This window comes from Candoia aspera, chromosome 1 (genome assembly GCF_035149785.1).
Source record: "Candoia aspera isolate rCanAsp1 chromosome 1, rCanAsp1.hap2, whole genome shotgun sequence".
Lineage (NCBI taxonomy): Eukaryota > Metazoa > Chordata > Lepidosauria > Squamata > Boidae > Candoia > Candoia aspera.
Window position 1 is genome coordinate 81,814,418 of NC_086153.1, and position 108,298 is coordinate 81,922,715.

The 108,298-nt window shown below is 39.8% G+C and overlaps 3 protein-coding genes across 5 annotated transcripts; 1 reads left to right on the forward strand and 2 right to left on the reverse strand.

The window, feature by feature from the left end:
• Positions 1–1,375: 1,375 nt before the first annotated feature.
• GTF2H5 (general transcription factor IIH subunit 5) lies at positions 1,376–12,210 on the reverse strand. Its single transcript, XM_063308047.1, has 3 exons — positions 12,070–12,210; positions 11,179–11,234; positions 1,376–3,190 (listed from the first exon to the last, which is right to left on the reverse strand). The coding sequence occupies exons 2-3, from the start codon at positions 11,211–11,213 to the stop codon at positions 3,010–3,012; spliced, it is 216 nt and encodes a 71-aa protein (XP_063164117.1). The 5' UTR covers positions 11,214–11,234; positions 12,070–12,210; the 3' UTR covers positions 1,376–3,009.
• A 92-nt stretch (positions 12,211–12,302) lies between these two features.
• SERAC1 (serine active site containing 1) lies at positions 12,303–40,482 on the forward strand. 2 transcript variants are annotated; one of them, XM_063308059.1, is made up of 17 exons: positions 12,303–12,378; positions 17,268–17,359; positions 19,917–19,953; positions 20,946–21,082; positions 21,565–21,654; positions 22,750–22,881; positions 25,057–25,178; positions 26,859–26,987; positions 27,894–28,007; positions 29,134–29,296; positions 30,021–30,171; positions 31,646–31,787; positions 33,188–33,288; positions 34,652–34,749; positions 36,405–36,587; positions 38,261–38,404; positions 39,185–40,482. In XM_063308059.1, exons 1-17 carry the CDS (start codon positions 12,371–12,373, stop codon positions 39,322–39,324), a joined length of 1,983 nt encoding a protein of 660 aa, XP_063164129.1. In that variant the 5' UTR covers positions 12,303–12,370; the 3' UTR covers positions 39,325–40,482. The 2 variants fall into 2 exon arrangements, with proteins under 2 accessions (XP_063164129.1, XP_063164140.1); XM_063308070.1 differs by having other exon boundaries at positions 38,261–38,436; positions 39,185–39,272.
• Positions 40,483–42,272: 1,790 nt separating this feature from the next.
• SYNJ2 (synaptojanin 2) lies at positions 42,273–105,460 on the reverse strand. Of its 2 annotated transcripts, XM_063308082.1 has the most exons (27): positions 104,621–105,431; positions 96,670–96,756; positions 92,455–92,725; positions 86,431–86,656; positions 83,006–83,089; positions 82,358–82,419; positions 80,405–80,501; positions 74,612–74,775; positions 73,896–73,977; positions 73,597–73,746; positions 73,347–73,512; positions 72,449–72,640; positions 72,098–72,179; positions 70,735–70,875; positions 66,712–66,904; positions 62,541–62,699; positions 60,863–61,019; positions 59,813–59,930; positions 57,438–57,656; positions 55,605–55,683; positions 54,384–54,552; positions 54,002–54,181; positions 53,133–53,267; positions 52,121–52,224; positions 51,100–51,208; positions 46,120–46,295; positions 42,273–44,266 (listed from the first exon to the last, which is right to left on the reverse strand). In XM_063308082.1, the coding sequence occupies exons 1-27, from the start codon at positions 104,739–104,741 to the stop codon at positions 43,511–43,513; spliced, it is 4,479 nt and encodes a 1,492-aa protein (XP_063164152.1). In that variant the 5' UTR covers positions 104,742–105,431; the 3' UTR covers positions 42,273–43,510. The 2 variants fall into 2 exon arrangements, with proteins under 2 accessions (XP_063164152.1, XP_063164159.1); XM_063308089.1 differs by lacking the exon at positions 46,120–46,295 and having other exon boundaries at positions 44,133–44,266; positions 104,621–105,460.
• Positions 105,461–108,298: the final 2,838 nt, after the last annotated feature.

The window sequence follows — 108,298 nt, forward strand, 5'->3', positions numbered from 1 at the left end:
CCATGAATGTTGATGGTTGGGTTTATGTATCACACTAAAGCAAGATCAAACAAACTACATTATGGCTTAATTGCTATGTCTGAACCCAGTCACCTTTGTTTCTAAAGCATAGTTTCTCAATAAATAAATTAGTATATGTGAACCAGGCTGCTACTAGTTTAATACATTCAACAAAATTTTAATATTGTGATTTTTCAGTGTTTCTGACCAAGCTAACATAAAGTAATTTAAAGATAACAAATCAAGCAACTGGTGGGAAAAGACAAAGAAGTACGATTATCTATCATAAACTGTATTTCAGAATATTTATTTAGGATTAAATGAATAGGTTAGCAATGGCTGTTACTTTTTTTAGTCTTAATATACATTAGAGAGAACTATATATAAACTGGTGTTATACTCGTGATAAGTTCAGATAGAAAACAAATTATTAGAATGAAAACAAATAAATATGAAGACTGAGGATTTGTTTCCAGCTATAGGACCATATGCCAAACTACTATGTGTTCCAGATATGTAGACAGTTCGTATTTGGGAACATTCCTTTTTTTCAAAGTGCTACTCCAAATTATGGCCTTAAAAAATGAAGTAACATCCCAAATCAAAATTGTGGTTTCAAGCAGAAGAAAGGCATGGTTGATCTATTTCTTATCAAAGCATGTCTGTAAATTTAGGTTTGGTTACTATTATCAAACCTTTAGTGCAAGTGTCATTAACTATATATGATTTGACATTATAGATTAACTATTCCAGATAAAAATACCAAACATATTCCTAATCTCAAGAACTCACATGAATAAAATATCTTATATGACCTTTAGATGATGCTGCCCTGTCTCCTAACTTGACAACAAGAGATTTCAGCCTTGACAACAAGAGATTTCAGAGCTAAAGGCCAGATCCTGATCTGAATGCCATACTTGGCCATGAGTAGCAAGCCTGGAACACAGTCCAAAAATTGAAGAGGACCAGGATGAAACAACATTGAATTTAATGAACATTAACTAATAGTTAAGTTTAGTATTTCCCTCTTTATGTAATAATGTTCTTTTATTACCTTAATAATCACAATTTGGTTGCAAAGAGGCTTTGCTGGGCAGGAGTTGCAAGTGACTCTTACACCAGTTTGTGAACGTTTCCTTTATTGGAGGTCCTGCCTAAACCTGCTGGCTGAGAAAAAGTGCCTCAGTCAAAGCTACCCAACCAGCTTGCATGGCTGAGGGGGGATTTTAACCTGGGTATCCCATATCTAGTACAGCATTTTAACCACTATTCCACACTCCATTCAGATGTGCCAAAAACGAACACAGAAGAAGGTGAGATAACGAAACAAAGGCTTAAAGATAAGAGTTTTGTAATATGAGTATAGACAACCTTTTGAACATCCTGACATTTATTAACAACAAACTATGCAAAGTGACAGTACAGATCTTTGACAAGTATTTTTTTTATCTTTGCTGCAAATGTTATTCAATTATTATGGGCCATGAACACTTTCAAATATTAGAAGTCTATTTTTACAACTGTCTAGCATTAATGTATCTTCAAGTACAACTTTTAATTATTTAAATTTAGCACTTTTCTGCATGTCATAAATAGATATTTTCTATTTCACCTTTGGGATTGAAAGAGAAAACAAGCTTAATAAATTAGTAAATTAACATCTTCATGAGCAGAGTAATACAAAACTTAAACATTTCATCCAGTATCTATATTGACATAAATACTTTTGGAGAACTAAATTTTTAAAAGGCTACCTAAAATACCCTTGTGGTTGTATATTTCTCAACCATTTACAAATACAGAGTTGAAGCTAGTTTTTCTATGAATGTAAGCTCTTGCTAGAGAAAATGGGAGGAGAGCCATTTCTGTAGATTCTTATGGCAACTCTCAGCTTGGTTCCAAACCAATAGCCATTTATTTATCTCCAATCCAAACATATGGAAATTTACTTAGAAGTATCATTTCATGAATAGTGAAATGAGACTGACACATGGAATACAGGAGGACCTTAGAATAAACATACATAGGATGGTACTGCATGTCTGAACAGTCATGCATTGATGAATGTTTTAAAATCAGTTGTTTTTTTTCAGGATGATTTATAGTAATGGTATAAAATGTTGAACAGGAAATAGCTGGAAATTTAAAAATAAAGTTCACGTGAAAATGATACACTAGCTGCCATCCTGGAATCAGCTTCTCCTGGAGGTCTGTGTGGTTCCCTCCCCTGTTGGCATTCCAACAAGCCTTCAAAATCTTTCTGTTCTCCAGCCTTGGTCTGAGGCGGTTGTGGTGGGGCTGTTGGCTATGTTTGTACAGTATGTGTATGGGTGGTTGTTCAGATTTGCCATCTTGTTCTCTTTCTCTTTATTGATTTATTTTGTCTTGTTTTATTGCGAGCTGCCAAGAGTCAATCTGGAATAGGGCGGTGTCTAAATTGAAGAAATTGAATTAATCCTACACACATTAATTCAGGAGTAAATCTCACTGAACCTAGTGAAATATACTAACCCGAATAAAAAAAGACTAGGTTATAAAACAAATTTAAGTTATTCAGCACCATGTAGCGTGCACATTATTAATGTATGCTTTTCAAGAGTACTCAAATTACAAAATTTAATAGTCTTCTTTGGAAATGTAAAAAACAAGTCCCTCACATTCTATTATCCTGTATGTTTTAAGGTGGCTTTCTCTATAAAGAATTACAGAGAATAACTGAATATCAATATCACCATTCCACCCACCTCTGCACAGGAGATCCTAAGAATCTCAAACTATCAAATCCTAAAATCATTTGCACTGGCAAACACTTAATTAGTTATTATCACAATTATATTTTTAACTCAGGACAAAACTGAAAACAATAAAAGAATTCTTGATGTGTGTGTGGGGAGGGGGTAGGTAGCTCACTTATTATAGTGACTATTACTTAATCTCCCTTAAATTAATTCTCAGAAAAATGTACAGGCTTTCAGTTCCATATGTATCCATATCCAGCCCCACTTTTTACTTCTGTGTTATAGGAAAAGAGTTCTGGTCCATTAATTCTCCAACTCTCTCTTGCAAGAAGTTAACCATTTCAGCCAACACAAAAACATGTGTTTCATCTAAGTCTTGTATGATGAACTTCTTTCCCAGGGCATTTGATTCATCCAAGTACAGCAAAAATTGCTTCATGGCTGGGTCACTGTGGGGACAACAACAAAATTATGATAATCTCACATAACACTTCAACGAATTAAGTTTATATACTTTTGTAATATCTGACCTGCAATAGTTACAATGCTAATATCAATATATACAATAAAACCACACTTATGAAATACATTAAATGTCATAAACTTTATAAAGCAACCAAACAGAAATTCATAAAACACAGAAACTATATGATGAGATAGAAAAATGGTAACTACCCTAGTATGTTAAGGAGATCAAGAATTTTCAAGGTTCTCACAAATAGCCAACCCTGATCAAACATCCAAAGCTATACTGTACTGGACAATTTTCATCAGTCTCCCACCTCCCCATCTTGAGGAAAGTGGTTGAGAAAGTGGTGGCATTGCAGCTCCAGAGGGTTCTGGATGAAATGGATTATCTAAACCCCTTTCAGACAGGTTTCAGGCCCGGACAAGGGATGGAAACAGCATTGGTCGCACTTATGGATGATCTCTGGTGGGAGCGAGATGGTGGCGGTGCATCCATCCTTGCTCATCTTGACCTCTCAGCGGCTTTCAATACCATCGACCATGGTATGCTTTTGGGGTGGCTCAGGGAGTTGGAGGTGGGCAGCGTGGATTTGCACTGGTTCACCTCCTTCCTCCAGGGCCACTCCCAATCAGTGGTGATAGGGAGCAAGAAATCTGACCCTCGGCCCCTCCTTTGTGGGGTGCCGCAGGGTTCAGTTCTCTCTCCACTCCTCTTCAACATCTACATGAAACCACTGGGTGAGATCATCACCATGGGATGAGGTATCATCAATATGCTGATGATACGCAATTATTCATCTCCATCTCGGGTGAGGTAAGTGAAGCTGTTACTGCCCTCTCTCGGTGCCTGGGGGCTGTAGGGGTCTGGATAGGGAACAAAAGGCTTCAGCTGAACTCTGGTAAGATGGAATGGCTGTAGGTCAATGGCTCCTCCGTATCCAGGAAATTGTCATCTTTAGTTTTGGATGGGGTTGCACTACCCCAGACAGACCCGGTGTGTAATCTGGGGGTCCTCCTGGACTCACGGCTCCTGCTCAAAGACGTTGTACACCAATTATGCCCTTTCCTGGATTGGGAAGCCCTTCGAACACTCATGCCCTTGTTATCTCCCATGTAGACTATTGCAATGTGCTGTACATGGGGCTACCCTTGAAGAGTATCCAGAAGCTACAGCTGGTCCAGAATGCAGCTGCGTGGGTTATCGGTGCCCCTAGATCGGCACATACAACATCCCTATTGCATGAGCTGCATTGGGTACCAGTCTGCTTCCGGGTCCAATTCAAGGTGTTGGCCATCACCTTTAAAGCCCTACATGGCATGGGGCCAGGTTACCTGAGGGACCACCTCATCCCCATTACATCAACCCATCCCACCTGATCATGCAGAGAGGGCATGTTGCGGACCCCGTCTGTAAGGGAGTTCTGTTTGGCGGGGTCCAGGAAGCAGGCCTTCTCTACAGTAGCTCCCACTCTCTGGAACATTCTGCCCCCAGAGGTGAGGCTAGCCTCATCGTTCCTGACCTTCTGGAAGAACCTGAAGACTTGGCTCTGCCACTTTGCTTGGGGCGGGGAGGGGAATAGTTACTCTTGGGGATGGCTGGCGCCTTAAGAGTGCTCCTTACACACACATGGACTGAGTTAGATCTTCTGCCGCTTGGATTTTATTCTTATTTTTAGACTCTTATATTTGATAACTGTATTTATATTTTATGTATTTGTATTTATATTTTATGGTTACTGTTTTAATTGATTGCTTTTATTGTAAACCGCCCAGAGTCCCTCTTGTGGGGAGAGATGGGCAGTGGCAAAATTTGAAAAATTTAAATAAATAAATAAATAAATATAAATAAATAAATAACGTGGATGTCCTGTTCAGACTACGCAACCAGGCAGAGTAATATCAAAAATACTCTTTATTAATAACTATTTACAATAATTAAGTCCTTGATATACTAAGACTTGGGTTCAAAGAGCCCGACTGGAACACAACAAGGCAGCGGACAGGACTTCTAACTGGAACTGGAGGCTGGATGAGGCTGGAACGCAAGGTGCTGATGCATTCAAAGGCAACAGGTCTTGAACTGGAACAATACTGGAACTGCTCCGGCGCTGGATCACTGAGTAGCTGGAGACTTGCGTTGGACTGGAAGCAGCAACTGGAACTTCGAAGCAGGACTAGGAACTGGGAACAAGGCTGGACTTGACTAGAAACTCTGGACTGGGAAGAAGACTTGAAGCAAGACTGGAACTTGAAGCAAGGCTAGACTTAGTTGGGAGCCCTAGACTAGGCTGGATTCTCTGGACTGGAGACTTGGAGCAAGGCTGCAAACTTGGAACAAAACCGGACTCGGCTGGAAGCCCTGGATTGGGCTGGATACCAGATCCTGAACAAGATAGGTGTGGAATGCCTGAACACAACTGAGCACATGAAGCACGGCTGGCCGAAACCGAAGGCACGCGGTGGCGCTGGAGTTTCCAAGTATGAAGAAGCCGCTTGGAAGATCACGGAGTTTCAAGACTAGAGGTGAAACCAAGACTGCAGGGCTAGCTGAGCAAAGGATCCCTGAAGGCAGCAGAAGCAGGATTCAAGTCCTCTTCAGAGCAGAGCGAAGGTGCTGATTCCCATTTGGCAACAGACGCTGTCTCTGACGCAGGTAAGGACTCTTCCATGGACACCGGAGGCTGGGAGGATTGGTTGTCTCCGGCAGCTCACCCTTTGCACGTCCGCCTTTTATCCCGATCCTTCACATGCCTGGACCCTTCTGCAGCCAATCGGGCCGCCTTCTCCTTCGCGTGCTTTTTTGCCTCACGTTGGCGCACGCTGATTGGACGATTTAAGTCCTCCCCCAAATCTTGACCAATCAGCGCCTTGGACTCTTCCCATGCTGCTGACTCATCCTGGAGTTTCGTTTTCCCGGTTCAGCCTGGTAAGTTTCCAATTCCTCCTCTGACTCCGAAAGAGTTTCGCTTTCCGAATCAGAAGCAGGCTTGACTGATAGTGGATCTTGGAAAGCCTCAACTGGGAAGACATTTCATAGATAGCTACCATAGTTGAAAAGACATCTGCCGTGCCTTAGGTAGATGAAAAATCCAGAGCAAATGTTCATATGACAAAATACACTGAGATAACCTATGCCTGATAGTATTGTTAAGTTTCTCAGGAACCAAAACCTATGGCTGTGAAGGTTAAATTAAATTAGTCACAGAAAGAGACTGACAACTGATGTGAATTTAGTAAAATAGGCACAACACTTACCTAACTTTAGTCCATATATTTTGCAGTTGCTGCAATTTCTGAATACTTTTTTTTTTAATTGTTCAGTGTTCATGCTTTTTTCTTGCTGGGAAATCCTTGTGAAATCTAGCAGCCAGATGTGTAGACTATTTAGCCGTGATAAGTCACGTTGCCCAACTTGGTGCCCGTAGACAAGGAGGCTAGTCTACATTGCACCAAGTTGGGCTGAGAGAGAGTGACTGGCCCAAGGTCACCCAGCCGGCTTTCATGCCTAAGGCAGGACTAGAACTCTCAGTCTCCTGGTTTCTAGCCCAGCACCTTAACCACTAGACCAAACTGGCTCTCTCTGAATACTTATAGCCTAACATTCTACCCAGAAGTATTAAGGTCACAAATAATTGTAACAAAGTCCTGTCATCAATACAATCTTAAGTACAAGGTCAGAAAAGCATAGGTCAGAAAAGAGTGCTGCTTCTCATGAATATATTCCAGCAGGAGAATTCAAGCCAAGGAGCACTGCAACCTCAAAAGTGCTGTTATAAGAGGAGTGCAACCTTATCCAAGACAGGCTGAGCCATTAAACAACAATCAAACAGTATGAATATTTCTAGCCTATCTGAATTAAGTGCAAATTGTGGAGATTATGTTCAAACCAGATGTTTCATGCAGAGAAACAGTAGCCAGTGATTTTCCCTATGTCCTTAAGATCATATATACAAGTATCATGTGCATGATGATGACTTTATAGCCCAGTCTCTGAATGACTACTTCCAATAGTTTCATGTAAAACTTAAATACAGGTAGTCCTCAATGGTAATTGGAACTGGAATTTCCGTTGCTATGCAATGCAGTTGTAAAGCGTGATGTCATGTGACTGCATCACTTTGTGATGGCAATCCCAGCAGTCTCTGTTGCCATCGTTAAGCAAGGTTTGTGGGTCATTAAGCAAGTACTTCCTCACAACTTCCTACTGGCTTCCAACAAGCAAAGTCAGTGAGAAAGTGATGGAATGTGAGGGTGACCTTGGGGAACAGAGGGAAGAGATGCTGCCGAGGGAATGATCAGATAAAAGAAAAGGGAGTCCGAGAGAGGGTAACAGTCTAAAGAAGAAACTTAGGAAAAAAACCAAAACGATAAACAGGGAGGCCAGGAGATCTATACTGTCAGACTTGCAAGATTCTGTTAATGTAGCCTTACAATAAATTAGGATTAGTTCATCTAGTCATGTTTCCTGTCTGATTTACCTGGAAGGGCTGACAGGAAGCCAAAAGGAAGTCCAAGCCGGCTGGCAGGTTAGTCTGCTGCCAGATGGGGGAGTGCGGGGGTGCATGGGTAGCCAGTGCAGTGAGTGCAGTGGAGTTTGGGGTGGCTGCTGCGGGGTGTGGGACTGTGTGCAAGGGGACGGTGCGGTGCAAGCACAGCAGGGTGGGAGTGGCTGCTGCCAGGTGCAGGAGACTTACCAGAGTGACCTGTGACCTTCCCTGCTGTCCTAACAGCCAGGAAACACGCTGAGACAAGGAACTGGTCTCTAATGTTTATTGCTAGCACTTAACAGGAATCCTAACAAACTGAAGAAGCGTGGGAAAACCCAGACATATAAACCCCAAAGGTTAAGGCGGTCCCGATCTGTGTCTCTTTGAATGGCTGACCAATTCCTCAGTGCTACGCATGCGCTTGACAGTCTGGATGGGAGCCCCCTGCTCGCCATCCTTACTCATGACACCTGCTGGCTTCCCCAGTGACTTTGCTTGTGGGAAGCAGGCGGGAGGGTCACAAATGGTAATCATGTGACTGTGGGACACTGCAACTGTCGTAAGTGCAAGCTGGTTGCCAAGCACCCAGATCACGATCACATGACCACAGGAGTGCTGGGATGACCGGAACTTTGAGGACATCATAAGTACCACTCATTTGGTGCCATTGTAACTTCCAACGGTCGCTGAGCAAGTGGTCATTAACAGAGGACTACCTGTATTGTAAAGCACAAAACTGAATCTTACAGATCCCATTGGCCATAAACCAGGGAGAAATACCAACAAGTAATATTATCTGGATTCTACCCTTCAGGAACAGCTGGAGTTTAATATTAGGATCCCAATCCTTGCAAGACAGCACATGATTATCAAATGGCACTATGTATACTACAAGTATCAAAGGGCTATGTTCCAATTGTCCCTTTCATAGCACAATTCATTCACTATGGCGACTTTGTCAGCTTCAGTTCTGAAACTAGGCCAAAACATCAGATTAGAAAAGATTAACTGATTTATTTATTTATTTATTTATTTATTCATTCATTCATTCAATTTGTCCCTGCCCATCTCCTCCCATCAAGGGACTCTGGGCGGTTTACAATAATCAATTAAAACAACCTCACAATAAAATAGAATATACAAATATAAAATTATTCTAATAAATAAATATAAGTAAGAGTAAAAAAGTAAAAAGTCAAGTGGCAGGAGAATGTAAAACAGTCCATGTGTGGGAGGAGTGGTCTATAGCAGCCATCCACGTGTAGCTCTATTCCCCTCTCTGCCCCAAGTGAGGCGGCAAAGCCAGGTCTTCAGACTCCTAAAGGCCAGGAGCAATGGGGCCAATCTCACCTCTGGGGGCAGCATGTTCCACAGGGCAGGAGCTACTGCAGAGAAGGCCTGTTTCCTGGACCCCGCCAAATGGAATTCTCTCACAGACGGGGTCCGCAGCATGCCCTCTCTGCACGATCGGGTGGGATGGGCTGATGTAATGGGGAAGAGGCGGTCCCTCAGGTAACCTGGCCCCATGCCATGTAGGGCTTTAAAGGTGATAACCAACACCTTGAATTGGACCCGGAAGCAAACTGGTACCCAATGCAGCTCGCGCAGCAGCAGTGTTACATGTGCCCTTACAGGGGCACCAAAAACAGCCCGAGCGGCTGGCATTGGGTCTTATTTATTTTGTGCTGTGCTGTGCTGTGCTGTGCTGTGCTGTGCTGTGCTGTGCTGTGCTGTGCTGTGACAGTCACCAACATAATCACAGATTTTATATCATCAAAAAAGAAATTAAATTTAGAAACAGATGAAATAGATAAATTTTTCATCATAGGATCCATTCAGAATAGATACCTTTTTCCAATAACATTTCCCAATCTGGAAGAGATTCTGAGGAAGGATACAATTCCCCCATATTAAACACTTGGACAATTGATAACTAAACATTAGGACTCTGCAAAGAATTTGAAACAGGTGCTTTGAAAAGTATATTACTGTGAACAAATCTTTCAAAGTGTTTTTTCTTTCTTTCTCTTTCTTTTCTTTCTTTCTAGTGTTAAGGCATCTTTCTTCAAAGTGTTAAGGCAGCTGCACCCTTATCAAGGCTCACATGGTTGTTTTGAAAGCTGTCCCTTTTTGTCTCTGCATGTATGTGCATGCATAGCCAGTTCACTTATGGTTCCAGAAGAAATGCTGTTTGTACATGCACACACAAACAGCTGCTATAATACTTCAAAGAAAAATGCATTGTTTGTGCTAATGCATTTTGTGAAATACCTCTTTCAAATTCTTTTCACAGCCACTAGTCTAAGAAATACCTTCATTTTGTGTCATAGCCACAGAGAATCTGCTAGAGATTCTCACAATACATCCACAATTGTCCTGTACACAAGTCTTTCTATCTGTAGTAAAGGGCTGGTTTGCCAAATCTTTGAGCCAAAACAACTTCCCTTCCTTTGAAGTTAAATACTAAGGAGCAGTTTGCTGGAGTTCTACAGCAGCTGGCTGTAAGAAAGAATGTAAGCCCCCCATCCAAAATGTGCAGTGAAAATGCCTGCTTCTGATTTCCTTGAAAGCAAATTTTTCTCTGAATTTAACTTCCATCTTAGTTGGGGCCTCCCCATTATTTCTATGTACACACTGCTCTTTCTGAAGACTAATCCCTTTTTAAAAACCTAGCACCCACCCATTTTTTCTGTGCTGTGTGTTCTTAATAAACTAGGGTTTACAAAAATCCAGACCACTAGATGCAGCAAAGAGATGCATAAAACTCTTAATTTTATGCTACCATTCAGTGATCGTCTGGATTTCTGTAGCCTGGATTTGGTATTTTAGAACCATGTCTTGGTGGTTGGAATCTAGTAATAATGCTCAGGAGGCCTAGGATCCTCCAAATTGATATTCGTCTTAAACTGCCCTTGCATTATTCAGATTACAGAAAGGGGAAAGTACCTCCCTTTTTGGCCTTGTTTCTATAATTCTATTTGCGGAGGAGGTAGACAGATGGTAGTGGGAGCAAATACTAGTGGAAGAGAGTAATTGCTGTTTCAGCCCAGTCTGTCCTGGCTGACTGGACTCTTTACAATCCGGCATTTAAACAACTGACAACTAGTTTAATAATTAGAAATTGGAGTTAAGGGTAATATTGACAAGCTACTTAAGCCAGGAAAAATCTACTTTAAACATAACAGTCAGAACAAAGGATGAATGAGACTGTTGGCAGAATAATCCCCATCTTTATAATATGAAATAGGCATACCAAATATTCATAGTTTACAGGTTACATGAATAATACACTGTATCATATTTCAGGAACATTATGTTCCTTTAAAATAACAATATGCTATTTTTGCTATTTCAGTTGGTGATTACAACCAGAACTCACTGTTTCTTGTAACCATGTTACAACATAAACATTTCCTGCTCATGCTACTAGACTTCTAACATGCCTGGAGTAGGACTTGCATTGCCAATATACTGTTGCTTACCATTCTATAAGTATTCCTTTCAAAACATTCACCATCTTCCTCACAATGTCAGATTCCTAAAACATCAAATACAAAAAACTATTTGTAGAAAATGATACAGTCTTAAAATGAACAAAATCAATACAATTTACATGATGGTAAAGCTTCTATGCTATGCAGTTCAGTTGAGCAAAGGTTCAGCTGAATCCAGGTTTACTAATTTTCAAGTGAACCAGCATAGGCCTGCACAGTTAATTAACATACTATTTATAAGCAATCAATTACATTCAAAGCTATTACAATTCTGAATGCATTTCAATATTTTAATACATTTCACTTTTTAAAAAACTAAGGAAAAGTAAAGCCCTACCAATAACACATTTGTCTTGAATCTGGCATATTTGTATCTAGTTGTTTATTATAGTACCTGTCTAGAACTAGACCCATTTTCAAATTCAAGATCACTTTATATGTTTTTTGGAGATTTTTGTTCCAGGCTCAACAATTTTGAGGACCCTGGATGGCAACAAAGAGAGAAAACTCTTTCTTGTAGTTGGATTTTTGCAGCCCAGATCTGGTGGCCCTAATCGTAAATTGGAGAAGCCTAATTTAGGCTAATGAAGGGAGGAGGGCGCATGGTGGTGGTTTACCAAAGCATCTGGTAGTCCTACTAGCAATATCTTCCAGATAGGTTGCAAATACAGTTCCCATCATCCTCGCCCAGATTGATGGGGTTTATAGTGCAACATCTCTGGATAAAACTAATCTAAAAGAGAGTAGCTGCAACTATTTAAGCTGCACAGGGTTCGCAAAACAGAAAGGCAATCCGTAATGCCAGAGACACCAGGGATTACGCGTGGTAAACGATGGAGAAATTAGAAAGAAAGGGAAAGACCTTCCAAGAAAAAAAACCCTCACTGCAAGGTAGAAAAACAAAGCAAAACACGGGGCTGTGTTTCACCCGTCAAGCAACGTTGCCTTGGCGACGAACACACCAGGTTACTCCTGTCCCCCGACCGGAAGAAGTGGGAGCGGAAGAAGCGCCGACTCAGAAGTAAGGTCCACAACCGCGCAGGCGCTTGCCTTCTGTTGGCTTTGGATTGGCTGGCTCCTGAGGGCGGCGAGCGGGGGGGTGCTAACGTGGGTCACGTTGACGTCAGAGCGTGGGCGGTATGGAAAGGCTTCGTCGTTGACAGTGGGACGGGGAGCCGAGATGGGCAGGTAGGGGAGGGGTCAGGAGGAGAGCGGTGGTTTGGGCCAACTTGGTGCGTGGTCGTGAAGTCGGGGCTGGAGAACAGCCTTGCCTAGCTGGAGAAAGCCCTGAATATGGAGTAAGATTGCGAAGGAGCTCGTATAACTCTTTTGTCCATTGTATAATGATAGCTGTACTCAGCAATGATAGACTTGATTCTATCCATACTCTGTGTGTTTAATTGTCACTGGCTACCTAGAGCAGAAGTTCTCAACCACAGCAACTTTAAGTTGTGCGGACTTCAACTCCCAGAATTCCCCAGCCAGCATTCTGGGAGTTGAAGTCCACACAGCTTAAAGTTGCTGAGGTTGAGAAACAGTGGCCTAGAGCATACCCTATCACTGTGCCGCACCCCTAATATTAGGAGAGAGGGGGGATTTCTGTGCCGTTTGCAAATTGCAATCCTTTGCACGTTTGCTGAAAAGTAAACTGCCCTACATTTGGCAAGACTGTTGCAATCTTGAGCATGTTTTATTTCAGCGTGTGTAGGAGCTATGCAGTTGTTTTCTTTTCTGAATAAAATATTTTTTCTAGTGAATGATGTTATCCAATGTATGAAATTAGTCACCACTCCCACACTCATGGATCTGTTTTCAGAAACAGCTACAAGGCAGTTAATCAGGTTTAGAAGGTTGAGTCACCGCAAAACTGAAACGTTTGGGCAGTTGTGTTGTTTTCCATGAAGTCAGATGGCATTTTCACAAACAAAGGTTCATTTGCTAATCAATTGCCATTTATTTTTATGGTCCCATGGCTGTATGAAAAAACAGTACCTGTTAGAACATGCATTTGGTTTAAATACTTCCTCTGTCTATTTTACATGCAGTATTCATATATGGCACAGTTCAGGCATTTTGACTAAGTTACTTATAAAAACACGCAGGTCTATTCAAACACATAGATTTTTACTGAAAATCTGAGTATTCTTCTCTGTGGTTACTGAACTACAGACTTTGTTGTTGTTGTTTATTCGTTTAGTCGCTTCCGACTCTTCGTGACTTCATGGACCAGCCCACGCCAGAGCTTCCTGTCGGTCGTCAACACCCCCAGCTCCCCCAGGGACGAGTCCGTCACCTCTAGAATATCATCCATCCATCTTGCCCTTGGTCGGCCCCTCTTCCTTTTGCCCTCCACTCTCCCTAGCATCAGCATCTTCTCCAGGGTGTCCTGTCTTCTCATTATGTGGCCAAAGTATTTCAGTTTTGCCTTTAACATCATTCCCTCAAGTGAGCAGTCTGGCTTTATTTCCTGGAGGATGGACTGGTTTGATCTTCTTGCAGTCCAAGGCACTCTCAGAATTTTCCTCCAACACCACAGTTCAAAAGCATCTATCTTCCTTCGCTCAGCCTTCCTTATGGTCCAGCTCTCGCAGCCATATGTTACTACAGGGAACACCATTGCTTTAACTATGCGGGCCTTTGTTGTCAGTGTGATGTCTCTGCTCTTCACTATTTTATCGAGATTTGTCATTGCTCTTCTTCCAAGGATTAAGCGTCTTCTGATTTCCTGACTGCAGTCAGCATCTGCAGTAATCTTTGCACCTAGGAATACAAAGTCTTTCACTGCTTCTACATTTTCTCCCTCTATTTGCCAGTTATCAATCAAGCTGGTTGCCATAATCTTGGTTTTTTTGAGGTTTAGCTGCAAACCAGCTTTTGCACTTTCTTCTTTCACCTTCATCATAAGGCTCCTCAGTTCCTCTTCACTTTCAGCCATCAAAGTGGTATCATCTGCATATCTGAGATTGTTAATGTTTCTTCCAGAGATTTTAACTCCAGCCTTGGATTCCTCAAGGCCAGCTTGTCGCATGATGTGTTCTGCATACAAGTTGAATAGGTAGGGTGAGAGTATACAGCCCTGCCGTACTCCTTTCCCAATCTTAAACCAGTCCGTTGTTCCGTGGTCTGTTCTTACTGTTGCTACTTGGTCGTTATACAGATTCTTCAGGAGGCATACAAGATGACTTGGTATCCCCATACCACTAAGAACTTGCCACAATTTGTTATGGTCCACACAGTCAAAGGCTTTAGAATAGTCAATAAAACAGAAATAGATGTTTTTCTGAAACTCCCTGGCTTTTTCCATTATCCAGCGGATATTGGCAATTTGGTCTCTAGTTCCTCTGCCTTTTCTAAACCCAGCTTGTACATCTGGCAATTCTCGCTCCATGAATTGCTGAAGTCTACCTTGCAGGATCTTGAGCATTACCTTACTGGCATGTGAAATGAGTGCCACTGTTCGATAGTTTGAACATTCTTTAGTGTTCCCCTTTTTTGGTATGGGGATATAAGTTGATTTTTTCCAGTCTGATGGCCATTCTTGTGTTTTCCAAATTTGCTGGCATATAGCATGCATTACCTTGACAGCATCATCTTGCAAGATTTTGAACAGTTCAGCTGGGATGCCGTCATCTCCTGTTGCCTTGTTATTAGCAATGCTTCTTAAGGCCCACTCAACCTCACTCTTCAGGATGTCTGGCTCTAGCTCACCGACCACACAGTCAAAGCTATCCCCGATATTGTTATCCTTCCTATACAGGTCTTCTGTATATTCTTGCCACCTTTTCTTGATCTCTTCTTCTTCTGTTAGGTCCTTGCCATCTTTGTTTTTGATCATACCCATTTTTGCCTGGAATTTACCTCCAATGTTTCTAATTTTCTGGAAGAGGTCTCTTGTCCTTCCTATTCTATTGTCTTCTTCCACTTCCGCGCATTGCTTGTTTAAAAATAATTCCTTATCTCTTCTGGCTAACCTCTGGAATTTTGCATTTAATTGGCCATATCTCCCCCTATCGCTGTTGCCTTTTGCTTTCCTTCTTTCTTGGGCTACTTCTAGTGTCTCAGCAGACAGCCATTTTGCCTTCTTGGTTTTCTCTTTCTTTGGGATGTATTTTGTTGCCGCCTCCTGAACAATGCTGCCAACTTCTGTCCAGAGTTCTTCCGGGACCCTATCTACTAAGTCCAGTCCCTTAAATCTATTCTTCACCTCCACTGCATATTCCTTAGGAATATTAGTGAGCTCATATCTAGCTGATCTGTGGGTCTTCCCTAATCTCTTGAGTCTGATCCTAAATTGTGCAAGAAGAAGTTCGTGATCTGAACTACAGTCAGCTCCAGGCCTTGTTTTTACCGACTGTACAGATGTCCGCCACCTTTGGCTGCAAAGGATGTAATCAATCTGATTTCGGTGTTGTCCATCTGGTGAAGTCCATGTATAAAGCCGTCTCTTAGGTTGTTGGAAGAGAGTGTTTGTTATGCAGAGTGAATTGTCTTGGCAAAATTCTATCAGCCTGTGTCCTGCTTCGTTTTGTTCTCCCAGGCCATACTTACCTGTAATTCGAGGTGTCATTTGACTGCCCACCTTAGCATTCCAGTCTCCTGTGATGAAAATAACATCTCTTTTAGGCGTGTTGTCCAGTAGTTGCTGCAGATCCTCATAGAACTGCTCTACTTCAGCTTCTTCAGCATTTGTGGTTGGGGCGTATATTTGGATCACTGTGATGTTAGATGGCTTGCCCTGAATTCGAATTGAGATCATTCTGTCGTTTTTGGGGTTGTATCCAAGCACTGCTTTAGCCACTTTACTATTAATTATGAAGGCTACTCCATTTCTTCTGTGGTCCTCTTGTCTGCAGTAGTAGATCTGGTGGTCATTTGATGTGAAGTGGCCCATTCCAGTCCATTTCAGTTCACTGACGCCCAGAATGTCTATCTTTAATCTTGACATCTCACCAATAACCACATCCAATTTGCCCTGGCTCATAGATCTTACATTCCAGGTTCCAATGGTGTGTTGATCCTTAGAACATCGGATTCGCCGTTCACCACCAGCACCGTCGGCCGCTAGCCGTCCTTTCGGCTTTGAGCTAGCTGCGTCATCACGTCTGGGGCTAGTTGAGCTCATCCTCTGTTCCTCCCCAGTAGCATTTTGACCATCTTCCGACCTGGGGGTCTCATCTTCCGATGGTATACCGACATATCTCTGGTTGTACTGATCCATTTAGTTTTCACGGCAAGAATACTGAGGTGGGTTGCCATTACCTTCCCCAGGGATCGCATTTAGTCTGACCTCTCTGTCATGACCTTCCCGTCTTGGGTGGCCCTTCACGGTTTAGCTCATGGCATCATTGAGGTGCTCAAGCTCCAGCACCACGACAAGGTAACGATCCTTTGCTGAAGGAACTACAGACTAGCTGTCTTTATTTTACCATAGGATATTGAGCAAACTAGTTAATGTGAAGCGTATCATGCAAACTCCCAAAATCAGGCTAATTGAGTAAACTGGTATTGGCTGCATCGGTCAGTGGTACAACAGGAAGAAACACATAATTTTTTTTTTCAAACAATACCACATCTGTAGAACACCTTCCCCAAAAAATCTTGATTGGCCTCTTTGCTACTTTCCTTGTTCAGAATCTCTGTGCTGAATATCACTGAGATCCAATAATTTGCTATAGTTACAATACTCTGCTGTAGATTTGTAGCAAATTTACTAGACTTACCATTGTGTCTCTGAACCCCTCTTCCAGTGTAGATGGACGTCCAGAATAGTTACCTTATAAGAAATAAAGCAAATATATTATTTTATATTGTAAAACAAATTGCACCTCTCATTTAAATTCATAAGGGAAAGGTCTCCCCTATCAAAAGTTTGGAAAGTGATATAATTCTTCATTCTATTGAAAGAGTACTGGAGGGTTATTTTTTACCATTATGAAATCCATGAACTAAACTTGCAATATATATTTTTGAAAAGAACATCATGCTCCCTCTGTATTAAATTAGGGCATAACTGATGGATGGAACATTTTTTTTAAAATCCTATTGATGTTCTAAATCGATTTTTTGTGCCTTTACAGAATGTCTCTGGCTGCTTATTGTGTGGTTTGCTCTAGAAAGATAGGAACTTTAGGTTCATCATGGAAAGTTGGTCAATCATGGAAAGATATCAGTAAGTGCAATTCTATATTCACAAGTCTGACTGTCATTTTATTTGAATGATTTCCCAGATAAATTCATCATCTGAGGCTTGGTTGCACATCTATAAAGAAAGATATAAAGCAGTTGTTTCCGATCTTCACAGCAGTTATAAGTACCATTATGCAACCTCTCTAAAGTTACATCATGACTCTTTTTTCTATAATCTATCCTGCCTAACCCTAATCATCAAAACAATAAATCGTATGTTCATTTTCTTTTTTAAGCAAAAATCCATAAGGGGTGGAAATTATATTCTTCCCTAGAGACAATTAGGACAGCAGCCTTTGGAGAAATATTTATCACCATTCCATAGGATTGCTGAAGAACTTTCGATTTATGGGATTTGTTTCTATTTTCTTTTCTGTAAGAGGAAATATATGCACCATTGGAAATATGAATATAAAGACTATTTCATTGTCATATTCATTGTATTGTACATTGTATATTCACCCATGATAGAAATTTGAAGTTAAGGTCTTTGAGAAGGACCTTAGTGACTATGTTCTGCATCACTATAGTATTTATGCTATATTTAAGAATGGGTTAAATATTTTCTTAAATGCAGTGTTGAATGAACTTGCTTTTCCAACACATAATATTAAATGATAGCCATCTAAGAAATATTTGAACAATGTTGATTAGGTCATCTTTAAGTGTTAAGTTAATACAATTTGCTTTTCAGATCAAGTTATATTAATGAGACTATGATTTCCAATGATGAAATCTGTTTAGAATAATATTTTATGAACCCAATAAGTATTCCATAATTTAAAACTTTTTAGGATGATGGTAGGAGGATTATACATACGTAAAAGTCATCAGTTTCTGCTAATGGAAGCAAACCAGTGTTGTGAATCTAAACTTGTACAAGTTTATTCAGAAGTAAATTCTACTAAATTCACAACTTGAGCTTTGTTGCCAGGTTAGTTTGCCAAACTGAGTGTTCTGACCTGAAGCAAGTTTCTCAGAAATAATCCCATCAAGTTGAGTGGGCATACTCCCAACTAGAAAATATTATTTGTGCCTTTTTTAAGTGGCTGGACCCATGTGCAGAGAGCTGCAACTTGCTCCATAGGACAAAGTGGGAATTAGTTTTATGTAACCTTGAGTAGGAGTTAATTAAATTACTACTAAATTAACTAGTTGTGACCTTGCCTGAGGCAGAAAGGCTTCATAACAGTAACTCATGCTCTTATCACGATCTGCCTAGATTACACTACCCATCTAGCGCTCTATTTGAGGCTGTCATGAGAAAAATATTCAGAAACTGTGTATTTCTGGGCTCCCAACATTGGGAGCACATAACTCTGGTTTTGTGGACCCTGCATTGGTTGCCAGTTGATTTTGGGGTCCAGTTTAAGGTGGTTTTGACCTATGAAGGCCTTCATGGTTTGGCAGTCGGATACTTCAGGTCCACATTCTCCATCCAGTTTCGGCCCAACCAACTAGCTATAGCAATGAGAAACTGTTGTACATCCCACACTTTCAGGAAGTTTGAGGTGGGCTGAGACAAGGAGGTGCTGCTTTTCTGTTGTAGCACTGACATTATGGAGATCAGGCTGGTTCCCTTCTTGCTGATTTTTCACAAGCTATTAAGGATGGGACTCTTTTGTAGAACCCAGGATTTGCTTTGGTTTGATGTTACCATCTTTTTCTTCTCTTTCTATTATTTATTTATTTATTTGTCAAATTTGTACACCGCCCATCTCACTATGGAAGTGACTCTGGGTGGTGTACAAATAAAAGGGCATAAAAACCATTATAAAAAAACACAAAAAATGCAAGTTAAAAGAGAAAAACTAAAACCAAAAGGCGAGCATCTTCAAATCAGCAACCACGCCCAGGGCTGCCTACCACTCTTGGATCCCCAAGCTAGTTGGCAGAGCCAGGTCTTGATGCTCTTCCGGAAGGCCAGAAGAGTGGGGGCCAACCTCACCTTAGGGGACAAGATGTTCCATAGGGTGGGGGCAACAGCAGAAAAGGCTCTTCTCCTAGACCCCACCAGTCAAAATTCTTTAGCCAATGGGGTCCATAATATGCCCTTCCTGCCGGACCGGGTGGGACAGGTCGATGTAATTTGGATAAGACAGTTCCTCAGGTAACCTGGTCCCATGCCATGAAGGGCTTTAAAGGTCACAACCAACACCTTGAAGTCCAGGAGGACCCCCAGATTGTGCACTGGGTCTGTCTGGGGCAGTGCAACCCTGTAAAGGATCAAAGATAGTAAATCCCCAGATACAGAGGTATTGTAGCATTGTTGTGTTTTTATATTTGCATGGGGCTTGTTTTATATTCCATTATTTTTCTGTGTGAGCTGCCAAGAGTCTTTTTTGATTGTGTTGGCATAAAAATATGTTAGTAAATAAATAATATTTAAATTAGAAGTTAAATGGACTCCCATATTGATTTTAATATAAACTAAGTACAGTTAATTTAACCTCTGTATATAATTTGTTATTACTGATGTAATGTTTGTACTAAACCATCCACTTTGCATAGGCAGTGATACTGAGTTTTTAATTTTTAAGGAAAAATTGCGAAGTTAACTGGCTCACTTATTCTGGGGTAAGTTTTAATAAGCAAACATTAATTTCACTTTTAGAATAAAACTGAAGTATCATTGTCTGTAAGTGTGAAATATATTGTTTTTTCAGTTGTGAATATGTTTAGCATGCTGTAACTCTTACTCTGTTTATAAATATGTATATAGTATAGTTGACAATATTATCTGGTACTGAATGCTGCTTCAGAATTAACTATGACCCCATTTAATATGTTACATAGTCTTATAATAACAAATAGTCAATACCCGCATTCCTTTATTCTTTAAAATTTGGGCCCTTAAGTATGAGCCATGTGAATCAGTCATTCCTGATTAGAAATTGCGAGTGCTGAAAAACAGTTGATTAGGCTTTGTCATTTCTTTTTTTCCTTTTATGGCTTTCTACTTGGTTTCTAATCTACCAACGAGTTTTGCCTTTCCTTATTTGAAATTGACATTTAGAAGAGATTTTGTTTCATGCTCAGTTCATATATTTGTTAATTGTGTTCTCTATCCTTGCAAAGCAATAAAGACTGTGACATTATCATTTAGTGGCTTGTGCTGATCTAAAATATCTTCCTGCTGCATCTCTGCATGATTTACTGCTTTGCTACCTTCTAGCCATAGTCTGTCCCACAAACCTATCCTGATTTGGAAGAAACTTTGCCTAGTTTGGATGTCAACAAGGAAGCAAGACAGTTCTGCTTGTGAGAGAAGGAGAGAGAAGAAAGAGGGCAAGAGGAAGCAAATGGGCATTCTTTTTGTTTGTTAAACTTATATACTCTTTTTCATCAGGAGTTCAAGGCAGCTTATGCAGTACTCAGTACCAAAAGTGGGGTAAGGAATACTAGTCCTTGAGCTGATAAAACCATGGACAAGAATTGCCAGGCTTGGACCAGAAGTTAAAAATTAAGAAAACTGTACATAGAGATGGGTTCACTTTCCACCTAACTGAGATCAGCTTTGAATTTGAACTTCACTGCTTACACAGATATCTGTCTTCTTTTTTTTTAAGTGGCTGTATCTTTGCTACTTACGAAGTTCTGACTTTAAGGAAATTATTCTCTTTTGATACCCAAGTGGTGCAACAAGAAAAACTGAAATCCTACATCTACTTACGAACAGTTTCTTTAGATCAAAGTGACTACCAAGGTAAGAAACACCAGGTTGTTGCTGGAAGTAGGATTTAGAAACACAGCTTGAATATAGGATATACTAAAGAAGAACTAGAACAGTAGTATGTTCATCCTGATGCTTAACGAAGAACATTGCACTATGGAGATTATGGAAGAAATTTACTTATATTCTCTTCTATTAGAAATTTAATAGATTTTCTCTTTTTTTTTCCTCATAAGAATATTTTTTATCATTTTTTCTCATTCTCATCTTTTTCTCATTTTCTCATTTTCTCTTCTACTAGAAATTCAATAGAAGAGAAATATATTCTCTTGGCTGGATGGGGAGTTCTGGGAATTGAAGTCCACACTGCTTAAAGTTGCCAAGATTGAGAAACACTGCTATAGCCTATCTCAATAAAATATAGTTCTAGTTTTCCTGTGGAATAGATTTCCTGTTCGGGTCTACCTTGGAGGACTGATTATTTGACCAAAACAAAATCTCTGTTGCTTTTGTAGGAGTTATATATCAAGTGAGAAAGAAGCTTCACAGAGCAGCCAGGAAAATTCTAGAAATGAATGCTCGAATCTTCCGAAAGCCCTTTGATGGTAGGTTTGGTAAAAGCTTTAGGACTGTAATTCCCAACTTGCTGTAATCTAAAACTGTCATTTTTTAATAGCAGAAGCTCTATGCCTTTAACAGTTCCATACCCTGCAGAAACTAAGCAGACATAGCTTTTCCCATCCCCCCCACCCAATACTGTTTCTGCATATTGAGAAATCAATAAATTTCTGCCTGTCATGTATATAACTAAGGTGCAGAGCTGCCATGATCTGGCTAAGAAGCCAAATGTGTTATCTGGAACAGTGACTTAATTTTTGGAATTGCCTCTGAAGATGCTCGGTATGCCTAAATGTTTTATTATCCTTAAGCCAATTGCCTTTTTATCAAATATATTGTAAGTGTTCAGTTCAGAGATTTAGGCTTGAAATCAGTGCAATAGCAGGAGCAATTGAACAGTGGAGCCAATTATTCAGCAAAGTAATGTGCTTCACTGGATGCATTCAAGCGGAGACTTGACTGCCATCTGGCAAGGAAGTTTTAATTTGGATTCCTGTACTGAACAGGTGTTAATGTGAGGGCCTAAATGACTGCTTCCTACTCTGGGACCCAGAGTGTTCCCGTTGGGATGCAAAAATGACTTTCAAATACTTAAATGTAGTTCCATGTATATTCTTGTTTTACAGTCTTTGTGCAGCGTCAAGTCCTATTCATTGGGTATGGCCACTAAACTTCTGTTCCCAAATTCAGAGCACTCTGTTCAATTGAGTCATCAATCATTTATATTAAGAAAAATCTCCTTCAAGTCAAACTTGGTATCGATGTATAGTTTTCTTGACAACTTCACCAAAGTTGTTTGCCATTGCCTTATTCTAGGAGGTGTTGTTTTTTTTAAATCCAGTCTTGCCTGTAGCTCTAGTACTCTCTGGAGGTGTTTCATCCAAGAGTTTACCAGATCCAATTCTGCTTAGCTTTTTGGATTAGCCAAGGTCAATTAAGTGTTGTCACCTAATTGTGGATCCAGGAAATAGCATGCTTTAAAATGTTGCTCTAAAAAAATACTATCTTTAGTTATTGCTGATAATAGGAAGATGGGAATACAGTAACTATAACAATCTTATCCTGTTTTATGTTTGGTAAAGAACGCTTCAGTACACTTGATGCAGAAGAGCGTGATTATGCCTTGTGGCTGCTTGTGAAAAGAAGTCAATCAAAAGATAAAATGGTCCGATTACAAGCTGTGCAGGAATTGGCCTCCAATCGTTACTGGCATGGTAATAGTATCTATTAAGATAGCTGTAGAATTCTTGCAGTTGGCTATTATCTCTTACACAGTACTGTAAAAAGAATAGCCAATGGACAATCTATCAGAAACCTTTCTTATGAAAGCCCCACAGACTAAATAGGAACAGTATAAAAACCCATTCATTTTAATGGAACTTGTATTGGAGAACCTCTCAGTGGATAGGACCATCAAGCTGTTGGTTCCTTTGTTAGCTTTCTTGATCAAATTTATTTTTATGTAGCTTTTTACTCTGACATTCTTAGCAACATCCAATTTGGACTAGGGTGTGGGCTAACACTTGGTAGTAACTGGAAATTCACAGTTATTTTAAAACAATAATCCTTTCACTTCTGACACCTACTTCAGCAAGAACCAATGGCTGGAAATTTTACAGTGAGAGATCCACCCTTGAACTCAGGTAGAATTTCCTAACTGTGAGAGCAATTAAGCAGTGGGGCAGCCTGTCTCCTGGTGTTGTGGGTGCTCCATCACTGGAGGTTTTCAAGGAAAGACTGGACAGCCATTTGTCCAGAATGGTACGAGGATTCCCACACTGGGCAGCGGGTTGGACTAGGAGACCTCCAAAGTTCCTCCCAACCTGATGATTCTGTGGGATCCACTTTATTTATTTATTTGTTTGTTTGTTTTGTATCCCGCCTTTATTATTTTTATAAATAACTCAAGGCGGTGAACGTACCTAATCCTTCCTCCTCTTATTTCCCCCCCAGCAACAACCCTGTGAGGTGAGTTGGGCTGAGAGAGAGTGACTGGCCCAAGGTCACCCAGCCGGCTTTCACGCTCAAGGCGGGACTAGAACTCTCAGTCTCCTGGTTTCTAGCCCGAAGCCTTAACCACTAGACCAAACCGGCTCTCTGTTTATCTATCTATCTATCTATCTATCTATCTATCTATCTATCTATCTATCTATCTATCTATCTATCTATCAATTAATTAAACAAATTTATATGGTCACCCAACTCACACGCAGTGACTCTGGGCAGCTTACAAAATTAAAATTAAAAAACCCGTCAACCCCCCATCCCCCCGTGGTGGCTACAACACACTCCAATTAACCACTTGATTGGCTCCATCACAGTCTGGGGTCCCCAGGCCCGCTGACAGAACCATGTCTTTAGGGCCTTTCAGAAAAGCATCAAGGTGGGGGCCAATCTAATCTCCGGGGGAATGATGTTCCGTAGGGAGAGAGCCATCATGGTGAAGGCCCTTTTTTGTGGCCCTACTAGATGAAATTCCCTCAGAATTCCCTCATTCGCTACACTTTATCACTGTAGATGGCAACCCTATGCATGCTTACTGGGAAGTTAGTTCTATTCAGTTCAGCGGAACCTACTTTCATGCATGTATTTAAAGGATTGTACATGTAACAGAACAGTCAGTCTTCTTTTCTGTTTCCTGACATTTTTCTGTCTCCTGACTTTTAAAATCATAAATAAAATGAAACTGTTGATGCAATCCACCTTAAATTGGCAGTCTTTAATGTTTTTTTTTAGTATATTTTCAATGATTGCCTCAAAATTCCACTTTTAAGAAATTAAAATACTGGATTGCAAATGCCTTCAAGAGTCCTGAAAGCCTGCTTTTAAGGCCATAAGAAGTGAATAGAGTTAGCCCGCAAAGTTAATCCTCTAGAAGGAGATTGGGGTAGCCCCTGGGCCTTTTGGTCATGCATTCCCTCAGCTTATATAGCCACAAATGTAAACAAAAGTAAGAAAAGTAATGGGGGATTTCTGCCATTTGTTTAGGTGCTTGATGATAGTCCAGATTGTGGCCCAAATACCGAACTTAGCTACAGTAGAAAAAGAAAACAAAACCTGCCTATTGGAATCCAGTGCTTTAAGAATGCTACTGCTGTCCACATGAGTCTGAAATTCAACTGGCAACTTTTGTTTTATAATACAAACTGCAGGTGTTACAGTTTTATTAACTGTGTTACAGCTGGTTTCCCCCTGCCCCCGCTGTCCTTGTTCTGCGAAATTGGGAATTTGCTTATTTTTGCCATCTGTAGGTATGTAGTCCCTTCCAACTAGACAGCATATCCCCATTGCATTTTTAATTGCAAAAACATACTGCTTGTTTATATAGCTTTTATGAAAATATATTTCGGATTAGTGGAAATCCTAACTTTATATTTGTTTTAGTACAGATTATCAGTACAGGACAGTTGCCCAAACAAGCGACCAGAGAACTGCTGTTGCTTTAGCTCGAAGTAAAGATGTTGATCTGCGATTTTTCCTGCCTCCTCATCTTTTACTGAAACCAAAGGATGTATGTATAGTAAGACCTAGATAACCTTTATCTAGCAGTTTCTTTCAGTAGGTACTTGAAGTTAATGCCTGGGAGTTAACCAAGGTAGGTAGCATAATGTAATTGCCAGTGGACGTCCATATGGACAGACATTCCCCAATCAGATGCTAAGAGAAGAGGGTCTTTGCCTGACCAAAAAGGACTCGTGGGAGAAAGACAAGAAAGTTCCACAGGCACAATAACCCTGAGGGCCCTCTTCTGATTTGGGTTTCTCTGCTCTGTGTCTCAAATCAGCCTCTGAGTGCCAGTCACTCAGGCTGTTAGGTTATTTTACCTAAGTATATATATTTTCTATCTCTTTGACAGGATTACCAGTCTCCCAGTAATCTGGGTGCCCTCTAGGTGGCAGCATCTGTGAAATCATTTCATAGAATATCAATCTCCTGGGAGACCAATAGTCCTGTCAGAAGTACACAGTAAATGGTAACAGTCAAGGCAATCTCTAGCCCCCACTGCCCCATGTTCAGGAGAGCAATTGGGGGGTGGTTTTTCCACCAGTAGCTGATGCTGGATGGGAGGGGAAAGAAGAATAAGACACCCATCAATTGCTGTCCTGACACTGCCCTGCACTAGTTTGTTTCAAGGCGGCAACCCTGCCTGGCCTCCTTGGTGATGTGTGATAGAGGCATATTGTGGGAGCAGTGCAATTTACAGTATGTCGATACAGTTTCCTCCTGACCCAAGGATGGGAGGAAAGCTCATGAACATGGCTGTGAGGAAGAGCCCAGGGGTGTCATTGGCAGGGGAGGTCAATTGTTGAGGAGGAAGAGTCCTTTGTGAGGCACAGTAGTACAAGTCATGCCCTTAAATCCCCAGACTTGTCCTTGTGGAGTATAAGAATGGGAATTGCAATGAGAGGACCGAAGGAAGCAAACTGCTGTCATTCCCATCCCTGGGAATGGAAGACATTGATATTTGGAAGGATTAAAGACTCTGGGAGGCAAACATTGCCATTCTCATTCTTAAAACCCTCTAAAATAGGGCTGTGACATACTTTGGATTTGATTCCAAAGAGATACTCTGGAACAAGTGGAAATACAAACCCGGTTCCTGTTTGTGGCTGCAGCTGCTTTCCAAAGTACCTCTTTTGAACTGATTCCAAAGTGTGGCACAGCCCTAGCCTAAAACAGCCAAAAGTGGCCCGAGATTGTGCCACTGAAACTTGGCCATTTTGCCACTGAATGTTGGCGGCAGAACTTCATGGTGCTGAGGGCCTCATGCTGCCCATCCCATCTATGATATTATGTAGTTCTCAGTTAATTTCAAATACCCATTTCAGGCAAGCAGCTCAGTTTGCTATATGAATTATCCTTCATATTTCCCAAGAGCCTGCTGTTTGAGAAAAAGAGACAGAAATAGGTAAGTAGATAGACAGTTTGCTAGGTGGTTGTCAGGAAGATAATTTATGTCTATATCCTCCTCTGGTTTCAGCCCTGCCACTTTAGGCATACTTCCCTAATCAGATTTTCTCTGAAGGAATATGGTCTCAATAGAAAAAGATTGCATTCCTAATCTGGAACTTTATAGACTAAATTTCATGCTGGCTCATGCCAGAAAAACACTAACAAATCCTAGCTTTCTGTTGTGAGTCATTCAACAACAAGATACAGTGACAGGAATGTTTGTAATTTCATCTTTCAGGCTTGTTGCTTAGAAGATGAAATTCGACTGCTGCTGGCAGCTTTACCTCAAACAGATCTTGACCAGTGTGTACAGTATTTTACCTCTTTAGCTTTAAGAGAAAGCAGCCAGACCATAGCTGCCCAAAAGGTATGTCTTTAAAGCCTAGGAGTTCAACATTCCAATTAACTGGGCACCAAGGATTGGTATTCTATTTGTGTGTATTCGTGTATTTCCTCCCTAACGCATTGTATTTGTGGTTTTGATTTTATTTTGCTTGTTTACAATATCTTAACTTTGTACACTGACTTGGGTCTTTTGATTTGGTGGCCTATAAAGCCAATAAATAAATCAATTAAATGCCCAATATAAAAAGTGATATCGTCTCAGAGTAAAGATGAAGGTGGAAAATGAAATATTGGATACCATAATTTTACACTTTGGCTTTTATTGGTGCTTGCTTTTCAAGTAAAGTGAAGATCAGTTCAACCACTATTCTGTCTGCCAAAAAGTTCCTAATTTAGAGGATTGGTCTGAACTAGCAGGAGTGAGAAGATGCTAATAAATATTTGCTTGTTTCAAGCTGATTACATGGTAGAGTTATATCATTTCCTTGAGTTGACTGATAATGCAAACTAAAATTCTTACTGGAATTTACTTACTAGAATTTTTTTTGCCTCCAGAATAACAAAATTTTCCTTTAAAAAAAATTAAAATTTCATATCCTTCTTGAGTAATTTAACTGCTGCCTGGAACGTAATTATGGTAGCAAGAACTCTCCAATGGCTGTTGTGATGGTGGTGCCTCTATCTTGCTGGTCCGTATTTTTAAAATAGTTGTAGCTACAAAGAATATTAAGTTGCAGCATCTTTCCTGGAAACTGAGTCATGGTCTTCTGTTTTTTTTGATCCATTAGAGTACACTCTACTCTTTATGCTTAATTTTTTTAAAAATGTAAAACCCTACACATCGTTACAGAAACATTGCTGTAAACAAACTTTTAACAATGTTCACTCTACTGTTTTGGAATTAATTTCCAACTTGTTTTCCTTCCAGGGAGGCTTATGGTGTTTTGGAGGTAATGGGCTTCCATATTGTGAAAGTCTTAGTACCATTCCTGCAAAGACCGTGGAACTTTTCTGTCTGCAGGCTTTAGTGGAGCATTCCAAGGTAATGTAGCAGAAACCCCAAGTCTCCATCCCAGGGTTTCTGAGCCAGTGGATCTGGAGCCCTCGTCGGATCTCAACAGTGCAAACAAGCTGACAGTGTGGTCAATGAGTTAGAAAATGATTCATATTTTTTCATAATAATAGTATATGATTTTCATTTTAAAACAGATGAAAGAAACATTGTCTTGTTAAAATAAATGGTCCTTTTAATCAAACCAACTGATTTTAGTGATTCGCTCCCTCTACCCACACTTGCTGTCACTTTGTAAACAGCTGAACTCAGTGAATTGCAGCGCTCTCAGACCCAGGGTAGAAGTCATGAGAAGATCCCTGCTCAGGCCTTGTTAAAACCCAAGAAACATGGTAAATTGGTAAAGACTATTCTACCTAGTCATGTTATGAGAAATTAGGACTGCCTATGCTTATTGTAGTTAATTAAGGTAGGCAGTCATTCGCAAGTCAGTTTTAATTTTCTTTAATTTTCCCACCCCCCAAAAAGCAACAAAACTGGGAATTCCTGATCTTTCCAATTTGGATGTCATTTCATAGCACGTCAGTGTATTCTCTCTCCCCGCAATAACTTGTTCTGAGGACTCAGAGGAAGGTATTTATTTATTTATTATTTATTTGTAAATTTATTCACTGCCCATCTCTGCCTCATGGGGGACTCTGGGCAGTTTACAATAAAATGAAGTTAAGATTTAAAACCATTCCAATACAACAATACAATAAAATAAAAATATAATAAAATCTAAGTGGCAGAAGATTTTAATCAGCCCGTGAGAGTAACAGGCCCCTCAAAATCACTTAGCCATCCCCAGGTATAAGTATTCCCCCTCCCATTCCAAGCCTGCTGCCTCCCTTTAGTGAGGGAGATAGTGGGCGAGGTGTCAGCAGGAGTCAGAAGCAGCAGTCAGTCTTGCCATTTCAGGCAGTGGGTTCTGCTGAACTGCCATTGCCATCAAAAGCCAACCAGACCTGTCCCCAAATCACATGGCAGTATTATTTTCCATCAATTTCTGGGGAAGCTCTGAATCCACAAGACTCTTAGTGCATGATATAATTTTACACTTGGTTTGCATATTGTCAAAGTGCAGCTCATTACTGCAATTTCTGTATCATTTCAGATTCCTAGCCATTGTGATAAAATTGAATCAAACAAGGGACTTCAACTCTTGCAGAAATTGTATCACCTTCGTAGAGATTCTCCCAAGATACAAAGAAGCATCATTCACATAATTGGAAATATGGCTCTAGATGAGCGTCTTCATGCATCTATAACACGTGCAGGTAATAGCAAATGTATTGGTTGTTAATTGGAAATGAATGATTAAAATATGAGGTCTGGTGGTTTTTCTTCCTAAGAGTTACAGGGTTTGGGAAATCAATACTTTAGGGGTGGGATTTAATTATTTATACAGTTAGTCAAATATATTTTCTTACTGTTTATATTATCAATAAACAAGGGTGTATATTGAATTCATATTTGGGGAAAAGGAAATGATCCAGGAATTTCTTCTTCTTCTGCAGTTTGTGAAGCAGTACATTTCTCTGTTCAGGATTCCTCTCTAAAATGGAATGAACTAATGAATCAAATTGATGAATGATTAAAACAAAGATTTTCCTGACAGGATGACTGTTCATTTCTGGAGGGTTTTTGGTAGCAGAATGTTTGAGCAGACAATATGCATTCTACCCACAGGGTGGCATGGTGTGGTTAACTATCAACCATCTATCATCTGTCTGTCTGTCTTGATTTAGCTGCATGAATTATTGGTTATAATCAGTCTTACACTGTATCCTCAAACATGAACATGAGAAGTTAAAGTTTTAGACTTCCAGTTGCTAACAAGTAATAAGTTTGCAGGGAATTGCCAGAGAAAATGTGGTGAAAAGCAGTGTATGTATATATTACTTCTCTACATATTTATTACTTATTTAAGAATGCCTTAGTTAATAAAGTATGAGTAGGTAACAGTCAATGATACATATGGTTCATTTTATTCAATGCCAGGATGGGTTTCTGTACTAGCAGCTATGATGAAGTCTCCACGTGTCATGGAATCCTCCCATGCTGCAAGAGCCTTGGCTAATCTGGACAGAGAAATGGTGCAAGAGAAGTATCCAGATGGTGTATACATTTTACACCCACAACATCGAGCCAAGTAAGCAAGCTTTGTGTTGTTCACAATAAGCCTATTTTGTAACTCACTAAACAACAGTTTAGCATGATTTGATCTGCTGATATAACCAGAGCTTTCCAGTGGAGTTGATTCACACATCCAGAGACTGTAAGAGACTGACTAAGGAATAATTAAATGATGCTGTAACCCTGTATTCCAGCAGATTCACAGTTTGGCCTTAGGGTCTGTTTGTGCAGAGAGAAGGTTTTCTTCCTGTGTTTCCCCCTGCTGTATTCTGAGTGGGAGGAAAAGATGTAGGAAACTGCCATAAACTGAGTCAGATTTTCAACATTGCCTGGCTGTGAGTTTTAGGCAGCAAGTCTTTTCAATTTTACCTGGTGTTATGACCAGTTGGTATGCAAAACATGGATCAAATAATTGAAAATATCTTTAAAAGTAATTTAAAAGTAGGGTAATACCTTTTGCATTAATCCCATTAACTTTAGGTGTTTGTCAGTATATGTAAATTACTTTGGCTTTATTTTTGCTTCGGGGCAAGCATTATAAATAAACCACAGGCAGTCCTCGTTTAGCAACTGCCTCGGACAGTGGCCATTCACATTTACAACGGTGATGAAAAAATAACTTTACAACCAATCCTTGCATTTATGACCTTCACAGGTCTGTAAAGCAAGGGAAAGCTGAAGTCAGATCATAAGCACAGTCACAATTTCACTTAGTGACCACTTTGCTTAATGACTGAGTTGCCTAATGACCAAATTGCTGGTCCTAATTGTAGTCGCTAAACAAGGACTACCTGTAGTCTAATATTGTGCCCTACCGTTAGGGTGGTAATAGGTACTGTGTAATGCTTAAGCCTTAATGACAACAGTATGTTGTGACCAGACTAATCTATATAGTCTTGTAACTGTGGCAGTTCAGCCTTTGAAATTTAGTTACCGAGGGAAGGGAATGTCAATTTAGCTAAGATTAACACCTTGCTAAGGCTAGAGGGGCACAAAATAGTTCCAGACAATAGATAGTAAGAAGCCCAGTGTCTAAGAGGCGCTAAAGGGGCCTGCAGAAAAAGCTTGAAAAAAGAGCAGAGGAGAAAAGAAAGTAAATCTGAGGTTTTGGAAGGAGCTTTCGAATGGATCACTACATCTCATAAGATGAAGGGATAGAGTTTAGTTCAAGGAGGAGAGATGTTCCCCTGCTAAGTGATGTCACCTCTGCTTGGGTGTGAGGAGATTTCGTTCCTCACTTTGGCCGAGAATCTAGGCTGTAATAGAAAAAAAATCCATCAGTTTTGGTTTCTACCATTACTAGTAATTTAAGTGGGGATAGGATAGAATTTCATGTATTTATTTGACAGTTTTTTGCCTAGATCACTGTTTTTCAACTTTTGGAACTTTTAAGATGTATGGACTACAATTCCCAGAATTCCTAACCAGCATGCTGGCCTAGGTACTCCTGTTAATATGTATTCTTCTTTATGACTTCTCTCCACTACCAGTGAGCCCATTAAAGCTGATGTCCTTTTTGTTCATGGCCTTTTGGGAGCAGCATTTAAAACATGGAGGCAACAGGATCTTGAGCACTCTGCAGACGAGAAAGACATGGATGCAGAAGATGACTACAGTGAATGTTGGCCAAAAGTAAGAATCATTAACTACCGTCAGATTTTTGCTACTTAGTGAAGAAAGCAAAACAGAGAGAAAAAATAATTGTATTTCATTATCTGCACTTAAAGTTTAATTTAAATTGGGTGTTCCACATGGACCAGAGATATCTGTGTGCAAACCCCTTCTGTATCCTGAAATTCCCCTGATTTCCTTTCTAAACTACCTTCCAAGTTTGCTTGTAGGGATAAAAATGCTTTCTCCCTGCTTGGAAAAAAATAGTGGTACAGAGTGATTAAAATAAAATTTATGGCCCAAGCATGAATCCTGATGAACTATACTATACTTCACGATTATCACAGATATATGGTGAGTTAGAGTTAGATTTAGCAACAGGAAGTTTGCTCTGGACAATAAAGAAATGGGAGAGTGGGAATGTGGACATTATGTCTTTGTGGCAGGTTCTGGCTAATGAATAACTTCCCTCATGAAGATACTGGATGATGGTGAGGAGGAGGAGGAGGAAGAGCGGGTAATATGTGTGGGTCTAACTGTAGGATTCACAGTCTAAGGCTGGTGGAAACTTAATAATTCAAGTCCTAACCAAGGACCTAAGAATTATTCCATTATTTTTATTATTATTAATATATAATAAGAATTATTATTATTTGATTATGGTTGCCCACACCCAAAGACTCTTGGTTTTCATGTTAAAAACATGAAAGCCTGCACTAAAAAGAACCGTAAACTATAAAACTAGACTAAACCATAACTATAAAAACTCGATATGGGGTCGACATTATGCTCTGTTATGCATAAATAACAGTAGCATTCATGTGAACAGCTGTTTATTCAGAGGCACCCATGTAATCAGCAGTACAACAGGCTTTTGCTGTTTGCTTCTATACATCTACATCAAGATTCTCTCCTGATGAAACAGATTGCTTTTTCCTTTTCCTATATCGGTTCCCAGAAAAGTTATCACTTCCTGGATTTCTGTGTTATGCTGCGGTTAGATGAGTAACAAGTCATAACTGACTGTCTGATCTTTTCTAAAGTATGTTCTGAAGCTTGCTAACAAATTCAAATGAAGAGGCTTTGATTAATCAGTAGAGATCAACCAGTCAGAATGCTAGTAACATTGTCTCCTAGAAGAATCAAATACAAACTTTGGCCCTATATTTATTGATTTAAGGTGCAATTTTTGGTTTATAAGACTAATACTGGGTTGCGGAAATTAAGGCAATAGACACCACTAGCAAGTTACTTCGGGTGAGCTTCAATTACAAAATTATATGCCCTCTAACCAGTTTACTCCTCTGATTCACTTGTCTCGCTTGAAAATATGTTGCTGGTCTTCATTGCAATACCGGAAACCTAAATACTTACCTGAATTCAATTGTTTTCTGTCTTGCTTTTATGTGTTCTAAATCTAGACTTGGTTAGCATCTGACTGCCCATCACTTAGAATTATATCTGTGGAATATGATACCCACCTTAGTGACTGGAAAACGAAATGTCCTGTACAGAGCTACAAGTAAGGAATGGGGGGAGTAGAAACTTTAAACTGTGTTTTGTTTCTTCACAGATCATCTTGTATATATTAGACATCAGTGAATATGATACTTATGGTATTTATTACGTTGTGAGCATTTGATTAAAATAACGGATTGATCCTATTCTGTAAACTCTAAAGGAGCCTTGCCAGAATTGATCAAGATCAGTCTTAAAACATTTTAGCTGGATTCATTCATTGTATTAAGCCATGATTTGTGTAACTACAGTAAGTTGAATAAACCACATTTGGGAGAATTCCTATAATAAGCTAGTCAAACCCTTGTCAGTATTCTCCTAATGCAATCATTCATAGGATAGTAGTTGCTTCTTGAAGAAAATGCGAGGAGGCTTGATATTCCCAAATTAGTGATTTTTGTCCCAGTTAATGTGATTGCATGCTACAAAAATTGCTACCCTCTCCCCAAAAAGGAGATTTGACTTGGATAATAGCTGCTGAGTTAATTCAGTCTTTGGAATAGAGTTTCTTTGATATCCTTACTAATCTGAAGGGATATTAAATAGCTGTTTACAATAAGTACATACATTGGAATGCATTAATTTCCATGTTTGTGACATGGCTTTTAAATATTCTATTTTACATATCAACCAAAAACCCCAGTGCATACCCAAAGACACGCTCTAAGATATATACAGGTCATGTGAGATATGGCATATTGATCTGGTTACCTGGATGCTAACCATTGTTTTAAGCTGAATTTGACTTAAATAAAACATTTTGTGTAGCCAAAACCTTGCAAGATCACTGAATCTCTAACGTTTTTGATATTCTTGCATAAAATTTCATCAGATTTTGGCATTCTCACCCCAAATCTGTTTATGTTTAAACCTTGTGAGATTTAGTGATCCCATAGTAATTGTTTATGTTTTTAATTAGATTAATTAATTCCCACAATATATATTTGGGAGGTCAAGTATGTTGACACCTGGTTTTTGTGGTGATCTTCTAAAGCAGCACTTCCCAACCTTGGTAACTTTAAGGTTTTTGGATTTCAGCTGCCAGAATTCCCAGCCAGCCTGGCCATTGCTAAGTATTCTAAAAGTTGAAGACCACAAACTTAAAGTTGCCAAGGTTGGGAAACTGTTCTAAAGCTTTCAGTAATCATGTACTGATCCACCTAAGAGAAAAGTTTTGGAACTGCTGCCCTAAAACATTCCAACGTTTTCACATAGTTGGGTGCTTTGGGGAAAAATAGCCTACTGTATGGGGCACAAGCTGAGTTTAAGGAATCTTGAGTAAAGCTGCTGAGAAATACCATGATTCTTCAGGATATGCTGCCTTGCTGTATTTGCATCTCTTACTTTCTTTGCTGTCTCACCTGCAGAGAATCTCTTGCATATCGAAGTACTGAGCTTCTCGAGAAACTAAGAGCTGCTGGTATTGGAGACAGGCCTCTCATATGGCTGTCACATAGCATGGGTGGTAAATCCATTGTATTCTGTATCAACTTTAAAATGAACTATTCATTTATTTCAAGCATTTTAGCCCTGTAAATATAATATGTTGGTTCCATTTGAAGGCAACGTTCATAGGATTCACTTGAGCCACCATAGAAGACAATCCCCATGTGGATTTACAATATTAGCATGGGGGTATGTTTCTAAGTGTGGAGTATTTTCAGTCTGTCATGAATTTTTAATGTGCTGTTTGTGGATTTCCAGTAGCTCTTTACTGAAAATTCTGATTTTTATCCCTAGAGATCACCCTCTTCCTCACTGATAGGGTAGGATGCTATTGAGCGTTGCTATCTCCCTCTTTAGCATGTTTGTATTCAAACTTCAATGAGCCCAGCTTCCTTTAGGTTTTGCCACTCTTTTATTTCCTAACTGCACTGCCAACACAACCTAGTCCCTTCATGTTGCTAGATTTCCTTTGCGAGCATAACAAAATGATAAGCATCTTTTGAATACTCATCTCCTCTAAGCCCTTGCTTACAGTTTCCAAAGTGTCTGCTGAAATATTCGGGGGGTATGAAAACAATGATAAATTAGATTTATGTGTCCTTAAACACTCTATCTTTTCTGGGAAACAATATCTGGAAACTAGGGCTACCTTACCCATTTGGTTACCTCTTTATAACCTCTGCTTGTTCCCGCATCCATTTCACTGGGAATAGAGGCAACTCTTAGAAGTGGTTTCTCCCTATGGCTCTTTCAGTGTTTTTGTTTCCACTCTTCTGAGTATTGACGTTTCAAGTTCTGGGCCTTGGCTATTTCGTCTCGTGCAGGATGCATCCACTGTATATCTGTCAAAACATGAGGTCGCCATCCAGCAAACTCTTGTTCTTCCTGTAAGCTACCACATCTGAAAAATGAATGGAAAAGCTAAGGTTTCACATGCACTGACTTGGAATGGTTCTATCTGAAATGTCATATTAGCCCCACACTCTCAATGGGCTTTCTAGATGTAACCGAAAGTACCCCCACCCCCTCAGTCTGTTTCTGCACTTTCACATCTGTTTATCTGACAGGCAAGCAGGGAAATTCCTGAAGGATTCGGAAGACAGAGTTATGTTATTTTTTAATGTGACTGCTTACATTGACTACCAAGAGGCATAGTATGAACAGTTCATCCTGTTGGGACTCATCAGATGTGGGGAGCCAGATCTTACTCTATGAGTGATTTTCAGTGGTGTTCAAACCCTCTACCAGGATTCAAACCCATGGACCGTTGCACTTTAGAGGACTATATGCAGTGCATTCACTTTAGGAGTTATCCAGGCCCTGGCACTCAGCAGTTTGCAGGAAGGGCTGTAGAGAAGCTGTCACAATTGTACGTACAGTGCACCTTCCCTGAAGCTCTCAGAGCAGAGACATGCAGATATTATGTCATGTCCCCATGTACATACAACCAGACTGGGCGAATGATCAACTTGGTATCTCCTGCACTTGATAGAGGTGGTCTGGGGGTTATAGAAAGTTTTTGCTCCAGGGGAGCAAAGATTGGCTGACCCTCCTTTTCTGTAAAGAAAACAAACCAGAATGCCCTTCATGAGTTGAGTGATTTTCTGTCTTGTATCTCTGTATAAGCATCACAGTCCTACATTGGTCCTATTTCATAAATGCATTTCTTTTCAGGTCTTCTAGTCAAGAAAATGCTGTTGGATGCTTCTACAGACCCTGAAATGGCTTCCATAGTAAACAGCACACAGGGAATTGTATTTTATAGTGTTCCTCATCACGGCTCCCGGTTGGCTGAATATTCAGTAAATATTCGATTTCTGCTCTTTCCTTCTGTGGAAGTTAAAGAGCTCAGCAAAGGTATGTTTCTTTGGGGTAATTTTTATCTAGTTCTGGAATGTGTTTATTTAAAACATGGCCTTTTCTTTAGGTCTGTGTTTGAGTGTGTGTGTGCATCTATATATATTAACAATAAAACCAAATCATTTACACCTATCAAAGTAACACTGAGCCTCATTATTATTTACGCCTTTGAATGAAGCTGAATGGAAGTGGAAATGCAGTTTTCTAGGCAATATTTTTGGAAGTTGCTTGCCATTGCCTTCTTCCTAGGGCTGAGATGGAGTGATTGGCTCAAAGTCATCCAGCTGGCTTTTGTGCCTAAGGCAGGACAAAACTCAGGGTCCCTGTTTTCAGCCCAGTATCTTTACCAGTAGACTAAACTCTCTAAGCTTTGTTAAGGTGATTCAAAAGATTCAAAACAGATTTGAATCAACAAGTGAAAAGAAGCTCCAGTGAGAAGTGAAAACCCTTTGATCCTGATCCCAACTAAGTGGTCTTCTGTGATAATGAAACATAGCTTAAGGTCTCTGTCAAAAATCTCGGTAATGGAAGATTTATACAGAAGGAAGTGTTCCTTCTAATATCCTTCACCCAGAAATAAACTTGAAGCTGCTGCAGCTATCTCAATAAGGAGGTTGCATGATGACAACACCCAAACTCTTTTAACATAAATGTGATGAAACAGCCAGGTCTGTAATATGAAGTGTGTATCACAAGGTTAGACTTGTATGTATGACAGGAGTTAAGTGCATAAATACTGTACCAATTTATGTGAAACTGTAGTTAAAAACTAGACATCAGAAGAATCCAAATTATGAAACTGTATTTTCAAGATGATTTCTACCCTATCCAGCACTGCTTGAATTTCAATCCATGAGTCACTGCTTGAATTTCAATCCATGAGTATTGCTCCAGGCACCATTCAGAACCTCTGTAGTCTCCATATAGTAAGAGGGAGACAAAGTTGGATGATGTCCATGTTCTGATTATATTAAACTCCAAATCTGTGCTTCATGTAAATATAAAACAGTATTGGGGATGAAATAAGAGCAGTGAGGCCAGTATCAAAGCCTCCAAGAGAGTCCCATAGCATCACTTTTAGGACTTGCCAGTTCAGGAAGGCCTTGAGGTATCATAAGTATGTGCTCCCAGAATCTGTATGAAACAGATTATTAAATGAGAAAGCAAAAGGGAATTATAGTTAAATTCAGACATATCCTCAATTCAAACTTAGCTGAAGTATATTCATTTCATACCACCATACCTGTTATGGTCCTCCTCCACCCGCCCACCCCAATTTATTGTGGACTGGAAGTTCTGCCCTATGGCTCCTTAGGCTGCTTCCCTTCTCTTGCATACCTAGATAGAAAAATAACTCTTAGACTAATTGCCTGTGACATAGATAGATCTTTTGTAGGTGGGCCATTTTGTTTATCCTCAGTAGGAAGCTTGCAACATGTAGAAATATAAATACTTCACTAGAACGAATGGAGGTTGTGAGACCATCTAGCCTTGCTTGCGTATACCAGACTGGCACTCAGCCTTTAAAATCAGTGCTTCACAGCAGATGTACCTTTCTGAACTGAAATCCATCTTCCATGTGAAAATATTACATGTAAATGTATGTATCAGCCTGAAATGCAATGTCCAAAATCAGAAATACACATTTCATTTTTTACTTATTTCTCCAGATTCACCTGCCCTTAAAGCACTGAATGATGACTTCATCTCATTTGCCAAGAATAAGAACTTTCCAGTATTGAGCTTTGCAGAAACTTTACCAACACGAGTCGGCAGAATGCTAAATCTGCATGTTGTGCCAGTGGAATCTGCAGGTCTGACATTCCCAGCATTCCCCTTCTGAAATGTATGGCTCTAGTAATGTATAGGAGGGCCAGATAAGAAATCTTAATGGAAAAAAGTAAAAACTTCAGAGAAATTAATGACCGAGTTCCAGTTGAGGAACAATGGATCCACCATCATTATGCCTCAGGTCCCAAAGAAATTTGCTACCTCATTTTTTCTTCTTTTTTTGCTCACCTACATTTTAAGTACTGTGACTTTAATTATTTGAACATTTTCACTAGTATAGTTTCTGTATTATCAAACAGAATGTAGTTCTCTGGAAACAATCAGGAGTAGAAGGTTTGGATTTGCACTCAATTTTAAGTTAATGCTCCTGGCTTTTCTATATTGTAGGAGTTTCTATATTATACTTTGTTGTATTTTGTATGTTGGCTGAACAATAAGATGCCTCCTAGCACTTTTTCTTTTAACGTATGTATTGTGTAAAAAGGGCTTTAAAAGTCAATAATTTGAAACCAGTGCACTTTTTTCCCAGACAGCTAAAGCACAAACTTATTCATGACATCCTGTGTCACAGCTTATGGATTACTGTAGCTAAAACACATTTTCAGGTGTACTCCAACCTTTGTTTTACATATATATAGTCTAGAATCTGAGTCAAGCATCATCTTTTAATACTTGGTTACTGATTCTGATTCAGAGATAAGTCAGACAAATAGGCCATCTTCATGCCAGGAAGATGACCCCAGAATCTTGATTTGTGTCTTTTCTGTGATGTTTAATGCTCCTTGCTTTAATTTCTGTTTCAGATTTAGGCATTGGAGAACTCATTCCGGTAGAAGTTAGCCATCTCAACATTTGCAAACCGAAGAACAAAGAATCTTTCCTCTATCAACACACCTTAAAGTTTATTCAAGATTCTCTAGGAAGAGAGCTGGGAAATCACTGAATGGAAAAGCTACACATATTTGTTCTTTTACTGGAGTGTAACACCACTCCTCTGTTGAATCTGGGCCTCTACTGACCAGGCTACAGTTTTATTGCAGTCAAGTTGATTTTTAACATCTCCTAGTGGCAGACCTTGGGTGTATATCTAGTGCTGTATATTCTACAATCATTTTTGTTCTTTTTGAGTTCCATTCAACTCTTGACAAGGAAGCAGTTATCTGAGCTCCTAAAAGGTCTTTTCACTGTTCTGAAAGAATGTATGTGCATAAGTGTGTATGGGTATACATATACTTCATATAATATGTTCTGTAAACATATAGAATGTGTGTTTTACCTAAAAAGGTCTTCCTTCCCTGCTCAGTATAGAAACAAAGCTGCCATGCCGTTAATGCTTATCTTATGCTTTACGCAGCTACCGACCCCGGGTGGGTGGGGACACTTGACCCTGTTTATACTGTGCATACTGGAGGGAGCAAATGCACTAATGCTATAAATCTGTTCTCCCACGCTGATGTACTTATGCATGCACCCTGCATAGTATCAGATACTTTAAGGAAATTCTGATGGTATTTTGAATATTGTAGAAAAAATGGTGTAACGACAACTCAAGCTGCACCCTGGCTTGTATTTGCATCTGGTTGCAAACAGAAAACAAGGGTATAAACGTGCTACTGTATATTCTTTGGAAAGCTGTTACAAGCCCATAACTATTTACTCCAAAGAACTGGAGCAATTCCTTAGTTCTTTGATGACTGATTTCTCTGTGGTCATCTTATGCCAAAATGCCTCATGAAGTAACAAAACTTCAAATTGTTGCTTGATTCTGCATGAAAGGCTGAATTAATATAGGGAGCATTCACTGTGATTGAGATGGATCAGAATTATGTCTTTACCACTTAAATTTTTGTAAAATTCAGAAGATGAAACATGAGCCCAATGTAGTCTGAAAAGCCTGCCAAATGTATACCGCAATACTGAAAATGCAAAGCACTCCAGTAGAGTAGGAATTCTTTCCTTTGGCTAATGCCATGTAAGTATTTTGAATCTTAGGTAATATAATGTATAAACCAATCCTCTGACCAACCTGCAGTTGCTCAGTTCCAACATGAAGCCAAACCATGGCTTGATTTTTCATGTAAATGAAGAAATTCCTCCTGAAGATTGCTTGTCCTGTTTTATGTTCCATCTGCTTAACATTCCAGTGGTGAAGCAACTGCCATAATTATTTGTGAGTTGGAAGTCACAACCATTATTTTTTGTCAGCTGTTATAAACCATGGTTTGAAAGTTATAGGGAGCCTTGGTAAACTTTATCTATGGTTTGGAATGATAGTTTAAGCCACTGTATGTGTAGCAAAGCACATACCTTTTGTATGCAAAGGGGAAATGGTTATCAGTAGCAATTGGCTGCATTGCCTTATGTCAAAAACATTTGTTTATAACTGTCAGAGCCATCTGAAGTATACATTCCCATTGCCACCTACCACAGACATAGCATGTAGCTTATCTACTGTAATATTTTTGAGGGATTATGAGCTAAGTATTTTGTGTATACTTTTCAGCCAAATCTTGATTTTTGTTTACTGCTGCAGCTGATTAAAAAGGGGCATGTCATAAACATAAAAAATAAATACTTGATCATTACCCAATTGCTATCTACCGTTGTAGCATTACACATTTAAAGAAAATAGCATAAAGTATTATTGTGGAATAAAAACACTCCATCAAGTTACCTATCACTAGGTGATTTATACATTATGAAGTAAATTGTGTGTAAAATACCCATGATATCAGATCTATGAATACTGTTGTGTCTAAACTTACACATGACTCAGTTGTAGCATGAAGCTAGAGGTGATGAGTGGATTAATATATGACTGTGATTTGGTCCTAAACGAAGTAATTGAAATTCAGCTTTTCCTTTCACCAATTTGTGACTTTCTATATATTTAAACAGCATTTTTATTGAACATTGTCAGAGGTTATATTTTACTCAGAAGAAATGTTTTTAAAAACTGCTCAGGACAACTTGTATTTATTTATTTTTGGCAACATTTGCCCTGTTTCTATTTTTGCTCAGGGTGAGTGGCATAAACTGCAACTGATTGCACAGAATATGTTACTAGAAAGATGCAAGTTTTAATGAGGCACCTCACTAAGCAGCCAGTTATACGATATAGTGCCAACAGCCAGATACCACTTCAAGTAGAGTAATAAAAATAACTTTCATTTGCAATTTATAAAGTCACTTAAATTGGCTTGCCTTCTAATGCTTTTATTAGCATGTAAATGACCTGCCACAAAGCTATTAAATTATTTGTGTTGAAGAGAATATTGTCAGTAACAGTACACTAAGCTTCCTTTTAATAGGCATTCATTTTTTATCTTAAGATGCAGCCATAAATAACCAGTGAAACTTCTGATCTCCTTATTAAAGGGGAGGGTTAGAGCAATCTTCCCTAACCAGCTGTCCTTCACCAAGGGCAACAGCCCTCCTAGATGGGGATTCATGGGAGTTACAGGCAACTCATCTAGATCTGTGTTTCTCAATCTTGGCAACTTGAAGCTGTGTGGACTTCAACTCTCAGAATTCCCCAGCCAGCCAGTTGGCTGGAGAATTCTGGGAGTTGAAGTCCACACAGCTTCAAGTTGCCAAGGTTGGGAAACACTGATCTAGAGAGTACTGGATTATAGGTGGCCATGTTATATTAAACAAATGTCATTGCTACCTACCCTCCTTTCAATTATGTTGATACAACTTTTGAAATCTTGCTGCTTAGAGTAGTATGTTTGGCCTAGACGCAGGGGGATGGAGACCACAATGGCCTATCTGATTTAGCACCCTAACTTTTTTTTTAAGGTTCATTTTAATAAAAGCAATAGCATCATGTTAACTAGTTAACCTTTAGTTTTGCATTGTTTACATATCTATACAGGAGTAAGCCAAGACTTGTTTCTCATAAAAAACACTTTATTTAACAGAATAAAAAAGGGTAGTCCAAAATACATGTTGCAGGGGTCTTTCCCCCCAAGTTAAAAGGAAATCACTGGCTTGGTTGCGTCTTCTAAAGCAATGTAATTCTTTATTAAATTACAAATCAGACACTAGATTGTAACTTCCTTGCACCTGAATTGTGAAACTAGATCATTGTATCTTACAGTCAACCATTGTTTATAAAAAATATATATTAGCCTTTCAGTCTCACATACTAATTACTTTGTGTTTCTCCCAATAATCCCCTGGATGTTTTATTAGCCTAAGAATTCTTGACATTTAAAGAATGAGAACTCTTAGTAGAGGCCTCTCATATATGTACCGGTGATACTTCCTACTTATATCATATTTGGTAGTTTCTTCCTTAGGCAATATATGCTAATCCAGACAGAGCCAGATCTATGTCTATAACAGAAAATAACAATGATTTGATCCTATCAGGTAATCCATAAGTTCTCCTGTTTTCACCCCTTTGGGCTGTAATACAAAATAGGCTAGATCTATAACAACATTGCTCAGAGTACACATTTCAGTGTCTTCGTACAGGCATAGCTCTAATTTGCCTGAAGAAGCGTTTTCTATCACAGCTTGAACGTGAATGGCTATCCTGGATACTACCAGCCCCAAGCTTACCATGCCACTTTTAAAACCACCTTGGCGCTTCCCTTTATATTACTGACTGCTGCTATTGCTAGATAGAATCAGGTCATCATTTTGCTCTTACATATAGATGTACATCAGGTCTTGCTGAAATGCAACTTCTTTCCTACTTTGCGTACTTGATAACAAGGACAAAAAGAATTTAAGGCTGTGCACTATGGTTCTAAGCATGCAGTTGGCTCAAGAGTGACACAGAGTACCTCTTGGTATATAATGCAGAAATAACTACCATCCTTTTACAGTAGAGAACGACGGGGCAAGCATCCAACCATGGCATGGAATTCAGAAATGAGCAAAGTGCAAATAAAGAGTAATTGAAGCAGGCCTTGTTACAGCACACATACATATGACAAGTATTTGTTACTGAATTTACTATTAAACTTGAGCCAGAAATCAGCAAGGAGTGGGGAGAGATGAGTGCTGTACCATATATGATTTGCTGAACTTAGTTCCTCTATTAGTTCAGAAAATAATGTGTTTCTCTAGAAAAAAAGTACAAAAATAGGTTCATAGTTTTAAACTGAGGTCAGTGCCTAACCCTGAGATATAGTACCACTGTTGCCATCTTCTCCAAATGTAACCCAGTGGCTGAAATCTCTTGGACAGGAGAGTTTCAAATTTTGTGAAGCATGTGTTGGATTGGCTGGTAATGGCTGAATCACTGACTGGCAAGCAACGAAGTCTACTTCCAGGTCTAACAAATTGGTGTGTTCCATTAAACAATGATCGTCTGAAGCTTGCTGTTGCTGCTGAATCTGCAAGGGAGCAGCCTGTTGGCCACCAATTAGTTCTACATCAGTCTGCCTTAAGAGCTTAGAATCATTGTCTTTTGAGCTAATAACTGTCGTAGCAAGAAGAGAGGATTCACTAGGAGAAGATGGGAGTGCATCAGAATCCTGCATCGTGGAACAATATGGTGCTGGAATGTTGTTATTGTTGGAACTGAACGTCAGCCCTTTCAGAAAGAGGTTATTGCTGTTCTGGAATACTTGCAGATGAAAATCGGGAGGAGCAGACTTCTTTCTCCTTGGTGGAACTCTTGGAGCCTGGGTCAAATTCAGAGGTGGAATATGAGAACTTTCCTCTAAAAGAGACAAGGCAGTTGGCTGCCTTTCATCGCCGCTGCTGCTGCTCCTCTCAAGAATTTTGCCAGGATGCATTGTCCTTGGCTTAGGGATAGGGACAGTCTTAGGAGAACTAGTGACGGCTCTGGTTTCAAGACCAGATTCTGGTAATGCAAAGGGAAAGTGACCCATAGACTGTTCAAGCTGCTCTTCTGGAGACGGGGGCTGAGAAAAAAATGGACAATTAGTAGTTTTTCTACCAACCTCTCATTAGAAACAGCAACATTTTCTCTTGCTCTCTTGTCTTTTTTCCACAGTGTCTCCTCTTTTGAGAGGGGTGTGTGTGTGTGTTTGGCCAGTACAGTTTGCCTTCCCTATACTGTACATCTGAAGGAACTGTATTTAATAAATACAGTTCGTAATCAAAATAGTCCTCCAATGTAGCAAAAACCCTTGTGGTTTTTTACAACTTTTAAGCCAAAGGGTAGCGTGGAGAGGAAATAGCTACAAAGGTCCTACAACATAGGCCACTGTTAATATTATGGAGCAGAAAATGCCCAGTCAAAAATCTTCCAAATCTTCTTTTGTGGCACGTTAGTGTTTGAAAACGGTTCCATCCCCCCAACACACATTCTTTTTCATCATAATTCTGAACATAGTATTTGAATCTTCTTTAACAGACATTTGGTTTCCTTCAAAACCCCTGCATCTAAGCAAATAGTGCAAAGACTAATCCAAAGAACTTCTGAAAGGGGATGACAATCTTTTCAATTAATGTCTTATACATGCTACAACTGTTTCCATGTTAAAGTATTTTGTTATTTTAAACTATCCCAAAAGCATCAATGAGTTTAACCTTGCATCAGTTCACTGCAAAATGACTTAGATCCTTCGGTCCCACCCCCATTAGAAAGCCAAATCTCTGTATCTCTAACTGGAAAACACCAGGTAGCTATAACATTGTTGTTAGCATTTGGGGATAACATTTTTGGGACTTGGAGAAGGGGTATCTGTAAAGGTACAAAGGTACACTATTCCTTTTTCCTTAGCAACTTCTGCTTTGTATCTACAATTGTTGGAGCATGACATACAGAATAAAGGGAAGAAACCTGCAGAATTTCAAAAGCAGAGATGCGGTTTTGTTTTGTTTTTTAACAGAAGGGAAGTCTTGACAATTTGGATGTGGAGAGTTATTTGCTTCCCTTCTCTCCCCCTCTGCTCTCTCCCTCCAGGCAAATGTTTGTAATTAATATGGAAATGCTATATAGCTCAGCAGTGAACCTCAGAAAAACAAAAACCCACACAATTTCAGGAGCATAAACGTCATGGGTAAATTTACGTCTTTTTATGTGTCCTGTTCAACTGGGAATGGGATACAAATGGATGATAAACAAGGAGCGAACAGTGGCATCTGTTATTTTCTAGGCAAGCACCAATTGCAATTACCTCCAAATCCCAGATACTCATTTTTAGTGTTCCTGATATCAGGAGACAAAACTATCAGGAGAATTGGCCACTTGGGGGTTAGAGTCAGTATAACTTCAAAAAACAAAGCTCTGTGTTGGAGAGCTCTGGTAAAATACACGCATTTACTTGGTTCAAAGCTGCACCAATCCACCACAAATCTACAATCTCTCCTCTTTTCTCCTCCTCTCCAAACCCTGGAGGAGTTTTCTTTATGTAGAATTTCTTTATGTATTAAAGTTTGTCTCTGTACACTCCACATTTCAAATTACAAATGAAGCAGGAGAATTCAGATTTGGATTTGGAATAGTCCTCCTTGAATCAGATTTCACCCCCATCTGTTAAGGCTTCGGTTAAACAGAATGTACACCTTGCATAAATCACAGGAAATACTTGAAGAGTTCTCACAGACCATTCTTTCCTCATCTCTGAGTTGGGCACCACACATTCCTTACAATTCTTTTAGGAAATGAGCACTGCAGGGAAGACCTGAAAGCTCAATCTTTCCCAATGCATCTCAGAGACAAAAAAATGAAGTTCTTGAGACTAAATATGCAACCGATATTAGGTGACCCTTTCTGTGACGGAAGGAAGAGCCCTGTGCTGACACTTACACATTCTGGCTTTCTTCCCATCCTCTGCAAAGGTGCAGGTTTTTTTGTAGTTGGGACTTTAGGTGGTGGACGCTGTGGGATGAGGACTGGTGCTGGCCGGAGGCCCTGAAGAGGTGCTGGCTTTGGGCCACTGGGGACGGTCTGAGTTCTTACTGGAATGGATTCCTGGGGTGTTACTGAAATACAAAAGAATGCAATTGGCTTCTTCAATGCATTCAATATATCCAAAGTAGCACTTAATTTTAACAGCACCTTTTATTGCTTGTATATAACCTGCCAACGCCTGGGCTAAAAATGCACACCAAAGAAAAGAAAAGGATTTTTACCAGCCTTACTAATTGAGCCAAGAAAGGACAAAGAAAAATTTGAATTTCAAGACACTTTTTTTCCATTTATTTTGTTGGCTTACAAAGATCGTTCTCTGTATCAGCCTCCTCCTCCTCCTCACTTGAGAATGTGAGAAAACATTTTGTGAAGTTCTGTATCTTGCTGGAAATACATTGAGGTACCTGCTTGTAGGTGTACGTAACTTACAAAGTGTTCACATCTATATTGTGAAATAAAATTAACATGTAGAAATGACAATCAACCTTCACTATAGTTTTTAAAAGTTAGGTATTAGGTGCAGACAAATCTGGAATCCATCCTGAATTACTCAATTCAGGAGAAGTTGGGGAGAAAGGCCACAGCTCTATGAGAGAAGAAAGGCTGCACATGTGGAAGGTCCTAGTTGCTAGTCTGAAATCCTGCCATTAACACAATATTGATCTAATTTATAAGGCAGAGTCCTACTGTCATAGGTTTGATTGTGAGATGATACCAGACCAAAACAGGAAGAATGTCAGTTTCTGTACAAATGGAATTTATTAGCAAAGATTTCTAGCAAAAATAAAGATTTTGTTAGAAAAGAGGTTTTTGGTCTGTACTGTGTTTGAAGCCTTACGATTCTTTTATGTCCTACTTCATTACCTAATCCTAGGTTTTTGTAGTCTATAATCTACTTCCCAACTTTCTCTTATAAAGCTTGTGTTTCTGCTTTGCTTTGACTTTTGCTCAACCTGCCTCCTTTTCCTGGATTTACAGATCTATCCCTGTCCCTCCCTATCCCCCATTGTCCCACAGTCCCAGGCATGGCTTGCTATAGTTGACTGAGTTCTGGATTAAGGTTGTCTCTCCTTAGCTGTTGTCACTGCTCTGGCAGTGCTCTGGGTCTTCAGCCTTACTTTCTAAAGCTTCCAGTGACTGGGAATTTTACCAGTGCTACTGGTGAATAGTGTCCTGGGCTACTCTGAACTTGCCCACATTTGGGGCACTCTGTCTTGCCAGAACATGGGTGTGTCACTAGTCTTCCACCAGCATCTGGGCCTCCTGCGAGAGCTCAGTCAATGTTCTTCCAGATGCTCTGTTGCAGCTAACACTCCTCGCTGCAACTCTGCCCCGCTCCTGTCAATGGCAAGGCTTGCCCTACTGATCGCCCTGTGCCTTCTCGGCTTTTAAAAATCCAATTTAAAGCATCCCAGAAAGTGGCTGTCTAGCTTTGATTTAAACACATCCAACGAAGGGGAACTTTCTTTGAGGAACTGATTCTACTGATAAATTGCTCTTACTGTGAGAGTTTTCCTAGTGCAGTCTGTAACTTAATTCCATTATTCTGTGTTCTGCACTTTGGAATGAGAGAGAACAGGTTGTAGTTTTCTTCTGCGCAACGTGCTTTCAAGTATTTGAAGAGTCCTGTCATATCCCTGCTCAGCTGCCTTCCTCAGTTCAAATCATACGCAGCTGCTTCTTCAATCTCTCTCCATAGGTCCTAGGCTTTAGGTCGTTCTCACTGACTTTCTTTGATCCTGTTCCAGTTCCTCTGAATCCTTCTTACAGTGTAGTGCTCTGAACCACAGTACTTGACATGGGGTCTGATCAAAGCAAAACCAAGTGGAACCATTCCCATGATTCCCAGATCATAGTTCTGTTGGTGTAACATAGTCACATTTGCCTTTTTTTGAGCCAAATCACTATTCCCAAATATTTTTTATCACATGTACCATTACCAAGTGGGACGCGGTGGCGCTGCGGGTTAAACCGCTGAGCTGTCGATCGGAAGGTCGGCGGTTCGAAACCGCGCAGCGGGGTGAGCTCCCGTTGCTCGTCCCAGCTCCTGCACACCAAGCAGTTCGAAAACATGCAAATGTGAGTAGATTAATTGGTACCGCTTTGGCGGGAAGGTAACGGCGTTCCGTGAGTCATGCTGGCCACATGACCCAGAAGTGTCCTATGGACAACGCCGGCTCCAAGGCTTAGAAACGGAGATGAGCACCGCCCCCTAGAGTCGGACACGACTGGACTTTACGTCAAGGGAAACCTTTACCTTTACCTTTTACCATTACCAAGCCAGGTTGCCTTGGATTTGATGTTTGTTTCCTAAGTACAGAACTTTGCATTTGTCTCTGTTAAATTTTATTTCCATTTTCTCAAACCTATCAAGGTGGTTTTTAATTTTACTTTTGCCTTCTAGAGCAGGGTTTCCCAAACTGTGAGGTGTACCTTCCTTGGGGAGGTGCAGACAGAGTCCAGGGGAGGTGTAAAGAACCTTTTGGTTACCTTGTTACAATAAATCCACCTTTCCCAAAGTTCCATTGTATTGTTTTCATTGTTCATTGGTGTTCATTTTGATGTTTGGATTTTTATGGGAGGTGTGTACGTTACGTTTACACTAAAGGGAGGTGTGATAGCCAAAGGTTTAGGAACCCCTGTTCTAGAGTATAAACTATCACACCCAAATTTATATCATCTGCAGATTTGATAAGCATTCCCTCCATCTCTTTCAGCCAAATCATTAATGAAATAAATAAATTATTTATCACTTAGAAAGTATTCTAACGTACACTTTCACCTATACAGTATATTACAATTATATCACGCTCTTCCTTTCAAATGCGGATTTACAATGCAGGCTTCATTCATACTATACTGTATATTATATAGTACTCACAAACTCTTTAGTGGCATCTAATGCATCTAACCATTACCATTAGAACATAACCAAGTTCCTGTGTCACAGCAAATCATGAATTCTGGCTTATTCCTGAACACCAGCCTGATTGCTCCTTCTTGGCCTTTCCTTTAATATAAACCTGGAAGCCACAAATAAGAATAGCTATGGATTATAATTAATTGCTCTCAAGCAAGCCACAGTCAAGAATCTAGTTGTATTTGGAGTTGGCGTATGTATTTTGGCATGCCTGAGAGCAGGTAACTATAGTCCCACATTTGAATGCTCTATTTGAGGCAACTCTCATACCTTCAGCCAGCTTCTCTTTTGGAAGCTGTAACACAAGGGTTGGCCTTAAACAGTAGTGCTATTATTGATGAGAGATGCTTCAAGAGCAGGGAGAACATTCAAGCCTAGCAAAAGTTCTTTCCTTTCTCTATGCTCAGTGCAAATGGACAGATGTATAGAAGAAATCATCTACGGCCTCACAGTACAAAAAACCACTGCAAATTATCTGACTACAATTTAAGAATCACTATGGTATGTGAATACTTATTTCACTACTATTGCAAAACTGACGATTTCAATTATAGGAACCCTTTTTTACTTAACACATTACTATGGTTATAACCTAAATGCCTCTGATTAAATGTAGAGATGGCAAGAGAGTCTTTTAGAAATATGTGCCAGATTTAATGAGATTCAAATGTCTATTTGAAAAGGGAGAAATAAGTTTAGTTGGAAAGAAAACCATGTGTTTTTATTATTATGCAAACTGATTGTTCCATTTCATGGAAAATGAATATATACAATATCATTGCAGGTTCTATTGTTTGGAAAATAAATGAATACAGTTGTAATCAAATTTGATGAGGGCTCTTGAAAAAGATTCTACAGGTAGTCCTCACCAACCATTCATTCAGCGACCGTTCAAAGTTACGATAGTGCTGAAAAAAGAACTTTACAGCTCATTTGCAGCCATTTATGACTTTCACAACGTCCCTCAGTCACATGACAGCCATTACAATCAGTATCCGTTGTCCTGTGCCTGTGGTTTTTAATTTCTTTCCTCCTTTGCAGAGCAGAGAGCTTGGAGAGAGGGATTGCAAGAAAGTAAGCTGTTTGCTCTTCTACGCGTCGGTCGCAATGTGATCAGGTAGCGTGGGGTTGGGAACCACAGCATGCTACACAAACAGCTTATGGTACTCTCTTGAAATCTCTTCCTCTCTAATTTCTCTGCTCAGGGTTGGGGAAAAGAAAAAAAAGCAAGCAATGTCTATAGGCAATCTCTTCTTTTCCTGACACTTTCATGCTGCCAGCACGATTGCATTGCTTTTGATATGTAGAAAAGCAAACAGCTTAATCTCTTGAAATCCTTCTCCAATTTCTCTGCTCTGCCTGTGTGGGGGGAAGGGTCAGGCAAAGGAGAGATTGCCTACAGAAATCACATTTTTCTCTCCCCCACTCAGAGAGGAGAGATTGGAGGGAAAGGGATTCAAGAGACTAAGCTGTTTGCTCTTCTACACACTGAGAGCAATGCGATCACACTGGCAGTGGGAAAGGGTCAGGCAAAGGAGAGATTGCCTACAGAAATTGCTTGCTTTTTTTTGCTCCCCCCTGCAGAGCGATTGGAAAGAAAGAGACTTCAAGAGAGTACTATAAGCTGTTTGTGTAGTGTGCCTGCAGCTCCCAGCCCTGGCTGCAGCACGATTGCGTTGCTTTCAATGTGTACAAGACAGTAGGCAGGCACCCAAGCATTCCAAGGGGCAGGGGAGTGGTTAGGAGGCAAACAAAAGCCAAAGGTGTAAAACGGACTAGTTTTGTCTCTTCCAGCTGGAAAGCACAGTTCCAGTCCTGTGACTTCCCTTTTAGCAACCACTTCACTCAGTGGTGGGGTTGCTGGTCCCAATTAGGATCATTAAGCGAGGACTACCTGTACCATGGAAATGTGAACACGGGTGTCATCAAAGCTCCTAACAGAAAGCTGGCCTTACCTCCTTTTGCCTGCATCAGACACCGAATGGCTTCCTCAGCTTCCTCTGGGGTGGTGGTTTTGATCTGTTTTACGTTATATGGCTTACTAATTCCAGTTCGTGACTTTGGCTTGCAAGCAAATGTAAAAACAAAGCAAATATAAAAAGAGAGTCTAGAGGGAAAGTACATCCTGTTAATATGTTTTCTACTACAGATTAAGGTTACTATGGTAACTAATCATTTTGGCCGGGTAAAGAGGTTGAATTTAATTGTCCCCTTTTCACGTGTTAATGGTTGCATTGCCTAAAGGAGGAACTTGCCTGAACTTGTTTTAGTTTCAGTTTCCCTTCTGTGTAGGCTTGCAGAGAGAATGCAGCTGAGAGAAATCTCTCCTCTCAGCAAACAGCCTTTAAATATGTTTGTTTTCTGTAAATAAAATTATTTTTATAGAAATGCCTGGTATGTGACTTTTCTGATCTCTCCTGGGCCAAATGCTTTCTAGCACTCTGCCAACACATCCAACAGGTAGCTCTTCAGTAAAGCAGTATATAAGCATGAGAGTAGGCTTGTTTTTTTCAGGGGCCAGCACTTTTCTACTGGTCACACCTTCATGAAGGTTAATCTTCGGCATGTAGAGGAACACCTCTTCTTACATATTCCTTTCCTTTTCTTGGTTGCTGCCACCATACACATATTTATTATTTTAAATATTCTTCATCTGCTTTCTACTTAAACACGCTCAAGATCAATCTTCCCTAGCTAGGTGCTCACTGGAGGTGTTGGATTATAGTTTCCACCAACCCAGGCAGCATGTCCATTAGAGATCATGCCAGCCCACTTCATCCAAAGAGCACTAGGTTGGAAGCAGGGTCTTATATTTTCCAAAGATATCCTATTTAGGGGGCTGATATTGGTGATTTGATGCTCAAGATCTTCTTAGTATTTTGGTGCTTCTCGTAAGAGAACCTTAGCTTAATATCATACTGAGTAAACTGTTGTTGTTGTTTTTAGTACTTGAACTGATTGCACTGAGCTACTCACTGGTTGCTGTGGTGCTCCTGGAAGAAGCTTTGCTGTATGCAAGATGGAGAAGGAGCAGCTTCCTGAAGAGATGGAACCATCTGATGGGGATTTTTTAATGGACACTGCAGATGTAGGAAAAACACATAAATAACTTCTTAATGGGAGGTGGGGTTATGAAAGTAAAGAGCACAGGTGAAATGCTACAAATCCAATATTGACAGGTTGGACAGCTTTTGATTTTAGAAGTTCTGAGAGTGTAGGAGAAGGCTGGAGACAGAGCTTGGTAGACCTGGCTACACTCCTGTCATAGCTAGTAAGGAACTGTTCTATTTGCTTCTCTAAGGGACAACTGATAGGGAAAAAAAGAATCTGGACTTGGATATCTACCTGGGAGTGATGTACCTATGGAGGTAGGTGAAAAACCAACTTACACATTTTTTGTTGCCAAATTAAGCAAATTCTTCTGCTTCTGTTAGCCCTAACTTAACAGAAATTGTGGGTGAGGAAAAATGCACAAACTCACCCACACTGCTGTTTCTTACATATAAAATGCTAAACTGGGGTTGCATTCAGCAATCTAGTTCGTTAATGTGCATGTATGGGTTTTATATAGTTCAAGCAGATGCAAATTTCTGAATATTACTCAAAACCATATTGTTTTACTCAAAAGATTCCAACAATCTGAAAAACAATATTTTTTTTACCCCTACAACCCCAACATCAAGCAGCTAGCTGAAAATCAAACAGCAACAGATACAGGTATCAGCAGGCTAAAACAATTTCTTGTCATGCCACTTAAATAAGGTTTGGATAACAGCGTGAAATGGTTGTCCAGAAAGGTTCTTTGTACAGGGCACAAAAATTGGCTTTTTCTGGCAAAGAACTTAGAGGAGACTAGATGCAGACATATTGTTATGTACAGTATGTGCAACCTTGCTTTCCTCATGTATTCAGGGGCTGTCGTTTCAGAAATCCGGACACCATTTTTCCACTGAGTGGAATCTCTTTGAGAAAGAACAGAGACTCTTACCTGGTGGGGGAGGTCGCTGTGGTGGCTGAGGCTGCCGAGGCCTACCAGGCACGGAGAGAGACCTGGTTGGGGAGCAATGATGGAACTTCCCACTTTCTTCAAACTCTTGTTTTAGTTCAGCCAGGTCAGCATCATCTAGTGAACAGGGCAAAAGAATATAAAATTAGAAAACAAAATGTCACCAAGAGAAAATGATGACCTTGAAATTAAAGGGTTACCCATGAAGGAAGGAAGCTGAGAACTAACCAAACAACACTTAAACATGTGTTTGCTTCATGAGGAAAATTCCCAAGGATTCAATGAGCCACATTTAATCATTGTCATCTATCAAATAGCAATGTATCAGAGTTAATCAAGTGACCCACTCATTGTTTCCTGTTATTCCTAGTGGTGATACAACTAGTGGTAAGGGAAAGATTAGTTGGAAATTAAGCGGCCTGTTCTGTTAATTCTCCATGAATGATGGCATGAAGTTTGAGCCACATGACTTACTCAGAAAGCATTATAATAGAGATTTCCAGCAAGGATATAAGTGCATATTCAGTGTGCATATAATACTCACAAAGCAGTAAATGCAAAAGGTATGGCATAGATATTCAAACACCTAAATCATCCTAATCAAGTTTGTTCATTAATCCTTAAGAAGACCTCAAATTAACTGGTATGATACATCTGCAGGGCAACATCACCCTGTCCCAGACAGTCTTAGTCATTAACATAAAAACATTTATATAATTATCTGAACAGCTCTAACAAACTTTGTCCACATAATTGGGTTTACTTATTCCAATAAAAAGCCTTCTTCGAATGGCCCAACCAACTTTTATGACTATGGCTTCATTTGTCTTTCATCATGAAAGGATGGATACCTTTATTTAGATATGGCTTTCTTCCAGCAAGATGTGATTTGTTTGCATGTATGGTAGATGCCATGCTCACATATTCAGATCCATCCCCCAACTCTTCCACTGCTGATACCATTTCTGTTCCAAATGGTATAGGAGGCAACATCTCATCCAAATAATCATCTTCCTCATCTAGGATATCACCTAAATTGAAAAATGTTACAGAGGAATAAGGAAGGTGAAGAATATGTTATTTTCTTTAACATTTCAGCTAAGGAAAAGGGGATGGTTTTTACAAATTATATTGACCTGCAAAGAAAATAGCCACCCACCCAGATCAACCTCCCAGGAGAAAGAGACCTCCTGCTCAACGCTTATAATTTCAGCTACATTTTAGGCCACATACCTTCTGATTCATACTCTAAACTTGAAAAATCAAAACTTTCCTCCAGCAGACAGGAATTTGCTGTGGGTGACATAGGAGCGATACTGTCGCGTTTCCTAGCAATTTCCTCTTGAAGACCTTTCAGCCAATCTTTGGTTTTAGGACAAATCTTCACAATCCTGCCTTTAATCTAGACATAAAAATCCCAATACACTATTTTTCCTATAATCAGTCAAACTATTACTCATAAGCAAGACCTAGATATTAACACAATGTAAGGTAATATCCCATTCAGTAAACTGAAGACAAAAGACTTTAATATATATTTAAACAACATGGCTATTATTGCAGATTAGAGAAATTTGACTCTTTCAGGGATATATTGTTGTGATATGTATCAATAAATGGCCTTAACAGAGTGCCATTCCTCCTCATGCCAACTGCTAAAGAATAAAAAAACTGGAAGCAATTAAGCTAAATATCCTGGGTTCTCTATATATAATTTTCTATGTTTTTTTGTTCTGTTTCTATTTGGTTATATTTGTATCATTACTGCTTATAATGAAGAAGGACGTCAATGGTCCCTATATTCTAGGACGAAAACCAACTTATTCGTATTTAAATAGGCAGTGATTGCCAAGTTCTCTCTAGTGGTCAATTAGTAAGTAATTATTTCCCAATTTGCATTTTCTGAAAGCCTCCTTAAAAGACAGCTAATTTGTCTAAAGTTTCCAGGACAGTATGGAAACTTTACTCCACTCACCCATTATATACCTTAAAAGATCAGCCTGCAGATGTTTTTATGAAATCCATACACAATAGGAAAATAGGGGGGGGGTTGGTAATTGCAAAAGGTGGCATATTAAAACTAACAAACTGACTGTGTCATGACCTCCATATAAAAGCTCATTCCATCATAAATGAATGTATTCCTTAAAGTATCAAAGGAATCTTCTTGATTGGAGGTATTTTCTGGTCTAACAGCTTGACATTTTCAGATCAATTCTTTGGAGACCATTTTAGCAGCTAACATTTTAAAAAGTTTATCAACCTGAAACTGCAAGCTGGTGTTCAGGGAAATGTCAACACTATATGAGAAGGATGTCTGTAATTGCCATTGGTGAAAGCAAAGCAAACAGTTAATGTTGGCTGGCTTTCTCTGAACAAAATAGCCACCATGAAGGATGCTACTTGGTCACTCAGGTATTTCAAATAGTACAGGCAGCTTGTTTGTTGTTTTACCTTGATGCCATCCACATCAAGAACGTGAAGAGCAGATCTGCTTTCTGAAAATGTAACCAACATTTGACCTCCATTGATCCTAACAAGAACAGACACAGATCAAATAAACTCTATATCTGCAGATTACTTTCAGAATTTAGCTTGTTGCATTCATTCAGAATGAATGCTTCTTAAGAGCTGAGATTGAGCTACGTCACATTACCCCTCTCTCCTCAGATATACAAGGAGAGATTCATTCACAGAAATGGGAAAAAGAGAAAGCATCAATAACTCGGATTCCCTTTTCATTAATGGTTCTTATGTATCATCTAAATTGAAAATATAGGAAGAGTCCTGTAGAAGCAGATTAAACCTTTTCCAGTCTAGCCTCCTCCTTTCCAAAGATGCCTCTAGGAAGCTCACAGAAAGGGTGTGAGGGCCATGACACCTATCCTCTCAATTTCCTTAGTAACTGACATGCCTGTCTGAATATCCACCATTGTGAGATGAGGACCTTATGGGTAAAGCCAACACTTTTTGAAGGCAATACTGTCCTAACAGTCAGAAATCACGCTGAGACGAGGAGTAGGTCTCTAGTGTTTATTACTGCTACATTAGACAGAAAATCCTAACAAACTGAAGAAGCGTGGGAAAAACCCAGACAGATAAACCCCGAAAGTTAAGGTGGGTCTGATCTGTGTCTCTTTGAGTGGCTGCTTAATTCCTCAGTACTACGCATGCGTTTTCCCCCTTGGATAGAGGCCCCCTCCTGCTTGCCATCAGTACTCATGACAAATACTGTTCTCATATGTTTGGAGCTTCCTAAACAAGGAGTGATAGCCCATGTGGACCTTATCTGCATTGTGGTTCATGTAGCTGGTGGCATATGGTTGTGGGAAGTCAGCTCTGGGGGGTGGAAAGGGGATGAGGTTTCTCACCTCCTAATTATCTTGTTTAAAATCAATAGTTTCTAATGGGATGAAACTGATTCTCTGAAAGCAGAATCCCCAAGAGGACTCTTGTCTCTTCTCCTCCCAATGGCCTTGCCCAAGACTGCTAGGAGGCAGAGATGGATGGACAGGGATCTGTATGAATGGGACAAAGAATCTCTGGTATATGTATGTGATGGGGGGTATACATGGATATGAATAGATGTGTGCAGTATGAGAGAGAATGGTGTGTGCACATGTAGCCCCTGAGTGTGATATAGTAATGACAAAAATCCAAGGATGTTTGACATACGTTGGGAAATATAAAAGATTATAAATTAGAGCATACCATGGAAAGTTTTTTGTTTGGAGCATTAAAGAATCCACTGATCTGACTGCCCTTATTTGACTTAGGGTGAAGTCCATTGAAACTCATTATTTAGAGGTTCAATGGACTTCATAATAAATAATAAAATAATAAATATTATTTTAAAGTGCTTTTGTTTGCTTTCAAGTACCATTCAGGGAATCTGTCAAACTTGCCAGAGCAAATTTCTAATCAGCCACCAAATAAGCAGATAGGAAAGCTGAGTTGTTTCTTCCTAAAAATAGTGGATTAATAATTGAACATTCATCCATTATTATTGAACTATTATTACATTAACATGTTTTCAACCATGTATGTTCTCTAACTTCATTATATTTTTATTGGCATGGATCCCAACTTTTTACTCCACAATGTAAAGGAAGTTCTGTTAATAAAAGGAGAGTTATTATTTGTTTGTTAGATTTATAACCCACTCTTCTTCTGGAGTTCTATTCATGGAATGTTTCCTTATATATGGAGAGTCTCCTTCCATGAGGGAACACTCTCCTCAAAATTAAGACCCAAGTATTATTTTCTAAAATGAACATCATATTTTACCTGACAAGCACAACAGTGCCATACGTCTCAAAGATCTGCATAAGCTCTGTATGCAAGTCCTCAGGAAATTCATCTTTCTCTTCAGGGGATGAGTACAATAGAGACACAACTACTGTAGCATCTAGAGGTCCCTGAAAAGATGATACGTCCTGGAAAACATTATCCCGAGCAGACATATCAACCTCTTGGATTTCCACTTCCACAATAGCTAAAACAGGCCTATGCAGAGATAACAAGGGAAGGAAAAAAGTTAATAAGAATTACAGGAGATAGATAGGAGGACAGAAGATAAAATGCTGACATGTTACTGAAAATCCGTTGTATAACACAATCTATTTGGAATCACTTGGACCGACTTAACATTTACCATTCGGTTACCTGGTTTCTCAAACTATTTTGCAGCATAACTTATATAGCACATCTCTGTTTAATAACAAAAAGATATATGTACGTGAGCATGACCTTATAAATAATTGCCCAACGGGGGAAAAGACAATGAATAAGTAGCCACAGGGGGGCTTGAAATTATTTTTTGATTACATCTACTTATTTACCTACCCAAGTTGACTTGATGCAATTTCCAGAAGTCCAGAAACACCAATTAAACAATCCTAACAATTACTCTGTTATTTAATTTGGCAGAGCTACTCTGTGGCACACGAGGTAGTTTTTTGCTTTGACTCTCAGATTGTGTCTATGTATGTCCAAGTTTGTGTGCAGCTAAGATACATATAGAATAATGAAGAATGACATAGAGCAGGTTAGGGTTAGGCCCTCCAGATGCTGCTAACTAAAACTCCCAGCAGCTCTAGTCAGTATGACAATGGTGAATGGCAGCTCTACCACTTCTGCTCCAAAACTGCTTCCATAGGAAACAAGATACCAATTTTGATTGGTGTAGGAATATTTTGTACATTCCATATAGTGATTCCACAAAGCAGCATGAAAATGTTAAGTCCTTATTCGCCATAGGATCTATAAAAGGCTTGATGTTCCTAAGAACCTGGCAGAATACTACAAGGGATAACATAAGAATCCCCTCTGGAATTCCTTTTGAAGTTGCAAAGCATGGCAATATTGTTGTGAGGTTGCATGGAAAACTCAGCTGCAATTTCAAAGGCAAAGCCTGCCCCTGCCCCGCAAATGTATAAACACATATATAAACTATTTTTCTGTAAGTTCTGCTAACTTCAATGATACTGTTTTACCAAGTACAGTTTGAATTATCAGATCTGGGGTGTGTGTATGTGAAAAAATGAAAATTTATTAATCAGTCAAAAAAGGAAAGACTAAACCTCAGCAAAGTAAGTTGTAATCAAATTAATTTATGAATGAAATAAATCAATGAAATTGCAGCTTTTAAAAAAATGTAGTTCCTTTTTCTTTCTATGTACTTCTTTTAAACAAGGGAGAGAATTTATAATTGGGTTTGCAACCTAAGAGAAATAAATCTTTTTTTTCCCCTTTTGCTGGTACCAATGGGCACATACTGACTTTCCAGAATGCTGGAAGATAGGACAACAATGGTTGCAATCTCGTGATAAGAATGCAAATCAGAGACTAAAAGATCCCAAGTGATGTCACATTGTTCTTTCAGTTGTTTTATTCTATGTCTATATTTAGCTATATGCACATAATAAACAAAACCACTATGATGACTATAATAGGATTAAACACAGATTCAGAATTGTTTGGTACATCTGTCACTGGAGGTCCATGATTATCCAGCTTCCCACGATCAATAAGAACAGCTGATGGCGTTCACATAATCGTTAGTACTTGCCTTTTAGTTAATCTGATCGCCACATAAACGTTTTAGGGAGGACACAGATGTCTTTGCGGACAAGTGATTAAATGTGTTGTGACTTCACAATGCAAGCCCTGTGACTTATGCATTTCCAGTGTCAGGTCACCGGTATGAAAGGCCTGTGTTTAGGCTGTGATGTCACAACATACTTTTGGTCATTTTTGCAATTTTTTGTACTTAACACCTTGGGGTGGGGTGGGGGAAACAGGCTTTAAATTTACACTGTCAATGTAAGGTATAGCAGGAATCAGCCTAAGATTCATCTCTGAAATCTTGTAGGCTAAATTCCTCAGTGACTAAAGATCTCATGGATCTGAACTAAAGGATATCCTAACTTGAGAAGTTATTTTAGCCTCTCAACAATGGCCAATATTTGTGACCACTTATAGTTGCTTTATAATGAATCAGAACTTTGGTTCAATTAGCCCAGTTCTATTTACTCTGCTGCCTGGTAGTGATTTTCTAAGACTGTAAATAGATCACATTAAATGGAGAAGCTATCTGTTATGTCTGGTTTTTACAAAGGCAAGACATGTGCTCCACAACACTCCAGAAGAGATTATGCTACCTGTGGTCGCTGGCCTGGAGCTCAGCTCTTCCATAATACATCAAGGCACCAGGAGACCAAATGGGTTTGACTTTGGTTTCGGCACTGAAATCAGTATCAATAAGGCTGGCCTCTCCAGCTGTGAAGAAACAAAATAATAAATTCAGAATTTAGAAAAATTAAGGCAAACTTTCAAGCATTGGTCCCTGAATCATGTGCCTGATTCACACATAACAGTAAACCATAATAGTTGAGGTTTCTTTTTTACTTAATGCATCAATTAAGGTTTTTAAAAAAACTATGTAAGATGCATGAACCTATCCACTAAGTCAAAAATAAACAAACTCACCATTATTTTGACTAGGCCGTGTTGCCTACATGACAGCTCATAATTTATATGGCACCAAATAGACAGGAAGGATGTAAATTATTGACATTATTATATGACAGGAGTCTTGCAGCAGAACAAGTAATAACATGCAATACAATGACAATAAATAATACCAATTCCTGTAAGTCCATAGTTTACATGACCACTCATGAAGTTAAAGCAAAAACTGGGGCTCTCTGTTGCAGATATGTAGCAACTGTCACAAAGCACCATTTCCAAAATGTCTTGGGTGCAGAAAGAGGCCTTCTGTGATTTACAAGGGCAGAAAAGGCTGAATCTCATTGAGTGTGAAATATAATTTAAAAATCAACTATTGGTTTGATAGAAACCAGTAAGACTATCCCTAATATTTAATTTAATGAGTAAAATCCTTACTGAATCAAACTTTTGCATACAAGTTTGCAAAGAAGATCTTTAAATAATGCCAGAACCACTAGAATATTTCTTAGATCAGTATCATGCCCTTCTCGCTAGGATTTTTTTCTCAGTGATAAAAACTACATTCCATTACATTCAATAGTGATCTTTGCAAAGCTGTGCATTGAGTTTCATAATTGATCACTGATTTTTATGATGAATTCTGGGAGTTGAAGTCCACACATCTAAAAGCTGCCAAGGTTGAGAAACACTGATCTAAGCTGAATAAATCCCCAGGAAAGAGTAATAAAGACCTCACCCACCTGTTTTATCAATTGGAAGCTTCTTCCTCCACCAAAGAACTCTATCAGTCCATGCTGGAGTTCTACATTTATCACTTGTATCATAAGCCTCAGAGCCAACGTCATATTTATATGTGGGACCAAAATTAATAGTTCCTTCATGAAAGTCCTTAAAAATCTATGGACGAAAATATTGATCATCCAGAATAAGACTTATAGAGCTAGCCATGCATCCCATCCCATCCCATCCCATCCCATCCCATCCCATCTTTATACCCACTGGAAAGACTTTCAGTGGTTTACAGCACAACCATAAAAAGAACTGCACAATAAAACATCCATGCTACAATTAACTCAGTAATTATAAATAAAAACAACACAGCTTCAATCACCTACACAAACTGATAAATTAGAGGCATCATTTCAAACTCTAAAGACTCTCCGAAATAGTTCCATTTTTAATAACTTGTAGAAAAACTTGTAGAAAAGCATCAGCATGGATATTGATCAAGTTTCAAATTTCCTAATACAGTGTTCCTCATCCTCCTCATTAAGGTAGTCCTCGAGTTGTGATGGAAATTGGGACTGGAATTTCTGTCACTAAGCAATGTGGTTGTAAAGTGTGACAGCATCGCTTAGTGATGGCAATCTCTGGAGTCTCTGTTGCCTTGCAAGCAGGCCAGCAGGCAAGTAAGCGGCTGCTTCTGGGTGTGGGAGGGTGTGTGTGGGTGGCTGGGGAGATATGGCACAAGTGCAGTGGTGCTTGGGGTGGCTGCTGCCAAGTAGGGGAGGGTGCACAAGGGCACACGGGTGGCTGGGGAGGCACGGCATGAGGCTCAGGGAGGGTGTGCAGGTGACAAGGAGGTGTGGCGCGAGCACAGTGGGGTTTGGGCTGGCTGCTGCCGGGTGGGGGAGGGTATGTGGGTGGTGGGGGAGGTGCGACGCAAGTGCGGTGAGGTTTGGGAATGTGTGCGAGGGTGAGCAAGTGGTCGGAGAGGTGGGGCGCGGGTGCAGTGGGGCTCTGGGAGGTTGCGCAAGTGGCTGGGGAGGTGCAGTGCAAGTGCAGTGGGGCTTGGGGTGCCTGCTGCTGGGTGGGGGAAGATGTGCAAGTGACTGGGCAGGTACAGCGCGAGTGCAGTGAGGTTGGGGAGGCTGCACAGCTGGGGGAGACTTACCCCAGCAACTTGTGACCTTCCCTGCCGGCTTCCCCATTGATGTTGCTTGTGGGAAGCCGGCAGGGAAGGTTGCAAATCATGATCACGTGACCATGGGACACTGCAACCATCATAAATGCGAGCCAGTTGCCAAGTGCCCAGACTGTGATCACGTGGCCACTGGGGTGTTGGGACAGCTGGAACTCTGAGGACTGGTCATAAGTACCACTCACTGAGCGCTGTTTTAACTTCCAATGGTCACTGAACAAGTGGCTGTTAACTGAGGACTACCTGTATTATTATTATTACGGTATTATTAAACATTCCCTCTATCTTTGTTCCTTCCACAGTAAAGGTATATATTGACAAATTCTGTGTGCCTGTCTCCAGGTACTAAACAGCCTCAAAGCTTTTTTAACTTCTGGAAGATGCCATAACATAAACATAAACACAGACCACACACTGAACCTCCAGTTTTAAAAAGTTAAGGGCTTTAAGACAGCTAGTAGAGCCAATACTTTTGTAAACAACCCCAACATCTTTACCTTCCCACTGGATTTCTGTTGCTGCAGTTGATCATATTCCAAGAGTGTCTTCCAGTCTTGTCGTTTGAGAAAGTAAAATACTTCTTCATAAGTCAAGTCGATGCGATAGTTGAAATCACCACACCAGAAAACGTAGTCTTGAGAAAACATACTTCTTCCCTGTTCAAGGAAAAACTCATTAAACAACAGCATTTTAAAATTCTTCATCAACCCATTTATATAAAGAATTAAGAAGTCTTGATACAGCCATTTAACTGAAGCTCTATTTCAATATAAAATATACCACCTCATGCTGGAATAACCAAAGTCAGATTGCCTAATTGGTTAACATAATCATGATCGTATAAGATAGAATAGTTGATCTCAGAATTAAATGCAGGTAAACTTGCTCTCCTTAAACTGCAGCCTCATAATGGATTGATTTACATATAGTATAAAACTTGATTTAGCATGATGTGCCAAGAAGAAGAATAAATCATGTTTCAGTCTTGTTGTTCAATTCATGGCTTGTCATGGACAAACCAGGAATTGTAGTTTAAAATAAACTTTGGTTAGTTTGTTAACCAGTTATAATTTGAAGTTTTGCAAATTTTAATCAGTTCCTGATATGTATGTACTTACAATCTAGCCACTGGAGAAAAAAACCAAAAGCCTGTTGTCTCTCTTGCTAGCACTGCAGGAAGTGCCAACTTGAGATTTTGCTAAGGTTCACAGAAACTCATGTACACAATACTAAATCATAGTCTAATAAAAACTAATATCTAAGGTAATAAATAGTAACCCCAATTCTCAATTCATGCTCATTTAATATTCACAACATTTTCAGTCACATTCTTAAAAAAATGGAATAAGCGTAAGAAAAATTCAAACAATATCTAAGCCAGGGTTTCTTAATCTTTTTTGTGCCATGGTCCCTTCTGAGAGTCAGGTAAAACCTATGGACTCTTTCTCTGAAAAATGTCTTTAAATAAAAACAGAATAAAATACATAGATATAGATCGTATTCCTGTACAAAGGAAACCAATTATTGTCATATACACTTATCAAAATATTAAAAGATAACAATTGTATGATATAATAATATATGTATTTCTTTTTTAGTCCATTAAATGAATAATGAGACAATATCCTTTTTTGGGTTTAACATCTGTAGTTAAACATCTGTAGTTTATTGACGTTAACAAACATTTTTGGAGCCTAGAGGCCATAAATTACTTCATTGCATATGCATTATTGAATGAAAAGCTAATTTTCAGTCAGAGGTTAGCGAAAATAAAGTTGTACTTTTTTTTAAATCCAGGTTCATGGACTCCTGACATCAATCCACGGGTCCCAAGGGACCCCTGGTTAAAACCCCCTGATCTAAGCAATATAAAAGATACTACATATATAGCTGGAAAGATTCCATTAAAAAAAACAAAAACAAATGTAGTCTCAAATCAAAGCATCACTAGAGGGCACTGTTAAAAAAGCTATATAATAATAAAGGTGAATTTGCAAATGTAATTTTAGAAATATAAACTGCTTAATTAGCTGATGATCAGTAAAGACATTTATAAGAATTGTTCTGCAAAATTTCAAAGCATCTTTTTAAGGCATTAAGGGTTTTAGCATGTTAATGGCTGAGCTGTACTCTGAATCCTGGAAATTGAGAATTGGCTATTAACTATTTTTCCAAAAATGCAAGGACTTGCCAGCACAGAAAGATAAACAAACCCATTCCATAGATTATTTCTTGATGCTCACATTTTTTAAATCTTTAAAGAAGTGTTTGAAGAAGAAAAAAAGGACAGACATGAAAATCTAAAGAACTACCCAACTTGTCACTATAGCAAATAAACCATTCTTTGCCAGCAACATGTATCCGTAGGATAAGGGTCAGATTTTAGAAAGAGCCATGTTAAAGCTGTAGGTATTATAGTATGATTTGTGATTGCTCTAAGTTCTGAGAATTAACAAGGATGCATGGTGAAAACAGGTTCAGCAGAAATGGGAGTCATTTGTAATTTATAAAAAATATTGCATTCTCTCCTCCTGCAAAGCAAGTAAAGGACTTCAGAAATATAGTGAATATACTTGACAATTTAGAAGGAAGATAGCAACCCAAATCTTAGTACACTTCCTTTCATAACCATGAAGCCATTGCTTCCTTCCTTACCACCTGACTTAATGACATTAGCAAGTTTGTTCTGTGACCCAGCTGGCCAGTTACCTTAAGAAACTTCTTTCTGAAAATAGACCTTGCAAAATGTTTCCTCAGGGAAAAAAGCTATGGCTTGCATAGGGAAACCAAAGGTTCTCTGTAATTTGCTCCTTATGGTTAGAATTTCAGCTTCTATTTTACAGTTTTATTTTGTTCATGCTAAATAAATCAGCAAAAGAAACATATATCATGTTAAAGGATTAAATTATCAAAACTGATAAAAGTAAGATCTTTTAAGGGGGGAAAAGGCCTCAGAATTATCTTCTATACCAAACAACACTAAAATCTTTATCATATTGCTTGGAAGTCTCCTTCATTGCCTCATTGAAAAAAGATTGATTTGGATGTTAAGAAACAACTTATCAACAATCCATTGCCACAAATCAAGTGTTGATTTCTCCTTCCACTGCTGTGTGATCATTTCTTTAGCTAATCTCCATGCCCCCAAAATCTACAATTCTTGATATCTTGATAGATTCCAAATACTGTGGATATAATCAGCAAGAATGTATCTTAAGCATTCAGCAATTGATCCAGGGTCATATTAACAATACTGTTGATGCCAGCCCAAAATGCAACAAAAAGACGGCAAGACAAATATTGTGTGTTAATTTTCTACAAGGTTCTTGTAATAAAATATCAATGAAGGCCGGTATACACAACACAATGTCTTTTGTTGTATTAATTTCATGTTTTTATCTCTATTGCTATTATATTTCAAAGCTTTCAAGCACCAGCATGTATTTACAGTACTATGTGACAAATTCGGAAGTTGCCCTATAGACCTTGGCTCAAGTGCATTTTTTCCAGATCCCTTTCATTGATTATTTTATTTTATTACTTATTATTTTACAAGCCTTACAAGCTGCTGCAGTTGAGGCTGACTGAGTGGCACAAAATTCCCATCTTCATAAATTCAGATGAAATTTGAATGTAGCAATATAAATAACAACAACTAGCAATAGCAAGATAAACAATAAATACAAATAATAAATATAAATATTAAATATCTAATTACACACACAAACATACACACCAATTTAAACATAGCAATATAAATAGTAGCAATAAAATAAATAGGTAAAAGAGAAAAAGTTTTTTTTAAAAAAGGAATGCCACAATCAATGGATGAAAAATTAAAATATCATTCCTCATAATAGCATTCCAGTCCCTGTAGTGTAATGGAGCAGCCTCATTTTAATGGATTTTCTGAAAGCCAGGCAGGAAGGGGCCATTTTAATGTCAGGAGGCAAGCTACTGCAAAGGAAGGGGGCTGCAGCTGAAGAGGCACAATTTCAAGGTCCCTGCAGATGACACTCCCTAAGAGAAGGGGCCTTACTCAATCTTTACAGGTAGACAGAAAGGTACTGGGAGAAGGTAGTTCCCCAAATATCTAGACCAGCATTTTTCAACCTTGACAACTTTAAAATGTGTGGGCCTCAACTTCCAGAATTCCCTAGGTAGCATGCTGGGTGGGGAATTCTGGGAGTTGAAGTCCACATATCTTAAAGTTGTCAAGGTTGAGAAATGCTGGTCTAGACCTTGAACCAAGAGCTTTAAAGGTGATAGCGAGCACATTAAAGTGCACCTGGAATCATACTGGCAAGCAGAGCTACGTAAGCTGCTGCATTCTAGAACAGTCTCTCTTCTTTTCTCCCGATCCCTAACCTTTCCTACTGTCTCTATTAATTTTATACTTCAGGTCAGCAGGCAAAGAATTTACCTTTTAAAATGCATTGTTCAGGACTTTAATTTTTAAAGAACTTTGAATGAATGAATGATATAATAACCTGGGAGAAGAAGGGATTAGTAACAGGTGGCATACCTTATATGAAAAAGCTGAATGTATAAGAAAGATTTAAGTAAAAAAAAAATCACACGCATATACATGTTTCCCAAAATGTATTTTTGTCTTTAAAAACGCGCATATTCAGCTCCACCGTTAATGAAACATTCCACAGACCTTACCATTGGGAAACTCAGTTTCTGAGTGATCTCTTTATAGTCTTCATTCCGTTCTTTCATCTGAGACTGACCAGCGGTCAGGTGACTGCACACAAAGCATAAGCTGGTGCTATGGAATTGGAAACGGATGGCCACTGCTCCTTTGTTTCCAGCTTTCCCTCCCATTCCAGTCTTTACTGTGTCCACGGCTACATCCCTGGGCAGAAGGTGATAAAACCCAAAGCAAAAGTTAAACCTTTAGGAGGAACCTGAAAATTCTGAACAAGTAGTTGGCTTTAGGCTTGGTCAGAACAGAAGAACATTTCCATTCATGGATGGAAAGAGGATCCATTGGAGACTCCCTAATGGAAGGAAGAGTAGACGAATTTTTCTTATTCCCAATTTTCTCTGGTGCAAAGATGAGCAATCTATGGCCTGCAAGCTGCATATTGTCCCACAGCACCCACTCTCTGCCCCTGGTTTCCTCTCCTGATTATACCAGACTGACAACAAAAACACTGATATTCAACAATGTGGTCTTGTCTTTCTGCAAAACTAAGGGGCAAAGACAACCACTGCACCCTTTAAAGACCTCCGATTGCCACCAAAAGGGCCTCAAAGGTTGGTTGTGCCCTGCCTGGCATTATCACAACACTGGCAATGCTGCTGGCAAAAAAATAAAGTAGCTCAAAAAAATAAATCTAATATAGACAATACCATCTCCTCCTCTCTCCAAGTCCAGCAAAAGTCCATTGAGGACAAGCCTGGAACTGATCACTAGAATGCAAAACATCAAAGATCAGTTCAGATGTTCCTTCCAGTGTACAATTAAATACCCCACTGAGCAGCTCCTCTTCCTCCCCCTCCTCAAATTCTACTGGAGATATCAACAAATAGCCAGTCATTCACAAATACAGGACAGCTGTCTATAGCAGGCATCCTTCTTTATATCGGAGAGTTCCAGCTCATATGGAATCATACATATGTAGAGCTAGCCTGCAGACAATGGTGTTATATTGTTAAGACCATTCGTTCAATGACATCACAGGTGTGACTTACAGAGAAAATGTATCATCTAAAGAAAAGTTAAAGTCAGAGTCCTCTGCAAATGATCTGGTACAAGCCATACCAAAAAGAAAGAAATATAGGGAGTTTAATGTAGACAAATCCTATTTCTCAAATAAGACTTATGCATGAAAAATTGCTCCTAATGCACTGAACTCAGGTTCATGTATGTTAACCAGTTCAGGTATGATCTTAACCTAATACCACTGAACTATCCTTACATCAATTCTTATTATCTTAGGAAAGATAATTGGTAACTCATGCAACCAAACCCCCCCCAACAAATTTGCAAAGTAACTTTTGGTGCTATAAGGGGTACATAGCTTGCATATTTTCAAAACAACCACAACAACAAGAAATACTTCTGGCATAGCCCAAGGGGCTCTCCACAACTTTTCACCAAATAGCAATTACTAATTTGATAGAAGAGTGGGAAAACAATACATAAATAAAGTACATGAGCCACATTTTTTCCTATTCATGCCCACTTTTTGGAGTATGGCCCCTGACCCACATCAGTGCAATCCTCAAACTAAAGCTGGCACATCTCCTGTTATTCATGATTATGCAGCTGTAAGGCTAAAAGACTTTGGTGGAAGTTTCTCCAGGAAACTGGATATAGGATGTCAGCAGCAGACCCTTAATGATGAAGATTTTCTCAATTAACCTCATCAACTATGCTTTGCATAGAGATGTGCACTCTTCAGATTTTAAGTGGGAAGGTGCTTCAGTTCTGGCCCAGGCAGACTCACTCTGTTTGACGGTGACTCCTTAAAGAAACCATGTCTTCTCCTCAGCTCACCCAGCAGCCTTGGGATCCCAAGAAAATATGTGTTTTACTTAAGGGGGTGTTAAGGAGGTGGTGAAAAGCTGTGCAGGTGTGCCATGTGCCATTGCTTCCTCCTTAACTCAAACGCTTGTTTTCCTGGGATCCTGAGGATACTGTGAACAACTTATTTCAAGAGTTACCAATAGGTAGGGAAAGCATGCCCATGGCAGAACTGAGGGACCTTTCCTACTTGGAATCTGAGTATCATGCACATCTGGTTTGGTATAACAATATTTTGAACCTGCAAGGTTATATAAACTGTCAAAACTTGAGAGAAACAACTTTATATATTCTACTTGCCATTCTTCACTTTGCCAATATCAATCTATACAGGCAGCTATTTTCAAGGTACATGCCATTAAGCTTGCCCTGAAATACAATTCTGTAATGGAGGGCATGGTCTACTTCAATAAAGATCTCAAAACCCACTCGTTTTATTATGTGAATTATTCAAGCAGAATGCAATTCAAAGAGAGCAATTTATCGAGCTCAGTTGCTATGCATGTTCCACTTTCCTTTTGGTATTTCCTGTATTTTTCTATTGCCCAGTAACTGTATATTTGGGAAGTATACGCATTACTTAAATTGATAAAAACATTTTAAAAAGATTTAAAGAGCACAGAATAAAATGATAGTAGTACCAAGCAGAATATAAAACAGCCAAAATATTAAAAACCCGAATTTTATAAAGTAACTTTTATGAATCCTAAAATAATTTTCTGAATAAAAAAGTCTTCACTGAGAACCAAACAGATAACAGCAAGGATAATATGTAAGCTCCATCCCCTTGCCTCTTCTAGAGGAGGGTCTCAAAGGAAGGGCACAGGTAGATGAACACAGGGAAGCTAATCCAGCACCCAGCTATTTAGGGCTTGGAAATGAACTGACAGCAGTGAAGTTGGGAAAGAACGATCTTGAAGTGATCAGAACCATCAGTCCCATTTAATGAACTAGCTGTTCTGTTTCTGGATTCTCTTCAGAGGCAGCCTTTTTTCTCAAAGATGAATTCATAATGTTCTACCCCCAGCAAAGTAACCCTTCTCTGATCATGGAAATGTTACTGTAAGCTTGTGTTGTTATAGTTTACTAACTTATGTATTAATAATTGTTTATAATTCTTGTACAAGTTATTGAATAAGCACTTTGGAGAGACTATATTAAAGAGAGAGACTGAAGACCGTGAATATTGTGTCAGGAGACAATGGCAGAAGACAAAATAGCAAGAGCCAAAGTAGCAGAAATCCTTTGTGAGGAGAACTAAGCAAAGACCAGGTTCCTGGATAGGAGCAAAATTTCAGAATTGGACTGATTTCTAAGTATGTCAGTCTCAAGCACACAATATAACCAGCTTGAGGAAACCAACTGGAAATAAGAGGATTAGCGTAGACACAGCATAAATATTACATGCTTGAAAAGGAATAACCCTTAGAGATGTTTCCAAGAGGTTGCAAGCCAGAATCCTATAATCTTTAAAGAAGAGAAGAAAGAGTGCACTTCCAACTACTGTACAACAGCTTTATGTCCAAGGGCCTCTTCTCTATCCCACATGACAGCTGCCTTTGTGCTGGGTCCCCACCAATGTAGCCATCTTTGATGAATGGATGACAGGATGTAAAAGTGCTTAGGGTATACTATAAGTACTGTGCCTAAGTGTTGTTCATGCATGGCATAAACATATAGTCACATATATCATAGGGTATGAGTGTGGGCTTGAGTCATACAATCTACTTTTTATGGGGAAAAAGTGTACAGCTCTCATAGCAAGACATATATACTCAGGAACAGATGTTGGAGTAGGAAAGAGTCAAAAGCCGTTACTTGTTCACGTATCCAAACATGTGTCTTCCATACACAATTAATATTTGAAGTGCACCTAACTGTATGAAGAAATCGGGGGGGGGGAGTAAACTATGCTTCTTCTCAGTACTAAATAATACAGAAAATTCATCTTGAAAAACAAGTAGTTATCCTGATCTCCCCTAGTGAGAAGAATTAACAATAGCAAATAACCTGGATTTTATTCCAGGCTATTTAAATCAGAATTAAAAAATAAACTCAGTTTGTTTCTTAATTATTATTTCCATGAAAGAAAGTCTATAATTGCTCATAAACTCTTCACAAAGATGTCACATAAAAATAGAAGCAAGATCTACCTTATGAATGGAGCATGGAAAGGTCTTACAAAAATGAAGAGGCAAACACCCACAAGCTGTGCTGAGGTCAACAGAATATATCGATGTGTCCTTGAAAGAGCCTTCTGAATCTGTTCTCCCCATATCTTCCTATTGGTTGTGCTAAAAGAAATAGTTATATGTCTTTGAACATACTTTTCCATCAGACAATATAACAAAATTCCATTAAGCATTAAAAATGCTTTTTAGTCCTAACTATGGACCAAACTGAGAGCCAGTTTGGTGTAGTGGTTAAGGCATCAGGCTAGAAACCAGGAGACTGTGAGTTCTAGTCTGGCCGTAGGCACAAAGCCAGCTTGGTAACCTTGGGGTAGTCACTCTCTCTCAGCCCTAGGAAGGAGGCAATGACAAACCACTTCTGAAAAACCTTGCCAAAAAAACTGCAGGCAGTCTCTAAGAATTGGACACGATTGGATTTTTTAAAAATGGACCAAATTAGTAGGTTATTATTAAGTTACACACATTACATATAATATATAAATATGACATTTCAATCCTCAGAATTCATATAATGAAAATTCATGTTGAAGCTAAATTCCCTTTCCACAGCCATTAGCAATCTTGACCAAAGGCACTGAGGATTGCTTCTCCCTCTTTCTTAGCAATCTTGTTGAGCATAATTGCTTTTTCTATTACCATGAGCTGAAAGAAAGCACCTGTTCTGAACTAGGATGAAGCTTCTTTATCTTCTCATGACCCTGTGATGAAAATGGGCTCTGTGGGGACCTGGAGCATGATATGTGGTGTGTTGGTACATATGCACACTCATATCCATTGGCCCATAACCCAGCAATCAATGTCATATTTGTGGTCAAAAGGGTTGTCAATTCTAATGTATTGGTTCATGTACAGGTAAATATCAACTGATGACTTTCAGCTGAATATGTAAACAATTTCCATTGAAACATACTACACTGGTATCAGGTGATACAAAAAAAATCTATTGTGAAGGTCCCTGCAGATATGCCAGTCATTATTTGATTCTACAGTAAACAGTTAACAAATATGCATATATGAATCAGCCTCATTTTGTTATGTTTATATAAAGTCACTGAAGAGTATTGTACCTTGGCTAGTTTATAGCATACAGTGATGAAATACAATTTAAAGACACAACATCAAGTAACTATTTGGACTATAAAAATGTAAAAAATACCCACATGAAATAAGCTAGATAATAAACAAACCCATATTTCAGGAAATTAAAAATAATTTCAGAACTATCAGAAGTCTTTTATTCTCAAAAGTATCATGAATAAGGAACTAGGTGAGCCTCTCAGACATGAATGAAATAATGCAGTTCAACAATTCAATCTCAACCTACCTCGCATTCACAATATTGCCAGCATTTAATTCTACCATTTCTTCAAATCCTACAGCAAATATGTCAGCAGGACAATGATCATCTGTTGTGATGGAAAGGGAAAAACCAAACACATGAATTGATTGGCTATTTAATCTAATTATTCCATTTCAGGAAGGGAGATGAATGCTGATAAATGAAGCTTGCCTGCCCAAATGCACATGATTAGTTCATAGTAGAAGGATCTAAAAAACATTGTTATTCTTACAGTGGAACTGGGCAGTCCTAAATGTCATCCTCATATATTCACACACACATACAAACATACATATGCATATTTTCCCCAATATCACCTATAGCACTCTTTATTACCTTGAAACTCTGAAACCCCACAGAGCTTAGGGGAATCGAGTAACCAATCTGTTAGCTCACTAGTACCAAGGATATTGCTCTTAAACTGTTTGCCTCCATTTACATTCCAGGTCCCCATGGCAACACGAATTCTCTTGAAGTTTGTGAATTCAAATTGACGCTCTGACATGGTTTTCAAAGTGCTGGGTGTCACTAATGGAGATGAGGAGAGAGAGGAAGGAAAGCTATTTTTTCTCTTAAAATAAAAAGGCAATATGAGCCATTGGCACTGATTACAAATTATCTCTTGATAATTATTTTGCTGTCATGCGTCCAAGCATTTCCTTTAAGTTCTAAGCACAGGATAAGCATGCTAAGTTATACTGAAGCCCTTATTTCAATAATGTTTCTTACTAGCCACAGTTCATAAGTAGGCATATGAACAGTACGAGAGTAGACCCATTTTTTCTTCTACGGAGAGGAGCATTCTTTGCATGGTATGTCCATTGTTTAAAAAGAAGGTCATGATGTTTGCTGATGTTACCTTCTTTCAGTGTTCTGAAATGTCATCCAACTTTCTAGAGCAGACTGAAGGGGCATTAGGGAGTGGAGGGCCAAGAAAAAAAAATGGTGGAGATCATCAGCTCCTTTATTCTATCAGTAGGATTCTGCTGCTGGATTAAAATCTCCCACCAATGGAAGTAACCTTTTACGTGTAGAACACTGATTTTGGATACAACCAAGAAACTGGCTGAATATCTTACTGGGAAGTACCAAATATATGTAAATGCTGAAAATTCTGCTGAGATTAACAGTGAAATCCTGTGCAGGCTTACTTAAGTGGATCACTCTCAAGAACTGTACAAGAGCAGACAAGATAGGACTGCAGAGCCATTGAAACCAAAATGATCTTGCTTACTCAATAACGCTGTATGATCCAGCAGCATTCTTTCTTTATCTGCACGCTCTTCATTGTAGAAATCACCCATAAGCAGTAAGTCAATGGCTTCCTGTTTCACACTATCAAAAAAGTTTGACTGAATGGTCATTGACACTGACCGGGCACCATCCTTGAATTTCCCAACCTATATAACGATATGATTAACAATTTTAATTTAATTTCACAGTTATAATGTCACTGAATAACTGGGGCTCACTTTTTCCTTTACCTTAGCTTTGCCTTCTAAAGCACGGCTGCCTGTAAAAATCCTGCTTAGATTGTGCCCATTGAGGGCCCACATTGCTTTGTAAGACTCCAAAAAACGTTCAACTATAGATTTGGAATTTAATCCCATGCTTTCAAGTTGACTTTGGAGAACCTGGTTTAAAAAAAGAAAAATACAGTGCAGAATGAGAGAAGACAAGACTCAGATTTCCCACCCACATAATATCCACTGTTTGCTTGATAGTTCCTACTGTAAGGATTTTGCTCAAAATAATCTCAGAAGCTGAATGATGTACCACTCACCTCAAGTGCTATAAAGGTTTGGACAGTATTAGTTCGATTTAGACAATCCAGGCAATTCATCCGAATGGTGCCCATCTGTTGACTTCAAAAAACAAGTTAAAGAACTAAAACAATTAGTACTGTACCTCCCCCTATAGGTTTAGTACTCTACTGAGCAATTCTAGCATGAAAATTTAGGACCTTATAGAGAATAGCACAAGTCTTAAAACAGAGGCACAAGTCCATAAAGATCCGGGTTATGCATTGTTAGCTTCCTTTGCCACAATCCACCAGGGATGTGCCTCTGGGAATCCTGGAATTGGCTAGATCAGCTCTCCCCAAATGGTCTCTTCAGAACTGTAGCCCAGCTCCTATCAGACTGTAAAGTATGTTCTGTCTGTATGTTCATTCCCATACAACATTGTAAGAGCAATTAACTGTTGGCAACTATAACAGGATTCATGTTTCATATTCATTTGCTTTACAAATGGATAAGATTGAGAGATCAGCAGGAGATACAAGGTCTCCGAAAATGTCTGTGCCTGAGCCAACAACTTTCCAAACTGTCCCATATATAAAAGTGATTGAAGAGTTAAATAATGTAAATAATCTCACTTGCTCAAAAATACAATTTATAAGCAAGATAGTATAAAAGACCCACAGCTGTAAAGTTTGAGCATAAAAAACTATTAAGTAAAAAACACAACCATGTGCTGATGAAGGACCACAATACTCACCAGGAACTTGCATTTTCACCTTTTGTGAAGATGCCTAATTCTTCCCAGTGCAGCTTTAGCTGAGGTCCCAGCAAATTCTCCAGTTTCCCATCTTTTGCAAAATGGTGGTAATCAAAATTAATCATTGGCGTGTCTACTGCATGGGATGATGCCCAAAGCAATTTCTGATAAAAGAAAAGGACAGAAAAGAACCTTCTTTCTTTTTGTTACTTCATCTGTAAAAGCGTTTGTGATAACATGCACTGAATAGCTGTTGAATGCTATATATCTAACAGTACAATCAGTTGTGGAGTTAACCAGAAGTAAATCCACTAAATATTTATATTCAATTACTTTAATGTCCATCCCTTATCAATTTCAAGATCGTACTTAACTTTCTGTGACATGACATCACAGAAAAAATTGGGATTCACCATGTTCTGATCTAATTGGGATTTAGTTATCTATGCTTTAATGTTCTCCAGGTGAATGAGTCCAAAAATCATATTGGCAGGAGATGACATGAGTGGTAATCCAATACTTTGGAGCAGCCAGGTTGAGAAGGTCAAGGTAGTACTTGATACAGCTGCACAGCAGTCTGCTATTTGTATTCACGGCTGGATGTTCATCTAATAGTCTTTCTTAGGTTGGAAGGCAGAGAAAGAAGTAAAAAGAAAATTATATTTTGTTCCCAGAAGCATTAAGACAGCGTAAGTCAGTGTTTCTCAAGCTTAGCAACTTGAAGATGTGTGGACTTCAACTCACAGAATTCCCCAGCCAGCATGCTGGCTGGGGAATTCTAGGAGTTGAAGTCCACACATCTTCAAGCTGCCAAGCTTGAGAAGCATCGGTGTAAGTAATAAAATCTATTTCTCATGTAATAAATTATTATAGTAGAATACTTGAGGGGTCCAGACTTACATTGAAAAAGTATCAGCCAGGAGACTACAGAATTTGGCAGAAATCCCAACAGACTGGTAGAATGCAAGATACGTTACTGTCACAAAAATCACTGGTGGAATATTCCATCAGCAAAGTCATTTCACAAACCAATCAGTAAAAAGGAGTCATTAGGGACAGGATGAGTGGCAGAGAAAGAATATTCTTACATTATATTATATATCAGTTATCACTTCAATCTACAGTTGCCACCTCTGCCTTTCAATTGTGTTTTACAACAGCTCAGACCTGGAGCAAAGGATCTTCTTCCCAACTGACTTTTGGTGGGAAGACTGAATCAAAAATATCTGCTTCTAAGTCATCAGCTACTTTTCCATGTCTCCACAACAGAATGTACAACATGGGGTAACTTAATGCACTATCACAGCATATCACCACAAATATATTGAGTGGATCACAAGTACAAGTAGAACATAACTAAGGTAGCCTCTCTGGCTTCACATGTGCTCACAAACAGGAATATGGCATTTGAAAACTACCCCATTACATGTTGCCTCCACACCTCTTTTACTATATGTGAATTATTTGGCTTTGGCTGAACTGTACTGCATAATATGGCTATGACTAACAGGTGTAACATGAGTAGGAAATTCCTCCACCCATTCACAAAGCCTTATGCTTATTTGTTTAGTGCTGTTATTTCAAAGAATTCTACCCTGCCCTTTAAGCTTGCATTGTAGGCAGATAGCAGTGATGCTAATGCTAAACTACTACTGTATTTTTACTCACTCTAATTAGCAATATGATCAAGCTCATTGCAAAGTTCCAATGGGCAAGATCCAAAATAAATTCAAGAGAAAATCACTGTGTATATAAAGGCTGCTTCTAAGAGGAGAAGAGGCGAGCTGTGTCTGCCACTGGATCTGTTCCTTTGGTAACTGCCCACACATCTCAGTACTTGGGAATGACTGAAGCACTACCAGCCCAGCATGAGTCATTGTTCCAAGCACTCTATCCAATTCTGCAGCTGTGTTAACTGTTAACCGCACAGAGAAATTACAATGATTACCTCTAAGAGATCCTAGTGAGAAAGGCAGTGGGCCCAAAGACACTTGCCTTGGTACTCCCCAGAGCTTCTGTTCCCCCCAACTTTGTTTTTAAAAGACCATTTAAAAAGTTAGAAGAGAATAAATGGGAAGTCAGCATGCTATCAACACTGCTGTTGTTTCCCAAAAAGCCTCTAGGTTCTATATGTAAAGAGAGGCCTTAGAAAATAAAGAATGTGGCTGCAGCCAAATGCTTTGTTTGGAATTGTACTCTCCTGCCCACAAAAATGACAACTTTAACTTGGGGTGACCAAGAACCCTCTTATGGGCTAGGAGGAATGGTGAAGAGTGACATCAATTCCCCTAATGGTAAGCATTTATCTCCCCCTACCCACTCCATCCTACCCCTATACTTCAGATCCCATGTCCAAAACACAGGCACAGCAGTAGAAGCCCTAGCTGGGTAAAAGAGTTGCTACTTCACATGCTGGAGGACCGTGGTTTTAATTCAGGTAACCATGCTAGAAAACAGGAGAAAGCCCACCTCAGCTAAGAGCAGGGCTGCATGGGATAACCCCCTTCCCCACACTGCCTAATAAGTCAACCCTGCTGGATACCATCACAGCAGAATTTACTGTCCCTTCCTCTTTTTCCACCACCTCCAAATAACTGTCTCCCTGTACCTTGGGAGCCTTTTCACTTGGTTGCCCTAGTGAGCCCACCCCTTCATATCCACAGAACTAAAGTGAACACTAAGTGAAGGAGCCACTTACAATCAGTGGTGTGCCAGAACTGGCTTGCACTGGCTTGAGAGAATAGAGCTGAGCCTTAATGCCTAGCGCACTGATCAGCCAGTTGGTGGTTCACAGTGCGCAGTTCAGTGGAGCTGGCAGCCACACATTTATCAGCATGCCACTGCTCACAACCCATCAAGTTCCTTGTCAACATACAGGGATTTTTACAAAATCTGATATCCTGTAGAGGGCATAACCCCAGTATATGAGTGTATCTTAAATATCTTTTTTCTCTGATAAGTATGATTGGAAATGCAACAGCATACAGGTAGTCCTCAGTTAATGACCACTTGTTCAGTGACTGTTTGAAGTTAAGATGGTGCTGAACAAGTGGTGGTTATGACCTGTCCTTGAAGTTCTGGCCGTCCCAGCACCCCCACGGTCACGTGATTACGATCTAGGTGCTTGGCAACTGGCTCGCACTTATGACAGTTGCAGTGTCCCAAAGTCATGGGACCATGATTTGCACCCTTCCCTGCCAGCTTCCAACAAGCAAAGTCAATGGGGAAGCCAGCAGGGAAGGTTGTGTCCTGTTCAGACTATGAGGCGGCCAGGCAGATTTAATATCAAAAAATACTCTTTATTAAATAACTATTTACAATAAATAAGTCCTCAGAATCAAGAGGTAGACTGGTTTCAATCAAGACCAACTGGGTAATAATGAGGAGACCAGTAAGGTTGCAAGAGGAAACTGGTAAAACAGTGGAGTAGGATTCACTGATGGAGGCTGGAAGGCTGGAAGAAGCTAGGGTATGTGGCAGTACTGAAACTGGAGATGAACGTCCACGATCTGGAACAACACTTGAACTAGGCTGACACCAGGAAGCTGGGTGAGACCGAACTGGACCCACTGGACAAGACTTGGCTCTAGCAGCAGGACTGGACTGGGCTCGGTGACTCAGGCTGGACTGGATACTCTGGACTGAAGACTCGGAACAAGGCTGAGAACTCAAAGCAAGGCTGGACTCGGCTGGAGATTCTGGACTGGTCTGGATACTGGGTACACAACTAGTCTGGATTGGAGGTTCTGAACTAGGTGAAGGGCTTTAAACACAACCAGGCTGGACCACAGGTTCCAGACAAGGTTGGGAGCTTGAAACATGCCTGGACTGGAGGCTCTTGACTAGGCTGGGAGCTTGAAACACGACTAGGCTGAACTGGAGACTCTGGACTAGACTGGAAGCTTGGAACATGACTGGACTGGAGATCCTGGGCAAGGCTGGAAGCTGGAAGCACTACAAAACTAGGCTGGAGATCCTGGGCAAGGCTGGGGGCTTACAGCACGATGAAGCTGAAGAATCAAGGCAAGACAGAGCTTGAAGCATGACTGAACTGGACTGGAAACCCTAGGTATGACTGGGAGCTAGGAGCAAGGCTTGAATGCAAACCTGGATTGTGCTGGAATGCAGCGGCAAGGTCTGGAGCTGGACGCGAGGCTGTGCTTGACAGGGGCGGCAGAAAAGGATCCTCTGATGCAGCTTGTACAGAAGGCAGTTCCTTGGAGGTAGAAGACGCTGACGCTGATTCCAATCTGGCTACAGGCAAGGCTTCCAATGCAGGTAAGGACTCTTCCTCAAGAGCTGTAAGCTTGAACAATCGGTTGTCTCCAGCAGCTTGCTCTTCATGCTGATCCTTTGCGTGACTATTCCCTTCTGCAGCCAATCAGGCTGCCTTCTCCTTTGCGCGCTTTTCGGCATGTCTTTTGCGAGCACTTATTGGAGGATTCAAATCCTCCTCCTAAGGCTGGCCAATCAGCATCTGTGAATTCTCCCGCACTGCTGAGTCATCTCTGGGTTTTGCTTTCCTGGTTTCTGACCGGTAAGTTTCTGTTTCCCCCTCTGACTCAGAAAGAGTTTTGTTTTCTGAGTCAGAGGTTGGCTGGAACCTCACAGGTTGCAAGTTACTTGGGTAAGTCTTTCCTACTCATGCACCCTCCTCCAGCCCCTCTGTGCTTGTGCTGTGCCTTGCCAGCCACCCACACTCCTCCCTGGCCACTTGCACACCCTCCCCAAGTCCCACTGCACTCTTGCCACACTTCCCCGGCCACCCGTGCACCCTCCCGGCCACTTGTGCACCCTCACCCACTTGGCAGCAGCCATCCCAAGCCTTGTCACGCTCACGCTGCACCTCCCTCACCACCCACGCACTCTCACACACTCTCCCCAAGCCTCGCTGCACTCACTCACACCTCCCCTGCCACCTGGCCACACCCACACACCCTCCCCAAGCTTCACTGTGCTTGCATCGTCCCTCCCCAGCCACCCATGCACTCTCATGCACCCTCCCTGAGCCTCGCTGAGCTTGTGCACACCTCCCCAGCCACTCATGCACTATCATGCACCCTCCCCCATCTGGCAGCAGCCACCCCAAGCCCCACCACGCTCATGCTGTGCCTCCCCAGCCACCCCCCCCTCCTTCTCCCACCTGGCAGCAGCCACTTCCCTGCCTGCTGGCTAGCTTGCAAACCGCCTGGGACTTGCTACTTTCTGCAGCCCTCCCCACTGACTTTGCTTGTTGGAAGCTGGCAGGAAGTTGCGAGGAGGTGCCCGTTTAATGACGCATGATCCTTGCTTAATGATGGCGATGGGGACTGTAGGACTGCTGCCTCTAAGCAATGCGGTCACGTGACATCGCACTTTATGACTGCATCATTTAGCGACAGAATTTTTGGTCCCAATTACTGTCGTAACTCAAGGACTACCTGTACTGCTGTTTTTTTCTAGGAAAAGAAAAGAAAATCCATAGAGTACAACATATCATTCTCTGCTTTTAATGGAATTCCTTCCTTGGGAAACAGGGAACAATTTCAGATAAACAATCCAGTCATATTCACAAGTACTGTAGTGCCCAGTTGTTTTCAGTAGGCTATCAAAAATGCATTTATACAAACTTTACCAAGTTGGGATACTCAAAATCCCAATTATACAAAGTATATTTGTAAAAGGAAAATTACTATCTCTGATTTCTCCTGGCCAAGTGCCCACTGTTTTATATGAAGATATCTCTTACTTTCATAAGAAGCTCACTCTGAGCGAAGACAAAATTAGCAAAATGGCTTTGATCTTTGTTTTTACCTTGAAAGCCCTGCTGAGGACCTCCTCTCCTCCTTTGCTTCTCAGCAGATTAACAATCACTTGTTTGCCATATTGTTCCTTCAGAAGCATCATATGCCTGTAAAAGCAGGAGCAGGTTGCTTTGGTTTTGTAAATAACAGAAGCAACCTAGAACTCTTATTAAAATACAGGTGACAGATGTCAATGATGGCCTTATAACCATATGTGTTTTTCAGAGTATCGGCTGAAGAACTTGATTCTTTACTACAGTTTGTGTTGTGCTCCAAATGCATAATTGTTCCCTATCTTAATCGTCAACCACTGCTTCTTACACACAACCATTTTATCATTTACTTGGCTTCACTACCTGCTGAGATTGTGAGTAGATGAAATGATATAGGTAAACAAATGGTGATTAGTCTCTCAGGACACCTGGTTAATTATTGTTATAAATTCAGTGTGTTACTTGTTTGGGGGGGCACATCAAGACACTTATAGTACCAGTGTTGCAAAATGCCTCTCTGAGCCATCAAACTACAATTTTATTTTATTTTAAAAATTTTACTAGAAAATGGATTCTTCCCTTGACTCAGGTATCAAAGGCTATTTCAAATATTGCACGAAATATACCTACAAATATTAAGGCATCTACCAGACAGTGCAACAATTCCTTAGGAATCAGTACAGATATCAAACAGTGGTGCTGGATGAAATTAACTTGATCCAGTGGTTTTAGAAAACAATTCTTTGTTTACCACCATTAACACCCCACAGACTAGGCTCAACCTGTGTTCCATCAGAGCCAGCAGGAGTCTTCCTCCTGCAGACTTTGCAGCTGTCATCTCACTTGTTTAATTGCTTTCTCCTCGAGCAATTAAGGGCTGCTAAAAAGGTGAGGGCACTTAATCATACAAGACCAAAGAATGACTTTATCAGAGTTTCAGTAAGAGTGCCAGTCATAACATGTGGAAAAACACACAACTCTTCATAATTCATCAGAATTTACTGGCCTTAGGATGGACCCTTTTCACACATTCCCCATCGCTACACTTGCTGAGTTAAAAAGCTGCTGCTATCTCTAAACTTCAGAAGAACAGTGTTTGACAAGGGCAATGAGATGTTAAATCCCACTTTGGATTACCATCCATCTGGATAAAATAAATCCATCCGGAATATGTCCTGCCCTGAGATTTGGCTGAACACACGTTAGAACAACCACATAATATTCGTGGTCATAAAGTTCTGAGTTGTTCAAGATCCAAGCAACTCAGCATTATTGCTGGTCTCACCAACAATAGCCCTAGAGGTTCTTAGCAACACATTGCTAGGCATCCCATGGAGGGGAACTGTAACTTCTATTGTATACCCTCTGTCCAAGTCCTCCTCTCCTACAGTGCAACTATCTCTCCTGTAAATTAAAAAATAGTGTCAACAACATGGCATTCTCATAAAGAAAAGTTACTCCTTCCCATATATTATGGGTAACAGAATATCACTCCATTGGATTGAGGTTGCCTTGATGGGGGATCCTAAAATATGATTGGAAAAGGTTATTTTTAAGAAGTTATCATACTATGTTTTTCTTATTTTATTTGTTCGAGTTATACCCCACCTGTCATTCAGGAACTCAATGGAGCATACATAGTGCTCTTTCCCCCCATTTTCTCCCACAACAACAATCCAGTGAGGTAGACTGGGCTAAGAAAGAGCAACTGGCCCATAAGTATCCAGGCACCCAAAGGCACCCACAACATTGACAGCTTTGCCCAAAAATATACACCTATCTTTCAACTTTTCTTCTTTCTCAAATACAGACCTAAATGACAAACAGGAATGTTCATGCAAAAGAGGGAAATGGATTTGAAAACTGAAAGATATGGCTCCATGCAAAATTCTGGAACATTCTATACTGCAAGCTGTAGCATCAAGTTCTAGGCTGCATGTTATCAGCAATATTGCAATTATTAAACCTACTTATCAAAAGCAGGAGCATTTGCCTCCAGGCCTCTAGTAAGTTTCAGATGATGGGAGCCAACCTAAGATAAAAAGAATAGGAAATGATACTTTAAACATGAATCACTAGATGTCTCCCTTCTTCATTTAAAGAAAAGTGTTTCTTTATTATTGCCTAGCAACCACCTGGGCATCCACAAATGATGCCACAGAACATAGAATGCAGATGTTATTAGAAAATTTGGGTGACAAAAAATAATGAATGGTGTAGGTTTATCTGCCCAGAATCTTCTTTCAAACATTTTTCTATTTCTTCATAAGTAAAATTGCTTGTCCCACTCACATATTTTAAAAACTTTATTATACTAAGTTAATTAACAGAAGAAAAGCTTAAATGCATATGACAGGATTTACAATATAACATCTTATAAACGTAACTAACGCACTCCGCATCTCTGTATTCCTGAATCTGTCCAAACCAAAATAAACACATTTACAGATCCAGTTCATGTGAAATGCTCTCTTAGCCCCTCCAAAAAGAAAAGAAAGAATGGAAATTCTTACCCTTTTTAGAGTTTAAGGCCAGAAATGTTGATATGCCAACTGTAAAGGAGACTTTCAGGATAGCACTAAACGTTGCGCTATGCATTCATGATTTATGCTTATTACCTGCAGTCCAGGTTGCTCCCAGAATAATGGAACTGAGCCTCTGATCTGGACAAAGGAAGAAACATCTGTGTCCAAATAGATAGTCTGAAAAAATAAAAGGAATGACATATATTTAGCTTAATGCAGTGTTTGGCTACAGGCAGCACTCTAACATCCACTGGTTCAGCAACTGAAATTACAATGGCGTTGAATGAGGGGTACTTACAACCAGTCCCTGTAGTTGTGGCCATCGCACATCCTCACGGTCTTGGGATTGTGATTTGGGCACTTGGTGACTGGCTCACAGTTACAACGTTGCAGCGTCCTACAGTCAAGTGATCACCATTTGCAACCTTTGCTACCAGCTTCTGACAAGCAAAGTCAATGGGGAAGCTGGCAGGAGGTCGCATATGGTGATCATGTGACTGCAGGATGCTGTAACTGCATGGGATTTGCCCAGCAATGGCAACTGGGACTGCTGAAACTCCGTCATAAGTCAGAGCAGTCATGTGATGTTGCACCTTATGACTGTATTGCTTAGCGACAGAGTTCCTGGAGTTCCTGGTCTCATCACTGTCAGCAAGCAAGGACTATTTGTATTATTTAAATTGTTTTAAACTTTGACAAGAGATCAATTTAGCTGGATTATCAGATATTTTTAAATTCACAAAATAACAAATAATAAATGTAAAATTAACATAACTCTACTAAGACGCTTAAAATGCTAATAAGATTTAGAAAATGTGTTATTTTTTTTTTAAAAAAACGTATTTCTTTCTAGCTGCTAACATTTTCCATACACTGTCTTCTCATGTTCAGTTCTACTCATGCAATAATGATATGTGCTCACTTTATACAAAAATTTATTTTGTCTATAAATTATAGAATAGAAAAATATGAATAGAGCCACCCTGTGTATCATACTGGGAAGATTTTCAAGGGGTCATAGTTTTTGTTTGGTTTCTGTTGAATGTGTACTTGGTACCTAACCACATTCTATGCAGAACTGTCCCTTTGAGATATGATAACTGGAACTGTGCAGGGTATTCTAAGTGTGATTGCGCCATAAAATTAAATAAATGCCTTGTGCTAGCATTTCTTTCCTAATGATCCTAGTTAGTTTGCCTTGTTTACACAACCTTTTCAGTGTATTCACTACAACCTCGAACTACCTTTTCTAAAAAGATATGATTTTTGTCTAATGTATAACACTTTATATCACTTTACGCTAGACTATATTATTTATTTCTTAATTCATTCGATTTGTACGGCCGCCCATCTCAACAAGGAACTCTGGGTGGTGAACAGAATTAAAAACAGAATAAAAACAATTACAATAATACAAAAATTAAAATACACAGCAACCAAGAATAAGTCACACGTCATAACTGCTAAAATAACCAAGAAACCGGCCCCTGCACATACTTGGGGCCCCAGGCCTGGGCACACCAGGTCTTTAAGTTAATCATTAAGTAATTAATCTTAATTAAGAAATTAGTCACTATGTCCATTTTTCTAGTTTGGAGAACACTTTTGAATTTTTATTGTTTTTTTTTAAAAAAAAAATAGTAATTATACACAAAGCTACATAGACCTTTCCCAGGATGCTGATTTTATCTGGAATGTTTCATTTTTCCCTGTCACTGCCACTTTTATTATAGAAAATATTACCTACTCCAAGAACATTTGAGATTGGCCTTTTCTGGAGGAAAAAAACATAACGTTCCAAAAAGAAACAAAACATTCCCAGAAGGAACTGCTTCATTTTGCACATCCTTAGTTTCAACTTAATAGCCCCTAGCCTATATTGGCTTATCTCTAAAATCTAAGTAGGATCAGACATGGTTAGTAGCTGGATGGGGCACCACCAAGAATCTCAGGGCTGTAGGTTAGACAAGGAAGTCAAGCAAATGTCCCAGAAGGCGGCAATGGCAAGTTATTTCCATATTATTCCCAAGAAAGCCACGCTGATATGAAAGAAATTAATTTATTTATTACAGGAATTTTTATACCACCAACTCAGATGACTCCTGATGGTTCTAATACTGATGTACCAAGGCCATTTTGAACAAGGAATTAAGCTGTGTGGGATATAATTTTTAATTTATTTCTTGCTGCTTCTCCCCATTTTCACACTGCATGCTGCTTTGTCTGATCCCCACCACCATTTCTTTTGATTCTGTATTTGTAGCAAATGAGCTAAAAGATCAACAGCTGACTTCAGTTTAGAAAGAAGAGACTTCATATTGTTTTGTTTTTCTTTGCTTGTGCAGTGTGAGTCATCGGAAGGTGGGTGGGGGAGGGACAGAGAGAGGGATGAGTCACAGCAAAGCTGAAATACCAAAAGGGTAGCTCAGTGGGAAACAAAGGAAGACCATTTATGCATAGAAGAGCTTCCAGGAGATAAAGCTAATTGTTTATTTTCTTCCTTAAACCAGGGGAAACAATGCGGTGTAAAGGGGTCAGAATATCTAGAATCCTGGCATACAATTTATTTACAAATGAGCAGAGCCAATACGACATGATGGAGCACATGGAAACCATTTTTTCCACTGCATTATAAGCAGTCAAGTTATTACTTCATTGCTGATTAAGCTAGTAGTCTACTAAGAAAGCAAAGTAATTTTCTTCCCCTCCCTAATATTTTATGTTCCTAACATAACTGGATTCCAGCCCATTCGCAAGTGTAGTCCCATCTTTATATTTGTATTATTACTGTGATTAATGAATATATGTATGTATATAAAAGTGATAGAAGTTAAGGTTAAGTTGGTGATTCTCAGTAGCTTCTATCATCTCAAATCTTGTTCCTGATTACTAAGCATACAGTACAGGTACCTGCTAGATTTATTTATCAATCTTTGCCCAGCGTATTTTAGGGAAGTCCTAGCTATTCCTACCATCTGTAGGGCCTTTTCCAGTAAAATCTTAGGAGCAGGATAACCAAGAATCCTAGTTAATGCTATTCTCTGGATATGGACTCACTGCTGATTTCTAATCCTGGTGTTCAGCTTTAGAGAAATAATTTCTGATAACTTGGTGACTGCTTGGGTGACCAAGTAAGATATAAATTCAAGAGGTTTCACCCAATGCCTATAAGTGAGATTCTCAGCAGTTACAGCCTTCTTTCAGCCACAGACAACAAGCTGTCTCCAACAAGAATATGTTACGTCATACATCAAAAGCAAAGTGTATGGACTATGGAATAAAGAACGGTAGATGCCATTTCCTCGTGTCAGTTTCAACTTACTTCACCGCAAATTGGGATTCTTTGGGGGGGAAATGGAAGGGTGCCAATACTTTTGGCCAGGTCTGTGTATTAGCACAAAAAAGGCAGCAAAAAACTTCTGAAGAGCCTGTGCTTCTCTTCTGTCACTTGCTGCTTTAAAAGATGCCTCATTTCACACTTAATTATTTAGTGACATGGATCTTCCCCTGCTACTTACCTGCTCCGTCTCAACAAAGTTAGAAACGTGACCGTCATCACTGACTCCTCGTATGTGAAACCGGGCACCAGCTCGCTCACAACTAATCCGGGAGATGAGACAAGCTTTTGCCTTCTTGTGAGAGGCATAAAGAGTACGAATGTCCACCACACCACAAATCACTTTTAATAGCCAGTCTGAACAGTTCACCTGATAGTGTTTAAAAGGGACGTGCAATAGCTGGTTCCTGTAAGAGTCAGCAGGACAGAAGGAAAGATTATATATGTATAACACATATGTACACACATTTTATACCTGTATCTTTATATCCAAATCTAGATCTCTCTCTTTAACAAAAATAAGTTTTAGTATGTTTTTCCCTGTGCAGTTTACTAATTTTTAAAGCCCCATATATGAGGTACCAAATGATTTCTTAACCAGGACAAAAACACCCCAATAATACAGATAAACAGAGATAGCTAGAAAGTCACAAAAGGAAGAAAGTTTTAACTACATGATTTAAAAGTGCTGGTTATGACCTGAACTTTTGTAAGTGTTTGTTGTTCACTGTTCTTCAGCAATAAAAACTGAGAATAACGTATTTTATTTACTTACTAGTTATACTCTACCTTTCCTTCTTGAGGAACTCATAGCTATCCTCCTCAATAACTCTTTCAGGTAAGCTGGGCTATGAAAAAGTACCTGACACCCAATGAGCTTCCAAGGCTGAGCGGAGACCGGAATCTGGATCTCCCCAGTCTTATGTCAGAACTATTAAACCACTATATCACATTATTTCATGGCTGCCACAAAAACTACCTCTAATTACCTATAGTAAAGGTAAAGGTTTCCCTTGACATTAAGTCCAGTCGTGTCTGACTCTAGGGGGCGGTGCTCATCTCCGTTTCAAAGCCGAAGAGCTGGCGTTTGTCCATAGACACTTCCTCTGTGGTCATGTGGCCGGCTTGACTAAACAGAACGCCGTTACCTGCCCGCCGAAGCGGTACCTATTGATCTACTCACATTTGCATGTTTTCGAACTGCTAGGTTGGCAGGAGCTGGGACTAGCAACGGGAGCTCACCCCATCACGTGGATTTGAACCGCCGACCTTCCAATCGGCAAGCTCAGCAGTTTAACCCGCAGTGCCACCGTGTCCCTGTCTAATTACCTATACTATGCAGTAAATCTGCATAACTTATGATCCACAAAGCTGAATGCAGCCAAGTGCTAAACAGGAGCTCCTTAGTGTTTCTGCAGCCAGAGAATGGTAGAAAATCTAACACAAGGGCTCGGGGCCTTCTGGTCAATGTTTAACTACTGGTATGTGTTCAGCTTGGCATGGTTACTATATTAATGCATTTGTTCTACAACTGTCCATTTTGTGTCACCATTTAAAGCAAAAAAGTATAGTAAAGTAATGCAGTGGATTTAACAGTTTTGCATATGATCATGCTTAAAAAATTATATTGCTTTTGTATGAATACGGATCTATATATTTTTAGTTGAAAACTACTGATCATTCAGCAGAATTCATCCATTAGTTTTACATAGGAAGAAGGGCACAGTATTCTCAGAAAGCATATTCCACCAATATCACTCTAACACATCCTATTGTTTTCTCTTAATGCAGTCAGTGGGAATAATACAGCCAAAGACTTCAACCTCTCTTGTTTAAATCATCATTTAGTTTGGGTGCAATACACCTAAGGTAAACAAGTCAAGGAAAATGGCCTCCATTAAGCATGTTCAAAATATATTTAAGCCTGGTACTCAGTATGGGAAATCATAAGGATCTAAGAAGATCCTGGATGGTAAAGATTCATCTTACCTAGCAACATGTTTCTCACAGTGTCCACCCAGACAGGTACCACTTGATGTTACCCTCCACATATAGGGGGTAGCCATCTCTAGTGAAGAACTTTTTCTATTCGGAAATATTTGGCTCCTTGAGGAATGCAAAGAAGTCCACTAGAGACTAGAGCACCTATCCCCACTTTCTTAAAATGCAAGCTTTCTCTAGTTACTTTACACTTCTGAAGCTGGCTTTGCTGTTAGAGAAGAGTAGGCAAGAAATAAGATAAATAAATAACTCAAAACCTTTAGCAAGCAGAAAACACATAAATATGGAAAATAGTAATTATGTAGATGCACAGATTCTCTCTCAATTTTTTCAACAAAATTACTTGACTTCAAGGTATTGCACATGTCATTCATGTAGGCTTCTTTTTAATATACTGTATGTCGCTACCTTCATAACAATTTATTTTTCACTCAACTTTGCTCTTCATATTTCTTTGTAATATCCCACAGGAAGAGCCTCATGCATCAAAGCAGCTGCTTCAGGTGCCTCTTGACTTAAGTATCATTATCAGAGCTTATATTATTTTTAAAGTATAGTAAATAAAATGCATTGAACTTCACAAAATTCAAAGCAAAAATAAATGTAAACATGTTACAGATTTCATAATTTTGCAAGGATGGGCAAGATATATCATTCAGATATCGCTAAACTAAATTTTATTTATTTATTTATTAATCAAATTTATCACCGCCCATCTCCCAAAAGGGACTCTGGGCAGTTTACAATAAAACATTGCTAAAAATATAAAACTATAAAACCCTATAATACAAATACAATAAATATAATAAAAACCTTGATGGCTAAAAGTTCTTTATGATTTGCAGGCAGAGCTCGGTCCTTCTAAGAAACTAACCATCCCCAAGAACGGCTACTCTCCCTTCCACCCCAGGCATAATTACAGAACCAGGTCTTTAGCTGTTTCCTAAAGTCCAGGAGGGAGAGAGCCAATCTCACTTCTGGGGGAAGGATATTCCAAAGGGCAGGTGCTATTGCAGAGAAGGCCCACCTCCTGGATCCCGCCAGATAGAATTCTCTTGCAGACAGGGTCCGTAGCATGCCCTCTCTACATGACCGGGTGGGACGGGCTGATGTGATGGGGAGGAGACGGTCCCTTAGGTAACCTGGACCCGTGCCATGTAGGGCTTCAACACCTTGAATTGGACCCGGAAGCATACTGGCAACCAATGCAGCTCGCGGAGCAAAGGAGTGACGTGTGCTGATCTTGGGAAACCCAAGATCGCCCGTGCAGCTGCATTTTGGACCAGCTGTAGCTTCCGGATACTTTTCAAGGGTAGCCCCATGTAGAGCAATAAATAAATAAATTTATTTGTTTATTGAATTTCTAGGCTGCCCAACTCCAAAACAACCCTGGGCAGCTTCACAAGTTAAAAAGGAACATTATATAAAAACAATGATCATCTGAGGGACAACATAACACCTCCAACTCAAAGAGGCCTACTCAAACAACTTAAGCCAAGGCTTGGGCAAAACTCCCAAGTTTTTAAAGATTGCTTGAAGGTGGGCAAAGTAAGAATCATATGAATCTTGGGGGGATGCTGTCCCAAAGGGCTGGTGCTGCAATTGAGAAGGCTTCCTTCCTGGTTTTAGCTAGATGGCACTGCTTAACTGATGGGACCTGAAGCCAGCCAACCCAGTCAGAATGGGCCAACACTACAGGAAACAGGCAGTCCCTCATTTACTAAGTCCTATGGCATGTAGGGCTTTGTAAATAATAACCAGCATCTTGAATTACACCCAGGAGCCAACTGGCAACCAGTGCTGCTCACATAGTGGGGTGTTACATGGGGATAGTGACCCCTGTCCATCACTGCTTATGTTACCACATTCTCAACCAGTTGTAGCTTCTGAGTAGCCTTCAATGGCAGTCCCATTTAAAGTGTGTTGCAGAAGTCCATGGTGACCAAGCCATGTGTGACTGTAAGGAAGACCTCTTCATCCAGGAGTGGGAGCAACTGGTACACAAATTAAACCTGTGCAAAGACCTTCCTGACCACAGCTGCCACCTACTCCTCAAGCAGGAGCTGAGAGTCCAGGAAGACACCCAGATTGATTACCAATCCCACACAGGGCAGTGTGTTCAGGACCAGAGGTAGAAGATCCCCAGAACCAGGAGGATCAAGGACACATAGGCACTCAGTCTGCTAAGACTCAGCCTGAGCCTGCTACTCCCCAACAGCCTCTAGGCTTTGGGACAAGACCTTGATAGCATTGCTTGGTCAGCCAGGGGTCAAGACTGGGTATCATCAGCATACCGATGACACTTGACCATGATTTGATCAATGATCTCCCTCAGCAATCTTATATAGGTGTTAAACAGGAAGGGCAAGAGCATTCACCTTTTGATGCACTGCAAATCAGGGGCTTCAGGCTTTACCTCTCCCCTCCCCCACAAGACCAACTGGAGTACTCTTCCTAGCAGCCCTATAAATGGCCCTGTGGTTGATCCCTACCCAAGAAAGAGCAGGACACACAAAAAAGGACTGCTAGTTGGGTACCAGTAGACACAATAAGAGAAGAGACATAACTATGTTTAGCTGTTCCTATCACCACGTGGGCTCTTACTCGTGATCTGTCAGATTTGTTCTTTGTGTTTCACCAATGACACTTGAGGTATCTCATCTGATGGTTCATCTCCTAGAGGTCCTCAAAGAATCAATGAGGCCATGGGATCAGAGTACACAGAGAGAGAGAGAGTGCATAGGAGTGATCCAAGGCCTTGGATGAATAGCTTACCAGATCTTCAGGAAAAACTCCGAGAGCCCTCTAAAGCCTCTCTGAGTCCGTCAGATGCCTTTGTGGGGCGGGGGGGGGGGGAGATAGCAATGAGAGAGTGATCTGACCATGACAAAGGACTGATGGTAATGTCCCCCACCTTCAAATCATGTTACAGTTGCCCCAAGACAAAAACCGATGTAATGTGCAACCTCCAGCATGTGTCAGGTCCTCAATAATTTGGGACAGGTCCATGGTTCAAATCCAACCAGACTTGGAAGCTGGTTAAAATCCGCAAGGGCTATCAGCCTCAGGGATTCAACTACTAACTCAGCAACAGAAGATAGAAATTCAGGCAGGGATGTCACTATGCAGGAGAGAGGCTAGAACAGCAACAACAATCCCAACTGTTCCCTAGAGCCCAATTTCAGCCATAAGGTCTCACATCTGGTTATCAGCAACACAGAGCCTCTAAAAGCCATCAAGATGTCCCAGATGACAACTGCCATCCCTCCTCCCCTGCCCTGGAATTGTAGCTGATACCAAATACAATATCCAGGTGGACACATCTCCAAGGGGGAAGCCTCCTAAATCCCAGTTATACAAGCCTGATTGGCTGCCTTTTCCCCAATCAAGTCATGGATAAGGATAGATTTATTGCACACAGACCTGGCATTTAGAAACCACAGCCACAGACCAAGGCCATCAAGGATTGAATGACCTCACCACTGACCATGCTGACAGGGCTACTGGGAATTAAGGTCCATTAACATCTGGAAGGCTGCATATTATCCATTATTAGAAAAAACATGGGTTGCCTCATAAATGCTTAACGTTCAGAACTAGCTCACATATGCAGTGAGGAACAGGAACAAACTCCAGATGCTATTTTTGATTCAAATTAAAACACTACACTAATGACCCACACAAATGCCTCTAGTCTGTTGAATTCCCAAAATTCCCAGCCAAAATTCCATTTCCAGGTAGAGTAGCATGCCTTATAATTGCCAGAGCCTACTATCTGCATATGAAGCAACACTTTAAGCTTTAGGTAGTGCAATCTTGTGAAATGTCTACTGAGTTCACAGTTCCCTACTATGAAAATATCAGAGGATTAGAGCCCAGATTTTTAGATATCTGACACTAGTCCTTCTTCAAAAGCAAATCTCTAGTTACTCTAGTAATACTGCTTTCTGTAGGTCTGCTTTAGATCAAGAATGAGCAATCTAAGGACATCCAGATAACGTTGGACTATACCTCCCACCACTCCTTATCACTGGGTAGAGTTCATGGAAATTTAACAACATCTGGAGTCTACATGTTAGTCATCTCTGTCTTAGATCCAGAAAAACTCCAATCCTTCATGATGGCCACATACAGTATGTAGTAGAAATACCCAATATTCTAGATCCATATATCGATGTACTAGGATACAGTTCATGGTACTAACCAGAAAAATGAATTTCCAGTTTGATAGCTGTAATCATCTTTCTTCTGGGCTCGGATAGTGAGATCAAAGTTTGATCCTGAATTTGGCCAAGAAAAATAGAAGACCCCAGAATTCAGAAGTTTCTTCAAGGGAGAAACACGATCTTCTTCCTTAGTTTCTTCTTGGAGAGCACAGAATTCAGTTGCTGTGATCTTGTAAACTTCAGTATCAAGGATTTTTCCCACTGAGGTACAGCCTGTCACAAGAACCAGGAAATGCAGAATGGAGTTGCCTACAAAATGACATGTATATTATGGTTATATATATATATATATATATATAACTGCTTATGCTGCTCTAGGTTTTATCTACAAAGGCAGCCTATTTCATTCTTTCACTACATTTGTCAGAAGAAAACAACGAGTCCTTGTTAGGCTAGTAATCTGAGGCTAAAGTTAAGAAATTTATCTGTCTGGAACTCTCTGTAAGTATGAGAGAATTATACACTGGCATAATTAAATGTATGAAACTTTAGTAGTAGAACATTTATCTGCAAGCATAGATATATTACATTTCTGTCTACTCCTCGCTGGAGATTTCTAGGACGGCTGCAAATAAAGCTTAACGCCAACCTTCAAGATATAGGACCATAATAAAATGTAACTTAAAAAGCTTTTCAAGCCAGCTATTGAAGCCAAAATAAAACCAGTGGCAAAACTCTAAGAAACAGTAATCAAGTTTAGGAGAACCGAAGAACTAAAAAATCTAGAAGAGAAAACAGGTTTTCATGTAGACATTACTCAAACTGCTGTAATGAAACCACTTTCCTATCAGGTAACTGTAACTGAAAATGTCACTGTTTAGTAGCCATATGTCTCATTTTATTTGATAATCTGAGAATAATTCTTAAACTCGAAGATAGGAATACTATATAAACCCTCTGTCCAGCTCAGTCTTCTGGACTTTTGCATGACCCAACTGATTTCCCCCAGAAATTTCTTGTCAATACATACATCACCAATTCAGCATGTTATTCCAAGCGGTTTACCAAATGAGTACCATATGGGCTGTTAAAATCTAAATGACCATTAGATGGCAGAAAAGAGTTGGTTTTTTGGCATCTCTTACATCACCTGTCTGAATTTTTGCAGCCCAGATAAGCTAGTTCTATTCACTATCTATCTATCTATCTATCTATCTATCTATCTATCTATCTATCTATTTATTTATTTATTTATAGATTATTTTTTTTATCCTGCCTTATTACACTTCGGTTACTTTTATTGAATAAACCACAGCTACTTGGGTGGAAATAATATGCTAAACCATAAACCATAATTTACAAATTACAATGGCTGTGATGCCATAGCAAACTAAGCCAAAACCAAACAAACCACATTCGGCTTAGGATACTGTGTATGTATTGTGATATAGGTAGGACAATCCTCATCTTATTCCAATTTGTTTTTGTTTTATAAATTGGATGGAATACCACACTGAAGAAATATTTACTTCTGCCATTATATAATACAGTTGTACATGAATAGATATGGCAGGAGGAATAATGAGGGCATTTACTTGTGATTAAATACACCCATAGAATAATCTATGACTATTATTTCAAACCATAAGCTGATAGAACCCATTACGTGTAAGGAGAAAAATGCTCTAGCACCAGTACTTTTCTAACATATTTTTAGTAGTTTCAGTCCTATTAAAATAATTTCTACTCACAATGAAGAGTGGATGAGGAGAAAATATAAAGGGAGAGTATAGGATGAATCTGTCATCCAAATACAGACACAAATGCATAAAAAAAATACACGAAACCAATGTACGAGAAAGGAAATGCAAATTAAAATGTATCCAAAGAGCCTACAGTCTGCTCTCAATGAATATTTATGATGTAATTGTAGCCACTCAGTACACAATTTAATTTGCAACTGCAAATACGCAGAAACAATTTGTGTTGCTAAATCTGTTTCTGTAGCCATGAAAAACCTCAAAGAAGAAGAAGAAGACCAAAACAAAACAAAAAAATATTTCTAGTCTGGCATAATTTTTGCCTGTTTGAAATTATGCCAAAATGAAAGCAGATTTTAAAACTAACCAGGCAAAAGGTAGAGAAAAATATAAAGGCTACTGTCATATACTAATTACTAATGAAACAACAGCCCCTAGATCATTGCCTTTGTCTTTAAAAACCAAGCATTACTTGATATCAGAGTTGAGGAAAGGAGTCAACCAATCATACTTTAACTTGATTTAAACCTTGGATTTAAATCTTTGTTCTACTTTGTATTCTAGTGACTTTTTAATGCAATTTATATGGCTGCCCAACTCCTGTAGTGTAACTTTTGGTGATTAACACAGGATTAAAAAACAAAGGAAAGCAAACTGTAACCACAAAAAATTTCAAAAACACATCATAAAACCGCACAAACTGAGGCCAAAACATTATACGTTCAACATCCCAAACAATTTAGCAGGTGGGCTCATCCAACGTCTTGGCACAATACCATTTTAATATTGTTTTACTCTTTAAACAGAAATAGTTATAAAGCCTGCCATTTCAAAGCCCTCAAACCTATAGGAAGAAACAATTTGGGTAGTCAAACTCTTCTGGCAATGTAGCGAAGAGACAGGATAATGCTTCTTTTTAATATTAAAAATTACTAAATACAAGTAGTCCTCGCTTAATGACCATTTGTTTAACGATGGTCAGAAGTTACAACAGCCTCGAAAGATGTGCTTTACGACTTATACTTGCACTTACAACTGTTGCAAACTGTTGCACCACCCCCACGGTCATGTGATTGCAATTTGGGCACTTGGCAGCAGGCTTACATTTACAAGCAGTTGCAGCGTTCTGTGGTCATTTGATCATGATTTGCAATCTTTTTTTGCTGGTTTCCAGCAAAAAATGTCCATCGGGGAAGCTGGATTCGCTTAACGGCCATTGTAAAAATGGTCATAAAATTGGGCCTGGTCACGTGGTGACTCACTTAATGACCACACCACTTAACTACCAATTTTCTGGTCCCTATTGTGGTCATTTAGTGAGGACTACCTGTAAGGCATGCTAATTAGAACAGTTTGGCCATCATGTAAATACTGTATATGCATGGATAATCTATATTCTGGACTATTTTTGGAAGAAAATGGTATTTAACAACTTTTAGTTCAATATAAATAAATCTCTGATACTAACACTTGTCTACTATACAGTACACACTGCAATCCTCATCCCACCCCCACAGATAACACACCTTAATTATTGAAAATGTGGTTTCTAGCCCAGGTGATTTTGTAGGCAGCTGCCCACATGGCATCCTACCAGCAACATTAAAAAAAAAATCTAATATTTCAGGTATAGAAAATTGTCTGTTAGCCAATAAAAGGACAAGGTCACATGATAAAAAATGAGCTATGCAGGATTGCCAGATACATGCTTGTCTTTTTTAAAACACTGACAGAAAAAGCAGACATTGCATCATCTTTCTTGATGCTGCATTAGCTCCTCTGCTCACATTCTAACAGGAGAGTTGTAGTCTTCGTTAACCATGAACTACAATTAATAAAACCTGCCACATAAAAAGAACACTTCTGGCAGCTGGCTCTTGGCTGAGAAGGGAGCTTTGTGAGGACTGCCATATTTTATGTGTAGAGGTTCTGTGCTTTCAAAAGAAACATGGCAGACTGACATGGAAAAGATACAGCTTCCTTCAACTTTGCATTTCCATGCTTAGAAAAAGGGCTGCCTTTCTCTGTCAAGGCACAGAACCTCTGAGCATAAGAAAACTGTGTATTTCGTAACTCCTGGTCAGAGAGTGATCCAGAATGTGATATTTTATTGCTTGCTGAGCATTCATCTATCTTCTATCGTCTCCCTAACAGAAACAAAACAGGCACACTTGAGAGCTCATAAAAACAAACTACAGGATGAGAAGTTTAGGAGCTAACAACCATATTAGTGAGACCATCAACATGGTGGTCCCCCCTAGACTTATTCCTGCTATAGCTGCAGGCTACAAAAATAAAGGCTACAGTAACTTAGATAAAACAAATAAACCTTGCTTTCAAATTTATATTAGGATATTAAAAAAACAAAATAATCATTCCATAATCATTTCTCTTTAACCTAGTGAAGGACAACATTGACATGTTTTATTCATGGGACTGATGGTTCATCTTCTGTCTGATTATTGCACAATATTAAATTAAGTGGCTACATACCAGATTTTAACTGGAGCTCTCCTAAACATCCATAAGCATCCATGAGCTTCTCATATTGCCCTTTAATTTCTTCTTTTTCTTCAAGTGCTGGGGAAATCACACAGTAAAAGTCATCAGTTCTTGTTCTACTTTATGGCAATGTAATTAGGCCACCAAAACTATGGTGCCTATTAGAGCTGTGCAAATCAATAGGAGCGATGCTTTGACTGCGATATTATGCAAGGGAAACACTCTGCTTTGTTGACAGTTCTGGATTTGTGCATACCACTACAGATGACTTGGGAAAACCTCAAACGGGTCATACTCTATCTTCAGCAGTTCAAGGAGTGGCATTTAGCTTGTGATGTTAACAAAGCAAAACCTCTTCCAAATGATTCCCAGGGCCCTAATGAAGCCGTTGATTGGTTGGTTATTTGTTTGCTTGCTTGCCTGTGGGTTGATTTTGACTGCTTGGACAAGTCAAAGTCTCTGCAGTTTTCTTGGCAACGTTTTCAGAAGTGGTTGCCACTGGCTTCTTCTTAGGACTGAGAGAGAGTGACTGCCTCAAATTCACCCAACTTAGGCTTCAGGCCTAAGGCTGGACTAGAACTCACAGTCTCCTGATTTCTAGCCAGGTCCTTTAACTATTACACCAAAGGGGCTCTCATTTATTTATTACTGCTACTTATGTGCCACTCAGTTCCCCAAAGGCTCCAAGCATCTTACAAATAATAAAGAAATAAAATAAAAAGAACAAGGAAAACATGCAAAACACACAGCAATTAACTTTCCTTAATACATCACAATAGCCAAAATGTATTAACTATGATGTAGTGACTAAGCCACTTGCTTCTCCATGCCCAACTGAGCATGGAGAATGAAAAGAGTATATAGAATTTAATTGCTGATCTGAAATTACCCATTCTCCAATCAAGGCACTTCCAAAGATAGCAAAATAAAACACCACATTTCAGATTACCAAGAAGTGTAATTCTATCACTTTTGCAACAAAAATAAAGGTTTTCTGTCCTAGTACAACTACTAGTTGATAGAACAAATATAGAGTTATTTTTTCACTCATTCCTTTAGTTGTGTTGCGCAATAGTTATTTTGCAAACTTTAACAGTTTTAGATTATTCTTTCTCTGCTCGTGGTTTTATTATTTATGATATTTATTTCATACACATACAGACGAGAGCCTTTTATGTGTTAAATCAAACAGATTTTTAATCCAAACCACAATAAATGTATTAACTTTCATCATTTGGAGACAGTACAAGATTCTTTATTATTTGGATGTTTGTTAGATTTACATATGGCTATTCCTCCAAGAGCTCAAAGCAACTTACAAGACGATCTCTCTTCATTTTATCCCTACAAAGGCAGTGAGGGAGGCTGGGTGAGTGACTGACCCAAGTCAACCAGTTAGCGTCCATGTCTAATGGTGAGCTAAATCCTGGGTCCCAGTCTTAGTCTAATTTTTTAATCTTCACACCACACTGGCTCCTTGTGGATTATACTGCTTCTTTGTCAGTTTTGCTGCAACTAAGCAGCACAACTCTTTAGAAATTAAGTAACAGAGCCATTGGAAGTCATAGGATGGAATATAGCCAGTCAAGGTAAAAATGAAAATAAAGAAATGTTGAGAACCGTAAGTGACCTTAACAGAGAAGATGGCCATAAATAGAATGGTTAATTTTGTTGAACGTTAACCATTCAATACTTTCAGGTGTGGAATTCCACTACTAGAAATGCTGAATCTTAATGGTAAATAAATAGAAGACTCAGGGAGACATGCTAGAGAAGCAATAATTGCATCAAAGGATATAAAAAGTAAAAGGTAATGATTCCCTTGAATTAAACTCAACTCCTAGAGACTACATGGACATACCCATGCAGGTTTCTTGCCAACAAAATTGAACTGGTTTGTCACAGGCTTTTTCAGAGATGTTTATCTAACTTCTGAGTCTATTTTTAGGGCCCTTAGATTTCCTGATAGTCTCCCATCCAAGTACCAACCAAATCAAGTGTTTTACTTGTTAAGAGATCAATTAAGGTCAGCTAACTTCTGCCAGTTGCTTAGTTATTTTAAATGTTAACCAGGGTCACTAGGAAGATATATTGGCTACAGACTTAATAAAGAGTTAATACTAGTGAACCCTTATTTTAAAGGGAGGTGGGAAAGAATGTCTGTTATTCACAAAAGTCCATTATATACAAAAGTAGGACATTATGATTTATGTCATTTGTGGAATGACATAAATGATGTCATTAGCATCATGATCTCATAATGCAGATAACATCGCATCATTTTTGTAATTACATTGTAATCATTTTACACAAATGATACAAATTGTGGCAGAAAGTTGTTCTATTGCATGAAAAGTTCATTGTATCATGGTCAAGTAAATTGAGCTTTCACTGTAATGCAGTTAAGCTAGTTTTTAAAAATTGTGCAAAACATTGAGTAGCAGGGAATTTTCTGTGATGTAGGACTTTTTCACTAATATGAAACTAATAGAATTGTTTAGCTCTGTGCAAGGTTTCACATCTGTGAAAGTGCACTCAACAGACATGCCCTAATATCACACAATCAACATATTTAATTCTTTATTAGACAAAGGAATTACTGTAGCAACAGGCCACAGTGGAACTGTACAAATAAAGTGAACAACGTGGCATTCAGAAATGTAAACAAAGTTTAAGAATGTAAGCAATTTTCAGTCTTTGCCATTTCACAACTCATGAAGAAAAGGGACTGAAAGTACAAAGTTCATTCTCCTAGTCTGTATCAGGAAACAGAAATATATTTAAAACAACATGCCACTGGTTGCAGAAAGAAAAGTACTTATGCTAGCAAAAAGAGAAACGTCAAGGTTTAAACAATTGAAGATTAAATGCGAACTATATTTTAAAGACAGCAAAATCCATATGATTAGAGTAATGGGCAAAACCTTGATGCTCATGAATGTACTGGTTATAACAACAGTTCTCAAACTGTAACCTTCAGAGGTATTAAATTACCATCAGTAGTAAAGGAATGGGGCTAATTCAGAAGACATTACCGACATGAGTTGTGATGCTACCTGGCATTCTCAAGAACATCTGCTTCCCGGACAGGGAATGCACGCCTCTGGGTCTGAAGCAGGATTTCCCTGAAGAGAGATGCATCCTTTAGCATATAGCTAAAGGGCAGATCTTGCTCAGGGTGGAAGAATTTTTTATCTTTTGAAAACTGCAGTTAGTTAAGAGAGAAGCAAGAAGCTGACTACTGGGGCTAAGTGAGCCTGAATCTCTGAAAGAATGTTGCAATTTACAAAAAGTAGAAACTCTACGGAAATGAGTAAGAGACCTTGGCTTCAGCCATCAGTTCATCTTAGGAAATAAACGAAGTGTAGGTAGAAAAATGGCATAAGAGGGTTTTTTTTTTTTAAAAAAAATGTGTTCCATGGAGCTCTAGCATTCTACAAGAATTTGATGGGGTTCCATGAGAGACTAAAGGAAAATAATAATAATAATAATAATAATAATAATAATAATAATTCATCTGAATGTAGCCAATTTTCTGTCAGTACAGCATTTGCTTTTTAAAACTAAGTTTGATTCTATTTATCTCTTCCAAGTTTGGCAACCTCTCTCAAAAGAAGAAGGGAGAAGAGGGGCTGATTTCCCTAGCTGTAAGCCTTGATGTTACAAGGCCAGGAGATGGCACTAGATAAACTATTTCTATGTTTTCCCCCTTTTAATTTACCAGAAAAGCAACACAAGTTGTGGGAGCCATCCTCTCTCTCATACAACAGGGTTAGTGGGGAGAAGATAGTCAAGCACTCAAAACACACCCGCTGGTCCTGACAGCAAGGACTGCCAGGCCACTCACCAAGGCAGGAGGTAGAGTTAGCATGTGCAGACCCAGAGGGCTTCTGAGAAAAAACAGCTGAGACCACCCCAAACCTTTTACTGTACAGGATTGGCCCTGCCATTGTCAACTTGGACTTTCAAGACTTTTTAAAAAAATTCTTAACTAAAAACACCCGGGCAAAACAGCAGTCATGAAATAAGGGAATAAGTCATTCAGTAAGCTTTAAAGTGGCATATGAAGTTTAATCTAAACATATGTAAAGTAGTAACACTGGGTGAAAATCCCAACTTCATATATATATATATATAGGACCCCAAGCCCATAAAAGGACTTGAGTTTATGCTGGATTGGTCACTGAGGCTGTTGTCTGTGAGTGTGATAGCTGTTTGAAAGATGGTTGGGGAATTAGAAAACATGCAAAGAACAACCAAAATGATCAAGAGCTGAAATAATTATCTATGGAAAGACTAAAACATCTGAGGCTCTAAGCTTTAAAAAAGAGAACAATGAGGAATATAATAATAAAATATGCACTGTGTAGAGATTTTAGGTCGAGAATCGTTTTTCTCATCTCATAGTAAAACATGAAGATACCCAATAAAAATGAATGATGGGAGATTCAGGGCAGAAAAATATATTGTATTTCTTATATAGCACATCATTAAAACAATGGCATTCACTTAGAAGTATGGAGGTGATCTACTAAGAAAATGTATTAAAAAAAGAATTAGACATATTCACTGAGGACAAATCTACTGCTCGCTTCTACTGGTGTGTCTCTGAATACAGGTTACTGAGCAACAGGTGTGCTGCATTTATATTTTGCTTGTGTCTTCTCATAGACATATGATAGGGGACTGTGGGAAGAGATTTCTGGATTAGAAGGGCCTGTGGCCATATCCAGCAGCCTTTAGTCCCGCACTAAACCCAGCCAGATGCCTCTATGGAGGTTACAAACAACAATTCTTCCCCATTGTTTGTCATAATTTCTTGACACTTTGGAGCATAGTATCATTGAAGATGGATGTTCCTGTTTATCCAGTAAGTCAAAAAGATTTGACAGTAAGTCAAATCCAGTAAGTCAAAAAGATAGTCTTTTCACATAGTCTTTTGCTTATTTAATATAATGGGAAAACAGCTATATGCTGTAGTTACAAATCCTGCCCAAGGAGGTTTTGAATTTCCTTTTCTGACTCTTTGTTGCTGGTGACAAGTTATACCTCATTATAGAGATATGATACAGGATTGTAATCTTAAAGTTGCTTCATATTAGCAAAGGAAGGCTAGGTTGTGTTAGAATACAACTCTTCTGATTGGCTCATTTCTGAATAGATATGCATAGAACTGTATTATAGAAGTTTAAATCATCTTAAAACTTCAAGAAATAGAAAACTGCAAGAATGTTGTAAATACTCAGAGACACATACTTTTTAAGACTTAACTTTTCTAAATAAACACAGCACAATAAACTCCAATAGATCAGGCAGTGATGAACCAGATCAGTGGTGTCCATAGGATGTGGGATGGGAGTCAAGATGGTGATCACAGAAACAAGACTGCAGTCCTACCCCTTTTGTACATGTATCCACAGCAGGGAGTGGTGCCTGCCCTACCCCTTTGAATGTACAAAGGGAGTGGGGTTTTGAACTTGCTGCCAGCTTTACTTTTTTGACACAGAAGCACTCCTCCCTCCCTGCTCCCATGATGCTGCTGATCAAGATTGGAGTGTAACTGTTCAGAGACTCCAGAGTGAAGCAGGATGGATTCGGGAAAGGGAAGAGAAGGACAAAGAAATAAAATATCTTAACAAGTATCTTGAATCCCACTTTGCTGGGGAACACATGTAAGAGACACTAAAGCATTCAGTGATGGGCATTTAGGTGGCTATTGGGGTGCTGGGGGCTGGAATTAATAGGCTTTCAATCAAACAAGGTTTTTCTTATGTTCTCAATCTCTTATCAATTTTTAAAATATGCACAAATAATATATGCTTTGTTGATAAAATAAATAGATCATCAAGATCTTATTTAAGGATATTAGTGTAAAAGTTACACATGCCAAGATCCTCATATGACATTTTGATTATAGCAATCTTTGCAATTACTATATCATGTAAGATCCTGACATCTTAATTGTTTGCCTTCGTCACAGGCAACACACAGAAAAATCTAGGGGGGTTGCTTCACATGGTGGCTTGCCTTTCTGTTTTGGCCTGTAGGCCAAAGCTGTAAAGTGAGCAAGGATAGAATTGTCTTGCACCTGGCTGTAAGTGGACCAACTGGAACTTTACTTAATAAATCACTGCTTCTGTTTTACTGACCTCATTTTCAGCAATCAGCTGAATAAGAGAGGACGGCATGAAGTGGTGACAATGAGGTCTTGAAAAAGAGCATCTAGGCTGTAGCGAGGATAATGCAATTGAATTTCTGAAGACAAGCTGCCACTTGTCATATTAAATGCACACCTATCTATCCTGATCTTTTTATCAGTTGTGAAACAAACTCTGTAATTAATAAAATGTATGACAGCAAGGGAGAATTCACCCTATTCATTAAGAACTGTGGATGCCTCAAGCTACTGATACTGTCTGTCCTGAAGCATACATTATTTAATTTTCTAAGGATGACTGTTTACTCCCATGAAGAAGCACATGTGGGATTTCCTGAAGTGATGCTAACCTATCTCTGTACCATTGCTGAAACTGAAGGGAAGAAGAAATATGTTCTTGTTCATCCTCAAAAGGTCTTGAGCCAGTTACCCTATAATAAGATGTGATTGTGATCATGGCTTAGATGGTTTGAAAAGGGGACTCAGATATTGGCCAACAAGTGTTGACCAAAAATAGGCCTGATCCCAGATCAGTGGCAATGGAACCAAGGATCAGTTAATTAAGAGGCTAATAATGGTGGAAATTATACCTTCATATCCCACTGGACATTGAAAGCACAGTAAAAAATTTTGGGACTATGATTAAATATGAAAAAAGGCAAACTAATGACAACAGGTACAGCAACCAGACTTAGAATTAACAGTGAAGACACTGAAGGGGTGGATAGCTTTTGCCTTTTAGAATCGACTATCAAAAGTATAGAGACCCAGCTTGGTGTAGTGGTTAAGGTAACAGGCTAGAAACCTCTGGGGTGAGTTCTACTCCCAGCTTAGACACAAAGCCAGCTGGGTGACCTTGGGTAAGTCACACTCTCTCAGCCATAGGAAAGAAGCAAGGGCAAACCACTTCTGAAATCTTGCCAAGAAAACTGCAGGGACTTATCCAGGCAGTTCCCAGGAGTCAACACTGACTCGAAGGCACAAATAAATAAAATCAAAAGTATAGGAGCCAACAGTCAAGAAATATCCCACGATTAATTTATAAAAATTTATGAAAATAATTTATGAAAAGAAAGAAATGTGCCACAGATTAGCAACAACGGCCTTGCAAAGAAAGTCAAATGCACATCTATACCTACAAGGTTTAGATCATGCAGGCAAGGCAGACACTCTATAGATGAGAAAGTTGGACTTTGAAGAAGCAAGATAGAAAGACTATTGATACTTTTGAAATTTGGTGTTGGAGAGGATTTTTTACCATGGACAGCCAAGAAAACAAAACAAAACAAAAAAATGGATCACAAATCAATCCAGAGTTCTTGATCAAGGCACAAATGACCAGGCTCAAATTATCTTATTTTGCACACATTGTGCAAAGACCCAGCTCCCTTGAGAAGTCCATAATGCTGGGAAAAGTGGAAGGAAAAAGAAGAGAACGACCAGCAGCAGGATGGATGAACTATATAACATAGCAAGGAATGCACCACTCAGAGATGAAAAAGGCCAGGTTGAGTGGAGCATGCTGGAGAACGTCCATCTATGTGGTCGCTTAGAGAAGGCACTGATCTGACTAATCAATCCATCAACCAAATCCTTCTGCTATGGTTGGCTGTCTTGGAAACCGGAAGGCAGACAGGATGGACCACTGGTCTTCAAGACCTGCCTCCTTCCTTCAAAGTTGGCATGCCAGGCAGAGGAGCTGCAGGGCTGTCGCGTCCAGAGTAACATGCGGGCACACCTCTCCCTCCCCACCCCCCACCCCCTTGGTGCGACTCAGGCACTTACTGAGGGTGGCTGTCGTGCCGGCTTCCAGCAGCAGGCAGTCCTGGCGGCCGCGCGCCTCCAGTAGAGCGCTTGGAGTGGGGTCCTGCTTCCACAGCAGCCTTAGCCCTTTGCTCAGAGCCATGCAGGCTTTTGCCCATGAGGTGGAAGGAGAAAACCAAATCAGCCTCGCCACGCAGCAGAGGCGAATTGCCCTAGAGCAGCTGCCCCACTTCCCGTTTCCCTCCCTCCCTCCCAAAAAATCAGGCACCCCTGACAAAAAGCAAGTTTCCCGAAAAGAGCCGGCGCTGAGAGACACTTCTCCCTCCCCACCGTCGCCTCAGCTGCTAGAAGGGGGAGGCGAAGAAAAAAGGGCCAGACGCCTTTCAGCTTGATTAAAAAAAAAAAAAAGTTAGGAAGAAGAGGAGACGGGCAATAAACCCAAACAAAAGAAAGGCTCGCCGAGGCTTTCCTCTTCTTTCCCACTCGTGAGGACTGAAGCGACCTTCGTTGCCACTGGAACCCTTTCCGAGGCCAAATTCCAGCTGATCGCCCCCGTCGCAGACACCCGGCTGGCTCCTCGTCCCCGGCTCGGCCGGGAGCGACTGAGGAGGAAAGGAATGGATGTTCCACCGGCGGGAGGGCGAATTGGGAAGGCTTCCCCCCTCGCGCAAGTTCTTGCACAATTTCCGGACTTTCTGGTTCCTTATAGGAAAGCCGCTCACTCTCTCCCGCAACTGGCCAGGGCGGGGACCTCGCCTTTCTTTTCCTTTTTCCTGTAGAAACTTTCTGGAGGACTTCAAGTTCTAGTCACCGCCTCTTTTGCCTCCTCAAGGGACAGGTGAGCGCCCTTCCTCAGGGAGCGGCGAGGTTAATTTCGGCTGGCTCCCCCCAGAGGAGAGGGAGCCGAGCTTCTCGCGGGGCTCCGGACACAGAGGGGCTGGCAGGGGGTGGGGAAGAGAGAGGGAGGACCGGAGGCAGCAGCTGGGTCGGCCGTCTGCCGGAATGTCTCTCTTTCCCCCCAGCCTTCTTGTTGACGTTTCTGCTTTGGCTTTTGGAACTAGTTGTTGAATATGGCATGGATAGGGCTGTTTTGTATGTAGATCCTGGTGGAGAAGTTCCTTACACGCTCTCGACTAGAAAGACTGTAGATTTGGATGGAAAGGGCTGCACAGAAACTGCAGCCTTTCCCCGGAAACACGTGGCATGTTTCAAATGTTAACAAGATCGAACAGGAGGAAAATTTTACCACTACATCCTAAAAATCCCTCTGGAATAGTTATGAGGATAATTAACTGTGCTTCTCTCTCTCCTGTACACTTGTGCGTGAAAAAAAAAACATTTCCAAATAATACTGGGTGTGGTGTTATTTTGTTCAAGTTTACAATCAAACTGGATTTTTACATTTTCCTTTGCACAGTTCTGACGCTTGTGTGTGTGTGTGTGTGTGTAGTTTATAGGGATACAGCCAAATATGCAGGTTAACATTGCCACTGATGCAGGATAAAAAGTGCTTTCAATTAAGGTCATTTCACATCACGCTTTTGCAGTTGTTGGATGACTGTCTGGTGGCATCCTAATCGTTAGAACTTATTGATGTTCCCTTCAGTCAGAAATAATGTTGATTTTTTTTTTCCTTAGTGGGTATTTTAACTGTAGGAAGGAGGCAGAGATCAGAGAGTTCTGTGGCAAGAGAATTGAAGAAGAAAACAAAGAAGTTGGCCATCTGAATTTGGAGACAGTTTGGTGTAGTGGTTAAGGCACCAGGCTAGAAATCTGACTGTGAGTTCTAGACACAAAGCCAGCTGGGTGACATTGGGCGAGTCACACTCTCTCAGCCCTAGGAAGGAGGCAATGGCAAACCACTCCCAAAAGCTCTGCCAAGAAAATTGCAGGGACTAGGCCAGACAGTTGCCAGGAATCAACACTGACTCCAAGGCACCAAAAAAAAAATCAAGATAGCACCCAATTAAGGGGGTAGCACTTAGCCATCATTCTATGATCTTGAAAGGCTAAGCAAAATTGGATCTGGTCAGTACTTGGATGAGAGACCACCAGAAAATAATGAGGCAGACAGAATAGAGTGGAAAATTTAAAAAGTCATAGAAGACAACAATGTCATCCTCTTCCATATTGTTACCAAGAAAACTGCATAGATATGCCCATGAAGTTACCTGCATTGAATTTTACTCCAGGGAGTCTTCTTCTTAGTCAAGATAGCTGTGAGTTTAGTTCTGATCACAATTCCCCTCACCACTGTCTTATTAAGACTCCTTAGCTTCCCCTGTTTAATTGGAACACTGGTATTATATCCTGGCCCATGAAAATCTCTGCTTTGGGTCTGCTGTCTTGACCTCAAGGGAACAAACTAGTCCAGCAGGCACATAGACATCTCTTAACAGCCCCAGATCTGGATTTCTATTGCTTTTTCAGTAGTAATGTTTGGTCTGTGTTTTGAATTGTTTTTAAACACTACTCTTAGTCATAAACAATACAGTACCACTGTTCTCTTTGCTGCATAATTACCAAATGTAAAAAAGACAAACTAGTCTTGTCTTGAGTTTAGCTTTACAAACTCTTCAATGTGAATGTACCACTGTCTCACACAGGGTATGTATTAGTAAGCCTACACAATACACTGAAGTTTCGGCAGGATAAAACAAAGCAGAATTGAAGCTCCCGTAATTGAGGTGAAAGTAGATGAAATATTTAGTCACATCTACAATGCAGGATCAGCTGCTCAGTGGTAGCATTCATTTTTTGCATGCAGAAAGATCCACATTGACTCTGTAACAGGATTAACTATAAATCCTGGAATCTGGCAGCATAGGTTTTGAGGGCAATTACATTACTGTTACGCTTTATTTGTACCAGAGATCCCAGCTGATACACCATCCACAAGTGTGTACTGACATCAAATTGGAGAATATCTCACTATCACTCATAGGAATTAATTATTCCATTCTGCTCTGCCCTGGCACTTGGAGTGCTGTCTCTAGTTTGGGCCATCACTGTTCAAAAAGGCCAGTGACAAATTGGAACACGTTAGTATGGTGATGGGCAGAGGGAAATGTGGGAGACAAGGGACACCAAGTAGGCTTGGTGTCATATTGATTCTGCATATCTAACCCTGGCTAGACTTGTGGGTTGGGATCCTCTCTCAGAAATGTGTTTCAAGTGTGGCACTAGCCACAACCCAGATGTGACCCAGGGGTGATGGAATGGCTGTAGTCATCTGGGACACTCTGGTGGCCTTCAAAGGTGCTGCTCTGCAGATAACCTTGTTTGTGAAATTGGACTCTAGGAATGAGATAGGATTGCCACTGCTGTACCAACATCCTTGCTGCATGGCAGCTTTCCTGCCTGTACTCCTTGATTCTGTGGCCAAGCTAGCAGTAGTGTGTCCCAGAGTTATGATACCGGGAGACTTCAACCTGCCTTCCCTGGGTGCAAAATCAGCAGTGGCAGGTTAGTTCACAGCTGTGACCTGACCCAGATATATCTTGTGCTTGTCTTGGGCATTGGTGATGTGAGCTGCATGTGGGGGATGTGAATGTTAATCCCTTGTCATAGTCAGATTTCTGAGTTCTCCACAGCTGCCTCAGTCCTTTGCTCATGGGCTGTTTTTGAGACTCATGCATGGTTCAGCTGATGCCTTAGTTGCCACTAGGATGAGAGGGTGTCAACAGTTTCGGATCAGAT

What these genes read in the sequence shown, in the direction of transcription:
- GTF2H5 (XM_063308047.1), bottom strand. Translation starts at nt 11,213, where the DNA reads ATGGTGAATGTTTTGAAAGGAATACTTATAGAATG. An exon ending in AAAGGAATACTTATAGAATG is followed by an intron (nt 3,191 to 11,178) that starts GTAAGCAACAGT and finishes TTGTCCCCACAG; the next exon opens with TGACCCAGCCATGAAGCAAT.
- SERAC1 (XM_063308059.1), top strand. An exon ending in AGATCAAAGTGACTACCAAG is followed by an intron (nt 21,083 to 21,564) that starts GTAAGAAACACC and finishes TTGCTTTTGTAG; the next exon opens with GAGTTATATATCAAGTGAGA. An exon ending in TGCATCTATAACACGTGCAG is followed by an intron (nt 29,297 to 30,020) that starts GTAATAGCAAAT and finishes ATTCAATGCCAG; the next exon opens with GATGGGTTTCTGTACTAGCA.
- SYNJ2 (XM_063308082.1), bottom strand. Translation starts at nt 104,741, where the DNA reads ATGGCTCTGAGCAAAGGGCTAAGGCTGCTGTGGAAGCAGGACCCCACT. An exon ending in TCCTCAGCAGGGCTTTCAAG is followed by an intron (nt 74,776 to 80,404) that starts GTAAAAACAAAG and finishes TTCTTTTATCAG; the next exon opens with AAATTGCTTTGGGCATCATC. An exon ending in ACAGCGACCTCCCCCACCAG is followed by an intron (nt 52,225 to 53,132) that starts GTAAGAGTCTCT and finishes CTACATCTGCAG; the next exon opens with TGTCCATTAAAAAATCCCCA.